This window comes from Drosophila hydei, unplaced genomic scaffold (genome assembly GCF_003285905.1).
Source record: "Drosophila hydei strain 15085-1641.00,03,60 unplaced genomic scaffold, DhydRS2 tig00000333-arrow-arrow-pilon, whole genome shotgun sequence".
Taxonomy (NCBI): Eukaryota; Metazoa; Arthropoda; class Insecta; order Diptera; family Drosophilidae; genus Drosophila; species Drosophila hydei.
In genome coordinates, this window is record NW_022045711.1 from 789574 (window position 1) to 932479 (window position 142906).

Genomic DNA, 142906 nt, shown 5'->3' on the forward strand with positions numbered 1-142906 from the left:
ACTCAAACCAACTCTGTGCCATTGTGATAAGCAACAGCCCTGTCTATTTATCGACTTATCGATATATACGAAAAATAACAACAATCGCAGCGGCTCAGTTAGTTTTTTACTTTTGAACTGAGAGGTTGGTTGGCCAGCGGCGCCAAAGTAGAAGAAGCAGATGCAATAGCAATAGAAACGGCAGAGGCGACAACTCGGAACGCAACGAGAGTGACGGCCTCAGTGTGTGTGTGTGAAATAAACTTACCCGCCTGCTGAGATACTACAAGTAAACATACAAATTGCTACATACATACATACATGCCACCACTGGTCGTCGTATCGTGGTCGTGTCGTTTCGTCGGCTCGACTGTCGGTCGGTCGTTTGCGCCATCGTCGTCGTCATCACAGTCGACAGTCAGTCAGTCAGTTGGCGAGTGGATTGGTTGGTTGGTTGGATGTTGGGCTGGTTCGCGCGGTGGGTTAGCGGGGGCAACTGCTTGGATGAGCGAGCGCCAAAAGAGAAGAGCAGTGAGCGTGAGAGCGTGCGTGTAAAAGTTGTTTGTGTGCTACGGGCTATGCACCTTAATACAGCTGCACACATACATATTATTCGTGTATATGTATGCGCCTTTCTTAACTGTGTATGAGTGCGTGGCTATGGTCGTCGGTTTAAGCGCGCGCGGCGAAGGCGGTGATAAATTTTTGTTGGCACAAAGTAAAATATAACTGAAAAAAAAAATTTGCTCTAAACAACACTACGCGCTACTCCCCTCCAACACCGTTCGTTTAAGCGAAGATATAACAACAGTAACTGAATATTCCCGATAGAAAAAAAAAAACAATAATATGAGTATTTGTTTAGGTTATTGCCAGCAACTCATAATTAATCGGCTGTGCCCCGCTCTTTCGGGTTGCAGTTGCCGTGTTGAGTTAACCCGACCAGTTAAAGTAGTAGTAGTAAATAGCTCAACTTATGTTTTAGTGCTTATGTTGTACCACTCGACTCTCACCAAGATGAAGATGATGATGCTGCTGCACGTGTGTGTGTGTGTCTTGTGTGACTGTTTAAGAGAAAGATTGTGTGTTGCTGTGCGCTTGTGACGTTGCGAACACAACCATAATTATTGTTCTTCAAGTGCTATTAACGCCGCACAAAGCAACTACACCCACAATCAGCTTGAAATCATAGACACGATAATACTTGAATGCTTGGCGCGCTCTCTACATAATCGGGTGCAACGTTGCACTGCATGAATCGTCGATCGATAGACGATAAATGCATTAGTTAGTCCCACTGCCACATGCAAATTAGTTTTCGTCCGTGCTCATGTTACATTTAAAATTAAGGTCAGTCTAATCATGTTGATTGTCCAATGATGAGCGAACCGCTTCCCTCCGCTGCGCTCATGGGCACTTAAAATTACACTTCATTAGTGATCCTTTGTAGCAAGGTCATTGCTCATATGATGTTATTGATGCTCTTCAATTCAATCAATTCGTAATAAAGTTAAAAGACATTAAATCGAAGCGGCATGCTGGGATGCGTTGTGCCATTCAAAAAGAAGAAAAATTGCAGGAGTACGTCCAACACCCCTCCCCACCATCATTGTTGTGTTACCTTGCTGCGTTTACAGCGTTGCCACCAGCAGTAAATGCTAATGTTATCGTTTATTTGAAAATTCGGAGTAAGCTTGCGTTAGAAATTAATAATGCAATAAGTAATTCGGTGTGACCCATTTGATAATTATATCCACGTGCTCGTTTTTGGTTACTTGCAAACATCTGCTTACATAGTCCATTGTGTATTCTGTTTGATGTCTGGCAACTCTGCGCTGCGCCACTGAGCGTGAATGTAGTACACGCATGTAATACGCTTGCATGTGTTTGTGTGTGTGTGTGTGTGAATGAGTGCTCCTATTCAAATAGAAATTGAGTGCTTTGTACTCGAAACTCAGTCAATTAGTCGCCAGAAGGCGGCGGCAGCGATGACAACGTCAAATGCAGGCTCGTCGATAAGAAAATATATTTTTTAGCCGCGCGTCATTTTACATTCCTTTGAAATACATTGTTCGCTGACCTGTTCTGAAATCTTATAAAAAGCAAAGAGGAGGTAATTTTGTATTGCTCTAACTTTTTTCTTCTAACGAGTGCGAAACGTTTTAGATAATATCCGAATATTTTTCGTCTGCCTTTGGCCAGTTGTTGCTGCCAATTAGAGATGCGTGCGTGACCGTGACGTGAGACGATCGTTAAAGGCGATAGTGAAAAAAATATTTGCACACGTGTTTGTGACACGATCTGAATTATATATATCTTTGCGTTTGTGATTATGACTGATATGCTTCATATATTCATATATAAAAGCTTGAAAATTCATTGTGCATTTTTGAAAAGAAGGCCTTGATAATACAATATAATTTCTGATATGGGTGTAAATTTTGAAAGCATCAGAAATATGAGCATTCATAGGTACACACATACTTAACAAAAAATTAAAAATTAAATAAATATTATTTCTATAAATATGTATATATATAAATTTAAATGTATATCAGTATATATATATATATATATACATATATATATATATATATATATATATATATATATATATATATATACATATATATATATATATATAAGTATGTATATGTAAATACATAAACACACACTTATCACTGATCGTGGAACTCACGAAGAATTAATCAATGCTCTGACACTAACGCTCATCTCTAATGCCAACAGAGAACGCAGCCCCAACCGCGATCGCATACTAGCCAAGTTTAGATAGACTAAATGAATGACTTTTATAGAGCAGCCGAAATAACTGGCTGTGGCAAAGGCGCATCGGAGTCGATTTTCCGTTGTCATATAAATTTGTGACAAACCTTTTTTTTTATTTATTTTTTTTTTTTTGTTTGTTCCTAGAACCCAGTGAAGTGGGGATGCTCATGTAAGGCGGCAGCTAAAGAGAGAGAGAGAAGATAAGAAAAGAGAACAAGCGATCGAGCTTTGAAATCGCAGCCAGAAGCTCTTAAGGCAAAATTAGCACATTTGTTGTCCAAATTGTGCGTTTTTTTTGTTTGCGAGAGTGTGTGTATGCGCTTCAGTTCCGTTTACTTAAGCATTATCAGTGATTGCGAAGGTGATAGATGTATACATATGTATGTATATACATATGCGTGTCTCTCTCTCTTGTGTGTTTGTGCCTGTGTGTGTGGATTACAAAACTAAGCTATAAACGAATTGTGTATCAATTGTTTATTGTCATTCCACAGTGCGTATGCGCAACATACGAAGTGTAATTGACTGATATTTGTATTCCTTTCTCTTTCTTAACATTTTCTTCTGTTTTTTGTCTTGCGTTTCGTTGCAGAGTTTGGTCATTTTCAAATCCAAATGTCAGCTGTTTCACGCAACATGTATTATAAAAGCGGAACAGTGAAACGAAGAAAAAGAGCAAATCGCTTAAGTCCAGGACAACAGGAGGAAGAAGCACGCTGCTAGCAACCACTGAGAGAGGGAGCGGCAGCAATATTTTCAAGAGAGCTGTACAAGAAAAAAATCAAAAACTACAGCAACAACAACAAATACACACTCATACACACACCAAAAAACCAACTGCTGCAGCAAACACTAAAACAACAACAACAACAAGTGTTGGAGAAGACTTATATTCAACAGTCACTATTTAAAGAAGAAGAAGAAAAAGAAGAAAAAAGAAGAGGACTCTAGACAACACACCCGCAACTACAACTACTCTCAATTACACAGACATATACATAGGCTCTCTTGCTCGCTCACTTACTCACTCACAAACTGAAGCTCAATTGCGCTCAAATTAACTTACTAAAGCGCAAAAAAAACGGTAAATGAAGTTTACATTTAATGCGTTTGCTAATCACCCCGCGTTTGCGTGTTTGTGTGTGTGGGTTTATATGTGTGTATGTATGTATGCGTTTTGTGTGATTGCGGTTTCTTAAATTTATTTATTTTTTGTTTGTTTTATTTTTTTTAGATTACTTCTAATATATTTTCATTTTATTTTAGGTTGGCCAAAGAGTGTTGGGCGCAACGGCATAGTAGTGGGTGTAGACGTGGGTACTGGCAGTGGGCAGCCATGACAATCATACTCTTCCTGGTGGACACCTCGTCGTCCATGTGCCAGAAGGCGTATGTGAATGGTGTGCAAAAGACATATTTGGACATAGCCAAAGGTGCCGTCGAGACGTTCCTCAAATATCGTCAACGCACTCAGGATTGTCTAGGTGATCGTTATATGCTGCTCACATTCGAGGAACCGCCGGCAAATGTGAAAGCCGGCTGGAAGGAGAATCATGCCACATTCATGAACGAGCTGAAAAATCTACAAAGTCACGGTCTCACCTCAATGGGTGAATCACTGCGCAATGCCTTCGATTTGCTCAATTTGAATCGGATGCAATCGGGCATCGATACCTATGGCCAGGGCCGTTGTCCTTTCTATTTGGAGCCATCGGTTATTATCGTGATCACTGATGGCGGACGCTATTCGTATCGCAATGGTGTCCATCAGGAAATCATATTGCCGCTCAGCAATCAAATACCAGGCACCAAATTCACTAAAGAGCCATTCCGCTGGGATCAGCGTCTGTTCTCGCTCGTCCTCCGCATGCCGGGCAACAAAATTGATGAGCGTGTCGATGGCAAGGTGCCACACGATGATTCACCCATTGAGCGAATGTGCGAGGTAACTGGCGGTCGGTCATATCGTGTGCGCAGCCATTACGTGCTCAATCAGTGCATTGAGAGCCTGGTGCAGAAGGTGCAGCCGGGTGTTGTATTGCAGTTCGAGCCAATGCTGCCCAAGGAGTCGAGCGGCAGCAATAGCAATAGCAGCAGCAGCGGCAACAGCAGCACCAGCAGCGGCAACAACAACAGCAGCAGCGGCAACAGCAACAGCAGTAGCAGCAGCAATAACAACAACAGCAACAGTGGCGGCTCCAACAGCAACAGCTCTTCAGTAACGACATCCACCACAAATGAGCCAACCCCGGATATAGTCTTTCAGCCGATCAAAAAGATGATCTATGTGCAGAAGCACATTACGCAAAAGACTTTTCCCATTGGCTATTGGCCGTTGCCGGAGCCCTATTGGCCCGACTCAAAGGCAATCACCTTGCCGCCACGTGATGCACATCCCAAGTTGAAAATACTTACGCCCGCCGTCGATGAGCCGCAGCTGGTGCGCAGTTTTCCTGTGGATAAATATGAAATCGAAGGATGCCCGCTGACGCTGCAGATACTCAATAAGCGGGAGATGAACAAATGCTGGCAGGTGATCGTCACCAATGGCATGCACGGGTTTGAGCTACCGTTTGGCTACTTGAAGGCGTCGCCAAATTTCAGCCAAGTGCATCTGTACGTGCTGGCGTACAACTATCCGGCATTGCTGCCACTGCTGCATGACCTCATACACAAGTACAACATGAGTCCGCCAAATGATCTCATGTATAAATTTAATGCCTATGTCCGGTCTATACCGCCCTATTACTGCCCGTTTCTACGTAAAGCTTTGGTCAACATCAATGTGCCGTATCAGTTACTGCAGTTCCTGTTGCCGGAGAATGTGGACAACTACTTGTCGCCGACGATAGCGAACCAATTGAAGCACATCAAAAACACAGCCAAGCAGGATCAGGAGAATCTTTGTTTAAAGGTGTACAAACAGTTAAAGCAACCAAAGCCACCCTATCGCCAAGTGGAAACGGCCAAGCTGTGTACGGGTGCGGCACTGCGTCGAGACTTGGTGCGCCATCCGCTGTTGCGTGATACGTTTGCCAAGCTCCACTCGGAGATTGAGCCCGTGGAGAACTATACGATTGTGGTGCCGCAGCTGACGCATCAATCGTCCGCAAAGACGTATCGCAATCCATTCGATATACCCAGGCGAGATCTGGTGGATGAGATAGCGCGCATGCGCGAAACGTTTATGCGACCCGCCAGCCTGGTGGCCAAGGATTCGGGCCATTGTTTGCCCATTGCCGAAATGGGCAACTATCAGGAGTATCTCAAGAACAAGGATAACCCGCTGCGGGAAATTGAGCCGACGAATGTGCGCCAGCACATGTTCGGCAATCCGTACAAAAAGGACAAGCATATGGTCATGGTGGATGAGGCCGATCTCAGCGATGTGGCACCCATGAAGGCCAACAACAATTCGAATGGCGGCAACGGCGGCAACTCGCCCTCAGCCGGCGGCAGCGGCGGCAGCTCTGGTGGCATGGGTCCAGTTGGCGGCGGCGGCATGTCCGGCTTGATGCTGGGCGGCGGCGGCGGCAATGGATTGGGCGGCCCCATGGGCCCCATCTCTAAGAAGCTAGAGAGTACATCACGTGGACGCAAGCGCAAAGCGGGTCCATTGCCGCGTGCCTATGAATTTCGCCGCATGTCCGTGGACTCGTTGCGCAGCGCCAGTTCCAGTCCCAGCTCGACAGCTGGCGGCTCGGCTAGCAGCAGCGTGTCGGAGCTGCAGCTCGATGAGGACAGCAACAGCAGTTATGCCTCCGAGGCGTCCAACAGTAGCATCGGCATCGGCAATAACAGTAGCAACAGCAACAGCAGCAGCAGCATCAGCAGCAGCAGCAGCAACAGCATCAGCATTGCCAGCGCCAGCAGCGATTCCGGCATGTCGCTTGGCCCGCATACGCCGGAACGCATGAGCTTTGATTTCAGTGAGGAGGAAGTTAGCGACCAGGAGACGCCACTCAATGGCTACGTGCACAACTTTATCAACGGCATCAGCGATGAAGAGCGCGCCAATGAAGCGGACAATAACCCCAGCACCAGCAGCAGCAGCAGCGGCAGCAACAGCAATGTTAACAGCAGCAGCATCAGCAACAGCAGTGTGATTACAAGCACTAGCAGCAGCAGCAGCAGCAGCGTGATTGTTTGCCCTAACAGCAACATAGCGGCAGCAGCTGTGCCAGATGCGATGCCGCCAACGGCCAGCAGCAGCAGCAGCAACAGCAGCAGCAGCAGCAGCAATAGCATATCAGCAATTGTTGCTGCCAGCAATGGTGCGCCTGAGCTAAGCAGCAGCAGCAGCATGAATCACAGCAGCGGCAGCAGCAGCAGCAACATCAACAATGGCAGCAACAGCAGCGGCAGCAGCAGCAGCCATCATCACAGTGCCTGTAACAGCAGCAGCGGCGTTTTCTATTTGCCACTCAATGGTTTAACCATGCAGCATGCGGCATATAGTAGCAATGCGGGCGCCACGCACACGCCCATGGACAATTCGTTGCATATGCTGGAGGGTGCAACGGCAATGCATAAAGTTGGCGGGGGCGTGGCAGCCATGCCGCCACTGTTGCTAGTGCCCAATGGTTATCCCAGTCAGCACGCGGCAATGTTGTCGCCACCGCCAGTGCCAGTGGCAACAGCAGCACTAGCTGCATCTGCAGCACCAGCAGCAGCAGCCGCAACGACAACAGCTGCGGCAGCTGCAGCAGCAGCAGTAACTACCAGCAGCAACGCAACAACAACAACATCAACGACAACAGCAACAACATACTTTAGTCATAATGATATCAATGATGCCTCCGAGATCTCGCGCATATTGCAAACCTGCCACAATGGCAACAGCAGCAGCACAATCAACAGCAGCAACAACAACACCAGCACCAGCAGCAACAACAGCAACAACGGCAACAGTAGCAGTAGCAATAATTACCTGGTAAACGGCTATCGCATTGATATGGATCCCATATCGTGGAATTGTTTTGATGCCTTGAAGCGCACAACCGGCGGTAGCGGCAGTGGCAGCAGCAGCAGCATAACAACTCCCAGCTGGGGCAGCTGGGGTAGCGGCTTGACCAACAATAACAACACTATCAACACCAATAGTAGCGGCGGCAATAACAACAGCAGCAGCAGCAGCAGCACTAACAACAGCAACAGCAACAACAACACAAATCATAGTCGAGCTTACAACAATAGTAGCCCCAAGCTGGAACCCAAAGCATCGCCGACGCATGCAAGCAGCAATAACAACAACAACAACACAGTCAGCAGCAGCACCACCAACAGCAACAACAATAGCAGCAGCAATGGCAGCAGCAACTGCAACAACGACAACGGCGACATCCTCAATTCACCGGAATGCATCCTGAGCGAAGATCAGCGCGAAGCAGCACGCAAACATAATATCGATTTGCGTTTGCAAGTCTTTCGTGATATACGACGACCCGGTCGGGACTATAGCCAGCTGTTGGAGCATTTGAATATGATGAAGGGCGACCAGGAGATGAAATCCGACTTTATAGATATGTGCATCAGCGAATCGATGCGCTTCCGGCGCCACCAAATGGTCAACAGCATTCAGGAGTGGTGGGAGCGCAATCAGCAACAGCTTGAGGTAACAAAGAGTTAACGTTGGCTGCTCTGGAACTGAGCGTGCAACACCAGCTGCGGCAGCAGCAGCAGCAGCAACAACAAAAACAACAACTTGCAACAACATACAACTTGTCTGTGATGTCAACAACAAACAACAAACAACAACACAAAAGCTAAAGCAGCCGTTAACGGAACATCAGTGTTAGGTGTTAGATTAAGCTATATATACAAACATATATAGTGGCTAGAAGATCTATGCTAAAATCCTACGATTATAATGCATTCGCAGCAGCGCGCCTGGCGAAACCAGAAATAATCTATATATATATATATATATGATATATATATAGATATATATATGGTACGTCAATTTCCACAGTAAAAGTGCAACAACAACTGCACACACATGCAACACACACACATTTGTATATAGCGAAGTTGTCGTGAGAAAGTTTTCTGTGTCGTGGGGTTTACATTACTCTATATATTACATATTACACACATATATATATATATTTGTGTGTAATTAATTTGTTTTTTTTTTTGTTAGGGTTTGTATAGGGCTGTATTTATATAGTTCTTAAGCATAAACAACAACAACATTTAATATTTAAGCATAAAAAACTTTAACTTTAGTAACATTACGTGTAAAGTTAAAGAATACAGATATATATATATATAGTAAACAGCAAAGAATTAAAAACAAATTGTAGCGCATAGTTTATATAATTAGTTATTAGTCGATTTAGTCTTTAGCCTAATAACTGTATTAGCCACGTAAGCAAAAACAAAAAAAAATTGAGTTCAGTTCGTAAAGCCTGCTAATAGAAAACCAGAAAAATAAAAAAAAAAATAAAAATTTAAAATTATATATGCATATATTTATATATATATATACATATATATATATATATATATATATATATATATATATATATATATATATATATATATATATATATATATATATATATATATATTTATATGTGTAGGATTTAGGCTTAAGCATAAAAAACAAAATCACATTTAATGTTTATTTTAATTAATTAAACAAAAGGAAAAAATAACATTTTCTATTGTAATACCGCGTTCAACTTTTAATTTTTATTTTAAATCTTTTTTTTTTTTTTTTGTTTATGATTGATTTGTACGTCATTGAATTTTTTTTATTATTATAAATAATAATTGATGCTGTTTTTTTTTAATTGTATTTCGATTGTTGTATTTAGCTGAAATTGTCTAAACTAATGATCTAAGCTACAGACTATATATATATATGTGTATATATATATGTATATATATATATATATATGTGTATATATATGTATATATATGTATATATATGTATATATATGTATATGTATATATATACATATATATATATATATATGTATGTATAGAATATGTAGATATATACATATACATATTTTAGGCGAAAAGTTTTTCATAACTTTTTTAACACTTGCTTTAAGTTTGATTAGTTTTAGTTTGTACGCAACAACTAAAACATTTACACATACACACACACACTATATATATATATATATTTATATATATATATATATATATATATACATATATATATATGCATATATATTTACACAAATACATTACATGCATATAACATATATAAACAAATTGAGAAAATTGAAAAGAAATGTTTTTTTTTAAACACAAGCATTTTGTTATCGATAAATTTTCATTAATTCCGATTTGTGCGCTTTGGCATACTGGCCCAACATAAGTTTTACCGTTAGAGTGTGGCCTATTTTGTTTGCGTCGTTTTTATTTCTGTTTACTTTTTAAGCAGCTTTCTTTGTTTTTACTATTGAAACATATGTTGGCACAAACCTAAAACCAACAAAGAGGCAGCTCAACGTTTGTCTGCAAATATGAATAAAAAATTACATAAAATAATAATACTTACAATTAATCATTTTTGACAGTTCTTGCATTTGATATGAACTTATGATTTTTGTTGCCTCTCATACACAGTCCCGACTCATCACGGCAGCCCCGCCCATTCAGAGACGCCAATGTATGATATGAATGTGCCCCTGTGCCGTCCCTTACATCTCTATTTCTCCCCCTTTCATCATTTACTATTTGCACATGAAATTTCATTAACGGTTCTTTATTTTTTAGCGATAATTGATAGAAATACAAATTGTTAACCTCAAAATTGGTATTTGGATTAGTATTGTTTCTATATCCTAAAAAGTTTTTAAGTTTTCATATTTAATTCATTCGAAGTTTTCAGGGCTTGGTAATATAAATATATTTAAATGTTTGAGGTTATACTTCTAAGATTATCAAAAAACGCAAGCAATAACAAGCTACCGGCTTAAATACAAAATAATTATTAGCACGCGGAATTGTGTACTTCAATCAAGTTTGCTATAGTTTTTGTTGTTGTCAATGTTTAAACTGTTAAATGACATTTAAAAAATCGAAATACATATAGCAGTTTTATTTGTCAAAAATCGTCAACAAAAGCCAGCTGATTCCAATCGATTACTAGTTCATTGGTGCTGATAAGCTATCGAACATGCCTTTCTTGAATTGTTTCACAACGTATTTAACAATTTTTTGTTCACAGATAAATTTTAAATAAATCAAATGTGATCTTAATAAATAGTTGCATAATAAGAAAAAATATATATCATTTTATTTGGTAATTGGTTCGCATGTTCGGCGTGTGCCACAGCGTTGCCATTTGGTTACGAGCCGCTTACCATTCAGTTCGATAATGAACGGGCCCCGAGGAGTCAGTTCATTTGTACCGTTCAGTTCATCTAGCAGTCACCTAATGGACGAACCCAGCACTAGCGCCTGACAGTTGTTGGGCGAGTGGCAAAGGCAAAGGCGAAAGAGGCGAAAGCAAAAGTGAATTAAGGAAAGCAGAAGCAATATGCAAAATTAATGTGCGCAACGCACGTTGTTTGCTGTTAACTGTTTAATCGCAATGCAAACTAAAACCGATTGCATTTGCTAGCCTATAACACGCACTCACACACACACATAAAATTCATTTATCAAACGGCGTGTGATACAGATTTCTGTTGCAGTTGCAAGTTACTACGATTTGCAAATTCCCGTGTTATTTATTATTTTTTTTTTGTGTATGATTTGCGGAAAGTAAAAGTGGCTACCGTAGCCGCCTGCCTTTGCCTGTATGTGTATTTGTGTTCGTCTATATTATATTCATGTTCGTTCGGTTGCGTTTGTGTGTGTGTGCGCGCGCGAATGTTTGTGTGTAAAAAGAAGTTGCAAAAATACAAAAGTTACGCAAAAACATAGCAAAATTGTGTAAAATAACAACACCAGCCGCCTGGCAGTGTACGTGTGTGTGTGTGACTGAGTCTGCTTGCGTGTGTGGGTGTGTAAGCGTGCGTGTGTGTGTGTGTTGGCTGTGCTCTTCTTGGAGCGCAGCGTACCGGCTGCACAGAAATGAGCGAAAACAACGGCACTAGCGGCACCACCATCACAGCCGCCAATGGACCGCGAATCGTTACCATCTACAAGACGGAAACTGGCTTTGGCTTCAATGTGCGAGGACAGGTGTCCGAGGGCGGCCAATTGCGTTCAATCAATGGAGAGCTGTACGCTCCGCTGCAGCATGTTAGCGCTGTGCTGGAGAACGGCGCCGCCGAAAAGGCGGGCATCAAGAAAGGCGATCGTATACTCGAGGTGTAAGTATATCGATCTTAGCCCCACTGTTCGTTAATGTCAATAATGAAAAATAAAAAATATAATTCAAAAACGAGAAAAAATAATGAAAAACAAGCAAAAGCGATACTTCAAGGAAGTTTCATGTTTGACCTGTTTGGCCATGCCCCGCCCCGCCCCACACCGAGTGAGTGAGAGCAAGCGAACGACCGAGTGAGTGTAGCCCACCCACAAAACGGCTCCACTCGAAATGGAAAAGAAACTTAAAACTGCCGCTTGGAAGTCCTGGAATCAATAAACACTGCTTAGTGTATGTGTCCGTGTGTGTGAGAGAGGGCTGTTACTGAAATTTGCCGTCGTCATATCTGGCAACCGTTTGTTGCTTCTTCTTCTTCATGTTGAGCTTCTTACTATTTTTGTTTTTGTTATGGCGTAATATTTGTGCCATTGTTTGGCTACACTTACATGCAAACATTCACACTTGCGTTGTATGCGCGCACCTACACACATACAGACACACTCACTCGCACATATATACACATACACGCGCGCCCACAGAGCAAGCTAATTAAAATGTTGCCTTCGCTCCCTCTCCCGCTCTGCCTTACTGTTCTCTGTCACTCCACTCAGACGCTCATTTTATATGCTCTCTCAGCCCACTGGCTCTCATTTTTTTGTTTCTTTTTTTTTGCAGTCTGTTCTTTGCTAAGCTTTTTGTTTTGCATCTTTGACATTTTGTGTTATCGTCGCTCAGCCAAATGCTATCAATCAAAGCATGTTGCAAATAATTGAGTTTTGTGGTCGCCCATGCTGTGATAACCTTTTCAGCTATACCCTTCTCGCTCTCACTGACTCTCTGCCTCTGCCTCCACCTCGACCTCTAGCTCTTTGACAGCTGCGGAAACCTGCGCACAAATTCAATTAATAAATTTAGCTATTTTGTTGCGCGGCGGATAACAACTTAATTATCGTTGGCATCGCGCCTCCCGCACCTCCCATTGCCACCCAACAATTCACCCAATGCACATAACTGTGTCTGTCGCGCCCCTCGCCCCTCGCCCCATGCGAGCACACGCCACAAATTGGCAAATGTTTATTTTTCATATAAACTTTTTTCTCTTTTTTTCGCACTTTTTGCTGCGGCACAGCTGGTAGCACGTTATTGTTGTTACTGTAGTTGTTGGGTGGCCCATCATTTGGTTATGAACTGTAGCAAGAAAAACAATTACAGTTATGATTTGGTCGCACGTGTGCAAACAAAGCAACAGTAATCAGAGATTGACAAACAATCAAACGGGGAGTTTTTTACTCAATTTTTTATTTTATTTTTGTTTTATTTTCTTTGACGCGTATAATATATATGATAATAGCTAAAAGCGCAGAGTTAAGTGGTGTATTAAAATTGAACCAGTTCAAATGAAAGTTATGTCTTGTTCTTTTAAGCTAAAAAATTAATATTTATAAAAAAGAATGAAAATTAAAATAAAAAATTGACCTTTTTTATTGTTATATTTGGAGCTAAGTTCGCTCGTGAGCCTGTTTAAGAATTCTATAAATACAGAATTGAAATGGAAAAAATTGTATTATTTCTATTCCAATTATTTCATTTTTTTAAATTATCTATTTTCGCTCATATTCTCAGATTTCTAGGCAGGTTGTCAGCCACCAGTCAAATTTGACATTCCCGGATTAGACAGAAATGTTACAAATTCATTTCATTTTTTTGCTCTTACTAATTTTTACTCATTTTGTTTACGTATTATTACTATATTTATAGCTATTTCTGACATGTTTGTTTACGCTTTGATAATAGTTTGCATTGATATGCGAGTATACGTATATATATATATATATATACATATATATATAATTGTGTAGTTGTTTGTTCCTTACAATTATAAATGACGCTGCTTTTAAGCGGTACCTTGATAATGCCGTCTGCTCATCTATAAACTATATATATATTGAATTATATGTAGATATTGAGAATGGTTAGCTGGCCATCAGCTGGTATTTTATTGCCTTAGTTATTGCAATGTAATTTGATTCTCTTCCGTTCTTTTGAATTTAGTTCAGTGTGCCATATTTATCTTATATACACATATATCTATAATATGTTTATTTTTGCTTCAGTTTTTAAGCTCTTTTATATCGGATATGATTGGTTAGTGTCGAAATTACGCGAGACTGGGGTATATCTATATCAATTTGCCTTGGATCATATAACCCATCAGTTTATAATACTTCATTGTAGTCTTTTATCAAAGTAATTGCAAATCGCATATAACTATTGTATAGCTCAATTAATTGAATAAAATTATTTCAGTATAAGCATGTTTACATATGTTTTCATTCCTTGAGCTTTGAGTTATATTGTAATAAGCACAAAATGCCTTCGTTATAAACTAACTCATTAGTAATATTACTTATACATATATATATATATTAACATATGCATGTATAAAGAAATGCTGCATATCAAAATCAACATTCTCTAATCTTTTACTTATTGAATTCTGAATATTTATTTATAGAATTGCATTAAAGTAGTATTCATTAATTTAAAGATTTGTTTTTGTTTATTATGATTTCTCTAGCAGTTGTGTTTGCCCAGCCCTGTGTTCGTTCAGCCCTGTTTTGAATCTCTCACACACGTTCTTCTTTTCCATTAACTCTCACTCTCGCTCGGTCTCTCTTGCTCTTCCACTCTCTTTTTCGTTTGCGTTGGTTTCGAGGGGCGTATTTTGTTTTCTTATTTCTGTTGCCGGTTGGCAACCGTTAATGACGCCTCTTCGCTTCCTCCACATCCGCCTGGTCAGCGTGCTTATCAACATTACGGTTTTGTTCCAGGGTGGCCGGCAGGGATAAGGTTTGGGGTGTATAGGGAGGTGTGTGTGTGTATGAATTTTGTCGCTCATTGTTTATTCATCAAAAAAAGTGCTTTGTAAATAATTGCTGCTAATTACTCATAGATTGGGCCATAGATACGCGAGTAGACGTTGTACGCCCTTTGTAACGCCCACCGCCTGCTGTTGTTGCGGTTGCTGTTGCAGCCATTTGGTGGGCGCACTGTTGCACAGAGTGCCATTGCAACGCACGCAGTAAGGATCGTTAGCGGTGCACTCAGGCACCTCGCCTGCGCAGCCACGTACCGTATAGACCAACTGAAGCCGGCTAACTACGGTGCTCACACAGAGCTCGGCTGGGCTGCTGCAGTTGCTCAGCGCCATGGCGCTCGGCTGCTGCATGGCAGCGCAGTCCTCGCCATGTTCCTGCGAATTGCACCGATAGCAACTGCGCACCGACCAACGGTTGCAGCCGTCACTGTTGCGGCACAGCTGGCATTCCTCGCCGGTGCTGGCCACAAAGTCAGCATCCGCGCAGCCGCGACGCAGCAGCGTATCTGTGCAAAGAAAGAACAAGAAACTCATATAAAAGAGTGGACTCAACAAAAGAAACCACCTAAAGACAACCGGGCATAACTGTTATGCTAATGCGTTAAGTTGGCTTCGCGTGACTAATGGAAGTGTGTATGAATTTCAGGGCTGCAAGCAGCACAAAATAAGTCTCTGATTTTGTTGGCGCTGCGAACTAGTTCACTATTTTTATTTAGAAATCATGTCTTATTTGAGCAGGGTAATTTTCCCTTTTTATTCAAAAATTCTATGAACAGATCGAAGATACCGTACAGAGAGATTAATTGGAATTGAAAGAGGTGCTATACAAACTGGTTCATATTTTTTTCTTAGTTGAAACTGAACGAGTTTATTGAGTATAATTTTAGATTGGTTTATATTTGGATCAAAAATGAACTTAAGCATTAACAATTTGATTCATATTTGGAACTAAAAGAATAGCTTGGTTCTAATGCAAAAGTAAACAAATTGCTTTATCGATTGAGTTAAAAAACGGATATAAATGAGTTATTTAACGAAGACTAGTGGTTATTATTTGAAATTGTACAAATGAATCGCCAAATGTGCTTGGCTCATATTTGGAAGTTGTTCACATTAACGCAGCGCCTGACTCACCCTAACCTTGCTCGCACGAATAACAGGCCGTGGTGCCCGGGGCGCACTGTTCGCTCTTCAGGGCATGTCCGCTACGACAATTAGGATTGCTGGTGGAGTTACAGGTGGCGCAAGCAATATCCTGGCATTGGGCATTGCAATTGTCGCCATAGCACTCGTGCAGCTGACCTGAGGGAAAGAAGCCCATGGTAGTGGAGCAGCCGCGTTGCAGCACCTCCGTTTGGCTATTGTGATGCGTATAGCAGCGCTCCCGATGCCCGAACATCACCTTGTTGACGCACTGCGTCACAGTTGCATTGGACAGCTCACATTTGTTGGGCAACTCGGGCAGCTGTTCGCGCTGGCAATCGGGATTGCCCGACAGACGATTCGATGTGCACTGGAGACAGTGGCTTTCGCTGACCGTTAGCTCCGCATTGCAGCCATTGTAGTTGCACTTGAGGCAGACATGGGGGCAGTCCGCGGGCAGATTGGTGTGCTCACAACCTCGCTGCGTGTTGCTCAGGTGCAAAATGTTGGTGTAGCAGCGATCCTTCTCGTTATAGATGGGGCAGGGCAGCAGCAATTCGGGCCGTGTACTCACATCGATGCAGGTGGCGCCGTTGCACTGATAGCAGCGTAGGCGATCCGCTGGAAAGATGTGCCGATTGCAGAGACTCGTATTGCAGCGGTCGCAGGGCTCTGCACAGTAGCCGTTCGGATAGAGGCGATGCAAACAGCCGCGACGCGTGAGGCCCGCCGTTATAGAGGTCACACACTCATCATTCGATTGGCTGCACTCTTCCACCTCCAGCTGCTGGCCAGGCCGTGTTGCGCACTCAGCATCCTCGGCTGAGTCGCAGGCATAGCATTCCAGACCAACTACTGCCAGGAGCAACTGCATCATTGTCAAAGTCCATAACAATTGTCTTGCGCTCTGCATCATCTCGCAGCTGTTGCAACTTTTCGACTGTTCAACAAAGAAACGTCTGTGATTTGGGCTGAGCTCCAATTCCAGATTAGATTAGACCAAAGTCTATCATCAAGTGGTTCGTCCAAAATGGTCTTAGCTTCTTCATTGTTCCATTGTTTGATTTGATTTCATATATTATATATATTATCTGGCCGATCGAATTGATATGGTCATTTGTCTATATTAAAACAATTCGATATGTTGTCTAGACTTTTATATTCCCTAGGATTAAATTCCATTTGCCAATTTTGGCAACCTGAACCCGAACTACTTTATACCAATAATTGTGGGAATTTTAGTTTCTTATTTATAAGAACTCAATTGAGCTAAAACAAAGATTCCATCATATCTGACTGCAGATTCCATCTTATCTCAGACTTATTTTCTTTTCTCTTCCTGCTTACATTACTCTCAATATAATCCGTAATTTCTTTCTTTACTCCCAACAGTAATCAAGTTCTTTCAAAGTTCCTTAACCTCGTAAACCTCCTATAGAAAAGTGAAATTGGTGCCTTTAGTAGGTTGCTCAATTTAAGATTATATATTATATTATATATTATATATATATATTATATTATATTATATATATATATATTATATTATATATTATATATATATATTATATTATTTTTATCTTGTTTATGACTTTTCTTTTCTTTCTCCCAACAAGACTCGAACCGGCTTTACTTATACTAAATCTCTATGATAGTGCCCTAGAGCTAAGAGGATATATTCTAGAATTTTATTTTATTGTCTTTTTGTAACTTAAATTCGTATCAACTTTAATTATCCTAAGGTTCTTCAAAAATACATCTGGCATTCCATATATCTAGAATAAATACTCTACGTCTATATATAGTATATATATTTATATCTTTGTCTAAAACTCTCTCTGTCCTCCAATTCCTAAGCAGCTGCCCGCGCGAATTAGTTAGTCAAATACTAGATGCAAAAAGAGAACAGTAATTGCCTAACGGTACTATTATAAGGTATTATAAGTTGTAGATATCAACAATTTGGTATGCAGCGGCTCTAACAAAAAACACTTGCATAACACTCATTAAATCTAGGCTAAATCATAAAACTATTTCAGGAGAAAGGAATTTTTCTTTCTGAGTTGCAATTGGCTAGATTCGAGAATGTGTGAAATCAAAGTGGGTGTGCAGGTGTGTGTGGGTGTGCTTGTTACATTTAAGGTATTTTGCTAAGCTTTTTGAGGTTTTGCTTCTGTTGCACTTGCAATTTTTGAATGGTGCACGGTCGGGGCAGTGCAATCAATGGGGATTATGAACTATTTTCATTTCTTGTTTTTCGACGTGTTTCTCGTTAAAACATTTACGACAACAAAGCCATCCATTCATCCGCCCAGGCAACCCACTCACCACAACAACAACAACAACCAAATAAAGAACGTTAAACAAGAAAAAAATACATAAATTCAATAAGCTTAGGGTTGAACTTTAGTTAGTTGTTTTCCATGCCACAGGCGAGGGTATTTTTGTGCTTATACACTAGCACGCGCATGGGGCATATTGAATAATTCGAATATCGTTGTCGGGAAGAAACATTTTCGAAATATGTTGAAATTGTTATAGGCCAACACAAGTTTTTCTGTCCATTTACATTAGCAATATTTTATCGCTAGACAAGCAATATCTATATATGTATATATATACATCTTGATCAGGCATATAGCCAATGCGGCAATCCGGGCAACTATAGAATCTAGAGTCTTCAAGTTGGCATTCTAAACAGCTGCATGCCGTACGCAGTTGTTACTATACTTTGTTAACTCATGCGTTGAGCTATTATCATTATAATCATGATCATTACAATCAAATTTCATATTTGCTCGTCAGTTCTTGTAATGTGATCTCTACGGTGCCTTGAGCATAGATGCTTTTGATTTTGGATATGAATTTCCTTGCTTTTAAATTGTATAATCTTAAGCTTAAGCTTAACTGCCCATTTATTTGATATTAAGTAACAAAAATTAAGAAGGAAATGAAGGTCAGGGTGTCTTTCAAGTCGGCCACTCCCACCTTACTTTTGCCACTATAATATAGTTTATATGAGTCCCACATAAGTTCTATTTAATTCTCGGCATATTCACGTGTTAGTTTTAGACTCTAAACCATAAAACGTAAGACTTTATATATTTTGATGTTTGTTCAGGGTCTGTGGCTTAAAAGGCTTTGGGTTTGTTTAACTTTTCCTGTCGCTCTCTCTGGCTCTGCCTCTCTCAGTTTTACTGGTTCTCTAACAGTTTAAGGCTTCATTCGTTGTACGACATTTATTGAAGGTACATAAATAAAAGTTTTTCATTGAAGATATGTAGATTTTTAAAGAAAAGTTTTGATTCAAGGTAAGCAATATATTGAAGATTCGTTCACGAACTGGTTCAGCCTTAAACCATAAATGGATTGAAGTAGATTCTTGACAGAACTCTGTTTAAATACGATGCTACAATTCGAATATTTCCTATATCATGAATATTCTACTCTCCGGGCGTATGCCCGGGGAAGGGCATTCGCTCGTCGGCCAAGCTGAATTTTGTCTGTTTTGTTTGAATTTGTTTAATGCTACCACAAATTTTGTGTTTTTGTGGTTATGTGTTCCATGTTCTGTTGTTATTCTCATGTTCAAATTGTTGTTGTTGTTGCTGCTGCTCGGGTGGCATATGCCCCAAAAATAATCAATAGATTTGCGTCACTGGATTGGTTTCGCCAGAGGTAGGTGAAAGTGCTTGGTGGTTGAGCCGCTGGCTCTTGGGTTTAGCTGATGAGTTTTGTGGTTTCCGGGGCTTGGATTCACATTTAGATTTGGATTTGGGTTAAGGCTTAGAATTTCACCTTTTCCCCCTTTTTTGTTTTTGGCTTAAATTTAGTCTACCAATAGAAAACAAGTAAGAGTGCTCTAGTCGGGACTGCTCGACTAGCAGATACCCTAAACCCTGCGAACAGCTTTACTTTAGGTTACTAGATCTTTCCGCTCTTATAGATGAGCAGATCGACTCAGCGTGTCATCCTGATCAAGAATATATATACTATCAGTGATCTGCCACGCCTCCTTCTGCCTGTTACATAAATTTTCAGAAAACCTTTATACCCTGAATTCCTATTTTCAGTTGGTCCAGAGTAAAAAACCCAAAACAAAAACCGAAAATAAAGGCAACCAAAATAGTAATATTTCTGGAAATAAAGCAAACACATTTTTAGAGTGAGTGTGAGAGTCAGTGGAGCTCAAGACAGAGGAAGAGTAAGAGAGAGAGGGAAGATGGAGTTCTGTTCAAGTGCTGTCAGGTGGCAACGCTTTAATAAACTGTTAAGCGCTGTTGAATATGAAGCAATGAGTGAGACGAATATTGAGATATTCTTATAAATGTTATAACAAGTTGAGATCTGAGAACTTTCATTTATAGCAATCTGGTGGATATTAGATAGAAATATCCTAATTACTACATAGATATATTTGGTGCAATCTTAAAGCTCACTTTATAGGACTAGATGTCATTTATTTGTTATTTTGTATAAAATATTTCAGATATAGTTTATATATGTGAGAATTTGCTTATTTAAAACTTTGTCTTTTTTATTAAATTCAAACAAGTTTTAGCGCTTGTCTTTAGGTTCTACTTACAAGTTGGAACCTTAAATTTTACTCTGAATAGATCTATAAACCAATAGCCTTTAGCATCTAACGTAAGGGAATCGTTACTCTAAAGATTTTTCCTATCCTATGTATATGTATAACAGTATATATACATATATATACACAATAAAGGCTGTTTACTAACGCCAATTGAGCGTTAGATTTGCCTGGGACATTGTTAAAGTACATAAATTTGATTGACGTTACTTTTATGCTCAGTTTATTAAATTTGCCCTCGTTGCGGTATGAGCTCAATTGATTAACTAGCTAATCCCAGGTTTTAGATAATACACAATTTAATATAGTAAAATTTGAATTATTCTTTAGCTATAGACAATTCTGAAAGCCTTCAAAAGCCAACGAAAGCTTCTTTCAGATAGTTTAATTTTTGTTTCATTTAAGAAATATCTTTTTTTCTTTTGGTTTGTTTGCTAAATACTTGCAATTTGTAAATCACCTAAAAGCGTATATACATATGTATATATAGCCTATAATCTAAACGAAACATGGTAGATATACAATTAGTCAGCAAATGTAGTACACATACATCTAATTTTCAGGCTTTTGCTATACATTTGAGATAGAGATAGAGATAGACATAGAGATAGAGATAGAGATAGAGATAGAGATAGAGATAGAGATAGAGATAGAGATAGAGATAGAGATAGAGATAGAGATAGAGATAGAGATAGAGATAGAGATAGAGATAGAGATAGAGATAGAGATAGGATAGAGATAGAGATAGAGATAGAGATAGAGATAGAGATAGAGATAGAGATAGAGATAGAGATAGAGATAGAGATAGAGATAGAGATAGAGATAGAGATAGAGATAGAGATAGAGATAGAGATAGAGATAGAGATAGAGATAGAGATAGAGATAGAGATAGAGATAGAGATAGAGATAGAGATAGAGATAGATAGAGATAGAGATAGAGATAGAGATAGAGATAGAGATAGAGATAGAGATATATAGATATATAGAGATATAGAGATATAGAGATATAGAGATATAGAGATACAGAGATATAGAGATATAGAGATATAGAGATATAGAGATATAGAGATAGAGAGATAGAGAGATAGAGAGATAGAGAGATAGAGAGATAGAGAGATAGAGAGATAGAGAGATAGAGAGATAGATAGATAGATAGATAGATATATAGAGATATAGAGATATAGAGATATAGAGATATAGAGATATAGAGATATAGAGATATAGAGATATAGAGATATAGAGATATAGAGATATAGAGATATAGAGATATAGAGATATAGAGATATAGAGATATAGAGATATAGAGATATAGAGATATAGAGATATAGAGATATAGAGATATAGAGATATAGAGATATAGAGGTATAGAGATATAGAGATATAGAGATATAGAGATATAGAGATATAGAGATATAGAGATATAGAGATATAGAGATATAGAGAGATAGGGATAAGACCAACTTGGTTCAAGTCCAGTTCGCTTCTTAATGAAAACTTGTGTGAAGATGCATGTTTAGCACTGCAGCGCCATCTACAGTTTACAAAATGTTGTAATTCTTTGAACATGTTTACGTTGCCTGTCAAATAGATATATTCTAGTTGTTAGCTGCTGAAACTGGTTTCATGTCTGCGTGTTTCTTCCAATCTCTGTTTGCGCTGGTCTCCTGCACATTTTCATCTTTTGCTTGAGTTGGATTAACCTGGTTCATATAGAAGGTTACAAGAGGGTTAAATTGAGGGTGACATTACTAGGCCTTTGGATGGTACAGACTTACAGCTATGTCAAAGTTAAGTCAGAGTTATAGTTGAACTTAAGAGGAACATAGCCGAGCACTTTGACATGCATTCAGAAGAAGAAACTGCTCTGTCTGTGTCATTTTTTGTCAATTCAACCTGAACATTGCATTCAAATTATAGTGTATCAGACTAGACATTCACGAAGCAGAGCCCAGTTTAAGTTCTTGTCAACTTAGCATTAACTTCATATCAAATTACAGAGCATCTGGCTAGTTGCGCACACAGCTGACTTGTAGCATTTGCCGCTTGAAACATGCTTTGGCTTTGACTAAGCTTGAGCTGTTGTCAACTTAACAACGACTCTTAGCAAGAGCTAAGCTTTCAACAACATTAGCGAGTATCTGAGCTGTCGCCGTGCCCTGTGTGTTAAATCATAACTTTTGGAGATGATTTAGCAGTGCACATGCTTTTAATGAAAATTGCAGAGTGTCTAACCAGTCGCGTGCACCTATAGAGCACATACAAACACGCTTTAGGTACCTATATATGTATTGTAAATTAGCTATATGTGTGTGTATGTATGTGTGATAGGTATGCTTCAATGTGAGTCATGTCATATGGCTTGTTGTTGTTGTTCTTACTGTTGTTGTCCCTGTGCGTCAGCGGCAAGAAAAGCAATGATATCTGCGATTTATTTATTTGTGCTGCAGTGGCAAAAGTCAAACCGGAAAGACGTACACACACACACACTGCACACAGCGGCTAAGAAGTGTCGCCTGGTCGTGTCTAAAGGTGGCCAAAAGGAAGCCAACAACGAGCGACAGCAGCCAATGCAATTTCCAATTGAATTTGCTGAAAGAAAAAAAACTTGATCAAAAATATAAGCTAGCTGCGACATAAGCTATATATATATACTATATAGATATATATGCAATTTAATCTAATGCTACTGCACGCAAGTGTTAATAAATTGAATTACTTTACTTCAATGCATTTGCTTATTTATCTATTTATTTTATATGTTGAACACCCATTGCAAATGGAAATACAGGGTATATAGGTTCTGTGCCAAAGTATGTGACAGCCATAAGAAGGAATGGCCTTGAGACCAGGTAGCAACTGCTGCATGTGTGTCTGTGTGTTCGCTTTAGTGCATGCAATAAGTCAGCAGGGTATCTGCTAGTCGAGCATGTATGACTCACGGGCAGCCGTAACTTGTTTTACTTTTCTACTTTTGCTTCGTTAACACTGACAAATTATTGGCGCTAGTTTCGTGTGCATTTGTGACGTCACATGTTTGACTCAGAGCGTTGCCAGATGGGAGCAACTAGTTCCATGGTTCACGGCTCAAATCAATGCTTTGCTTCAAGTTACCAAATGAATCAGTTTTTGAATCAGCATTGACCATTTCAAATCTTGTATAATTCGACTTGAAATAATTTTCTGTTTATCGTTTGAACTATTCATGTTGATTGAACAAATTCCTCATCGTTCACATACATATACATAGCGTAAATTGATGAGTGGTTCCAAAAGATATACGAAAGCATGTTTTCGCCATGATTAATACCACTGTGGCGTTTCGAAGCAAGTGTAATTAAGCGCGCACGTTGGGTTCATTGTAAAATCAATTAGAGTAATAAACAAATATGTGATAAAGCTATCAAAGTATCAAATTTGAATTATTATTAGCAATATGTAAATACAGCTAATTTCATATAATTGTGCTTTATCTTAGTCTTTCTCTCTCTCTTTCTTTTTTTCTTTGTCGTTCTCTCTCTCTCTCCCTCTTTTTCTCCTTATCTTTCTTGCCATATTTCTATTTCAGTCTCTCTAGCCCTCACTCCCTCTCTCTATCTGTTCCTTACTTTCACTCTCCTCATCTCTGTCCCTATCCGTTTCTTACCTCCGTTGTTTCTTGCTCGCTGACGCTTGCCCGCTCTCTTTCACATTCTGATTATTTTTCTATTGCTCTGCCTTTCGTAATTCCTCTAACCCTGACATGTTGCCTTTCTATGCAACGATTATCCCGATGGCTGTGTAGGGTGTTTACCTTTTTCTATTTGAATCGCTTTATATGATAGGTATGTATATGTTTTTCAATTGAGGGATTTGTCAGAATTTGTCTGTACGAAGTAAACGTGTAACAATAATTTGTTTTTGGGTAAGAGCCGCAGCTGCACTTCAGTGAGCTTGCTCGAGTTTATCGTAAACAAACTCAACTTGACCCGAATGGCAAGTCTGTTGACTGTCGTGTCTTATCAGCGAGCCAAGTGCCACAAGGTGCTCCAAGCGATCAATCAAAGCTTCTATCGGACCACCCCAGACCAGTGCCTCTGTCTTTATTTTAATTAATCACAGAGTGGCAGCAGCAGGAGCAGTAGCAGCAGATTGACAAGCGAGTGGGGTCCATTAGTTAGCGAATAGAGAGTCCTTTAGGATGCTGCCCTTTCATTGCATTCACTATACGCAGCTGAGCGCGATGGAGCAGCGCTGCAGGCGGTATTAGACCCATCAAATATCGAAGTTATTCATGAATTCTCTGTCTGTTTATATATTGCAGCAATGGCGTCAGCGTGGAGGGTGCCACACACAAGCAGGTGGTGGATCTGATCAAATCTGGCGGCGATTGCCTGACCCTAACGGTGATATCCGTCACACAGCAGGAGGCGGATCGACTGGAGCCGCAGGAGGATCAAACTGGCTATTCCTATATTGACTACTCGGACAAGCGCTCCTTGCCCATCAGGTGAGCAATTGTTGCAGTCTTGCCAAAGTGAACTCTATCTCAGTCTAATAATGGTCTCTCTCTCTCTCTCTAGCATACCCGACTACAGCATTGTGAATCGGAATGGGGAACGCTATATTGTCTTCAATATTCATATGGCTGGTAGGCAGCTGTGCTCGCGTCGGTATCGTGAGTTTGCCAACTTGCATTCGGCGCTGCGCAAAGAGTTTAGCGGCTTCAACTTTCCGAAGCTGCCTGGCAAGTGGCTCTTTCAGCTGAGCGAACAGCAGCTGGACACACGTCGACGTGGCCTCGAGCAGTATTTGGAGAAGGTGTGCGCGGTGCGTGTGATAGCCGAGAGCGATGCAGTGCAGGACTTTCTAACTGATACGGAAGACGATATATCGGCATCGCCAGTGGATATTAAAGTGATGCTGCCCGACCACGAGGTGACCAGCGTTTCGGTTAAGAAGTCATCCAATGCCCAGGTGGTGTGGGAGATACTGGTGCAGCGCGCCAATCTCACAGCCTATACGCAACAATATTTCTATCTGTTCGAGATAGTTGAATACAATTTCGAGCGAAAGCTGCAGCCACACGAGATACCGCATCAGCTCTATGTTCAGAACTATAGCACCGCCTCATCAACATGTCTGTGCGTGCGACGTTGGCTCTTCTCCGTGGGCAAAGAGCTGACCCTGCCCGATGGCGAGCAGGCGGCACGCTTCATCTTCTACCAGGCGGTCGATGAGGTGAACCGCGGCAACATACGTGCCGATGGACGCCTCTACGAGCTGAAAGCATTGCAGGATGCCAAAAAGGCCAACGATTATCTCGCCTTGGCCCGCACACTGCCCGGCTATGGTGATGTTGTGTTTCCTCACTGCTCCTGTGATAGTCGCAAGGAGGGTCATGTTGTGCCCGCCGTGGGTGAGTCCCAAAAGTCCGCCCGATAGATGAATGATGAGCTTTGCTCTCAGAGTTTAGATAAACTAAATTGCTTGTAGTAGAGTTGAGCTACTATAGAAGTAGATCGATTAGTACTAGATCAATAATAGAAGAGCTTGGCTAATATCGTCCATGCTTCTTTGATTCGTTTGTTCATTTAAGAAATTCTTCTTCAAGTTTGTAAGAGCAGGTTCAAATTGTGATTCACAATAGTAATGCCTACAATTCAAAAATAGTCAAAAAGTTCAACTATTTAGTGGCAATGCAGTGCGTTGGATCTGATTTAAAAGAACATTTAGTGATTGAATCCAAGTATTAACCTAAGTCAATGGCGGCTTAATTCGTTGACCAATGATTCAATAGTTCCCAATTGGCAGGAATCTGAACTAATTCAATTTTATAATCAAAGGTTATTCAAACGTGTTTCGCTGCGCATGACACTTAGTTAATAAGGCAGGCACTGCGCCTGAACTAGTTCCATTAACTTGGAATCAGAAAGCACAGAGAAAGGCGAAAAGTAATTAAGCTCCCAAACTGTCAATGGATCTTTGTATAGTTTTTAATAATATTCTAAACATGCAACTAATGTGTTTTTTCTTTGCAGGAATGAAGAGTTTTCGCCTGCACGCCTGCCGCGAGGATGGCTCCTTGGAGGCGCAAATGGTGGAGCTAACCTGGGACAGCATTACTAGTTCCGAGAGCGATGAGGAGTCCATGTCATTTTGCTTTCAGTACAATCGTCCAGATAAGCCAGCACGTTGGGTCAAAGTCTATACGCCATATGTAATTATAACTAGACTGTTATATACTCAAGCTATGCTAACTGTTCTACATTTTTATAGCACGCATTTCTTGCGGACTGCTTTGATCGGATTATGGAGGAGCGCAAATGGGAGGACAGCGGCGATTAGAAGGATTTCTTTCGCTTTGCGGGCTCATCAGGCGCATTGATCAGATCTACATAAATATACATATATATATATATGCCTAAATATATATATATATATATATATATGTATATTGCAACTTAACCATCCCAGCAACATCACAGCGAGCGGCTCAATGCAATCTTAGTCACACACAAACACACACTCACACATGCCCAGGCACACGCACACACACCTACAGAGCTACACATTTAAGACACCTTTGCAGTTCTTTGTATTTCAATCAACATTTTGTGTATTTAGTGTATGTCAGATTCTTCGATTTGTGTGTTGTGTATATGGCCGTGTGCCTGTTTTCGTTCAGTTCCGTTCCTTTCCGTTCAGTTTCGTTTCCATTTTTGTTTCGTTAGCTTAAGCTGAAAGTGAAATTGTTGGAGAAGGCCAATTAACTTAGTCCAACATGATATATACATGAGATGCCCATTAGCCACAGACACAGTCACAGGAACAGGTACAGAGATAAATAGAAGAACCATATTATGTTGTAAGTGCTATATACCTTATGTATATTGTAAAATATATATTAGCTATATACGATATTTGTAAATTATGCAATGGGTTTAACAAAAACACAGAAAAAACGAAAGAAGAAAACAAATGTTAACAGCGGCAACAAAATGTTTCAAGTTTATTAACAGCACTTTAGCACATAGAGTTAGAGATAGAAATAGACAGAGAAAACAGAAGAATGTTAAACATAAAATACAAAAAGAAATAAAATAAAAAATAGAAAACAACCACACACACACAGACAGACACACATACACAGCAAAGCACCAATTAAGCAAATCAAATTAAAAATTCTCATTAAAAAATTTATTAAAACACAAAAACAAAAATGATTAGAAATATTATAAAAGCAAAACATACACATTCACACTCACTAAACACCCACATATATATATATATATATACAAATTTTTTTTATTTATTCACGCAATCGCAGTAGATGAAAACATAAACAAAGCTGCTAAAAAAAAAAAAAAAAAAAACAATGTAAAAAGTCAATTTTAAATATAGCAAAAGCAACAACAAAATCGAAACGCATAGAACTTTATATAGAAAATACAATCAAATATAACTATATTGTGTATATATATATACATATTTATATGTATATATATATACATTTTGTCTGAAGCATCATTTGTATGTAGTAAATAGCAAAACAAAACATGTTGATGATTATGTACTCAATTTAAATTTTTCTAGTAGAAAAATAAACAAAAATGTTAGTTACACTTAAGAGCTGTTTATATATATATATATATAAAAAAAAGGAAACGAAACAAAACAGTTATTGAAACAAAAAGTACGCAAAAACAAAGAGCAACAAATTTTTTTGGTTAAATCGAGGCAAAAGTTAAGCAACTGTGTGTGCGTGTGCGTGTCGTCTGTGTGTTTGAGTGTGTGTTTAAAGTAAAACAAATTATATTTTCTTTTAGAACAAAAATTCACTTAATTTAAGTAATAGAAATCGTAGCAATCATGCACACAGTCACACACACCACTCACAAACACACTCATGCATATACATTACAATGTATATATATATATATATATATATATATATATATATATATATATATATATATATATATATATCAACGATGCAAGTGACGTCTGCTTGTGATATTTACAATTTACACAATTATGATTATGATTATCATTATATATATGTATATATACATACAAATGGATATGTATATGTATATATATATATATAAATATAAATATGTATATGTATGCATTACCAATATGATTATTATTATAAATGATTTTTTTCTATTTTTTTTTCTTAATTATATATTTATTCAATTTACGCTATCATATATAAATATATACATATACATATATTTCGATACATATATGCACAGTGTCTCAAAACATGAAAGAAATTGTCACTAAATGAAAAGTAAAAGTAAAAATTACAAAAAATGAATAAATTATAAATAAAATAAAAAGAACACGCTCTTTGGCCATTTATTGTAGCGCGAACGTTTTATGTTTTGTTTTAGTTTGTATTAACTATGTATATTCCATAATTATTATCATTATTATTATATATATATGTTTATTCTATTATAAATTATATAATTACGCTATGCTATATTTATATATATACATATATATATTCGATCTTTTGTTTTTACTTCATTGTTTTTTTGTAGTAACTGCAAAAGAAAAAGAAAACAAAATAAGAAACAAATTCGATGAGCCGCAAACAATTGAAAAATGCAAGAAATGAAATAAATATATGAGAGAAAATGTTAACATATTTAAAGAGTAAGCAAATCATTTGTATTCGTATTTCAATTTGTATTTGTACCATTTAAAATAGCAACAACAAAACACCAGCAACAAATTACTTAAATAAACAAATTGATAGCAACAAACAAAACACGAAGAAGAAGAACAAGTAGAAAAGAGAGAGAGCAAACAAATAACATTCCAAAAGAAAAAAAAAAACAAAAAAAACGTAACGAAAGCGTAAAAATTTGAATATCAATGTTTTCTTACATATTTAAAAATTACAATTAAATATACATAACTTAAATAAATAAACAAATTTAAAAAAATCACATTCACATCAAAATATGCGCCTAATTCAACATTTAATACAAAGTTTATCATTCGAAAGACAAAAAAGAGAAAACGCTCGAGTGCGTGCCATATAATGAGTGACTACTGTAAGGGCACGTGAACTCAAATGTGAGAAAAAATAAAACAAAACAAAAACGAAAACGAAAACAAAAGCAAAAGCCAATAGCAAAACGAAACAAATCAAAGAGAGAGTAAAAAGCAAAAACCAACAAATAAATAAAATTAAAGAAAATGAACAAAAAATACCAATTTATTGAAAATAAAATTGCATTTTTTCCCCTTTTCAAAAAAAAATTCGAAATTGTTTTTTTAATGATGCGAAGTTTGAAGCAAACATTGAAATTCTTCGATTTTGCTTTGCATATATATTTAAAAAAATGATTTTAACTGTATCTTACAGTACTAATACACCCAGCCAAGACCTATGATCTATTTTTAGGAATTTTCTATTGGTCCTTCGAGAAAGAGGTATACCGAAAGGCAGCCATACGTAAGAGCCAGAGGAATTGGGTTCGGAATTGTGGGGCAGCTATTCTATAAATTGAAAAGACAATATTTCATTGACTAATAATGATTTTTTACAAAAACTACTTTCAGATAACTAAATAAACTATTTAAAACAAGCAACAGTGCGCAAGTTGGGTCTGCTCGACTAGGAGATACTCTCAACCCTGCGATCAGCAGAAATTCCAATCCTTCTACACTTCTTTTATACTTACGCTCTGTATGCAAGACAAGCACATACACATCGCATACATATATTTACATACACACAATACCGTGGAATACCTTTTCTTCTAAGCAAATGATAAGTGTATTAAGTTTCTAGTACTTGGAATACGTTTTTTACGAACTGGGTTAAGCTGGGCGGTATTGAAAATCAAAAATAAAGAAAATGCGAATATTTATTATTTTATATATGTTTTATACATTTTCATGAAACCTTTATGGATTCCAATTTTCGACGGGTTTATGTAGATGTATTATATAGAGTGAGTGTGTTCTAGGATTATTCCAGTTCCGATTGCTGTGGATATGTTTAGACTGATTCTTGCTTAATAAAATTGGTTAGTCTGTGTAGTTTACTTGTTATACAATTTGCATAGCTTTTGTATTCCAATTTGAGTTCTTTTCGTTTTCCTTTTGCGTGTACATTCGTAAACGTTATGAAAATTCTAAAAGTATTTCAGTGAACAGCTGTTAAAGTAGCTCAGCTCAGTTCTGCTTTTTTAATAATTTTTTCTTTTGAGCCAGTCTATAGGCTATAAGTTGCTAATTTTTACAGCTGGGTGCAATTTGAGACACTGAGACGGAGAGAGGCCGAGAGGGAGAGAGATAGCGAATGGGCGACGCTGTGTCTTGCATTTCAATGGCTTTAGAGGTTAGCTAAGCGCGTGTCGTGCCTGCGCTCGTGACACGAGCCGAGTCGCCCGGCCTGGTCATAATTACGTATGCGAATCCATTTCTCAGCCAATTCAATTCACAATTTATAGCCATAATATTGCGAATGGATTTTATTGCGCCCTCGATTGGCCTATTGGGCTAATCAACTTATCGGCTGATTGACAGCAGGTGAGATGAGTGGGGAGGTTGGTGGTGATACAGGTGTGTTGGCTCATAGGTAACAACTGTTCGTGTGTCAATGGGGCATATTGGTTTTGTGCTCATATTGTCTAGCTACAATTAGAATAGAAAATTAATTGATTTTTATTGCAATGCATTTCCAATAGGGTCAGACCTTTAGGTGTTGAAGAAACTTTTATAATACATATTCTTGAATTCATTCGGAAGCTTGGCAACTTATGTAATATATATATTCCTGAATCGACTCCAATCGAGAGCTCCTTTGTCGACTTTGATACAATTTTTCAATTGCACTTGAGCTGCATCTTTATCGCATCACGTGGATCGAGAAATTTAATCACGAACTCTCGAAACATTTAATATATATTTAATATATATCAAATCAAATTTGATCTGCAAAGATTTTACGATTTTTAAATTCTAAATTTAAGTCCCTTTTTGAGACGATAGGGAATAGGAATCATCTTCTATATCTATTTGTTATATACAAGTATTTGTCTTAGCAGGGTGAAGAGTATTTGCCAGTTGTGCATGACCGACTTGCACATTGACTACAGGGTATACAGGCTGTTGCAGGCACAGAAAAGGCAAAACCTTTTAACGCTTATAGCCAATATTTGATCAATTGGTGCGATTTGCTGGATGTTGATTAAACGCTTTATAGCTGCAGATAGCAGACCGAAGAACAGGCGCAAAACGAGACAGAGAAACAGAGAGAGAGGGAGAGACAGAGTGAGTCAGAGACGGAGACGGAGGGAGAGAGGGAGGGGGAGGGGGAGAGGGAGCTGGAGCTGGCTATAATGTGACTTAATTAGCTGTGCAAATTTTTTTTTTTATTTGTTTTTATTTACTTTGTTATTTTTTAAAAGCAAGTGCCGAATTTAATTAACAGATTCGAGAAACATAGCAAATAAACAGATTAATAAACACGCTCGGCCTAGTTGAAAGCGATGCGTACAACGCGTCGTATGTGTAATCAGTGCCAATGCCGATAATCGGCTTACCAAATGCTAATGCTGATAATGATGATGACGACGATGACAATGATAATGATAAGCGAGCGTTTGATTAAAGTCAAACACAATCGACGTCGGCTTTATGGCTGATAACCCTCCACGCCCCACCGCCCGCCCGGCTGCCCCTCCCTCTGCCTGTGGCTGCTTGGCTGAGCTGAACGTCGCGCTCTCAGAGCTATTTAAGAGAGCTGCTTGGGGACTGCAATACTGGGGCAGTGGGGAATGGGTATTTGGGTGTTTGGGGCAGCATATAGCATACGCTTTGGCCGCAACGAGTCGTAACCTGGACGCGAACGCGTGCGCACGTAATCCCCCCTCGCGTATTCCTAGTGTGTATCGAACGCGAGTAAATCTAGTAGAGACGGGAGAATGTCAGAGTCCGCGTCGTCGCCGCTGCTGCTGCTCGCGGCGCAGGCGCTGCCCTATGCGGATGAGCAGGTGGAGGGCGAGGATGAGCAGGAGGAGGCGGAGGAGAGCCTGCGGCAGCGAGAGCAGGAGCAGCCGCGCAAGCAATCTCTCGGCCAGCGACGCAATGTGGATCTGCCGCAGTTGTATGTAGTCAACGAGCTACCGGAAGAGCTGCCCAACGAGGTGGAGGCGATGCGGGACCGGGACAGAGACAGAGACAGGGATAGAGACAGGGATAGGGACAGAGATAGGGACAGAGATCATTTTGGACCCGGACTGCGACGCAATTCCATTTCGCTGCCGCAGGGCATAAATTCGCTGGACTTGGAAGCGCTGCGTCTACGGCATCAGATGCAGGCGCAGGAGGCGCTGAACGAGGAGAGCCAAGCGGAAAGCGTGAGTATAGGGTACAGAGGGCTCATGAGGGGACAGAGTGAGGGAGGGCAAGCTGAGGTATAAGCAGTAATGCGACTATGCTGATTCATTTTACGATTTCGGAAACGAGTTTTTGGCATTAAACAAAAGCTACCAGATAAATAATTATAAGCTTATTAAGTCTCTATCTGTGTGTGTATTTGTGGCAAATTACACGTAAATTAACAAAATATTAAAAAAAAGCAAAAGCAAACAAAGAAAAAGAAAAACATTTAGAATACTTCAAACACTGGAACAGAAATGCCAAAAGTCTCGATCTGCTGTCAAATATACCTATATGTAGATATGTATACAGATAGATGTGTTGAGACATCCGACATCTCCTCTCATCGATCTATTTGAATCGGATAATTATTGCTGTACATCTTATTTTTGCTTGCCATTTCAATTCTCATGTTTACACTTCAAGCGTAATTAATGTGCATTGCAAACAGTTGGCGGTTTTGATAGCTGGAAAGGCGTATCCGACTGCTTAGATACCCCGTGATCGGCACCTTTGTGTGGTCCACTGTTAAGAATAGCTGTGCTAGCCTTAGCTTGCCTAGCAGTGCGATTTGTGACGCTATCTTGGCAGTTTCTGGGATCTGTATACACTATATTAGATCCCTATGTAACATTCTTATATATATATATATATAATTCTTATGTGATTCCATTCGGTGCAGCCCTATCAAGTCAGGAAAGCCCATTCTGTCGCCTACGCACAGGGTATAAGTACACAATGGAATATTTTATTACGTTAACTACACTGAACAACGCATCAAAACCAGCATCGAACACATTTTTTATAGAGGTTAAATATAGGTTTCTTTACTATTAATTACTAGAAATTCATTAATTTCAGTTTTTTTCGAAACTACTGAATTTGTCACTCATATGTCATGAGTAATCGCTAGCTTACGCTATCATCTCCGTAAATACTGATCCATTCTATATATCAGCTCAGCCTGAAAGTGAGCAGCAAATTTTGTTGTATTCCGATTGGCGCCTCAATAAAGGGCAACAGATTTCGCCTAGGACTTTTACTTATATTCCTCTTTATAGAGTATATAGTTTTTTTTTTTAAATAAATAACATATTCAAAACAAAGAAAACTTTGGAAAAGTATATCTCTCATCACAAATTTAAAAAAACATACTTTTATACAAATTTCATCAGTTTAAAAATAAATGCATTTAAGGTTTATTAAATGAAAGTATTTTAAAAAAATTGTTAATATTCTTAGGGCTTTAGGAAAAGCCAAAAAAATTTTAAATAAAATAATAAAAATGGTTCATACATTTTACGAGTGGAAAATTATAAAAAATATTTTTGTAAATATGTTAATAAACAAAAGAGTTTTCTAAACTCTCCGGCGAATATCGTCTGACACTGCCACGCGTGCTCCGAGAGAAGGATAAAAATTACATATTATAATTATAAATAAATTCTGTAATCAGCTTATCATATTTTAAAACTGGTTTTGAAAGCATTGCATGAATTAAAAAAAGGATTTAAAAATTTTTAGTGTTAATTAAACAAATTTTTAAATAAAAATATTAACAAATTTCAAAATTCTATTTTAACAAATATTAAAGTTGTTTAGAGAAAATAATGATACTGTTTAACAAAAGATTTTTCTACATTTTCTTTGACAAACTCATGGAGACAAGAACTTTGCAAATTTTTGTAGTTGCCTAAACCAGTAAAAGCACTAAATATTAAAATACATAAATATTAAAATTAAAAAAGGCGCAAAGAGAATGAGTGCAATCAAATTAAAAACCAATTCGTTAAAAGTACTACATTTCACACCACAATCAATAATTAAAAAAAAATAAGAACAATAATAATTATCTGAAAAGCTCCTTCCACATTCTCATCGAGTCTTTTGAGAAAAATATTACAATCAATATTTTAGCAAAAAAAAAAAGAGAAAAAATGAGATAAAAGCAGAAAGAGAAAATTTTGTCTGATCTGAAAAATAATAATTATCCGACGAAATCATTCTAAAAAAAAGGAGATAGAAAAGAGAAAAAAAAAGAAAAATATGAGATAAAAAAGAGAAAAAAGAAAAAAAAGATATAAAACTTGGTCTGCTCTTAAAAAAGCTGACGAAGTAGACTAAAAAATAATAATTATCCGACCAGCTCATTCCAAAAAAAAAGGAGAAAAAAAGAGATAAAAAAGAGAAAAAAATGAGAGAAGAAAAAAAAGATATAACGCAGACTGAAAACTAATAATTATCCGACGAGCTTGTTCCTTTTCACTTCGAGTATTTTGAGATAGATATTATAATCAATATTTTAGTAAAGATAAAGGAGGAAAATAGAGAGAAAAAGAAAAACAGGAGAAAAAATGAGATAAAAAAGAGAAAAAAAAAAATGATATAAAACTTTGTCTGCCCTAAAAAGTTGACGACGCAGCCTGAAAAATAATAATTATCCGACGAGCTTCTTGCACATTCTCATCGAGTATTTTGAGTTAGATATTATAATCAATATTTTAGCAAAAACTTAGGAGAAAAATAGTTAAAGAGAAAAATAAGAGATATAACTTGGTCTGCTCTTAAAAAGACGCCGAAGCAGACTGAAAGATAATGTGAGCACAGTTCGAAGCCAACTACGATTGAATGTACCGCTTATCGTTTAGGCCACTCAAGGCGACTCATTAGAGCTAAATTAGATACTCAAGTTTGAAACTTAAATTTGAATAAAATAAATCAGATCAAATTCTTTCACAACCTTTTTGTGCCAGCCTTTTTATTTATAACCTCAATTTCACCATGCGCAATAAGACTTAGACGCTCGTCGACACATTCCAGCGTATGTCAAATTGCAGTCGCTTATATGCGAATGTCAAATCGCATTTTCTTGTATGCGAATGTCAAATCGCAATCACTTATATGCGAATGTCTTATTCGCAATGAACGAATGCATCGAGGCACAAACTGAGTGAGCAACGAATGTCAAGCATCGATACAAAGGAGCAGTTAGCAAGGAAGGCGGCAAAAAGGAAGATTTCAAATTTTAGATGTCTTTGTTTATTAATAAGCAGTGCAGAGAGTAAAACGTTCACGATGGTCTCAGAAAATAACTGAAAACAAATCTGAATTCCAAATCTTGAAAATATCAGCTCTATTAACATATTACATAAAGTGATTCGATAAGCGTGATAAATATTCTCTCGTGTCCCTTGCCTCCTCTTCTGTGACCGAGTCTTCTGACAAGTAGGTTAAGGAGGAATACAGTTTGAGTTAATGTTGATTGATTATTGTGCCTCCGACCAACAGTACCTAACCGGCGACACGTCGGCGTACGTCTTTGGTTAAGGTGAAGTTTTGATGCGATGCCTTAACTCGTTTTCCACATTTCTAAATGGAGCCCGTATACTTTTGTATATTATTATTATTGTATTAACAGTAATGTTCCAAGTTCGGAAACTTTGTTTCCCCAAAGCACAGCCGTCTTGTCTGCGAACGATGTTAGCAGTAAACCTTGATTAGGAGATACCCTGTAGTTTTGGGCATGCCGTGAGTTGGACACACAACGCTTCCTTGGGGAACTGGGAAGCAGGCGGTCCAATGGGACCGCTACTGAAAGCTTCCCGGTCTTTAATTTGGTGAGGTTGGGGGTTGGTGGCTTCAAGCTCCTTCGGCTGCTACAGCGTTTACTCTTTGTAGTGGAGTCTGTCTAATTTGATTCACTATCCTGTGTAATCGTTCCGTATTCCACGTTTTAGTCTGAATGCAAATTGAAAGGGGATGAGATTCATGACGTCCTTAGGAACTTCGGAGTCTTCTTCCAGCGGTTTTCCAAATGCAGGAGGCTAATTGGTCTGCATGATGTTTATTCGTTATCTGCGCTTCTGCATTCCGGAGAAGTATCCCAGGTTAATAGTGGGATGGCATCGAGTGGGACTTAATGAAGCGCTTATCGATTCCATTAAAGCCAGAAGCATTTCCACATTTAAGGATGCCGACTTCTTGAATTACTCCAAATATGGTGGGAATTATGTGTATTCACCTGCTGCAGACCCTTCGATATATTCTCTCCTTAGGCATCTCATTAGTATTACAAGTGACGTGAGGTGCGTGGACTTGTCTCTAGCTATGGCATCACATCTATATGCGACGAAGCATCTGATCTCTCTACTCATCGACCCATTTGAATCGTCTATTGGTCTATCGACTCCCATGAAGAACCAACAATACATCTATACAAAAAAACTAAGAATAAATTTACTTCAACATACCTTCTTTACAACGTCATCGAGTACTGTGAAACACTCACAAAGTTACTACGTTAAATGCGGTCGTCACCTCCTTACGTGCTCCAAACCGCAGGATACCCCAGCGGAGAGGCTCATACAGGTCCACTGGTCTCTGAATTGTTAGGAATTTAATAAATAAGCCACTAGACCCTCTCCTTACACTATTCACATCTTCTTCATCACACTTCTACGTTGCAAGGACGAATGCCATGCTACTTCAAACCAGCGCTCGACTAGCTCATAAACTCCCTCATAAGATTATTCATAACATCATTAACACCTGCTGACCCTCGTTCCAAGCTTTACAAGCCATGGATACTCAAGTTTCGAAACTCTTTAGCTGCAAGAGTGCCATACGGAGCACTCTGCCACGCACTCAGTCATCTGTTCAAATTTTAAGTCAAACTCCCTCCAATTTCATTGCAAATCCCAATTCAAGTTCCGTGTTTGAAAGCCCCGTTTGGAATGACACTTTTACTTGCATGTCTTATTCAAAACTAAAAGCGGTTCAAAGGAGTGCACTGAAATTACAGATTTATTCGCAAATAAATCTTCAACTCGCACTGCAGTCAAAACTCAAAACGAAAAAAGAATTTCCTTCGACGAGCCCCTCCTACATTCTCATCGAGTATTTTGAGAAAGATATTACAATCAATAATTTAGCAAAAAAAAGAGAAAAAAAGAGATAAAAGCAGAAAAAAGAGAAAACTTTGTCTGCTCTGAAAAATAATTATCCGACGAGCTCATTCTAAAAAAAAAAAGAAAAAACAGATAAAAAAGAGAAAAAATAAAAAAAAGGAGAATGAGATAAAGACAAAAGAAAAAAAAAAGATATAAAACTTGGTCAGCTCTTAAACAGCTAACGAAGCAGACTGAAAAATCCTAATTTTCCGACGAGCTTCTTCCACATTCTCATCGAGTATTTTGAGTTAGATATTATAATCAATATTTTAGCAAAAAAGAGTTTAAAAGCAGAAAAAAAGAGAAAACATTGTCTGCCCTGAAAAATAAGTATCTATAATAATTATAAATAATAATTATCCGACGAGCTCCTTCCACATTCTCATCGAGTATTTTGAGATAGATATAATCAATATTTTTGCAAAAAAAAAAAAAGATATATAATAAAAACCGAGTATCTTGCGATAGATATTACAGTCAATATTTTATCAAAAAAAAAAGGAGAAAAAAGGAGAATAAAAAAAAAATAAAAAAAGGAAAAATAAAACTTAATCTGCTCCCACTGATACGCCAAAGCAAACTGAGTTGGAGAAAAACTGGACGCGAGAACATCGAAATTTGAGCAGTTCGAAGCCTACTACGATTGATAGTTTCGTTTGATAGTTTTGCTTATCGGTAAAGCTAAGCAGGCCATGCAAGATGTTTAAAGGCTTATCCGAAGGTCTTCCTATTGAATTCTGCTGCAACCCTAAAGGTAAAAGTTGCAATTTATGATCTATATAAATATATATATTTATGAATACAACTGGTACATATATAAAATATATTGAAGCTGCCATAAACTAGATAATGAGAAAGCGGCATCCCACATGACTTATGGGAGTGGGGAGGGCCAGCCAGCCAGCTAGCTGGATGGACAGCGAATGACCAAAAGCCGATAGACTGTAATTTATGGCAAGTAGTTAAGATTAAGTGCTAAGTCTAGTCGGCCATATTGCTAGCGCGCGCCGAGCTGAATAATTTTCAAGTCTGTCGCTGCGAGTGTCTCGGTACGTATCAAAATCAAAAAGAGACGCCATTTGGCAATGCTGCGGCGAGGGTCGTCATCAAAGTATCGAATGTTCATGCGTTTATACAAAACTAAGAAGGGAAATAAGCTTCTAAGTGGGAACGAATTTGTCTCAAAATGGGATATATCAGGAATAAGGGATATATGCTGGGTATTTTATCTTTGTTAAAGGCACTCTAGAAACTCAAATCTAAGCAGTAACAGTTCTTTATATATGTTAATGTCGTTGGGATGCTCGAAGGAATAATTTGACGATGCTATTCCATAGGATAAACAGATATCTTATAGCACCAAGTTGAAGAGAAGTAATTTTCTTTAATAAATTATGCAGTGTTGATGCTTTCGATTACTGATTGAACTGCCCTCGTTCTGTGAGCGAGAATCACAATAAAATTGTGAGAAATGTGAAGCCGAAGCCTCGTAATTAATCACTGAGGAACGAGCACTCGCAGTCGCCATGAAGCGCGACGTCGACCGATTAAACAAACACACACCAATACACACACTCACACACCCTTACACACACACACACGCACACCAACAGATAGCAGATTGAAAGCAAAGCCCTCGTCATTTCTAATACAATATTCGAGCAATTATCAAGCAGCCGGCAAAGGCAGCAGACGCTTCGAGCTCTGTTTTCACTCACTGCAGCAACTTCACTTCAGGCAGTTCCATTCGACTCCTGTGCACCTGTGCGATGAGCATGCTACCTCCTACGGCGCTGGATGCGCGCCAGGACGAGCTGCAGCAGCTAACTGCGGGCAAGGCAGGTACTACGACTGGCCAATCGAACTGATCTGAACCGATCCATATTGGCCGACGACTGGCCCAAACCAGTTTCAGCTGACGGCAGCTGCAAGCCAGTCGCGCACAAAGGCAGGAAACGGGCCCAGCCGCGTGCGTCTTATAAATATGCATTACAAAATCACGCATACGCCATGTTGCACATATGAATTAAAAGCAAAAGGCGACAAAGAAGCCTCAAAGAGCCAACTGCATATATAATTATATCAATGCATATCGTATATATGTATATATCTTATTTTCCGTCTTGTTTGCAGATCGTCGACGACGCATCCGCCTCCAGCATCGGCACGCCCACAACGCTTTCGCCTCCACCCAATACGAATGCTAAGAATAGCAAGGAGGAGGACGACGACAGCAGCGACGAATTTGGCAACGCCAAGAAACCTGTTCACAAGTGAGTTATCTCTCGAATATCGGCTATATTTATATAATTACATATACCTGTAACAGTTATTGATGTACGTAAATGTGCGCATATAGCCATGCACTTATTTTCCATGAATATGTTTATTTTAGCTGTATTTTTAGTCTTTATATCATTTGCATCTCCGTTATGTTTTTTCAATAGCATTTCGCATACTAGTGCTAATTAGCCTTTGTTACGAACGTAGTTGTAAGCATCTGATGGTTGACCAGCCGTTAGATACCTTGTAATTACGAACTGGCCACGCATAGTGCCAATTGAGCTGCGACCCGCAAACTCCCATTACTTCCATCTTTTTACAGGGTATCATTGTAAGAGATGCTCTCAATATTGTCACAGCTACACAGTTATACGTAAATGCAGAGTATTTAAGTATATTGTGTTAGCTAAGCATTTTACAGGGTACCTGTGAGCCGAACTTCATGTGCTTCATTTTCAAGTGGTACACAATCTGGCTGATTGAAGCATTTTAAAGCCATATAAAAGCTATAAACATTTAATGCAGATTAGATAGATTTATGTTGAATAACGCTGTTTACAGGGTATTTCAAGGTCCTCTTAGAGGCTTGGCAGATCATAACATGTATGTAATGCAGCCTGAGGCTTTGTACAGGGTATCTCAAATCATTCCATTGTTTTCTATGTCATAAAATACCATAATTCAAGAGTATCTTAAAGTCATACTAGAGTTTAATGTCATAACACTTAGATTGGTATAACACAGGGTATGTTCAAGTCAGCAGCAAACATAACATGCAGATTGACCTGCTTTAAGACGTTGTACAGGGTATCTACTCGCTCACTCTAGAGCTTTGCCGCTCTACTGGATACAATATAGTAGTGTACAGGGTACAGGGTATCTGAAAGTAATAATTGCACTACGTTTCCAATAACTCCTATCTATTCAGAATTCAATTGTAACTGTCTGGCAACCCGTGTGGCCAGCTTAGTGTGGCAACTCCCGTACTCGTTGCCCATGTCTCTCATGCCAAAGTTCAGACTGCAATTAAATTAATTAATTTGGATTTCATTTCAAACTACATCGGAGCGAGCGGAATTGGGAGCGTGGACTAGGGAACGGGCAGCGGGGAAGGCGGAACGGGGAATGGGGAATTCGAAACGCAAACGTGTCATTCTCAGCATTCCGGCATAAAGCGCTTCCACTTTTTAGCTTCGCAGTTGTAATGAAATTCAACGGTTCTTTAGTTACAGTTAGTTAGCCAAACGCGTTTCGTTTGCGTTCAAATTCTGTTGTTCAATTACCAAATTATTGTTATTAATAAGCTTTGGTCAAATTGTTGTTGTCTAAATAAATTATAATTGCACGGCAAGTTTTTTAAGGCTGCAATTAAATGTGAAGCAAATGAAAAAACCCTAAGCTGCTTAGCAACTAGATACCCTGTATTAAGTACGATAATGAGTGATGAGATAAGCATTTGGCCTATTTAAAGCAAATAAACACAATTAAGCGTGCTCTTCTTGAGGCGACTCGCCTAGTAGACACCCTTAGAGCTGCGAGCAGCTGGGCAGGAAGGTATCCAAATTGGAAAATATATAACATCTTCATTATTCATTACAAAAACCTACACAGTAAATCTGAAGTTTCCAGCATTTACGGTATTCAAGCAATTGTCGATTTTTTATCAATAATTAGGCCTTCTTCTACTCCTTCTGCCTGTTACATACTTTTGCAGAATACCCATTTTCTATGGCTTCAGGGTATAAAAATATATATATTCATAAAGTTTGCGGAAATTGTAGTAATTTTAAAAGTTTTTAACAGAAGCAGCAAAGTTGAACTGGCTGCTTCTATGTCCAGCTCATGTCTGTGACGATAATGACAAAAAGTCAATAAACTGAATTTTTTGTTAACTTATTTGATTGAGCTGAAGCACATCAACACGCAGTATAATTCGCTAAGAGCAGCAGAGCTGCAACAAGTATGTTAAGCGACAGGACCGCTTAACAGACAGCGTCAATGAACGGGCAGCTGCATTTAGCAGAGCGAACGGCTCATCTGAGCTGTTCACTAACAGCTCTGTTAACAGACAGCTCTCCTTACAGAGCAAACGCTGCGCTTGCGCCTACGCTTAGAGCCGCTCAACAGCAAAGCTTTTGCTGACAGAATGTTAAGTACGTGTGTGTGAGTGAGTACGAGAGAGCAATTCTGTAAGAATGCGCGCGTGTGTGTGTGTGTGTGTGGTAGTAATTTTGCAGTTTAAGCAAATTAATAACGCTGCAGCGACGACGACAGCAGGTGGTGGGTGGAGGCAACAGCAAAATCTCGCTTGTTGATGATAAGCTCATCAAATGGCAGCAGCAGAGGCAGAGGCGGCACAAATCAAGACGTTATTATTGTTATTATTGTTGATGTTCGTGAAAACTTTGTTGATTATCACAGCGCATGAATGTGTGTGCATGTGTGCGTGTGCACAGTTGCGGCTATAATAGTAGTGCCGCTGGCAATGAAACCTCTAAAGAATTTAAATTCCAATATTTTATCAGCTCGTATTGTAGATAAGACTTTTAAGACATTTATGCTCCTAATATGATATATTTCTTATACTACTTAAAGATTAGAAAAGTCCGTTTTGGTAAATATATATGACTAAGTATAATAATAAAACAATATAGAATTTAATATAACTTAATAAGAATTTTTCTATAATCTGAGGGTTGTCCGAATTCCGCTCGTTGACTATTATTTTGGCCGCTACTGTAATAAATTACATGCGAACTCATTGTCGGTATAATATCTATAAAATCAGTTGAATGTGCCATTCGGGCTGCTGTTGTTGTCGCTTTATCTTCAGCTGTAGATGTAGCTGTAGCCGTAGCCATAGCGTATCTGTATCTGTATCTTTAAGTCAGAGCAGCTCAGTAGATAATTGTGATTAGGCGTGATAAGACAAACGCGCATAGCTCGCAGCCATCAAGTCACAAACGTTGCTTAAGCATAGCCACTAAACAGACGTTACAGGTATAACTATATCTATTATAAATATGTATAGACATTCAGCTATAAACAACAACTTATAGTTGTAATGTGCTAATTTCGTGCTAAAACAAAGCTGATTTATGGGGCCTTATCGCACAAACATATATTGCATTTCAAGCGGCGCCTATGAAAATTATACAAAAAAATAAAAAATAAATGTATATATATATGTGTGTATATATGAATATGAATATTGAAACGATACGATGCGAGTCATATGCTTTACCCATATGAAATGGGTCACTCAGTTGAGAGAAGTCTCCCAATCCACGTACGCCCACCTCCTACATATAGTTTATATGACGTGTGTTGGCCTTCGGGTTTTTGTTTTTCGTGTGTCAACGCAAAAACCATTCTTAGCTATCGCTAATCATAATCTTAATCAAATTTGCCCAGCTACAAATCATTTTCTGACAGTAAAAACTTGGTATACAATTCTAATATGAAGTCAAGCAAGATATACAAAGTACGCTAAATGCCAGACATCGACATGAAGTTCGGTTCGTTTCGGTTCGGTTGGTTAACGCAATGCAACTCATAATATAAATTTCATTAAGATCTGTAATATACTGTCTTATATATATATATGATCAAGCTCGAAAAATACGTGAGATAAGCACAGACACGAACGCTATTCAATATAGCCATAAATCTCAGTTGTACTTGGGGAATAGCACAGCTTGTTGTCTGTTCGTATCTGTTGCTGTATCTGGCTAATTTACAATCGGCTATCACAAATGCCAGCATTGATAGCTGAAGATCCGACGGACACGCAGTCACCAGTTATCGGATATTGGTTATCGGTTATCGGTTATCGGTTGTGTATCGATGTTTATGGCTCTAACAATTCGCATTATTTACAACTCTCGACAGGGACCGCTTTCGTAGCCGCAGACGTGCCTCAATCGCCCCTTTGCCCGCCCTCCGTCTCAACAGCCGGGAGATGTTGGCCAGCGACTTTGACACCCACAGCTTGGCCAGCAATCAGGCCTCGATCACAAGCGTCAACTCCTTGGCGAGTTTATTACGCGAGAAGATGCAGGTAAGTTAACAGGTAGCAAGGGAGAGAGCGAGAGGAAGGGAGACAGATAGAATGAGAGAATGACGGAGGGAGAAAGAGAGTGGAAGTAAAAGAGAGAGAGTGGGAGATAAAGAGAAAGAGAGCGTGAAAGAAAGTGAGAGAGGGAGGAGGATAGAGAGAGAGAGAAAGGAAAAGATAGGGGATAGAGAGGATGGAGGAGAAAGATTGAGATAGAGAGAAAGAGTGAGGGAAATAGCGAGAAAGAGAAAGAAAGAGATAAAGGGAAAAAGAAAAGGAGAAGGGGATGAAGAGAGAAGGAAACTTGAGAAAGAGGGAAGAAGAAAGAAAGACATAGAGAGATAATATAAATAGAGAGAAAAAGAGAATCATGTGACAACAACAAAGAGAAAATAGGACAGAAGAGCGTGAGAAAGAAGCTCAGAGAAAATGAAAGATAGAGAATTATATCGTAACAAAAGGAGAGAGAGAGGAGCAAGAAAGGCGAGAAAGAGATCAAGAGGGAGACAATGAAGAGAGACTTATGTCAGATTTAAGCTCAACATTCAGTACGAGTAGAGTCCATTTGAACAATATAACTAGCTGCATTCCACTGTCGTCAATCGCAATGTGGAAGCATCCACAAGTGCCCCATCTGTGCACCTGAAATCTCTGGTATTTCGAGTGATGAGTGGAATGCTGCTAAGGGGCTCTACATAATCAAAATCTAATCTACAGGCCTTCCCACAGCTGATACGCAAGAAGAAGCGCGAGACGAAGGACTACAAGATCAAGATCTTTGTGATCATGATGTTCTTCATCATAATCTTTCTGGTGAGTAGTTAGAGTTGGTCCTGGCCCACAGATCCTTTGGCTCATCAAATGTTGTATTTAGATCGGCTATGCGTATGTGGCGTACCATCATCAGGTGCTGACTAAAAGCTACTTCCAGAAGCTCAAGTTCAACTCGAAGGATCGCATCTTTCGCATACTGAGTCACGACGACAAGGAGGTTATCTTTGGGCATTTGGGCGTCACCCTGGACAGCGATACGGCGCCCTTCCACTGCCTCGAGAATCAGCGGCGAGCCGACGGCAGCGTCTGCATCGAATGGAATGGCATCGCCCGTCTCCATCTGAACTTCGAGGACAAGCAGGTGTTCCGCTGCTACACGCTGCAATGGCAGGCACTACGACCGGGTCTGCTGCCAACCGATTGCTACGAGCTGAAGCGGGACAATGGACTGTGGTTTGGCGGGGGCATAACCAAGGGCCAGGAGTGGTCCCTCAGCTATGCCAACTTCGACTTTATGCCCTATGCCAGCGGCGATCATAAGGTGCATCAGTTCGGCAACGCGGTCAAGCGCTACTTCATCAACTCGATCGGCGTGGCGATGCAGGTCAGCGAGCGTACACCGCTCCAGCTGGGCATCAATCGGACGGAGAATCAGTTCTGTCTGCGGGCAGCCAACGATGATTTCACGTTTGTGAACCGCTTGACGCCATTGCCACAGCTCGATTACAGGATATGCACTACGGAGGACATGCGCAGCTTGCATATGCTGATGACACAGCAGAGCCTATGGGACGGCCTCACCGAGCAGGACATAGGTGAGCTGCACTCGCTGCTGGAGGAGCCTGTTTGGCGCATACCCAACCAGGAGCAACGCGACCATCTCAACGAGTCCGTCATTTGCGATTACGCCGAGAACGCGATTGCCATGGGCCTGGGGCACATTGTGATCAATGAGTTCTGGCAGGAGAATATTGGGGACTTCACGGTGGATCGGACACGCTTTCCCACGCTCAAGGACACCATCGATGTGCTGCACCGACGTGGCTTCAAGGTCGTCTTCACCATTCAGCCGTTTATTAGTACGGACAGTCCAAACTTCAAGGATGCCGTCGCTCGCAAGCTGCTTATCTATGAACGCTACTCGGAGCGCAGCATCCCAGCGCTGACCCGCTATAAGAGCAGCTCCAGTGCCGGCGTGTTAGATATTACAAACAATGCTTCGGTGCCCTGGCTGCTGGAGAAGCTGCAGCGGCTTAAGGATGAATATGGCGTGAAGAGTTTCTATCTGGATCTGGGCACTGGCTATAATCTGCCGCACTACTATCAATGCCGACAGCCGCTCGACAATCCAGACATGTATGCGCGCATGCTGACCAGCAGTCTGGAGAGCGCTGGGCTTATGGCCGTGTCCACAGCCAGCGTGGTGCCCAAGCCGCCGACATTCCTTAGCACGCCGCCGGCGAATGCGACGTGGGCGGGTCTTCGGGATACATTGGCGGCGGTGCTCAACTATGGCGTCATTGGCTATCCGTTTGTGCTAGCCGGCGCAATTGGTGGCGACTACTTGCTGGAGCGTCCGTTGACCAAAATGATCTCGTTCTATTCGCTGGGACAGCCGCCGCTGCCAGATGCCGAGCTGTTCATACGCTGGCTGCAGCTGGCCACATTCCTGCCGGCCATGCAGTTCAGCCATCGGCCGGACGAGTATCACAGCGAGTTGGTCACGCGCGTTGCCCAGGAGTTGAAGGAGGTGCGTCAAACGGTGGTCATAGCTCTGCTCAAGAAGTATCTCAGTCCATCCATGAACGAGGGACTGCCACTGGTGCGTCCACTCTGGATGATCGATCCCCACGATCCCGCCTGTCTCATTGTCAGCGATGAGTTCTCGGTGGGCGAGGAGCTGATTGTGGCACCCATACTGGACGCCGGTCTCGAGGAGCGTGAGGGTGAGTAACAAGCGGACTAATCTCCCATTCTCTTTGAGCTGCGTCTTGACCCTGTCTGCCTTTTCAGTTTATCTGCCGCAGGGCGTCTGGAAGGATGGCATCGATGGATCCCTGCGCAAGGGCAGTCGCTGGATGCACGGCTATCGCGTGCCCAAGGACAAGATTGCTTACTTCCGCAAGATGCCGGATAATACGCGTTTCTAGTTCCGATTCCAATTCAACTTCCAATTCCAATTCCAATCACAGTTCAAGCTCATCCCTCATCTCTCAATATTATGATTGTTTATTATTATTTTACATATCTTATCTCAATATACATATATAAATATATATATATATATATATATATATATATGCATACGCTCATAGATAATACTACACACATCATGTATAAACAAATGTTGCCTAAACACCAGGCTTAGTTCCTAGAAACTATTTTTTTTTTTTATTTTTTTTCGATTTGTTTTAAGTACTCGTTGTTATGCCCTGCATGTTAAGCATTGAATTAGTCTATCCAATCGGCTTACGAGCAAGTAAAAATGTATTGAAACCCGAAACCAAATCGATTTGAATTTTGAAATGTTCTTTGGAAAAATTGAAGGGCAATTAGAGTTGGGCGAGCTCTTAAGAATTCTTCTAAGGTCTTCATACGCGTGAGTCAACGGCCTCAAGCTTTTCCATAAAGCAAGCATCCAGAGGGCATATTACTTGTTACTTCCTTATAGATAGTATCATCTTAAAAGCTTAGCTAGAAATTGATAGAAAAACATTCCCAGTCACAGGGTGCTCAATAAAAACTTATCGATAAATCGATTGATTTATTTCAAACCTTTACAAATCGTGTTCAGCTCTACACTTGCTAAGGGCTGAGTAAGCTTAGGGCAACTGCAGGGCATATTTCCTAATATTATTGATCGATAATATTCGCTTATCGATAGTTACACGTATAATTCGAACTTGTTCAAATAAATATGTAAAACTGTGGGTTTTATTAGCAGCTCACTTAAGTTAGCTTTCACTTTAATTAATAGCAATAAATAGTTTCCGCCACCGGATCAAATTCCAGTTCCGGTTCAAGCTTGGGCTGCACTACCAGTTCCAGTTCCGGTTCCAGCTTCAGTCCGGTTTCAGTTTCGGTTTTCTGTTTGAGAACCAGTTACTATTTCGGTGCCAGATCGCTTTCCAGTTCTAGTTCCGGTCCCAGTTGCAGTTGTAGTTCCGGTTCCGATTCTATTTCCAGTTCCGATTCCAGCTGCCGCAGTTTGCCTCACAGCTTGAGCCGGCACTCGGGCAGCGTTGACTCGCACGGCTCCGTTTCGGGCGGCCGGGGAAGCAGGCTACACTGAGCATCCGCGACGACAACATCGTGCTGATCGAGACAGACAACGGAGCGCCGACGCTGGGGCATGGGAGCGCCCGGCTGGCGACAGGTAAGCGGACAAAATTGCCAAGGACCGGGCCACCAATGCGCCGGACAGTGCTGCTCAGCACAGACGCGTGTCTGCCTCGAGGGCCGCTTATTCTTTGCGTGTGTCCAGCAGGGCAGCTTGTCGCTGAGCACTGGAAATAAACTGAGATTTGACAATGCTCCGATGGAAGGTCGCTTGGCAGAACTTACATTTACCATTCTCCAGGCAGATGGGCTCTCGATGCTGAACACCGCCGCCACAGCTAACAGAGCAGGCGGTCCAGTTGCTCAGGCGCCACTGATGCTGTCGCCCGCTGGTGACATTAAACGCGGGCAACGTGAACTCGTAGTAGATGCCCGTGTTGCTCTCGTTGCCGCGCACGATAGCCTGCAGGACATTTATAGGATAGGGTATATTGATATATGAGAGATGGGCAACAAGGGGCTTGGCTTACATAGAGTGCTATGGCGTGCTGTATTGGCTGAGGTATTTTGATGGTCTCCTGCTCGTCCAGCCGATCGTAAAGGCTCTCGGCCCCGGCGATCTCGAATTCGCCGGGCATGGAGATCAGGCTGTCGCCATTCAAATAAAACTTGTCGCCCTGCGCTCGTCCGATGGCCAGAAAGTGCGGCGAGTTGGCCAGCTCCTTGATCAGTATGTGGCGCGCCCGAGCCGGTATGCTGACGATCTGTTCGTAGACGCCGTCGCTCACGTTGAAGGCCTCACTGTAGATCTCTTTTATGGGCTTGCATTGATCACCAGCACCGCCACAGACACCGCAACGATCGTCCTGCATGTCCGAGTCAACGATCCAATCGCAACCAACTTTCTGAATGAAACGCTTGTTTAATTGATCTCGCCGAGCAGCTGGGCCAGAGCGTGAATCTCGCTTGGTGGCTCGCACTTACCTTGCAGATGCCGTCGATGCACATGTTGTTCGTGCCCAGCGTACAGGGCGTGCCGTCGAGCACCGTCTCGCCCCAGTTAGCGATGATCGTATCATCCACGTCGCTGCAGAACAGTCGACACGGATTGTCTATAATACAGAGGGTTCGTATAGTTTCAGGTTAACTAACTTTAGTTTTTCATAATTCAAAGGCATCCATCCACTTTTAAGAGTACAATGTTGCTATGTAAGTGTGTTGAACCGGCAGTGGGAGCTGTGGTAGATCTCATGATCCCACGATGTATGCACAGCGTGTATCTAGCTTTATACGTCTGTCCGTCCGTCTGTCCGCCTGTCCGTCCGCATGATCGCACTGATTTCATTAACACTGGAAGTTGCGAACTTAAAATGTCAAATAAAAATTCTTTTCACCTCTGTTTCTTTGTTGTTTTCCGACCCTTTTCCTTAATTTTCCACTAGCGTAAGAGAATTGTGAAAAGGCCTCTATTAGCGGAGAATGCCTTAGGCTAAACACCTTCAGTTTTTCTGCCTCAATTCGCTGGTTCGTCCACAGCTGAATCTACTATGTCTACGAATAAGTTTCGAAAACGTTTAATCAATCTAAAAGTAAGATTTAGACCTTGGGCTAATTCAATTCAGATTTTCCTATTGGAATCTAAAGCATTTGCGCTTGAGGCTTTCATTTGATAAGACATCCATTTGGTAGGACATGCAGCATAAATATTTGAGTTTCCAAAAAGTCAAGAAGAAAGACAATGGAAATGATTGGATACCTCCTGCATAAGTGCACTTATCATAGCTAATGATTGTTCAGTCCATAGAGTTCTTTTTGCACTTACTCTTGTCGAAGAAGGGCAGCCACTTGTAGGTGGCGCCCTGGTAGCTGACATTGTCGTAGCGCGCACACTGCTGAGCCCGGAAGCTGGGCTGGTGCTCGGGGCAGGGCTTCTTGCGGCAGATCTTGTAGCGCTTGCGTTCGCCAATGCAGAAGACGCCGCCGTTGGCTGGAAGGGGGGAGTCGCATTCGCGTTGCTGTATGGAAACGCCACCGCCGCAGCTGCGCGAGCATTCGCTCCACTCGCTCCAGTTGCCCCAGCCGCCATGAATGGGCGTCAGCTCCTCCATGCGAACGCATTTGCCGTTCTGGCACCACTTGTTCTTGCCGCAGGCGGTGCCCGGCGCAGTTGGACGCATATTGGTGACACATTCGCCATTCACACGGCACCAGAGCGTCGAGCAGAACTCGTGCGGCGCGGAACAGGCGCCCACGTCGCTATCGGTAGTCAGATTGAACTGCATGCGGCACTGGCGCTTCGCATTGTAGCGCTCGCCCGGCAGAGCCTCCGGATAGTTGTACTCATCCAAAGGTGTGGGTGAATCATCCAGGCATTCACCCAATCCCTGGCTGCAGCACACAAGATTTGTAGCTCGAGTTATTAGCAGGAAACTTTTGTTGCTGTCTACTTACTCCAGGAAGTGGGTTATGTATTTCCGACTGCAGTTCGACCAGCAAACCTGCAGCGTATCCGCCCCAAAGGTCGGCGTCATGATGTGGACTATGGAGCCGACACGTGGATGGCAGCCGATCTTGGCCGTGTCGTGGAACATTCCAAAGCTAGAAAGGCAATTGCATCAAAAAAACAATTTTGGCAAATCAGCGCTTATCTTAATCGATAACCTACAGTACAGTTAATGGAAGCTGTGCAACATCACAAAATGTTTACTAAAGGCAGAGATCAAGGAACTGTTTTTGGTAAGTTTGGTATCGATTAGTTGATCGATTACAAGTTCGAATACAAATTTAGATCGATCATTTTGTTGATTCAAAGATCGATTACAATATTGTATCGATAAATGTATCGATTTCAGATTCATTTACAGTTTTGTATCGATATACTTCTTGATTTAAGGTTACTTTAAAATTAAGTAATATTAAGTATTAATATCAATGTTGACTGAAATATTATACATATCGATGGGCTTATCGATTTAAGGTTAAAGCTTAAGTTATCGATAATATTTCCAATTTCATCTTTAGCTGAAATGTTATATCGATAGTTTTGTATCGATTTCAATTTTGAACTATAATTGCTTATCGATAATCTTGTATCGATAAGAGTTTGAATTGATTAGGATATCGATGACACGCTTAACTCAACTTTTGGGTCGATCAATATTTATCAGATTACATGTTTATGGCTTTCAACTTAACCTACAACTGTGTATCGATATACTTATCGATTTCAGGCATTAATTTAATGATTTCGAGCTTATAAACTAATTCTGATCTTTAAAAATTGCAGGTTTTCGATACCGAATCAGCGATGTACGTAACATTATTACGCAATTGCGAGTGGATCTTATGTAAGCCTTCGTAGTGTGTCACTAAAACGAATACTCACACACAGACACACTCACACTTAAGGGCCCAAATCTCGATCAACATTGTTGCAGCAGCAGTAGCTAAGAAGACGCCCGTCTTGCTCTCCCCTATATTTAATCAGTCGAGATTTATTATTCGCATTGTCTTCGAGCAACGACAAGCAAACAAAAACAAATAATAATAATAATAATAATACAAAAATCAACAGCAGCAGCAATTTATGCCACGCTCTGCTGCTCTAGACTGCGGGCCAGTCAAAAACCTGATTATTAGAATAGTGCTTAAATCAGCACAGTACAAAATAAAACAAAAACAAATGCACACACACACTCACACACACATAGAGAGTCAGAAATAAGCATATCGTTAGCCAGCGGCTGGCACCTGACGATGACCGCGCGACCCAGCGACAATCAAACGTAAATTGCACAACAACAAACAAGTCACATTGAAGTACTCGACGTGCCAAGATACCCTATAATAGTCAATTGAATTAAATTAAATCAAATTAATTATGTTATCGATAAACATATAAATACATATAAACATATAAACATAAACATATATGATACGTTTCCTATTTTAAGATTAGTTCTGAAAAAATATTGAATATATATGAAGAAAAATAAACAACGATGAATTCGCTCAACTTTTTCGATAAATTGTTTTTCTTACTGTGCTAAAGATAAAAGTCGATAAGGTTTCCCTACTTTAAGCTTAGTTCTTTGCCCAACTCTTTCGATAAATTCCGATAAGATACAACAATAACCAAAGATGAAAGTTGTGTACACGACTAATCGATTGAACTCTTTTAATGTGTTATCGATAAAACTCGATAATGTAGTTTTTATACTCGATATGACAAATCACCTCAAAAATTTCGATAAATAGCTTCTATTATTCCGATAAAGTTAAAGAAGCATGTGAAAGCGATAACTTTTTCGATAACTATATTTCGTATAAGAATTTATTTATTGTAATCGATGTGTGTCATTCAAAAACAATATGATCATAAATATCGGTAGGGAAATTGATAACGATACACAAAGTAGTAAATTGGATTGAAATAATTGGTTCTTGGCAACTCCAGAAGTGAATGGACATGGACTCTCTACAATTAACTAGATTACAGGGTAGAATGACGATTGTGTCAGTGCAGCCGCTGGCTGATCCGTCCGGCTGGTTGACTCAATCGCAACACGCCAGACTGACGGGCACTTGGCTGCGCTTATAAGGCGTTTTACAAAAATCCACTTGGCACGAACACCAAACGAGATAAGCCTACGAAACCGGACAACTGCGACAGCCACTGGCTGTGCTACCAAATTGCTACGTACCTCCGTGCCTCCATATACATATCGATATATGTATGAGTGTGCGTGCATTAGGGATGGACACAAAACATCGTTTGAATTGACTAATTTTAGCAAGCATTCAAGCTAACGATTTTTTCGCGTTATGTATATATATATAAATATATACATATATATAAATATATACATATATATTTATATATATATATATATATATATATATATATATATATATATATATATATATATATATATATTATTTATATTTAAAATATATGAATATAGCTTTTTAATCATTCTATAAATTTATGTATATATAGAATGATAAAAAATATATATTTTAAAATATTAAAATTAAATTAATTTTTGAACTTAATCTAACTTAAAATAAAAATATTGCCATTGAAGGCAATTGAGCAACAAGAAAAAATAATGGCTACAAGCTAAAGATAGGCTGAACTTCTTCTGACCTAAGACGAAGGTTTGCATATAAAAAATTTATGTGAATCTAGCGATTTATAACTACATGTCCATCTCTAGCTACATGTGTGTGTGTTAGTCACTGGTTCAGCGACTAATTGAGTTTGAATAGCGCAGCAGCAGGGCGGCAGCTACGGCAACTGCGGCTGCAAGGCATTGGGAAGGAGGGTAGCGGGGAACGGGCAGTGGAGATGCTTGTTGGCATATAGAGGACGGGCGGTGGTAGGAGACGCTAGGGGAGGGGCGGACGCTCGTGTCGACTGTGGGCGTGCAACGCAGGCGATCATTGTCACAACACACGCAGGTGTCAAAGCATCCGTCGCGTTCACTTAAGGCAGCCATTCATTCAGTTTCTTGCTGCTTGCATGTTTGTTTGGTTGTTTGTTGTTGTTGTTGTTGTTGTTACTGTTGCTGTTGTTGCTGCTGCTGCTAGTTTGATTCATTCATTAAACGAATTGGGCTGCACATAAATCTTACGGCTGCCCGCTCAATTGATGCATTTGCATTGCGTTGGCCAAGCGACTGGTTGGGAAGTGCATTTCGATGTTGGCCAACAACGATGTTGGCCAAAGAGCAAGGGGCAGGAGGGGGATTGGGGATTGGGGTAGTAGTACGGAAGTCTATTGGACTTACTTGTGGCCCAGTTCGTGCGTGATCGTGTGGGAGAGCATGATGCCGTTGTCCTCATTCACGCTGCACGATTGCTTCGGCTTGCACATGCCGCCCACATTGGCCAGTCCCAAGGTCCTGCAAGGGGCACGCAATTAGTATTAGCCAGATATGTCAGATACCAGCGAGACGTGGCTCTATATCACTCACATGCAGTTGTTGCCACAGATGTTCTTGCGCGTTATCAGTATGGCCACGTCGTGATGATGCGGATCGTTCTCATTGAGCGTGTTCAGCTTGTGCTGCCAGCTGCAGAAGCGATCGAGATTCCTTTGCGCATTCTGCGTGAGATTCAGCTCCGGTTCTGTATCATTCTCCTGCAGCTCAATAATGCGGACCACAACGATTTCGATCGCATTGCCTATGCTGGGATCTTTGTAGAGGGCGGACACCATGTTCATGATGGTCAGCAGATAGCCAACGACATCTTTGTGAAATGCCGACATTGTGGCGTCTGCCACGATCAGCGTTTCCACGTGCCGTGGACTGCTGATCGAGCGGCGACTGCGCTCCACGTGCGTCTGCTCCTCCAATTGAGTTTCATATTTGAATTTCGTGTGCGGATGCTTGTACCCATGATGATGATAATGGAGCTGCGGCTGCTGCTCCTTCTGCTGCGGCTGATGATGGTGATGACGATGATGACGTCGCAACTTACGACCGCCTTGTATCTTGAATTTTCCACGCGCCTGCCACTCGAGTCGCGTCTCCATGCGGCGCCTAGGCTCGCGTGTGCCACAATTGCTAATCGGACTGTGGCTCTGGCTCTGGCTGTGGCTGTGGCTCTGGTTGCGCAGCTGGTCCTTGTGCCGCTGCTCCTTGCGCCTGCGCTTATGTCGACGCCAGTGCTGATCGGTCTAAGCCAATACAAAGACAAACATAAATAAGTGTATGTATGTGTATGTGTGTGTTGTCATCATTTGTATGGCTTACCTTCAGCTTGGGCTTGGGCTTAACCGAGGACCGCTGGAATACTACATGCGGATGACCGTTGATTGGATGCGCCGCATGCTGCTTAGAAGGCTCTATGTAATACTCATTGTTGGCCGTCTTAATGTGGCCCACCTGGCAAAAAAATTAGAGCAACTAGCGAAAATCAGGGCTGAACAGAAAGACTTAGGCGACAAACTTGCTTAAAACAAATGACTTAAGCAAAAAACTTGAAATAAAGTTTATATGAATGTATAAATGTATGAATGTATGGATGTATGAATGTATGAATGTATGAATGTATGAATGTATGAATGTATGAATGTATGAATGTATGAATGTATGAATGTATGAATGTATGAATGTATGAATGTATGAATGTATGAATGTATGAATGTATGAATGTATGAATGTATGAATGTATGAATGTATGAATGTATGAATGTATGAATGTATGAATGTATGAATGTATGAATGTATGAATGTATGAATGTATGAATGTATGAATGTATGAATGTATGAATGTATGAATGTATGAATGTATGAATGTATGAATGTATGAATGTATGAATGTATGAATGTATGAATGTATGAATGTATGAATGTATGAATGTATGAATGTATGAATGTATGAATGTATGAATGTATGAATGTATGAATGTATGAATGTATGAATGTATGAATGTATGAATGTATGAATGTATGAATGTATGAATGTATGAATGTATGAATGTATGAAGTATGAATGTATGAATGTATGAATGTATGAATGTATGAATGTATGAATGTATGAATGTATGAATGTATGAATGTATGAATGTATGAATGTATGAATGTATGAATGTATGAAGTATGAATGTATGAATGTATGAATGTATGAATGTATGAATGTATGAATGTATGAATGTATGAATGTATGAATGTATGAATGTATGAATGTATGAATGTATGAATGTATGAATGTATGAATGTATGAATGTATGAATGTATGAATGTATGAAGTATGAATGTATGAATGTATGAATGTATGAATGTATGAATGTATGAATGTATGAATGTATGAATGTATGAATGTATGAATGTGAGAATGTATGAATTGATTGTATAATTGTATCATTGGATGAATGTGTAGAAGTATGTATGCACATTAAAAAATAGTACAGAAAAGCCAAGATGATCCGCTAAATAGTTAAGCATTTGAACTTGTTTATACATTGCACTCTTCTATTCGATTCTGTAACTTTATAATCTCAGCTTTTAACCTTGTGGTTTCAACTCTTGGAGGTATCAAGCTGAGCATCGCATAATATATATTGAGTTTGTGATTGGAGTTACTCACCAGACCGGAACATGTGGATATGGCCACATTGGCTGAGGGCTCGCCGCGCACCTTGCCGTGGAAATGGCAATTGAGCTGCTGCGCTGGCGGCGGCGCACGTGTGCGCAGATCCCGACGATGTCTCTCCACAATCAGATGTGGCGCCAGGAAGTAGCTGTGAGCTCTGCGATATACAAATGCAAACAATTAATGGCGTGGACCGCTGCTGGAGCCATCTATCTCTGCCAGCCCACTTACGTCAGCTCCAGGTGCAGCGTCTCGTCACGCAGCGGCAGCTCGAAGTGCAGCTCCGGCTCTGTCGCAACGCTGCGTCGCTGCCGCCTGTGATCCCGGTCGTGGGCGTAGTGGAGCGTGTGCGTCATGAAGGCGCCATCGGCATGCACGCGCCGCGGCACAACCAGCTGCCCCTCGCCATCCACCAGCTCCTCCGTGTGCAAGCCAAAGAGCGGCTCGCAGCCGCCATAGCTGAACCACAGGCAGAGCAGCGTGCTCAGATAATAGCGTTTCATATTGTCTCCTCTCAAGTGCGCACAACTTTATTTCTCCTTCTCTAACTGTCTCTTATACTCTCTACTCTTGTGTTATGTTCTTGCTTTGTCCCTCAGGCCCTTAGCCGTTGTCCATGCGTTTTAGCAGCTTGGCAATTAGCGGGCACATGGCAGGCGCCCAAATCCAATCGCGGCCAGGTCCAATCAGGGCATCAGCTAAGGCAGAAATAAATAAATAATATTAAGATATATATATATATATATATATATATATATATATATATGTATATATGTCAGTCTGTATAATCTGCATTGGCTATGCCATTGAATGGTTTTTGTCAAAATGTGTGTAACAGGCATATATATATATTCCTGATCGAAATCGGTGTAGTCCAGTCTATATGTCCAGTCTATCTCTATCGATCTCAGCATCTATTTGAGCTAGAAACTTGCCATTGCATGTCGAGTTTGTTGCAAGTAATCGATACCTGTTTCCGCTTTATTGTTATCGATTTTAAACATCATCGAAGTGCAGTTAATAAATTATATCCCATACGGCTTAAGAGCTAGAGCTTTAAAATTTTTCTTTTAGTTTTATGTATATTTTATACAATTTTGATTTTTGTTCGATTTTGGACACCTGCTCCAATTTTTATATTTTGTTCAGTTAAGATTATAGCCAATATGTGAAAGAGCTTGCATTTTTACTCATTTGGTAAATACTCCCATGGTACATGTAGATCATGTGCTGAACATTTTATTGAAATCCGATAAGTAACACAGAATTTATTAAGCCAAACGTTTGGCTCAGCACAAGCAGGTGGCAAGAAGTTCCTATACATGTGCACACATACATTCAAAGCGTGCATTCTTTTCTATTCAAAGAATCAAGAATGATTTGTGCTTGAATTGTCAACGACTACTTTAGTTCAGATTTGCCATTTCATACAAGAACAGTGCAGTGGCAGTGTTGGTAGAGGCAGCGCATGTTGCCGAAAAGCTCAGGGTACAATATGAAGTCGCAATGTTGGCAGACTTGATGCGCGTTGCGTAGGAAGATGTTGGTGCGAGTCTCGGTTTCCTAATGTCGACATTGATTTGTCTATGGAAAATATTCAAAAACGCAATTGGACTGGGATCTGTTAGTCAGGCACCCCGACTAGATCTGTCGTTGTTGATTAATCAATTTTGAATTGATTTTTCAGTTTTTTTCTCTCATTTGAAAACTGATATATTATATTTATCACTTTGCATAGATATTTCTCAGACATTTTCAATATTTTTGTTGTTTGTTTGTTATACAAAACGGGAGAACCACAAATGTTATGCTGTTAGACAAAAGTTTTTTTTGTTCTTCTAAAATTTTATCATATTACAACGCACATCAGAAATATTCCGTGTCAAATGACAGCAGCTGTTTCTTAGATTTATTTGTTGAATACCCAAAAGCTTTCAGATTGCTTGAAGTTCTCAGACTGCTAAAGAAAAAGTTCATATTTAATACATCTGTGTTTAGGGAACCAACTTGTCGAAGCCAGATTTATACATAATATATACAATTTATACAATAGAGAGAGAGAGAGAGAGTGAGAGGTCGAGAGCTTTGATCCTTGCAGGGCACTATGCGGTAAAGTTAAAGCTTTAGTGAAAGCAACAACTTCAATAGAAATAAGCTTTTGAATGTAAGCATGGTCTTTAGCAGCTTTATGCCTCTGCAGGAGTGTTTGCAGTAAGGTTTAATACAGGGCTTTTGCTGAAGATTACTATTGATATACGTCAGCTCTCAGAAATGCTTGTAACATCCATTAAATTCAAGCTTTATTCCATTGAAATGAAAACTTTAAGCGAAAATTTCATTGATTAAGCAAATCAGTATCAATAACTTAGCTTTACGCTTACAATAAGGCAATAGCATGAGTGAATTGAATTATTTAAATATATTTAAATATTGTGTACTTTAATGGCGGAAAGGGTATCAACGAGTCGAGCATTCACGTGTTCTATCAGCTGGGCAATGAAACGATCAAGTCGACGCCACTGGCAGCAAGTGTCATTGCGATTTTGAGCACTTCGCTCGGTTAACAACAATAACAACTGCGGCAGACTGACAACAACAACAACAACAACAACAACAGCAGCAACAACAATTGACAACCACAGTTTGGGCCACTGTTGCAGGCAATGCATTCAGATTGAATTTCAATTGTGCGCATTTCATCAAAAGCTGCTGCTGCTGCTGTTGCAACTGGAGGTAGTAGCAATTGTTGCTGCTGCGGCAACAATTTTTATGGTTGGGGCCTTGGCGCCAGGCATTTTTGATTGGCAGCTCTGCTCAGCGACTGACATCGGATACAGGACACTTGTGCTGCGAAGTGCCATGAATGATGCAAGCCCGATCGGGCCAGACAACAATTATGGCATAAATTTCTACGAAAATATGCAACAACAGCAACAGCAACAGCAGCAGCAAAAGTGGAGAGAAAAAACTATTTCCAGCTAATAAATAAAAGCTGATTTGCTTTTAGCTTTTAGCAAATGCTGGCTGGGGGGCAAAGGGGACTGCCCAATGTGACTGTGACTTTGCCTGTGTCTGCCTTTGTGTTTGTGTGCGATTTTTTTTCGGACAGTCCCACAGTGCCAGCCAGACAATGGGCTAACCAAATTTTTAGCTAAGAAACGGGCAATAAAATTAAGCAAATAATTTGAAAGCGGCGCTTCAAAGGTAAACATTAAAGCAGAACAATAACGAGCTGTGTGTGTGCGTGTGTGTGCCTAAGTGTGAGTGTGTGAGTGTGTCAGTGTGTGTGTATCAAAGCAATACACGACAACTTAATTATTCAATAGATGAGCAAATGACACGAAGTCGGAGAAGATCGCAGATCGCAGATCGAAGGCTAGTGGGGGGAGCCTAGGGGAGGGCCAAGTGAGGAGTCCGTCTAGCCTGTTATCACGATCACGATTTGTAATTTATGATAAATGTTGGCAATTCCATTAATAAAATTAAATAAAGCTCATTAGCTGGCAACAAACAAACGAAATAACATTTTTTTATATCCAAAATATATTTTTATTTTTTTATTATTTTTCGTTTTTGTTTTGTCATGCGCCAAACGTGTCGAGCCAACCGAATTGAGCAGCAGCTCGCAGCCCTATACTCTATGGTATTTTCATTAGTATTATTATTATTAATATTTATTTAACATTTCAAATTATTTTTGTTAAAAATCTTAGCATTGCGTCGATTTCATTATCATTAGTAACATCATTATCAGTATGATTATTATCATCATCGTGATTGTCTTTATTATTATCATAGCCTGACCTGTCAGGAACTCTGGGGAGAGAGCGCAACTAAAACATAAAGAAGCACCCCATAGAGAGGAGCAGGAGAAGGAGCTCATTCCTATTATCATTCTCACTATTATAAGTCATATAAATACTGTTGCCATTATCATCATCGTCATCATTATCATGGCTCACATGACCGATGACAAATGCAAAGGACCCACCCTTTGTTGAGCAGGGTATTTCGAGATTTTTGAGAGGCGCCTGTAGCAGGCGCCGTTATAAATTAAATTCAAATTGAATGAAAAAACCCAACGTGACAATAAAATTCCAGTTTTTGTTTCTCAGTCGAGTCTAGCTCCCAGTTCCCAGTTTCCAGTTCTTTAGTTCTCAAAGTTGGGAAATATTTCCTATAGACAATTGCGGCGAAACTTGAAAGATCTGCACACAATTAGCAAGCGCCGCATTGTCATATGCTAAATACGCTAGAGACAGAGACTCGATCGCTATGTCTCTCTCTGTCTCTCTCTCTCTCTCTCTCTCTTTCTCTCTATTCCTCTCTGTGATATTCTCCAGTTGCTTTCTCTATTCGAAGCCGGCTGTCGCCATACGTTTGCCCATTATGCTGCAGTGCGTCGGCTAGCGGGCGCCACATTTAATTATCAATCAATCACATTTGACGGCTCCCTCCATTAAATGTCAGCCAATTGATTGAATTTTCATTTGGAGAACGACAAACTGTGCTGTGCTGTGCTGTGCTGTGCTGCGCTGTTTGACGCGGGCCACTGGCGATAGCTATTATGGCCGTAGCTATTGCTCTGCTGCTGTGCTCCTGCTCATGCCCCTCGCTCTGTCCCATTCAACCGTTCTCTGCACTCGCTCACGATTGATCAATGTTGTTGTCTGACTCGCTGATTGATGAACTGCATTCGAGTGCATTGCAATGGGCATTTTGCAGCCTCAAGCTCCGCTCAGCCAATCTCTGCTCCTCGCAGATGGATTTGGTTTCTGAGTCGTGAAGTCTGAATGGAAACACTATTTCCATTTCTGTCCCCCTTTCACCTCCTATAACGATGATTTAGTGAGCGCATGGCATTCATTCCAATATTGATGTATCTATCAGGCTGGACAAATTGATCTACTGACTTCCCATATCTATATAATCTTGCACTCTAAGATATTTAGATATTGCCAAAAGACATTTCTTTCTCTTTCCCAAAAAACTAGCAGACAGATGGGCGATCTAGCCAAGGGAGTTGCGACAAGTATTGATATTATTTACTTACAGACAATGCATTTCCTTTTATGGGCAGGCTAGACTTCAATTCACTTTTCTAACTTATTTAGTTTGGATGATGAAATCGTGATCGAAAGGCGATCGATTTCTCGATGGAAAAGCGCCAGTTACTGATCAATGATCTACGTAGCGCCTATGGAATAGATCACTGACTAAGCGTGACTGAACCTCGTATTATTCTGGTGAATCACTTGGACCCACGCTTCGCATGATCTCACATAGTTTCTCTTATTAGGCTGTTTTCCTCCATTGCCAATTTCACTCTGGTCCAAATGTGATTTGGCTCCATTGAGTAGCAAACACGCACACACGTACGCTTCGTATGTGCTTATTAAATTTATTATTATTATATATAAATTTATTTGTTTTTCGTCAATGGCCGGCGTTGGCGTTCCAAAATTGACATTTGTCAACAGCTTTGTTGACGCTTTGCTTAATTTATTAGCCACGTTTTGTTGTCGCTTTACATTTGGCTTGGCCGCTCGATCACATCACCATCTCGATAATGATCACCGATAATGATCATCATATGTGGGGCAAAGACAACCAGCTGCGAGCTGCGAGCTGAGAGCTCCACTGTTAGCTCATCTGGACTTTGTATGCAAATAGTGCGACCAAAAAGAATTTGAGAACAAAAAAACACGAGAAAAACAAAATGAGAAAAATAGTCAAATTCGGCTAGCCACATTTCGAATCACATATTTTGGCATCTTTTCTTCCAAATCAATCAAAAACCATTCGATTGTATAATAGGCATATTCTCAAGTAGATCTTAAAACTAATCCTCTCCAAAACTGGGAGTTGATTACGCCTTGAGAGAAACTTTATATGGGCACCTCATAGTTCAAGCATATAATGTAATTAGTTATGTCTTAGAGAATAGAATATAGAATATAGAATATAGAATATAGAATAGAATATACAATCAAACAAATTTCAATACTTTTTATACGTATATAAAAAAAAAAATGTTTTCTGCTCGAAAATTGGGAAATTTCTTTGTTGCATTTATTCAAAAAAGTTTCTCATGTTTCGCAGAAATTTTCTTACAAAAATTATTACAAATTTAACAAAAGATTTTACAACGATTTTTAAGATTGATAAGATTTTTAAGGATTCTGAAAATCTGGTTACATCATTTCTCCAGAGACCTAATTATTTCCAAATGCTTCCAAGACAATTCAAAAATTGTAGAAACATTTTCAAAATATACCGAAAATTTCTATAGATTCAAAGCATTTTAAAGATTTCCGTAGTTTTTCAGATTCCCAAAAATGTAGAATAACTTTCTGGAGCGCTCCACAAAATGTTGAAAGATTTCTACAGCTTACACCAAGAAAGTCAACGCTAAACAATAAAAATTTCTAAGGAGCCTGAAAGATTTTCATGTCTTCCGAAAAACTGCTTCAATGGCGTAGAGCTTACCAGAAATGCCGAAAAGCTTGAGAAAAATCTCCTACATTCTTAATGATGTTTAAATATTCTCGAAGATTTCAAAGATCATTTGCAACGATCGTAAAGAAGCTTTCCGAGTGTGGCTGTGTGTGTGAGTGTGTTCTACGCGCTTCATTGGATAACATCTGCCCACGAGCCATATGGCTAAATCGTTTAGAAAATGGCAAATTATGAGACGGAGATGGAGGCGGAGGCGGAGACGGAGACGGAGACGGAGCCCTGACGGGCTTATAGAAAGATTTCACTTGGATGGCGAGACCAAAGCCAATTTGTACGCCTACTAGACAGCACATACATAGAGAGAGAGAATGAGAGAGAAGAAGTGGGAGAGGAAGAGGAAGAGCGAGTGACTCTTCCATATTGCTGTGTGGCTTCATTCACATATTTTTTTTTCATTCATGCGTTTAGCTCCATTGAGACACACACACACACACACACACACACACACACACACACACACACACACACACACACACACACAGACACACACACACACACACACTCGCACACACGCACACCCAATGCGAGAGACACAGCTTTTATTTTTATGAATGAAATGAAACTTTGGAGCGTAGTAAAACGCGAAACGATGTGAGCAACGAGCAGCGAGCAGAAGGCAGAGGGGGCCCAGTGGAGGGGCGGGCTGACGTCTGCTCTGTCCAGATCGCACGTAACTCCAAGCATATGTGGATCTAATGTTGTTGTTGCCGTCTCGGGGCATATTTTAATTTCTTTAGTGGCGGGCGTCTCCGCGTCGGTGCCAGAGCATGTGGGCCGAAAATGTATTTTTTATGGCGACGTTTCATTTTTTTCTTGTTTTTTTTTTATATATTTTTTAAAGTTTGTTTCGCTCTTCGGTGCTGTTGCTGCTGTTGTTGTTGTTGTAGCTGATGCTGTTGTTGTACAACAAATGCAGGCCATAAATTTTGCACAGGCGTCGCTCGGGATGGCCACGGATCGTCAGCAAAAGAAGGGGCGGAAAGCATGGGGCGTGGCATGGGGTACGGGAAGGGAGCGGGCAGCGGCGGGTAGTTGGAGCAGTTGAACGCACTGCAGCCCACAAAAAACGTTATAACAAATCATTTAATTTGTGTTTGTTTTTTTATCTCTTGTAGCATGGAAACAATGTTGTTGCTGCTGCTACTGTAGCTGTTGTTGTTGTTGCTGTTGTCGCTACCGGGCAAAAAACATACGCAGCGCTTATTTTGACCATTTTTGGGAGCTGCTGGTGGCATTTATTTGGTCTGACGACGCCTGGCTTCGTGTATCTAGCAGATACACAAAAACGCTTGTAGATATAAGCTCTGTATCTGTAGCTCTAGCTGTAGCTGTATCTGAATCTGTATCTCCGTATCTCTAGGTTTATCTATATGTATATGTATCTCATGATGTACCTGTATCTCTAGCTGTAGCTGTATCTGTATATGTATCTTCAGATGTATCTGTATCTGTATCTCTAGAAGCAGCTGTATCTGTATCAATACCTCTAACAATATCTGTATCTGTATATGTATCTCTTATTGTATTCGTATCCGTATCTGTATCTGTATCTGTATCTGTATCTCTAACTATATATATCTATATGTGTGTGGCTGAGATCACACAGGAAATTAGCTTGAAATATCGCCATCGTTTGCCTTACTTCAAACCAACAAAAAAACATTGAGCAACAACACGTAAAAAGAAATATAAAATAAAAAAAATCAAAATGCTGAAAGAACTCCAATTTTCGATGTAGTTTTGAGCTAGTAACATATCGAAACTCCAATCAAAGCTAACTTTTCGATCTTAAATTGTCCAAATAAGCTGTTTTTAAAAGTATTAATTAATTTTGGCATTTTATAATAAAAGGAAATTTCAATAAAATATATTATACAATTTTAAAAACAACATTTGTGACATGGAAACTTTTTAAGTATTTCAAATGCTGCCAAAAAATTATTATAGGGAAATTCTACAAACAATTAAAATCTATTTGAATCTCCTACAACAGTTGCAAATAAAAAATAAATATTTTCTCGTTTTCCTCTCTATTTTTAAGAGTATAATAAATAACAATAGAAATTTGCTTAAGATCTTTGTGCCTTCTTATTTAATATAAGTTTTTTTATGTGGAATTTGTTCGTAAAAATCGTATAATATGTTATATTATATACATACTATATATAATCTTATGACAACTATTCAGCAATGAAATCTTTTGAATCTTTTGAATAATAGAGTAAGCTAAAAAAAAAGCATTTACTTCTATAATAAATGGTGATTGCAGTAAAAATCTAAATGAGTTAAGCTTCTGCTATGAGTCAAAATCTTTATGGATAAACAGTTTTATTCCATATTTTTTAAATTTCTTCTGCATACAAATTGTAAATTCAAAAATTAAAAATTATATATATAGAAAAAAAATATATATATATATTAAGAATCATGATTCTATAGATGGACTAGATTCGTTGCACGATACTCACCCTAAGACTGCTGTTGTTTCTTTTTATATATTTTTGTTTCTTTTGTTTGTTTGTTTTTATTTATTTTATTTTATTTTATTTATTTATTTATTTTCTTTTTTGGCTCTGAATGAAGCCCGTAAAGATGTCAACCGCAAATGCCGACGTTCTTACTGATTATAGTTATGATGATAATGCTGATGTTGATGCTGATGATGATGTCAGGTAAATACTGTGGGGAGCGACGGCGATTTGGGTCGTCTGATTCGCAGCACAAAAAAACAGTAAACAAAAAAAAAATATATATGAAAAAAAAAACGACAACAAGAAGTGAGATAAATTTGTTTGCGCCGGCGATGACTAACCGATTTTCAATATTGAATTAGTTTTCGTCACTTTTTAATTCTGTTGTTGTTCTTGTTGCTGTTGTTGGTAGGGTTCTTATTGTTGCTGCGCATGCGGCACACGCGCTGATAAAAAAAGCGAGAAGCAAAAACAATGTGAGAACAAAATTGCACGAGCTGAAATTAATTTACGAAAAAAATCCATTAAAACGCAAAACAATCAAAAGAAGTAGAAAAAATGGAAAGAAGAAAACAAAAAACAAACAGCGTTTGGCGCGCGTTTTGTTTTGTTTTTTTTTTTTTTTTGGTTTGTGGTTTGTTTATCGATGCCAATTTCAATTTCAATTTCAATACAATGCGAAGCGAAGCGATGCGATGCGATGCGATTCGATTGCGAGTGCTTATGCATACACTAACATACACACTCACACACACACACACACGCGCACACACACGGACACGCCGGCGCAGTCGCCGTTCGGACTCAAACTAAGTGAAAATTGCAAGCGGCCACTCGTTTTATTCAAAGGAAAGATTGGGGAGCCCAGCCAGAGTCACAGCCGTAGCCCAATAAGCCGAACCAGTGCCGGTCGCACGATCAAGCTAAACCAACGCACGAACGAGCAAACGAACGAACGAGCGAACGAATGAACGAACGAGCGAGTGAGCAGCGCAGCTCCCGCAATGATTTTGCTGACGGCAGCGACGGCGCGAGCGCTCACTCAATGGAGTCAGCGGCGTCAACGTCGGCGTCTTAATGCCGCGCCAGCTGCATGTGACCCCCAGCGAACACCCCACCAAAAGGAAATGCGAGTGCAGTCGCCGTTGCTGCCGACGTCGCAGCTGGCAGTGACCCTGTCGTTGAGGCCCATTATCAGCATTGTCATCGGGCGACTCTGCTTTAAGCTTTCGTTGTTGTTGGTTTGATTGTTGTTGCAATGCGTGGCGCTATCAGCGAGGCAGCACATACACACATACAAATACACATACGTATGCATTAGTATGTGTGTGTGCTTGTATATACATTTAGGTAATTATAATCATATCATGCATATCTCTGTTTTTTTTTTCTCTTTCCATTTTCCTTCTTTTAGTTCTTTATGATGCGCAGAAATAGTTGCCTTATCTCGCTCCAGTTCCAGAAACTGCCACAGAGCGACGACGAGGCGGCGCCGCCACGGCGCAGTCAAGGACGACACCGTTAAATTGTGCAGCACAGCACGCCAGCGCCAGCGGCGCCAAAAGGGGAGTAAATTGTTTAAAATTATCACATTGTAAAAGAAGACCAGAGCCGACTGCAGACGGGATCTGCGCTGAAGAGGATCATTAACAATGCGCTGGGGCGCGCAAAAATAGCCACGGGCAGAACAAATCACATTATTAGTCGGCGTCGGCGTCAGCGTCGGCATCTGCGTCGACGTCGACAGCGACGTAGTTGCACGTTATTTTTAAAAATTTGTTGTATGGCGCCCCGTTTGATTTTTAGGCGCCAAGCGGCGGCAAATTGTGGCGACACGTCTGCAGCGGGAGCACCAGCATCAGCAGCAGCACCGACAACAGCAGCAGCAACAACAACAAAATGCATACAAAAACAAAGATACAAGATAAGCGCAATTCACGGAGAGGCGCGACAGCCAGCAGACGCCAGCTTCAAGACGCGTCGCGCAGCATCGCCAACGCCGCCGTCGCCGCTGATCTCGATGCCGATGCCAACAGATATCAAGCACGTCTCAATCTCGAATCATTCAGGGCCGGGCCGCGACTTGGCCAGAAAGGTTTTTTGCCGCCAACGCCGCTCAATTAACAATGAAAAGTCGGTCTGGTACGTCATAATATATTTTTATCTGATTACCAGGCAGTAGACGCCAGACTAGCCACAAATCGTGCGTTGGCACAAACACAACCACAGACGCGCACACACACACACACACACATATGTATGCATGACTACCTCCCAAGCATCATCATCCTTGCTATCTGTGTGCTTGTATGTGGTTTTTTTCGCGTGACTCTCATGTCAGATCTTTAATCAACAAATCTCACTTGTGGCGCCGCCGGCTCATCAATGTGACGCCACATGCGTTCACCTGTGTATATAGACATTTGTATAGGTTATATATATACATATATATATATATATATATGTATGTAGTGTGTGTGGCGCCAACATTGTTAAGCATCGTGCACATTTGCAGCTGAAATTGTGCTACATTGTATGGCCAGGTAGCATGACCTGTTGCCCCTTGTCTATTTTTTAATGATGACACTGCAGACGACTGAGTTGCCTGCTGTGCAATCCCTATTTGAAATTCCAATTTGAATTTAAAATTGAAAATCAAACATGTTTTAACGTTGACATGTGAATGGACATCCCACTTGAAGAAGTAAACAAACTGTGAACAGCTGTACACACCGTGGCACTACCAGGGCTGCAGCAATTTAAAGAAACTAATCCGATATGCAATAATACACTTAATGTAATTAACCTACACGAGTTTATAAACATATATTATATATTAATAAAATTTAGTTAAATTTGCTTATCGATCAAATTAAATTTTCGAAATAAACTTTTAGCTAGCATATGCAATAACTAGTGAGCGAATTTTTATAAGAAATGTAATTGGACAGTTCTATAAAAGTGCAATGCATTCGAATATAATTTTTAATAAAAAAATGTATTAGGGCAAGGTCCTCCTCTTGCATCATCTATGAGCAGCATACTAAATGCTTGCGTTTAAATGCGCCGCGCATTAAATCAGCTGTCAAACCAACAGCTGGCAACCCTGTCCGCACAGTTACAGTGCGACTGTCAAAAACGATAAAAAAAAGTTGTCTGCTCGGCATTAAAAAATTTCTGTAGCGCTGCTAAATATTTTCCAGCATATCGGTAAGTTCTGTTTAGGCTCGAACATAAGCTGAATTGGTAAGAGCTTGATTAACTGGCAACCAGTGGCAGGCAGCAAGAAATTGATATATGGCTAAAAGTCGATGCACGGCCTGCTTGCAACTTATGTAATTGCCCATAAAGTAAATGTTGTTTGTGTTGTGTATTGATTTGTTGCAGAAAATATGATACGTGCACCGCTTGTGAAGGCGCTGGGCGCACTCGGCTCTCCCACACACCAAATTGCTAGCCGAGCAGTGCGCACCAGCGCCGTATTGGCTCAAACACCGGCCAAGGCGCCCGAGAAAATTGAAGTTTTTGTCGATGATATACCCGTAATGGTGCTGCCAGGCACTACAGTACTCCAGGTGAGCAACTGAACCTGCCATTACATACAGTTATTTCCAACTTTCTCTCTATTTCTTTCTCTTTACTTCCCAGGCTGCTGCTGAGGTTGGCGTAGAGATTCCACGCTTCTGCTACCACGAACGGTTGGCCGTCGCTGGAAATTGTCGCATGTGCCTCGTAGAGGTAGAGAAGAGTCCTAAGCCAGTGGCCGCCTGTGCGATGCCCGTGATGAAGGGCTGGCGCATTAAAACTAACTCTGATTTGACACGGAAGGCACGCGAGGGCGTCATGGAGTTTTTGCTAATGAATCATCCGCTCGATTGCCCCATTTGTGATCAGGGCGGCGAATGTGATCTGCAGGATCAGGCCATGGCCTTTGGCTCTGATCGCTCACGCTTCACGGATATCAACTACACGGGCAAACGGTAAGCATTACAAAATTAAGAAGAAGCTCTAGATATTAATTTGGTTACCCTTAGTGCCGTGGAGGACAAGGATATTGGACCGCTGGTTAAGACAGTTATGACTCGCTGCATTCATTGCACACGCTGCGTACGATTCGCTTCGGAAATTGCTGGTGTCGATGATTTGGGCACAACTGGACGTGGCAATGATATGCAGATTGGCACCTACGTGGAGAAGCTCTTCCTCACCGAACTCTCGGGCAATGTTATTGATCTGTGCCCTGTCGGCGCATTGACCAACAAGCCGTATAGCTTTGTGGCCCGTCCCTGGGAAATACGTAAGGTAGAGAGCATCGATGTGCTAGATGCGGTTGGCAGCAACATCATTGTGAGCACTCGCACCAACGAGGTGCTGCGCATTCTACCACGCGAGAATGAGGATGTCAATGAGGAGTGGCTTGCAGATAAGTCGCGTTTCGCTTGCGATGGTCTTAAGCGTCAGCGCCTTGTGGCTCCCATGGTGCGTATGCCCAACGGTGAACTGCAGGCCGTCGAATGGGAGGGTGCACTCATCGCTGTTGCCAAAGCACTGAAGAACGCTAAAGGACAGATTGCTGGCATTGCCGGTCAGCTGGCTGATGTGGAGGCAATGGTGGCGCTCAAGGATCTGGTTAATCGTCTGGATGGCAACCAACTGGTTACCGAACAGGACTTCATCAAAGGCAGCGGCATTGATGTTCGCTCGAGCTACTTGCTCAACAGCACCATTGCAGGTATGAGTTATTGGAATGACAGGGTTTTGTCCAGCTTATCATATGACTTGTGCGCTTGATTTTAGGTCTGGAACAGGCCGATGCTGTGCTTTTGGTTGGCACCAATCCACGCTACGAGGCGCCTCTTGTGAACACGCGTCTGCGCAAGGCCTACGTACATAACGAGTTGCAGATTGCCTCGATAGGACCCAAAATTGATTTGTCTTACCAACACGACAATTTGGGAGCTGATCCCAACCTTGTGAAGGATATCTGCAATGGTTCGCATGCATTCTCCAAGGTTCTGGAGGGAGCCAAAAAGCCAGCCATCATCATTGGCGTCGATGTCCTGGAGCGTCCCGATGGCGCGGCCATACATGCCACCATCGCCGAGTACTGTCAGAAGCTAAAGAAGCCAGTGAGTCACCCATCGAGATGGTCGCGCATTTAAGGCATTCGATAGAATATAACAGTTGCTGCTTTTGTTTTCAGGATTGGAATCCCTTCAATGTGTTGCATAACAGCGCCTCTCAGGTGGGCGCCTTTGATGTGGGTTATCAGCCTGGTGTTCAGGCCGTATTGCAATCACAGCCTAAAGTGCTGTTCCTTTTGAACGCCGATGCTGGCAAAGTGAGTCGCGATCAGCTGCCCAAGGACTGTTTTGTTGTGTACATTGGTTCGCATGGTGATAATGGGGCGTCCATTGCGGATGCTGTGCTCCCAGGCGCTGCGTATACTGAGAAGCAAGCGATTTATGTGAACACTGAGGGCAGGCCACAGCAGACACTGCCTGGAGTTTCGCCGCCAGGCATGGCTCGTGAGGACTGGAAGATATTGCGCGCACTGTCCGAGGTTGTGGGCAAACCGCTCACCTATGACAATCTCGATGGACTGCGTGCACGCCTCGAAAGTGTGGCGCCACACCTAACGCGCCTCGGCGAACTGCAGCCAGCTAGCGGTAGTGACTCCGTCGCTAAGCCCGTAAGTACCATATGAGTAGATAGATATCTGGAGTCCCTGCTTATCTGTCTTCCACACCCATACACACAGAGCATATCCATCAGCAGCAGCCCCATCGACGTAAAGCAAAAGGAATTGCGCGACTATTTCATGACCGATGCCATATCGCGCGCCTCCCCAACCATGGCCAAGTGCATATCGGCGGTAAACAAGCAGCAGCGGCTGGACGAGGCTCAGCAATGCGCGGCTATCTAAGCACCGGCTGTGCCCCAACTCCGATCTGATCTGATGGCCTAAAACACATAAATATTAAATAATTAATGTTTTTTCCATTATATTTTTTTATTTTTTTTTTAATGCGTATCCAAACACTTTTTGCTCTTCGCTTACTATCGAATACTCAATCTTGTCGAGCAGCGAGCAGCGATCAGCGATCAGCGATCAGCGATCAGCGGGCGAAAGTGGAAAAGGGAATGGCGAATTAAAAAAAAAAGGAAGAAATGATGAAGATGAAGAGCTAGAGAAAACAGTTATGCCGGGGGGCGCCGAGCAGTTTGTAAATGTCATGAATTTGTTCAAAACAAAAACAATTATACAATTCGCAAATAGGAAAATAAAACAAAAATACAAGAAACACATAGTACATACACGGAAACTAAAATAAACGCGAAGTAGAAAAAATACGTAATTTATTGTTTGTGTGTGTGAGCCTCGTATTTGTATATAGCATCAATAGTTGTTGCATGGGCTGCTCACATCTTTTTGTATAGCTCTCTCGCTCTAGCGTTTGGCCCTCGCACTCTAATTGGTTGCTGCCTACTGGTGACAAGCTGCATTACTAAATATATCATTGATATTTATAAACTGGAACTTCAATGATCTGAGCTCACTGCAGATGTCGATGATAGGACTTAATAATAATGGATCATAGTTCTGGAACATTGAGCTATCAGACTTTCAGTGCATCCTTTGTATTAGAGCTATGCATACAAATCTTAAAGCTGTGTATGTTGTCATGCTGTTCAAGTACATAAACTTAGTTTTGTTGATTACATAAACTATTCCATCAAATAATACAATTGTCTGGTATGCGGGTAAAAACTTCTATTGTTCATATTTTTGTACCGTAAAAATACAGATTTATTTATTAATATTTAATCATCTTCATATAACATAATTTCGTAATTTTGAGTGCACACCGCACAGAGGCCGATACTTGGGAAGGAGGAAGGGGTGGATGTACGCTCAGTTCGACTGAAGCCGAAAGTCCTGCCCTTTGTCCTGACCACCGTTTTGTAAGTCGGCTGAGCTATTGTGTGTGTGAGTGTGTGTATGTTTATGTGTGTGTGTGCATGTTACTATCGAAACTAAATTAAAACTTGAACTTTTGTCGCTAAGCTGTAACAACTCTCAAATTCGTTGGTCGTATCACGGCATCTTTTTAGCCTAACCAGAAGCGAGTGTGTATGTGGGGATGTGCATGTGGCTGTGTGTGTGGGTGTGCGTGTGTGGGAAGAGAAATACAATCTGATGGAAAGTGTCTCCCCCGTTTAGCTGCAGCAGCTGGCGGGCGTTGGATCCAGACCGGAGCGCTTGGTGATGCTCAGACGTGTAAACTCCTCGGCGGTGGTCGGATGAATGCCCACGGTGTTCATCAGCGTGGGTATAGTCAGGCCTGATTTGAGGGCAGCGGCAAAGCCCTGGATAACCTCACCGGCCACTGGTCCCATATAATGTAGTCCATAGACGCGTTGTTCTCCGCTGCGCTGGGCTACCGCCTTCACATAGCAATAGCGCACACTCTTTTGAGGTATGAAGAACTCAGTGGGCTTGTAATAGCCATGGAATACCTCAATCTCTTCAGCACCGTACGTTTTTACAGCATCCTCCTCGCTTAAGCCAACACAAGCATACTCCAGCGGTGTGAACACAGTGGTGGCCACATCAACATAATCCATTCGTAGTTCAGAGTCAGCATACAGGCGACGGGCGAGAAGACGGCCGGCAAGCACAGCGACAGGCGTAAGCTCCGGTTTACCATAAATAATATCGCCGACCGCATAAATATGGGGCACATTGGTCGTCTCTTCGCAGTCCACCTGAATCTTGTCCTTGTGCGTCATTACACCGGCATTGTGCAAATTAAGATCATCGACCAGTCCTTTGCGGCCAATGGCCCATAGGACTGTATCAAAGACATCGCTGTCCACCTCGCCGGTCTCCGTGTTTTCGTACTTCACAAGCAGGCGGCCATCGGACTGCTTTTCGACAGACAACGGCACCGTTTTGCGTAAGAATGGAATGCCACGCTCCTCCATGGCGGCCGCCACTAAATTGGCCATCTGCTGATCAAAACCGCGCAGCACAATCGAACGCACCATCACAGTGGGCTCGTAGCCGAGACCCTTCAGGAAGCCGGCGCACTCCAAGCCAATATCTAGAAATTGTGAAATGGAATTAAATTAAAAAAGGAGTATTAAAATTAGGCTTAAGCCCACTTACAGCCAGCGCCGACGACCAAGGTCTTGCCAGGCTCATGATCCAAGCTGAATATATCATCGCTGGTAATGCCATACTCTACCGCTCCAGGTATATTCGGATAACGTGGACGGCCGCCGACAGCAATCACAAAGGTCTGAGCGGTAATGGTACGATCGCCGCTCTTCAGCTTGGCAGACAAGGTATGCGGGTCCACAAAGGAACCGAGACCATTGATGTACTCGACTTTTCTGCAAAGAAAAATCAGTATGGTTAACAAAGATTCAAATGAAAGTTAGATTGATCGTGTCATACTTGTCGCGCAGATCGACGCGAGTCACCCAGTTGACAGACTTGATGTGATTCTGCACCGAGGAGACGAGCTTGTTCCAATCAGGCTTGATTTTATCATCGACGTTCCAGCCATAGGCAGCTGCCTCGTGTACAGCTTCGCCTAGGAGCGACGCCTGATGCATAAGCTTCTTTGGTATGCAGCCGACATTGACACAGGTGCCGCCGACGCCCCATTTGGTGCCCAAGGGAGTTGGCTTCACGAAATCCAAGCAAGCAACGCGTGCGCCATGCGCCACAGCTTCCTTAGCACAAGACAGGCCCCCAGAGCCACCACCAATTACAACCAGATCATAATCATAGTTGCCTGTAAATAAAAAGGTTGTAAACGGGCAATTAGCAATTAGCAATCCACTTGACTTGGCAGCAGGGTCGAGCTACCCTTCAGCAGCTTGTTCAACTTGCTGGGATGTTGTTGCTTTTGGCGCAGTCGTATATCCATATATGCCGAGCGATATATGCTGCGTCCGTCAGCGGGCTGCTCGTCTGCGAGCGAGGCGGGCACAAACTCAAATAGATGCATTTGCCCGGCCACTGCGGCTCCAACTGAACCGTTTTACTCTAACTAGCAGCAGAAGTTGTTTTGATTGTGTCCGTGATTGTGATTGTGATAGTGTGCTCCTGGTGGTTAACTATGCACATGTCTGTCTGCGCTCTGCAAATCAATGTGGAGCAATCATTGTGAGCCCCGCCCTGACCTGAGGTTTGCTTTGGAATCCAATATGATTGCCATGGTAACGACTAAACAACTCGACGATTACACGCTTCGTGTTCGTGGTCAGCAGTAGGTTGAGGGGAACTTTACTTAGATAGAGCTATCAGGCAAGCAGCTAATCGAAAAGTGCTGCCAATTAGTAGTTGCTTATATCAAAAGTGTAATATCCGGTTTCAATTATAGCCCAAAGAGTGGAGTTCTTTAATAGATTAATCCTGTTTATCGATATAAAAAGGACAGACTCAACGAACCACATTTTCGCAATATATTGATATTACAGTTTGGCATTGTTTTATACGATTGAAATTGAAAAACAAACACAGATCGTTTTGTAAACAGATTGTATAACATATATGCATATGCCGATATTCGTAAATGTAAATGGCTAAAAATACAAAGCATCCAATGCTTAGCCTAGGCAAAAGTCCAATTGGAGCGGAACAAATCTGATAAGCGTAAGCAATTCAAATATCGAACCGAGAAAACAATGAAGTGTGGAAGCTTATCGAAGCGTTATAATGAAATCAACTAGAAAACGGCTATTTGTGATAGAAATATGTGAATAAGTGATCATCGCACATACAAATGTACATATATAGCAAATATATATTATAGGTATCGAGGTTTAGCCAAGGCTTATTAACATACAAAATATATATAAACAATAAAAAACGACATGCCAAAAGCTAATTAAATTACGTGCTGCTGATAAAGCAGCCAGCTCTTATTGACAACCCCTACACCCCTCACTCCACTCTTCCACCTTTTTATCCAAAATGTTAACACTAAACACGTCACCAACTCGTTGACATTTACAAAGCGAGCCCAAAGGAAGGGTATAGCAAGTCACGATTGCATTCTGATACGATATATTCACGATGACGGTGTGCTAAAGAAAATGACGATAATGATAATCATAATGACGTAATCAGTCTCTCACTGAGAGGATGTGCTTGTGAAATATCTAAAAACATAAAAATTCTCGAACAATCGCCCTGCCTAAGGCCAATTGAATTGTATCTTGTGAAATGCATGAAGAGCGATAAATTGCCACCCAGTTACAGTTAGAAAGTTAACGCCGTATGCCCTCAAGCTGCCCTCTGCCGCCAAACCCTTCTCAGTCTCGATCGTGACTATGCAAAATAGTTTTTTTTTATTGTCATTGGGCTTCATGGTGAGGATCACAAATAATCGATTGACGGTTCGATAAGCTAATCATGCGACGGTACGTGCGTAGCGGCGAGGGGGCTCTTAACAGTTATACAATAAATACATACACACAATCTGAATACGCACGTGTATGTGTGTGTGTGTAAGATAAAGACAGCGAGAGTGTAGAAGATAAAAACAGCGGACGTTTTGCGTTTGATCGTCAGCAGAGAGTTGAGATGCTTTTGGTGTGTATGGCTTACCTCGTAGTGGTTTAACCTTGCGAACAGGCTGTTGGTACATGGCCTGCCGATCGCAGTGTGGATGATTAAAGGGCGGCACATTAACGCCGGTATCGCTGGTCGAGCTTTCAAGGGAGTTGCGGCCGGCTTGCAAATTTTTGGTTGGATTGCGTCCAGACTGTTGCGAAGTACGTCGAGCGCCCTTGTCTGACAAGGCTGTGTTAGCTGGCTTCATTATTTTTGTTAGATTTCTTCGTTGTTGTGGTTGGAAACTATTGATCGTGTAGTATAAACTATTTGCAGCAAGTGTCGTAGTTGACGTTAAAATCGTCGCATGCTGGCGTACCAGCGTTACAGAAAATCTCGAATTCCACAGCGTGACCGACATGATGTATATAAATATTTATATATATACAATGTGTGTATTACCGTTGAATCACGTTCCCCCCAGTGGAGCACTAAATGTAACCACTTGTTTAATCTAGCTCTGGTAAAATTATCAAGTTGTTTATTGCGGTACACGATCTTAGCAAAGTTTAAGTTTTCAGTTGCTGGCGAAATCACAAACACAGAAGTGAAGGAAAAAACAGCGAAGTCGTCGACGTCGTCGCTAGGCAGCTGCTCGGCGGTTGGAATGATTGGAAAGTGTAGGCAGCGACGCTCACTACGTAACAGCAACAGCAGCAGCGCAGTTGTATGCGAATGCGCATCGAAAAGAGAATTCGATGTGGATGGCGACGGCTGTGGTAGGGTCGCCGAGTCGTTTGGTTGACCATTGAAAACACATCATATTCAAATAATTTACATAATTTGCATTAAAACAACACATTGGAAAGAGCAACAGTTGGCTGCCTTTATCAGGGTTGCCACCTAGCTCAACTAACAATATTATTAGGAACGTATTTTGTTTTTTCGTGTTGTTGGCAACTCTGTCAGCTGCCGGCCGCTATGTGAAAGAGCTCGTATCTATTGCTTATTATAAGGAATAAAAAAAACAAACGTTAGCGATAATCACACTTAACAGCAGTGTAGCCACCAGCACCACGTGAAGCAACAATAGTGTAGCAGCTTGTGTCGTCAGTGTCAGTTATAAAATTCCGGCTGTTTATTGTACCCATTGCTTAATCGCTCAAGTGCAAATAAACGATTAGATTTCAAGAGAAAACTATTCAACAGCAGGATGAACTCAATACTAATAACGGGCTGTAATCGCGGGTTGGGCCTGGGACTTGTGAAGGCATTGAACAAACTGCCGGTGCCGCCGCAGCATCTTTTTACCACATGCCGCAATTTGGAGCAAGCCACAGTAAGTCGTTTTGTCTAGTCATGTCTTCAAGGGGTGACTCATGCATCCCCACGTCGAAACTACGCGAATAATTAAAAAACTGGCTACACGAACAATATACATATATACATATGTAACGCAAGAGAGACAGCAAGAAATATTCTTGTCTTGTGGCATCACTTATTCCGTTACTCACCTTTACCTTGCACGGGCGCCATGTTTTGCAGTATAGGCAAGTGTTTTAAGCTAACGAAAAGGATCAGCAATGGCTTCCAAATATTTGAGGAAATTTATCAGTTATACTGAAGATGAACACACTTAGTACGGCACTTTAACGGTTATGAACAAAAAACAACAAACTTGTATTTTTCGAATAACAGTTAACCGACTATTCTTCCGCGATACTCTCGCTAGCGAACGCAAATGCGAAATAAGCGGTAAACTTTTTGCGATTGCTTTTACGCTTTCGGTTCGATGCTTTGGCTCAGTTTTTGCAGCTTGTTTTCCAGTTATGGAAAGCACAAACCAAACTATCGGTGAATCGATGAACTTGAGTATCGATACTTATGCCCAAGCAAGGCATCCATCACATTAAGTTTGCTGCGTTCCATGGCGTGAACTTGCCGCCACTTTTTGATGAAAAGTTATTTACATTAATATTTATTTGATTTTACTTTGCAGGATCTAAGGAATTTAGCCAAGGAACATTCTAATATTCATATTGTTGAAATTGGTAAGTAGGTGCAGTCGTGTGTCTAACTGAATCTAACGTGCTTATGTTGCATTTCACAGATTTGAAAAATTTCGATGAATACGATAGGCTTATTAACCGAATTGCTGAGGTGACTAATGATTGCGGCCTTAATGTGCTCTTCAATAACGCTGGTATTGCACCCAAGTCTGTGCGACTTGGTGCCACCAGGCATCAAGATCTGGTTGACACGCTGCAGACAAATACCGTGGTGCCCGTAATGCTGACCAAAGCCTGTTTGCCACTGCTTAAAAAGGCATCCGAGGTCAATGCGGATGAATGCATGAGCGTTAAGCGTGCAGCTATAATCAATATGAGCTCCGTACTAGGGTCCATCAAGTCGAACACGGATGGTGGGCTGCTGCCCTACCGAGCTTCTAAGGCAGCCCTAAATGCTATAACCAAATCGATGAGTATCGACCTAGCACCCCAAAAGATACTGTGCGTCAGCATTCATCCCGGCTGGGTGCGCACCGACATGGGTGGTAGCAATGCTCCACTAGATGTGAGCACGAGCACCACACAGATTATAGAGACTATTTGCCAGCTTAACGAGTCACACAACGGTGGCTTCTATCAGTACGATGGTGCAGAGCTACCCTGGTAGAGTTAAACATCATATATATTTACATATATGTAGTTACCATATATATATATTTTGTTGCTATCTATGTAAATTATTGCTGGTGCTAAACAAATGTTTGGAAATCATAAGCTTGCGTTACATCTAAATTCGACGTGGTAGCCATGCTGATGAAGTCTCGCAGGACAAGCGTAGATCAAAGCGTCGGCGGCTGCGATGATTGTGGCTGGCCATCGGTGCCATTCATGGGGTATGCGACGCGTTTGCGCAGGTCGAGCCGCGGTCGTCGATTGGCGGTGTCTCCACTTACTGGTGGCGGATCGTTCCAGCCGGGCGTAAGTGAGCCTAATGGTTCGATGAAGGGAATATATAATATATATATATATATATTAACTAAAAATTTGTTTTGCCATGTTTTGGTTTACCTGGAAAAGCACCGCTGGGCGCAATGCTCTGACCCATTGGTGGCGGCGGCTGCTGTTGTGTTGGCGGTGGCGGTGTCATATTTGTCTCACTCTCAATTTTTCTAAAAATGTATCTATGAACGTTTTTCCGCTAATATTACACAGCCAAAATGCGGAGTGCTGAATTTTATTATTGTTTTCTTTTTTCCCTGAGTGTCAACAAATTGTGTGCGCAGCAAGTTTCATGCGGAGCAATGCTGCGTGTAGCCAACATCAAGTGAGAGCGGAAATTGCGCGCAGCCAACTTAATACATTGTGATTTTTGAACATTAATTCGATTAGGAAACGTTACAAATTAAAGTTCCTATACAGATGGTTAAGTCTCATAAGAAGCCGATATTTTAGCTGACAGTTGGCCTGTCTAATTCACAACTCTGCCTAAAAACTTATCAATAAACAACCTGCTAACGGTTTTTTGTCTAGCTAAAGCGATAAGTATTGAAGTCACTTAATTCGATGTGCATCCAACATATAAAACGCAGGAAACTTAATGCATTTTTAATTTTGGCACACTCTCTGGCTTAGAAAACGTCTCATAGCGAGAGACAAAGCTTTGAAGAGGTCAAGTAATTTGTTTACCTTGCAGTTTACCTGAAAAAGGTTCGAAATGGTGAATAGCTGGGCAATTTTGTAACCCATTATAATCTATATAAATATTAGGCCATGAACAATAACTTTCATTCAGCTGCTTTCGCTACTTTATAGTTAACCTTAAACGTTTTATATTTACACGACATTGCAAGTCTTGAGTGCAGCCAACTTCAAGTGAGTGTGCATGTTAAGCGCAGCCAACATAATGCATTTTGAATTTTTGCACGTTAATTTGATTAGGAAACCGTTACACAAAAACAGAGAAGCCATAAATAATGTGAGAGGGATATATATATATATATATATATATATATATATATATATAGAGAGAGAGAGAGAGAGCGAGCAAACAATGTTTCGTACCTTTTACCTTTTACCTGTTCATAAAACAAATAAAATGAAAGCTTTTATTTTTTGTGGTAATTAATATTTGATTAAAAAGTGGTTAGTGTGGAAATTATTGGATCTAGTTTATGCTATTTTTTCCAAAATCAATATATAATTTATGTAGTATTTGTTGCTTCTCTGGCATCTTACAATAGCCGCTGTCACACGCACAAGAGTCTTGAGTCTAATCTTGTGCAGTGGCCAGCAGCTGCAATAAGCACCGTTCCCAAAGGATCAGACATACGCATATATCGTAGATCTTACACTCGCACTGTAGCACTCGAAAATTTGGACTGTTTGCCGTAGCTGGACGAACTTACTGCTTGGCATAGTTGATGCCATTTCGTGAATTCTTGAATTAATGATAAGCTAATAGGGACGACATATGTTCCGGTTCCCAATTCTAAGTGTGTGACACGCATTTTAAATATTTAAATCGCCTGTGGCGATAGTTTTTGTTGTTATTGTCATAGTTGTTGTTACAATTTTTGACGACATTTTGTTGTAGTCTTATTGATTTTCATTTGAATGCTTCATTTTCTCGCTGTTGGGCCCCAAATATTCAAATGGAACTTGCTGAGCGCACCAAAAAAAATTGTTTAAAAAATAAATGATTATAAATATTTTTATATAAATATTTATGAGCTGCTGTCGCCGTTAATGTTTATCCTTTCACTGGCAAAAAAATTGCTGCTGCCACTGCAGTTGCCGCTTAATTAACAATGTTTAACTGAGACATTGTTCTGGCTGCTTTGCTGCTTTTATAGTTGCATTTCTCGCCGCCGCAGCTGGCGCTGGCAGCGCCGTCAGCTTTGTTGCTGGCGTCGTATCCCTTGCAAAGTAGTCGTTGCTGTTGTTGTTCATGCCAAGTTTGTAGCTACCTGCTACCATACACACACACACACACACTCACACGCATACGCATGTACGCATCGGTCAGCGGCGAAGTCTTACATGTGTGTGTTTGTGAGTTTGTAATAATATTAGACGTTCTTAGTGGGCGAGCAGCTGTGTGTGCGAGAGCTGAAGAAGAAGAACACGAAGAAGAAGACGGCGAAGTGGAGGAAGGAAAAACGTTGCCTGCTTTTGGGCGCGTGGCGATTGCAGCAAATCAAAAAGAAAAACAGCAACAACAAGCGCGTTGCTAAATGAGAGTGAAGCAGCAGCACATATTGAGGCAGGCTTGAAAAGCAGGCAATGGAAATATGATGCCATTTACGTATGCAACGGCGAACTTCAATGTGCCCAATGAGAATTGCTGCAGCCTGGGGCCGAGAAACCTCGCACTGCCACGTTACAAAAAAAAAAAAAAAAAAAAAAAATGAAACGAAAGCAGCTGGAATGAAAGGCACACACGCTCAAATGAAATAACATGTGACACCTTTAACTGACCCCCTGCCCCGCACAGTGGTGCAACAACGGCTCCCAGCCCGCCCCAAACGCCCCGCACTTGTATGGCATCGCCGTTTGGAATGCTTCGCTGCGCTGCGCCCGTACAACGGGACCTGGGGAATCTCAACAAGGTAACCAGCGGGCAGCAGCAGCTTAAAAAGACAACAACAACAACAACAGCAAGCTAGCGGCTGGCAGCGGGTGGGGTGTGTGAGCTAGGGGCTGCGCTGCTTAGCGAAAATGGCGCGTATCAAGTGACAGATTGTCTGCGGCAAAGAGGCCAACTGCTAGCCTAGTATGCTTGGGGATAGTTGTGGAAGGGGATGTCCCCCATTGTTGCTGCTGTTGTTGTTGTATTCGTTTGGCTTTCTTTGTTCCACAAGCTGCAGCAGCTGCTTCGTCTACTTGTGCGCTGTTGTTGTTGTTCTTCATGTGAAACCATAATTTTCAAAGCAGTCGGCACACACACACATACACCTACACCTACATATACCTACACCTACACACATACACACTGGTCACACTTTTTGACACCTTTGCCTTTGCCTATCGTTCAGCCTGGTGTCTCTTTTTCACACACACACACACACACACAGGCAATTACTAGGCACAATAAATTATGAAAATCCTTGTCATACAAGGATTTTATCGGGTGCTCGAATCTTGCATAATTATCAACTAGTTGGCTGGCCTTAGCGCTAGGTGTCTTCCGCAAAAGTATGCTACAAACATTTCGAAAGAAACAATTATTTAAATGTCATTTGTAATTAGTTCTTGCTTTGCAATCAACTTGCAGCTTTTTCTGACCATAAAGTATATATATCTGCATACCTGGATTCGAGTCAATTGTAATCAAGTTCGTTTTACTCTTGCTCCCTCCATCTCTCTCTCGCTCTTTCTCTCTTCTCTCCCCCTCTCTCTGGTTTGTCTTTGTCGCCTATCTGTTAGTCTGCTTGCTTCTTCCGTATATTGGAAATCGATAAATCCATATTCACATCTAAATATGTATTTCCTTGCCTTTCACAGAGTGAAGAGTTGGAGACTTTCGAATGGTGCTTAAAGGTAAGTCCATCAAATCGTCTAAAACTATATCCTTGCATATTGAGAGTTCTAAAAGGTAAAGACATGGTCGACAGGGAGTTCAACTCATTCAGCGCAAAGCCGTATAAATAATGGCTCTATAAGCAGAGCGTGACAGCACCTGATGATTCCTGAAGGACTCAGATTTTATATATAATTTGCCATGCCCGTGCTCACCAGGTTTAAATATGCATGCAAATAATATGTAATTTCAAATTATAAGGTTGTAGCTACAGAACTGGGAGAGTCTAAATAATTTTGTAATTTTGTAACAGATCTTAAATATCTATCTGTCCATCTATGATTTATAGAAGAAGTTATTCGGCACGCTCCCATATAATTTTATATTTTCAAATTCTCAAGTCCCTAACTCCGAAACATCCCAATTATAAAAGGAGACTCAGACCAAACACCATTTGGTAACTCCGGATTTCGTGACCCTTTCCTGTGCATAGATTTCAAACCTTACGTTTGTATTTCGAGTGTTAAATAGAGGACCCTCGCTTCCGTTCAATATGGGCATATAGTAATAGCACTGGCCAGGGCATCCCCGATTGCGTGTCTTTCAGATTTAACGTCCCACGGCATGGAAATCAATATGTTTTAATTAAGGCAACTGCTAGCTGGCTCTAGCTAGTTGATTGGAGAGGCGAGTTATATTATTGGTCTGTCTATCTAGGTATATAGAAAATATGCTTGGGTAATTCTCGACCTGGGGGCGTTGGAATTGAGATCGAAAGTTATATGGAGCCAATAATCCCGACGCTTGCAAGTGCATCATTCCTTAACTCCTCTGCAGATATGCCCATAAATTATATGAGCCACCCATTTGAGGCGTGGCAGATCTGAAAATATTGATTTCTAGCCATATTCTTAGTCTGCTAAAAAGTTGTTACTTCATGGCCCAGCTGAGAAGCTCCTTAAATGCCATCTGACTTGTGTGGCCTTGATGCATTAGGCATACCTTGGTACCACCCAAACGCCCACACACCCCCCCACACACACACACACAAATCGTATGCAGCTGAGAGGATTCCTATTGCTCGGCTCAGCCATGTTGCAACAGGACACAATTCAGCCTTGAGCTGTGCTCATTGCCAATTCCCAGCTGTATTGCGGCTTCAGTTTTGGACGGCGAATGGCAGAGCTACTCAAAGAGCTCCTGCCACACGCAGGCAAAAGGCAGAAACTGCAGGCGAGTTATTTATTTACCTGAATAAGAAAGTCCTTACGCTTTAAATTAAGGCTCAATAAATGAGCTTTTTACAGCAGTTAACGCATGAGCATGGCTTTGACATTTATCGACTTCAAAGCATTAGTCACGCTATAAGATCCATATTGATTTTATTACATACATATTACAGCCACGCCCACAATAGTCGCAGTAACTGTGCTATAATTTACCGTTTTGGACTTATGGAACTCGTGTGGAATATGCGAGTGTGGCTAAGAGTCGATTTACTTGTCACAGGGTACCTGCATTTATGCAGGGTATCAGCTAGTCGTGCACTCTCTACTTAAACACCCCGGTTTTCATCTGAGTAAAAAGTGTGCAGGGTATCTGTTAGTCGTGTTCAATTCAATGTGCAGGGTATTTGCTAGTCGTATACTCTACAATGAAACTACAATTTAATTCTATTTATGTCTTCCTCAGTCTCTCTCTGTCTCTCTCTCTCTCTCTCTCTCTCTCACTCACTCTCTCTATCGTCGTGTCGTGAGCTCTCCTACGCACATATTTAAGGATAAGAGCCATTGTGCTCTCCTCTCTCACTATGTCTCTATCTTTCTCACTATTCTTCTTTTCGCTAATTACTAATTAACTAAAAGCTTGAAGTAAGAGAGAGAGAGAGAAATAAAGAAAGATTGAGATGAGGAATAGAGTTATATAGCAATAGAAAGAGAGAGCTGGAAAGAAATAGATTGTTACAGAAAGATCCCCCTCTATGTTTGAGGAGATAGAGAAATAAACAGAGTTACACAAAGAGAGAGAGGGATAGAGATAGAGAAGAGAGAGAGAGAGGGAGTGGGAGGAGAGGGGCATTATTTTAACTTTGTCATTTTCATGGTTGCGTATTTGGTTTGAGGGTTGCGTTCTGTGGTTGGCAGGGACTGGGCTAAGGATTTGTGGTGCGTGCTATGCACGTCAGACGTGTCCTTTGCAGCGGCAACGGCAAAGGCAACGGCGGCGAGGTCAGTGCAACCAAAGTGCACGACGTCAATGCGCGCTGAACAAAGAGCAACAGCAGCAACAACAGCAGCAACTGCAGCTGCAACAGCAACAGCAACAGCAACAACAACAGTCATAATAAATGTTTTTGCAGCACATGGGCGTGGAGAGACGCATTAAACGATTTGCTTAAGCATTTATCTAGGACACGCGACTTTGTCTGGGCCTGGCCTCGGCTGACGAGCCCACCGAGCCCAAATATCCAACACGCCCCACGATTTGCCTCCGCTAAACTGTTGATGACGTAGCAGACGCTTGTGGTTGGCTCGGTTTTTTTTGGCTTGTTCGACTTCGGCTGCCATAGCCGTTGCCTCGGCACTGGGTTACTGTGTTGCTCCTATTGTTGCTGCTTGGTCCTGACCTGCGCCTGGCCGTAGCCTCAGCCCCGGCCCCGGCCCCGGCCCAGATGCTGGCGATGACGTCAGCAGGCTCGGCTCGGCGGGTAAATGGCCTGTGCCAGCCCAGTCACATGTTGCTGGCACGCAGCCATAACACACACACACACACACACATGCAGCGCTTGCAGCGCCCGTTGGCAGGCATCGTTTGGCTGGCTTGCGGCTGTTGCGGCTGTTGGCATCTATTTGACGGGCCCAAACTCCGCCCGCAACTTAGTAAATTGTTTGGCCAAAGTTATGTCACAAGTTCACATTTTAGCAAACATTTCTCACAATCATCGAGACTCTTTAAGTGATTTGCCAAAGTTGATTTTGTGCGCCATTCCAAGAGCAAGTTTCCATCAATTAGCTGCTCTCAACTCGGCTCTTGTTGGTGTTAATCAATGTAAAGATTATCTCATATTCATTGTCAACGAAGTTTACACAAAACACACTCAAAGACACAAGTGTCTTCCGTTTCCTTCTGCTTAAACTGATTAGGGTAACGAGACGTGATGGCTTTAATTGTGTGGCAAGGAATATGCATGAGCAGCAAGTTGCCTTTGATGCTATCGAGTGCTTCTTGTTTCTCTTGTGGTGCTTGTTCACTACCCACCAAGCAGCTAAAAGTCCTTAGATTCGAAAATATTATGGGTAAAATGCTTTATGTCCCGTCACTCTGACCTTTTGACGTCGGACTGCATTTGCTTCTGCTGCTTACCGACTCCAACTCCTCTCTCGCAGACATCCGTCAAACTATGCGTCCAGATACCTCACTTCATGGTCTCAACTTTGTCTTCGAAGTTAGCTTCTGCCAGGTGGGTCCGTTCCTCTATTCACCTCACAGTAGATGAAAATGTGCTGCGATTATGATGCAGCTGGATTCTACCCATCTCATGTAGTTACCATGAGCAGAGGGCATTTGTGTAATTATAATAAGAAAAATGGTAATAATAATTACAATAATAATAATAATAATAATAATAATAATAATAATAATAATATTAATAGTAATAATAATAATAATAGTAATAATAATAACTATAATACAAATAATAATAATAATAATAATAATAATAATATTGAGAGAGAAAATTTTAATAACAATAATATTAACAGTAATAACAATAACAAAAAATAGTGATAATAATAATTATTATATAATATGAATAGAAATATAAAATAAAAATAAAAATAATAAAAATAATAATATTAATAAAATAGTAATAATTATAATATTAACAAAAATAGTAATAATAATATAATATTAGAACTATAATAATAATAATAATATATAACAATAATAATAAAAATAATAATAATAAACATTTTCTAAATGTTAATGCCATCTGCATTCAGATGTTTCTTTAGAAATTATTTACAGTTATTTTCCACATTCAAATGAGTATAAAATTATAAATAAAAAACACATTTTCTATTGCTACAAATACGAAATAAGACTACACATACGCACAAGTATAGAATAAATTGAGGAATGGAATAACTTTCATTAGCTAAATTACATTTGCATAAGGCAACTCGAATATTTAATACTAAAATGATCCATTTCATTGATTAAAATTAATAATTTGGTAACACAACAACAAATACGATTTATGGCGTAAGTTTAAGTGGGGCTTACAAGTTTCTGTAACAATCGAATATAACGGTAAATGATATATCACAACTTAAAAACTATTAAATGGCTAACTTTATTAAAGATGAACTTGAATTATTCAGATTGGATTGCATGAAAATAATACAGAAACAATCTAGTTCTAGAAGGCGTCCATGTAGTTTTGTCGACCACTGTATGTAGCTATATGCATATATATCTAAATAGTATGTATGCATATATATATAAATAGTATATATGCATATATATCTAAATATATATATATGCTTATATGTAATAGGAAAGTGACAGCGGAAATTTTGCGTTTCTCTTGTAGGCGCCTCAAAGTATGCTTTAAAAATTGATATCAAGTTGTGCGGATCGTGTCTTGACTTGACTTGGCTCTTGGACGCTATACTTACAGTACTTATTTCATTTATTATTGTTTATTTGAATAATGTATGTTTATATTTGGTATATGTTTACATACACTTCACTGACTTCCCAGACTTTGTTGCTTGCTGTTGATTCTTGTGCCGCACAGACGAGCTCAACGTGTCAAGTTTTTGATTTTCGAACACTCAAAACTTGATTAGTGGAACTCGCACGTGCGACAGCCAAACGTGGGCAATATGTTGTACAAAGTGGTCAGTTATTAAACAACTTACTCAGCATTATCTTAAAAGACCACACAGAAAGAGAGAGGGAGAGATAGAGACAGAACACACACATTGTAAATGCACTCGAAAAAAAAGAACTTGGCAAAAAAATATGTGTTTTATATTGAATTCATTCTTCTTGGCTAGGTTCACAGTTATTTATTTGAAGCTTGAGAAGTCGTCAGTTGTCGGTGCGGACGAGAAGGCTTGGCTGCGGTCAGAGAGATTGACGAACTGGCTGGCTTGGAGACGCATTTCCGACTGATGTTACCAAATGCGCCAGCTTCAAAATGTAAACCCATTTGCTCCAAACGACGCTGGCAGCGACGCCGGCAGCACTCCACACAGAATGTCCTTTGCAGCGCTGCCAATGTGCCCCGACACCAACGCCGACACCGCCACCACCGCCGTCGCCGCCACCGCCGTCGCCGCCGCCGCCACCTCCGCGGCCCCGGCCCCGGCCCCGCCCTGGCCCCGCCCCGACCTGCCCCTCGGCTGGGCCACAGCATTCGGCTGGGCTGCTGTCTCTTTTTCTCAATGAAAACTCAGTTGTCTGTCCTCCCTCGGCCTGCCGCACATCCTGTGAATGAATGCCAGCTATGACGTCATCCGAGCCAGACCAACCAACACCAGTGCCAACACCAGCACCAACACCAACACCAACAGCAACAGCAATAGCAACAAACGATACGAATATATATTTCGTGTGCGCTTTCGCTTTCGCTTTCGCAGTTGCTGACGACGCGGCAACGACGGCCTCGCCAGTAGGTCACTGTGTTAGCAGCTAGCATCCAGCATCCAGCAGACACACAATCGATGCCCCGCCTGCCATGCCCCGAGCTGTGCCACAGTGACGAAGGCAGCGTCGAGCGAAGAGAGCCTGTTCGCTGATTCTCTGTTGTTGTTTTTGTTGTTCTTTCATTCTGTTGGCACTTGGAGCCTGGATTTTGGCTTTGCTCTTTGCGTGCAGCCTGCGATGACGTCGACACCTGTTTGACCATCGCGCACACATGCATTTGACACTTTGACCTTATGGGTGGCTGGCTGGCAGGCTGGCAGGCCGAAGTGATGCTCTGTTGCATATTGTTGATCCAGGCCTGGCATACCCGCCCTCGGCATGCGTGCGCTGCGCTGCGTTGCGTCCGACCTTCGCATTTATTTTTAGTGCGTTTTTTTTTTCTAAAAATAGCCGAACGGGGTCAGCGCCAGTCGAGCAGCAACACAAGTTCTGCGAGTGCTGCAACTTCACACTAAATACACATACGCACACACATCTTAAAAGCTACTTCAACGCCAGCTGCCAATTGTTAATCAATTTGAATTGCATTTGCATATGCGTCACATGAAGGGCACAAGATGCAGCTAAGTGAGGCTTGGATCTGGGGATGCTTAAGGGGAGTAGCGAGGGTTGATCTCTTGGTTGCTGATTGTGTCTATTGTGGCATGGTGCATGTCTCGCTAGAGAAAGGGGCCTGGGGCGTGCGCACACTACTGTCGCAGGCCTTTAGCCGCCGCTAGCCAAAAATGTATTTTTATTATATGCCAGCACAGACTTTCTATATAAACTATATACTATTTATATATATATATTTATATATATATATATATATATATATATATATATATATATATATATATATATGCATTTGTATAGAGAGCTGTTTATTCTATGCTAGGTGCACACATGTTGTTCGCATTGCAAACAGAGGAAAATTTATTTTTAGGTAAAGTGCGCGACTAGCAAACACCCTGTCTGCTCATAGACAGAGATACAGGTATATAGAGTGGATCTACTATAAAATTCGTATGTATATGCTTCAAGGACTCGCAGATATATATGCATATACTTAAAGAGGAACTAGATTGACTGAAAGGGCTTCTAGCCTCTGCTTGATATTCTTTGGCTGAATACTCAGTGGGCAACCTTTAGTTCACATACTCTATATCATATACGCTATGCAGGGTATTCGATTGGGCAAAAACATTTGAAATACGCTCAAATTATATTTCTGTCCAAGCAAGTATATATGATATACCATACGTATATATATAATTATATATATCTCTCATTGTATTTATACCAGATGTGTGCTCGCCAAGAAATTATGAATTCAAAGAGTTTTCTTTTTGTTCTTTTGCGCTTTTGTTATTTTCCTATGTCTGTGGCCATATGTTGGCATTCACTTAATCGTAGATCGATCAAGTCTCTTGTATAACAAACTGATAAGAAGAGGATATATTTAAGCTTTTTAAGATTCGTGTAATGCCAAAAGCTAACTCAGCGTTTCCTATTAAATATGGAATATTCTTTAATTAGCTTTCAAAGCTTCATTTCGAAATTGCTATTTGAAAGCTCACATTTACTCTCTCGAGGCATACAAAAGCTTGCTTACGAAAGTGTCATTGAAAAGCTTTTATTGCCTTTTCTCATGCATAGTAAACTTAATCTTATATTTTCAATTGCTTCCAGCTGTCATAATTCATTCTATTATGGAATAGCCTAATGTCATCATATAAATTATTAGGACTCACTTGACCACTCACTTAATATGCCAAAAGTTTCTAGCTATAACTAACTAGCAGCTTGGCTTCAAATGTGCTTTCATAAAGCTCTTATTTATTCTCTTTATTCAGAACTGAATCTTAGATTTTGAATTGCTTCCAATTGTTGCAGGCAGCTTTAATGAGCTTTCAAAGCTAGCTGTAATAAATATTTATATTATGGGCTACTCTAATATAAATGCCTATAAATTATTAAAGCTCATTTGTGGAGCATTCTTTAAATACATGAGTCAAATAATATTTCCAGAGTCTTTATGAGTTTTCGATAGACGCTTAAGTGCACTGAGCATACTTTAATAAATATAAATTCGTATGGATTATTGTTTATGCAGTGAACTCGGCTTGTGCTGCAACTCATTGACTCATTGAAATTTGAAAATGAAAAAGTGAAAACTGAAAATTGGTATTCGCTGTTCGCTCAATGCTGAAGCCCAATTCAATCAATTTGAAGTCTCTCAAGAGCCCCAGCAGCACTCGCAGTTGCATTTGCAACTTTTTGATCGTGAAGAGTGCACGTGCCATAAAAATGCTGAATTTTTCTTGCATTGAAAAGTTGTCCTTGCTGGCATTGAATGCGCCAGCCATGCTTAAATAGCTTATGGAAAACGCAAAGAACATATGTAAGAGTGCTTGAAAAGCCATAACACGGCAGTGCTTGACTGGCAAATACCCTTCACCTGACCATTCAAACGAAACACACTCTTTCATCACTCTGCCAAATAGTTGTTATATAGCTTCTGTTCTTAATGAGTATATGTGCACCTTATGCCCTTTTTTGAGCATGATTACGCCCTATTTTCCATGGCAGAATGGAGGACGTTATTCAACACCAGAGATAGATCACAATATGTGTACTGAACAGAATATTTCGATAATGTTCGTCATTCTGCAGAGCCCTTATATAGATATGCTACAAAATATCGACTTTTATCGATAATAAGGAAATTTCCGGTAAAAAAAACCATAAATTTGTTCTATATATAGGACATATATTTCGAAGAGCAGAGAGACAAGTGGACACACATATAAACAAATATTGTTGATACAGAGGAAAAATGTATATCCGTTATATGTACTACTGTACCCTACTATTATGTCCGATGACACTTAATATGTTCGATAATTATCGATTTTTGAATAAAGCGTAGTGAATTCAATTGGATACGAAACTTCAACTTGGTGGGCAATGGCAGGAAACACATTCCCACATGACCAATTCAAAGCAATCGGCTCTCAGTCACATTCGTTTGAATCGCGCCTATTATCGTGCTTAACGATTTTATCGATAGACGGTTATTAATGCCAGCCACCAATTTAACTAGGAACAGACTCGCCTGTACAGTCTCAATGTGAACAGGGTATTTGGAAATGCAGTTGATGGGCTGAAGCATCGTGCAGATGGAATTTATGTCATTGAGAGCCTTGCAGCTAATTTTGGAATTTAATACGCCTCATTGTTGCCCTTCGATAATCGAATTATTGCCAACAATGAATGCGTTAAGTGAGTGGTATCGTATATCGTAAGAGAATGTTAAATTATTTTATTACTAAATTCTGCCTGAAATTGAAATTGAAATTGAATTTAATTGGAACACAAACAAATTCGTGGATGAACGAACGAAGCATGCAGCGTAAGTTATATGAGACACATTCAAGTAGATGGAATGGTAGTTTGGGTGGAACAAGCACCCAGAGACTATGGGAAATTAACGAACATAGAATGAAACTTGCAGTTATTGCAAGACAAGGCGCAGAGTGGAGCCTCGAATGGCGTGGACTGGAGTAGAACAGGCTGTGAAATACGCACTCGGTCAGCAAATAGAACAGGGAAGGAGCGTAAGCCTTAAAGGGACACACGGGACACTTAATGTGAAACATGGAATTGGACGTGGTAAAGTGAAACTGACAATGGAATCTAGCTCGGGTGTGGGGAGAAGTGGAAAAGTGAACTAAGAAATGGAACCTGATTTTAATACGAAACTTATATTAAAAACTGGCTGAGGTGAAACATGGAATGGAACATGACTTAAGCACAATATGAAACATGGCATGGAACGAAGCCGAGGTCAAGTCTTAAGAGAAACAGGGAATGGAACACTACAACTGACTCCATTTTAAGAAGTGGAAGGTCAAGATCATCTATGCTATATGATTCCTGCGATGGGCCTTGTGATTGCAGTGGCAAATCAATGAAACCATGAATACGAAACGTGCTCGTGTATGTTCCAATGCCAATTTGTTCATTTGCTGGCATAAATCATAATTAGCTGTACGAAAGCTGAGTTTGTGGAATTCTATAAATAAATCCAATGCCAGCAGATGACGCCTGCTGCCAGCTAATTAGAGGTCCATAACGGAGCTAGCCAATGTTCCATGCACACACGTTCCGTCACCCTCACTCGCTCTCTCCCTCGCTCTTTCTCTCTCTCTCTCCTTCGAGTGACCTCGTCTAGCTGCGGGCGCACAGTGATTCCATTGATGACGCGCTTTCATTCACAAAACGGCAAGTGCAGCAGTTCAAGGCGAGCCCTGGAGCGGGCTGCCAGCTACCAGCTGCCAGCTACTAACGTCAGAAACCGCCAAGCCGATTCGGAATCCGAAGCGCAATTCGAATCCATTGCATCCGAAATCAGAGTCAAACTGTGACCTTGCCGAAAGGCAGAGGGACGTCGAGCAAAGGGATGCGGTTCAGGGATACTGAAACGGCGCAGGCAACAATTAGCCACCTTTGTTACTGCTGTTGCCGTTGCTGCTGCGGTTGCTGCTGCTGCTGGTGCTGCTGCTGGCAATGTTTGATGACGTCATAGTTGGTGTACAGTGACGTGCGGAATGAAACCAGTGCACATTTTTTGCTAGCCGCCGCCGCTTCCTTTGCCCCACAGTCCACATAGCAGCACACTGCACGATGCACGTCATCTATGCAAATGTGTGTGTGTGTGTGTGTGATTGGAACAATATGGGTCATAGCAAACGGCGTCAAATTGTTGCCAGGTAGAGCACAAGGCTAATGGGGTTGCAGCTGCCAACAATGGGGCAAGAGCTTAAAAAGAACAACATTGCGGCTGCACTTATGACGTTTGCTTTTGCTTTGACGCACTCCAATGCTGTTGATACACTCCTCACATGCGTATGTGGTTGTTCGTGTGGTGTGTGTGTGCGTGCGTCTTTAACTCTTACCTTGATTTGCGCTAACAGAATGCCCGCCCGCCTGCCGTTTCCTGTTTGCCAAAGTCCAAAAATAGCGCACAACAAAACTTGGCCAAAAAGCAAAACAACATTCACCCACACACACACACACACATCATTGAAGAGAAAGTAATATCGAGGCATCATAAATTTGCTTGGCCATTTACTAAAAATCTGTTCAAAACTGTTTCAAACGACTTTCAGCATAAAAATAGATGCGCTGGATGAAGAAGGGGAAGCATGAATGCTGCTGCCCTAGCATAAACAGGCAGCAGCAGCCCCAATAAAAAGCAGTCGAGGCATAGCCGAATTGGCTGAGTGCCTACTGTGAAGTAAGTGCTAGAAAAGGTGTGGAACACGGAATGGAACACAGCATGGAATGTGGAATGGAACACAGAATATAACACAGAACGGATAATAGAACAAATTATATATTAATAAATTATAAATTTTATTTTATATATATACATATATTAAGTAAGTGCACGTATTTAAAAAATTAATGTATAAGGAACAATATGGAATGGAGTGTGAGCGAATGCTGGAATAAGAAATGTGATGAAGCATTTCGAGGAATATGGAATGGAATTCAAAATGAAATCTGCAGGAACACTATGAATTGGGCCTTTGAAAAATAAAGACTCTTATTGGGATTTGGTTTATGAAACTAAACTTTCATTTTATATATATATATATACATATATATAATATATATATATACATATATAAATATATATAGTTAAAAGTGTTTCCAAATTCCAATAAGAATTTGAGACTGAATTCAAAATTTTCGCAACAAGTTTTCGGTTCGTAAAGACTTCATTAATTTGTTCCGTCCATGGGTGAAATGTCTCCTCGTATCTGATGGATGCGATGGCTAATGCGCTACATGGTTGGCTGCCTAAAATGTTCTATTTAAAAATGAAGACAAAACAAAACGCGGCCGACCAAAAGAAATACAAATTCAAAAATCTCTTGAAAATAATGAAAAGCCAGCAACAGAAACAGCAGCAACAGCAACAACAACAAAAGCAACAATTTCGAAATACGAAATAGACAAAATTTGAGCAACGAAATTCTTTTTGTATTTTCAACACAAAATTTACACAGATCGAAGTAGATACATAATAAATATATATATATATACATACAAGCATATATATGTGTCTATGAATACGTATAGTTATGTATGCACGCCCACACGCCCACACACGCCCACGCACACACACACAAACTATATCCGTGATTGAAAAGTTTAACTAGAAAATTTGCTGTTGCCTTTGGCGTTCGCTTCAAAAGATGCTGCTAGGCTACATAATAACAGCAACAACAACAGCAGCAGCGACGACAATAACAATAACAATTCATGCTACAACAACAACAATAACAAAAACAATAAAAGCAGCAACAATTATTTCAGCTTCGGATTTTTGTGAAATTTTTGCACATTAGCACGAACTGCAAGGCAGCTGCGAGTATCTGTATCTGACATATGAATATGTATCTGTATCTGCATTTGTATCTGTTTCTGAATATGTATCTGTAACCTGTGGTGCGTCTCTTTTTTGTCTGATTTGTTTTTCTGATTGTTTGTGCTTTGGCAAATTGCGCATACGACGCGTTGCAGCGTCATCCTCACACAGCTTTTGCCAAAATCTGAATACATATGCTTTCCCACAAGACATAACTATATATATACATATATGCCTATATTTATATATATATTTCAAAGATATACTATATTCTAGAGATGCATATATATTATGCGCCTGCAATTGCAGTCGAGGGCAAGATTTCCGCACTCAATTGTTATTCTAAATTTAATGAAAGAACTGAAAATCGTTTGCCTTTTTCCTTTATTCTATTTATAATTAATATTAAAGATATACAAAAGTAATTCTGATTCGAGTTTATTTGAACTGCAAGTTGCATGAGCTTTAACATATTTCCTACAGGATAGTTTTTATATAAGGATGGGATATCTAAATAAGTCCGAAAGTTTATTTGAAATATTTTATGCTTTTCAGCTGCCTTAAACTTTTCAGCTTCAATTCAAATGATTTTTCGCTTCGTTTATAGCTTTGTTTGCTTGTCAAACAATTCACGTTTTTTGTTACAGTGTATACACTAGCTATAGCTAGCTGGCAGTCTGGGTTTTCACATTTTTCCACATATAAAATGAATTAATTAAATATATTTTTACCTCGACTGAAATTAAATGATTTATTTATGTTGACCCAACAAGAGTGATTCTGTTTTCGATAAATATATATCAACATCTGCTTGAGTTATCGATATCATTTAACTATTTTAATATTAAATGGGACTTGCCGTGTAGTTGTGAAGTATCTAAGCTTTACCAATTGTCCGCCAGTGTTTAGTTTGCACCCTCTTCACCTTCGAGACTACATTGCAGGAATAATCGAAAGATTGCACACTTTTCTACTACTATTATTACTGCTACTATTACTACTACTATTACTACTAATATTGCTACTATTATTACTGCTACTATTACTACTACTATTACTACTAATATTGCTACTATTATTACTGCTACTAATACTACTATTATTACTGCTACTATTACTACTTCTATTACTACTACTATTACTACTACTATTACTACTATTATTACTACTACTATTACTACTTCTATTACTACTACTATTACTACTACTATTACTACTAATATTGCTACTATTATTACTGCTACTAATACTACTATTATTACTGCTACTATTACTACTTCTATTACTACTACTATTACTACTAATATTGCTACTATTATTACTGCTACTATTACTACTTCTATTACTACTACTATTACTACTACTATTACTACTATTATTACTACTACTATTACTACTTCTATTACTACTACTATTACTACTAATATTGCTACTATTATTACTGCTACTAATACTACTATTATTACTGCTACTATTACTACTTTTATTACTACTACTATTACTACTACTATTACTACTATTATTACTACTACTATTACTACTACTATTACTACTATTATTACTACTACTATTACTACTTCTATTACTACTACTATTACTACTAATATTGCTACTATTATTACTGCTACTATTACTACTACTATTACTACTAATATTGCTACTATTATTACTGCTACTAATACTACTATTATTACTGCTACTATTACTACTTTTATTACTACTACTATTACTACTACTATTACTACTATTATTACTACTACTATTACTACTACTATTACTACTATTATTACTACTACTATTACTACTTCTATTACTACTACTATTACTACTACTATTGCTACTATTACTACTATTATTATTATTATTATTATTTTTACTACTTCTGCTACTACTAAGAAAATAGTTTTAGAAATTTAAACTGGTTCGGCTGAAGGAACTACTTTGAGTCTTTGCAAATTTGTTTCCCCTTACTTCATTTGCAATCAAAATCCAAGCTTTTTCATTGCATACGCAAGGTTCCGGGTATCTCTTAGTTGGGCACTTCCGTCTAGAGTAATTAAAACAAAGTGAAGATCATATTCTCAACATTTTATATAAAGCTTAAAGTAAATTCATAGATAAAACCCTGCCTCTTCGCTTAGTATTGTAGTTTTAAAGGATATTTATGTATTTCAGAACATATTGAAAATGTTCTAGCGACTAAGCTCTAATGGTTTTAAGCTCTCTTCAAAGCTAGTCAACAATAATATTTGTCTGTCCATATCTGTGCGACTACTCCATTATACTATGTCAATTTATGTGCAGTTCAGAGTGTAGAGAAAGAAGCAAATAAATTTTTAAAAAAGTTCGATTTAAGCTATTTACCATATTTATATATAAATATATATCTGGATATATTAAAGCATTTGAATATATAATTTCAATATATAAATCAGCTATTTATCTTCTTTGTTTATGTATCTAGAGAGATATTTATATTTATATATATATATATATATTTGTTTTCTATAATTTTCCATTTCTTATATTATAATTTTATTTTTGAACCGTTGAAATGTTGACTGGAAAATACTTTTGTTGTATATTTAAAAGTTAGAATATCGAACTGAAGTCCGTAGCGCAGCTGCCTTTGGCTGGCCGAGACCAGGGCTGGGCGTTAGGAGCTCAGGCAATTGAATCGTGTGTGGCTGATGCTGTGGCGTTGCCTCCATGCCTGGCCAATTGCATATGGGGCACTAGGCGGGGCCGGGCGACCGAAGGCGAGGCCCGAGTTCCTCCTCTGCTGGCCCACTCAGTGCTCAACTGGAGCAAACTTATTTTTAACACATGCATTGAATTCCAAGCGGCTCCGCTTACACCGCACACACAGACACCCAAACACAGAGAGAGAGAGAGAGAGAGCGCTATAGATTTTTATACATATATATATATATGATATAACTACAATTATACATATAGTTATATAGATGTTTTGGGCGATTTCTCCAAGTGTTTGGCCGCCTGCAACAGGCTGCTCGGATTGTCGCTCAGTGTGGAGCGTACGAATTGTGGCCAACACAGATTTTCGGTATCCATTTCGATTTGGGTTGCCAGCGGCATCTATTTTTAGGCCGTGCGCCCAGATACAGATACAAATACGCACACAGACACACACATACACAGACACGCTCTCTTGACGAGCGCTAGCGCGCGCGAGAGAGAGAGAGAGAGAGAGGGAGAAAAACGCAATCATCGAAGGACGGGCAGGTGGGCGGCACATATATACATACAATTATATACATATACAAGTGTGTGTGTGTGCAGAATCCGAATCTGAATCCGAATCGGTATCTGTATCCACTGGTTGGCTGCCACTAGAATATAGTCTGCCGTGGATCGTCGGACCGTTCAGTCTTTTTGTATCGTTCAGTACCATCCGATTCGTGTGATCGACAGCATCGCTCAACGTTTTTTTTTCATTTTTTTTCCAATTCCTTGAAGGTGAGTGGGTTGCTGCCCCAACCAAGTAACAGAAACCAAGAAGCACGCAATCTCAAGAGAAAAGCATTCAGCGCACAAATCAACGTCAACTAAATCCAAATTTCAAATCAAAATCCAAAAAGAAGAAGCATTCAAATTGTAAAATATCAAGAAATTTTGCTGAGTCTTTCGTGTGTTCCAAATCTAACTTTCACGAACAACAACGAGCTCGTAACGTGCGTGTGATCCTAACTATCTTCAACAAAAACAAAACAAAAACAAAAAACAATGTTTTTCTTTTCTTTTTTTTCTTTTTTTTACGATATATTTTGACATCTTTTTTTTGAAATATTTTTTTCAAGTGCTCAAGTGTGGCAGCAAAAGCTGAGAAACGCACAATAAAAGAAAGAAAGAACGCAAAAGATACAAACGCTCAAGTTAAAGATACAGATACTTTGGAAAAAGCGCATTTGGTTTTTTTTGAAAATTCATTTTTTTTGCCAACTTTTCTCATAATTGTTTTTGAACGCAACGATTATGTAAGGAATGTGTGTGTGTGCATGTGTGTGCGTGCAAAAGCTAAAAATGTAGCTGATAGATACAAGATACATTCGTGTGAGCAACAGCCACCGCCACCGCCACAGCCACAGCAACAATTTAATGCGAACATCTCAGCGCCAAGCAACAACAACAGCAGCAGCAACAACAACAACAACGACAGCAACAACAACAGCAGCAACAGCAGCAACAACTGTTACCCAAAATAGAAATATGCCATTGTACACACACACACGCACAACCATACACACACACGCGTATATATTTCATATGCGTTGTTAGTAGAGCCACAAAAACTTTGTGAAAAATAATTCGAAAGCTGAAAAAGCTATTACGCCTATTAAACAAACGTCAATAGAACTCTGGAAAGTCCGAAAATTTACTTGGAATTTTCATTTGATTCAAATACTTTTCTAGATGCAGATTCTGTGTGTGCTCTTCAGCTGCTGCAGACACTTTTCAAATAAAAATGTTCAGTATTTCAATATAGCTACTTTATAGCTACTTTTAGCTTCTTTCGGCTATAGCTAGATTGAAGTATTATTAGTTAATAGCTGGTTTCAGCTGCAGAGATCTCGAACTAGAAAATAATTTTGCCCAACTCTTCAGTAGATATTACATATTAGACTCTAGATACTTTGGTACTATACCTATATATCCTGTATATATGTCATGTATACATAAAGCTTATCATCGATATCGGCAGACATTAAAATATATATAATAAAGAGTTCGGCTACTCTTTGAGAGGCATTCGAGGCAGTCTAATTTGAAGGTAGCTAACATATTTTATTTATATTCGCATAGTCAATCTATGCTAGATATATTTATATATATAGATATATATTTATACATATAACACATCTTTAGTATCCGTTCTATATAGCATTTGGGTATGTGTGCTAAAGTTCCATAGCTTTTTCTTCTGTTTCTTCCATTGAAAGCTAAAAACGCTTTTGAAATAGTGGCGCAACCTTCGGGTTTGGCTCGACTCGTTTAGCAATAACGGTATTTATATAGTCCATATATACCGTAACTGTTGTTGTTGTGATAAAAAAAACAGTTGTTGTTGTTGCGAAAGCTTTGAGCATGAGCTTTTCACTGTGCGTGAGTGCATAAAGTGCGCGCTCTCTCTCCCTCTCTGGCTCTCGCTCTCTCTGTTTGTCATTCGCTTTGCTCTCTCATTCTGACGCTTGTAATTGGATATGGATGGTTGGCTAAACAGGTTGTCCTGCTTGCACGCCCAAGTAAGACATGTGCAGAGCGAGAGCGAGAGAGCGAGAGAGCGAGAGTGACCGATCAGCAGGCACTGCCCCCATATACGGTGCGGCAGCGATGGCGTATACGTAATCGCTTTATCTATATGCATTGCGCATACGCACTGTGCGCGCCGACAAAGTATGTGTGAGTGGCTGAGTGTGTGTGTGCGTGTGTAGATAGTCAATTATTTTGAATTTATGGAACATCTGCTAACAGCCAATTAAATGACAGCCTGTCGGCAAACACCCACTCATTATTAGCAGTCTGTGTGTGTGTGTGAGTGTGCCTGATGAGCTTATGCAGTAGTCGGCATTTGCATTACGATTCATTCAAAACACACTCATCGTTTGGTGCTCAACTCTTTTTACTTGCAGTAACTCAAAAAAAACACAAATCAAAATGGCTGATGATGAGGTGAGGTGAGTATCACAGACTTGCAGTGAATCGCATAGAAAGGCATTCAATCAATGTACGAATTGCAGTTGAAACAGTGTTGAAAAGCGTCAAAATCTAGGGAAGATGTAGGAACTGGCAGACGGAGCAAGAAGCTGGCGAACTGCAGGGGAGCGCAACGGTTCTGAGGTGAGTTCATTGCATCCGTTAGACAAACATTGAATCTAATCGAAATTAATTAATCGATAAACTAGGCTCTGCTATCTAGTCTTTGCGCTCGCTTAGCCTTTACACGCATGCTCTGGCTTATCTTGCTTTCACAGATGCCGCACAAGCTTCGATAACGCTGCCGATATACAGAACTGCATAGGACGAACTGTCAAGTGATCAATGTTATCGATTATCGCTTGTCCACTGTTCGTTCTGTCATTGTGCTGTCTGTGTGGCGTTGCTTTCTATGTTAATGTCCTGTTATACCAAACTCTTGTCGATAATTAATCGTTAATCGTTTATCGTTCTATCTTCTCTGTGCAATTGCAGAAAAAGGCTGCCGCGGCGCCAGCTGCACCAGCTCCAGCTGCCGCAGCTGCTGCTCCCGCTGCCAATGGAAAGGCCGCCGCCGCCCCCGCTACGAATGGCAAAGCGGCTGCCGCGCCCGCTGCAAATGGCAAAGCGGCTGCCGCGCCCGCCGGCCCGCCAAAGGATCCCAACGATCCCAAAGTGAAGGCCGAGGAGGTACACTGGTGTACGTGTGTGTGGGCGCAAGCGCCAATTCGCCAAGTCCAAGAAATGTTCACGCAGCCGCCAATCAACAAGAAACCCCAAATCCAACGTCATCTGCGTGTGCCATCTATATGTTCTTTTTCGATAACTAAACCGATAACGATAGCGCTGACCGTAAGCGATGCTAACTGACCTTTGTATTCGATTCTGTTTACAGGCTAAGAAGGCTAAACAGGCTGAGATCGAGCGCAAGCGCGCCGAGGTGCGCAAGCGCATGGAGGAAGCCTCCAAGGCCAAGAAGGCCAAGAAGGGTTTCATGACCCCAGAAAGGAAGAAGAAACTCCGGGTAAGTGCGAATCGAACATTGTGACACCAACTAGCCTCTTGTCAGAGTTGCCAGATGTGCAAAGTTCAGCCAGGTGGCTAAGCTGGGCACTGAGCGCTGCCAGAGAGCGGCACAAATAGTGGGCAATTCGTGTGCTGACAAATGCGTGTCGTCGTCTTTCAGTTGTTGCTGCGCAAGAAAGCCGCTGAGGAATTGAAGAAAGAGCAGGAACGCAAAGCGGCTGAACGTAGACGCATCATTGAAGAACGTTGCGGCAGCCCCAGGAATCTCAGCGATGCCAGCGAAGGTGAGTGCCAGCGGTTCAAGCGAAACAAATCAATGAAAAAGAAAAGAAAAAAATAAATAATAATTACAATTTTTCATAAGTATAAAAAAAAACAAAAAATAAAAAATAATTAAGCTGCAACAAAAAGAAAGAGAAAATTAAAATGAAAGAGAAAAACTGCAAATAAAATTCAATTTAATTTTATTTGCAGTTTTTACTTTGTTTTAAGCTTAAAAACTGAAAGAAAAAATTAAAAATATAATGAAAATGAAATTGAAGCATAAACATTAAGAGTCAACAAAAGTGTCATCTATCATCACACACACACACATACACTATACACAAAAGATAAAGAATAAACACAACAACAACAAGTTGCGCTTCACACACACCCACACCCACACCCACACACACACACACACAGCCATATGTTATATATTGAAATATATCACTTATTCTCTCTCTCTCTCTCTCTCCTCCCACACTTTTCGTTGACCGTCTCTGTCTGTACACACCTACACACACACACCCACACACACACACCCCTGACCATATCGAATGTTACCCAACAATATATATATATCTATATATACGCATGTATCTTTATCTGTGTGTGTCTTGTCCTGATGCCAAATACAAATTTTGATTGTTGGCTGCGTCGACGCACAGACACACTGAAAACCCTGATCAAGCAACATTATGACAGGATTAATAAGCTGGAGGACCAGAAATATGATCTTGAGTATGTTGTTAAACGCAAGGATGTTGAGGTACACGCACATATCTACTACATAACTATCTATCTACCTACCTACCTACCTACCTCTCTATCTGTCAATTTATCCTGCGATCCACGTCTTTCTTTATGTATACATAGATATATCTAAGCATTTATATCAAAATCAAAAGTCTAAAACAAATTTAACGCTTAACAACAACAGCAGCAGCAGCAATAGCAACAACAATAGCAAATTTCAGCTATAAGTCTCTCTATTTATCTCTCTCTCTCACACACTCTCTCTCTCTCTCTCTCTCTCTCTCTCTCTCTCTGTTTACCTATATATAAATATTTCTATTGCTGTCTAACTATTTGTATAATACACTTAATTTCGTACAATTCCATTTTGTATACAGTAAAACGAACTCAAGCAAAAACTAAAAACTAAAACCAAAGTCCTTGTACATACATATACCCTCCTATATACTGTCTATATATACATCTATATCTACTCGTTTATCTAACTTGTAAGCCTACGTTTATATGATTATCGCAATTTAGCTAGCGTACTATTTGTCCCAATGCTGCCGCAGTTACCTCGCTAATTACTTGAGTAATTCCTTTTAATTACCAAAGTAATTGAAGTTATTTGTGCGCTCATTGGCTCAAGTAATTGAGTTACTTTTGTTGCCGATTACTTTCCAATTCTTTCAATTACTGTTTGTAATTACTCAAGTAATGGTTCTGGTAATTCAAGGTAGTTGATGCTACAACTCTAGCTGTGGCGCTCTGTAAGTCTGTATGTCTCTCTAGCTCTCTCTCTTTCTCTCTCTTTGGTCCAATCTCTCTCTCTCTCTTTGTGAAGAAGTTTTTTCTCTCTCACTCTCCGTTTACACACAACAAGTACACACACACACATGCACACAAAAGCAAAGCACACACACACACTACCCAACAGCCAACAGCCAACACCCACCCAGCCACACACACTCGCGCACAATGCGTCTGCCGTCCAAGCAGTACTTGGGACCCGACAACAAATCATATCAAAATTTTGAAGCAGAACAAAAACTCACTCGTTTTAACATTCGCAGATACACTACAGAAAGTTTGTCAGGATTATTACAGTAAGATACTGAAATTGGAGTCTGAGAAATACGATGTGGAGCACGAGGTAGCCAGAAAGGAATTTGAGGCAAGCGTTGCACCCATAACTTTCTCTCTCTCTCTTTCTCTCTCTCTCTCTTCTCGATCTGATTTGTTCCAAGTTCCAAGCGCTGCGGAACTAGATAATTCAACTAGAGATCGATGGAATTACTTGTAGTTTGGTAGTTCTCTTTGAAACAACAAAAAACTGTTAATAACATTGGTCCATACACACATTTGGATAGCGAACATAGTCTGTGAGCAGCACCTGAAAGATATATGCGAATATTCCAGAGATGCCGGCACCAAAACGCCCCCTGGCGGCCAGTCTGTGTGTGTGTGTTCCCGTCCGGGGCTATCCGTAGTATAGAGCAACCCACAACTAGCTAGCAAAACGTAGATAATTTTTAGCTCCGTTTACTGTAATTTTTGACATCGTTTTCTTCCATGATTTTGATTTTGATTTTGATTTTACATGGAAGAGAGCCACAAAGTACAAGTTTTGAATACCAATTCACCAAGAGAGCACAGTTCAAAATTTGTCCAATCGCCCATTTGACATACTGGGCGATATTAAAGAGTATATAAAACGAGTAATAAACCCTAGTGTCGTAGCGCTAACAACCAGCTAACCCTCGTTTGCTTAGTGGCAAGTCGGCCGACTCCAATGTCGGCTCGACGGACCTCAACTAACGCGCGGCCTCTACTAAACCCAAGCAACAACAACAATGCCAGATACTCGCTGTTGTTCCTGCCCGCTCTTTGCCTTTAGCTTTTAAGTATCTATCTATCTATCTATCTATTTATCTATCTATATATTTAAGTTTTGGCCAACATTTTGCTTTTTGTGGCTTTTATTTTTCACTCTCCTCTTTTTTGAGAACAATAACGAACTTCTAACTAGCTTAAGTACGTTTTTTAGCCATGGCTTCGTTGTCATTTTGTTGTCGTAGTACAGCTGTTTTGTTACTTTTTGAATTTTGCAAACAGCTTTTTACTAATTGAACTACAACGAACAACGCACAACGAACAACGAATAACGAGTAACGAGTAACGCTCTGAGTCCCAAACAGGGTTCAAAAGGTTCAGCGAGCATGCGAACGAATACGACTAGGCAAGCAAGTAGGCTAACGATTAGCTTAGCTAACATCGAGTAGTGGTCGGGTTCGTAGCCAACGAGTAGTTGTAGCGCGAGCAGCGAGTAGCGAGTCGATTAACGAGTGGCTAGCTGCCAGCGAGTAAATAACGTACGAGGCAAGACGACGAGCGCTTCGCTCTCGCTCTCTCTCTCTCTTTGTCTCTCTATTCGCTCACTCAGCTCATAAGCAGTGCCTCTCACACATATCCAAGTACAGTCACGCAGCCACCACAACAACAACAACAACAGCAACAACAACAACAACCACAACAGACATCCAACTCATGCAAACAACCAAACAAAAAACACAAGTTAAAGCGCACTACACTGAAAAAAAAGATGTAAACTAAGTAAAAAGTAAAAGTGAAAAGAAAAAACAAAACAAAACAAAAAAAAATCAAATAAAATTACAAACGAAAAATGAAGCAAGCAAAGCACAATTATTATGTATTTATGTATATGCAACAATCGTAGGTGTTAAACAAAATATATATATATATCGTAAAGCTAAGGATAAAGCTCAATCTCTGACTATTATATATTAATTTCAAATATATTCCTTCTCTTTTCTGATACGCGCCGAACGACGCGCGTTACATGTGCGTCTATATCACTCGCTCTCTCTCTCTCTCTCTCTCTCTCTCTCTCTCTCTCTGTCTGTCTCGCTCCCTCTCACTTTAACTCTTACTCTTTAAACTACTTTCACCACAAAAAAACTACCAATACACATACACAAACTTTCTCTCCCTTTCTCTCTCTCTTTGTCTCTCTATCGCTATCTCTTTCTGTCTCCTTACTGTCCTTATATATTCTTGTAACCGCAACTATTTGCGTCTCTTTTTGCACAAATACCCACACACACGTACACTCACACATGCACACGCGTACACACACACACACACACGCACACACTCTCTCACACACGCAAACTCTGGCGCGTTTAACGTTTGAATGACGTTTACTTATAACCGATACCGCTTACCGTTTACCGTTTACCGTTTACCGCTTACCGTTTACCGTTACCGCAGCCGAACTGCAAACAATATGCAAACAATATTGGCAACGACTTTACCAATTGGAGGGCGATAAATTTGATTTAGAGCACGTGCAGAAAGTCAAAGCACAAGAGGTAAATTTCCCAACAAAGAAACCCAAATCAAAACCAAACCAAAACCAAAAGAATACCAACAAAATACTATACAAAATACCAAAACACAACCACACAAGATACAAAAAAACCAAATCCAAAACAAAATACAAGAGCAACCAATATGTGAATGTTTATTATTATTATTTACTATAAAAATCTATTAAAAAAAATAAAAAAAAAACAATAAATATATCTATATATATATATTTCAATATAAATATATATATACATATATCTGTATCGCCAACAACAACAACTGCAATAATATTAATAATAATAATTTATTTATTATTATTTATTGAATCTTTTTTTTTATTTTTTTATATAATTATCTGCCCCTAATTAAACTTAATCGCAATTTTTATTTCTTTTTTCTGATCTTAAACCTAATTTTTGATATTGTTCTTAACTGCGCTAAACTACAACAAAAAAAGTACAAAGCCAAAAAATATATTAAAAAAAGTATTATTATTATTATTATTATATATATATATACACACCAGATATCTCTCTATATTTAATAATTGCATATATACATACATATATATAAATATATAAGGCGCACGATACTAAGCAAAACAAAAAAAAAAAAATTAAAAAAAAAAAAAACAAAAAAATCGGCGCGTGCTTTGAACTCTGCGTTTGGGAGATTCCCTCCAAAAAAAAAAAAAAAATAATACTATGAAGAAACGTTATTCAATTGGGTTAGAGGTCGGTTATAACTGTACTTTATAAGCATACAGCTATCCATACTTAAATATATAATATATATACATAAAGTATACAATCTTTCTCATTATTTATCTCTCTCTATCTCTCTCTCTCTCTCTGTCTGTTCGTATCTGCTTGATCTATCGATAATTGAGCCCGATTGAAAACGTTTCTGATTTACGTATAGCCCACAATACCGATACCAATACCGATACCGATACCGATACCGATACTGATACCGAAACCAACCATAACCAACCAAAAAAAAACAACAATAACAAAAACAAAAGCCAAGACATTTCTCAGTTCCGTACGTTGCGCCCCCATTCCAAGAAAAAAAAAATACTAAACTAAAAATCACTCCAAGTCAAAATCTATTCAAATTCAGATAGAATTCTTACCGAACACATAACATCTAAAAAAAAGAAGAAAACGAGAAGAAAATATAAAAAAACTATATAACCTATATACGATATATCTATATACATATATTTATTTATATATATATTTATATATATATATATATATCTATATATCTGTAGAACTATAAAGCAAATAAGTTTATAAACCATAAATCATGCATACATAAATGTCAAATAAGTATCTTAAGATTCGTCGATTATGAAAAAACAAAAACGATAAACGACAAACGACAAACCAAAAAAAAAATGCATTCAAAAAAACAACAACAACAAAAATATGTTCTTACAGGCGAATTGCAAGAGATTTGCGAAGAGTATTACGAGCGTATGTATATTTGTGAAGGCCAGAAATGGGATCTGGAATACGAAGTCAGGAAAAAAGACTGGGAGGTACTGCAACAAATTTTCAATCAAAAAATACAATACAAAATTTCAAAAAACAAAAACTACCAAAAATACCAAAAAAATACCAGACATACAATTTGTTTAGTATCATATGTTTTTTACGTTTCCGTTTTTTTCTGTATTTTTCTGCATCAACTATGAAAACTTTTTGATACTAGTGTGTGTTCTTTGGGAACAAAAACCAAAGTATTTGACTCTATTTGTAACTGTGTTTCTTTCTCTCTCTGACTTGCTCACATACAACAAAAAACAACAACAGCCAACCAACCAACCAACCAACCAACAACAACAACAAAACTACATTCGTCTCCCACACATATAATCTATAGCATACATACATACATACATGCCTACATACATATATATGAAGATGGTTCCGTACCTCCAAATTGATTCTACCAACTCCTATCAAGCTCTGAAGCTCTATTTCTACTTGAAACGAAAAGAAACAAACGGAAACACAATCCAATCAATCAAAACAGTCGAACAACAACAGCTAGAGCAACTACAAAGCTGCGGCCAAGCAATTGAGTATAGAGTATACATATTATACATAGTATACATAGTACACATAGTATACATGGTATACATAGTATACATAGTATACATAGTATACATAGTATACATAGTATACATAGTATACATAGTATACATAGTATACATAGTATACATAGTATACATAGTATACATAGTATACATAGTATACATAGTATACATAGTATACATAGTACATAGTATACATAGTATACATAGTATACATAGTATACATAGTATACATAGTATACATAGTATACATAGTATACATAGTATACATAGTATACATAGTATACATAGTATACATAGTATACATAGTATACATAGTATACATAGTATACATAGTATACATAGTATACATAGTATACATAGTATACATAGTATACATAGTATACATAGTATACATAGTATACATAGTATACATAGTATACATAGTATACATATATACATAGTATACATAGTATACATAGTATACATAGTATACATAGTATACATAGTATACATAGTATACATAGTATACATAGTATACATAGTATACATAGTATACATAGTATACATAGTATACATAGTATACATAGTATACATAGTATACATAGTATACATAGTATACATAGTACATAGTATACATAGTATACATAGTATACATAGTATACATAGTAGACAATAGTATACATAGTATACATAGTATACATAGTATACATAGTATACATAGTATACATAGTATACATAGTATACATAGTATACATAGTATACATAGTATACATAGTATACATAGTATACATAGTATACATAGTATACATAGTATACATAGTATACATAGTATACATAGTATACATAGTATACATAGTATAGTATACTAGTATACATAGTATACATAGTATACATAGTATACATGGTATACATAGTATACATAGTATACATAGTATACATAGTATACATAGTATACATAGTATACATAGTATAGATATACATTTGACATACAGCTAGCTTCAACTGAAATCAATCTCAAGAATCTGAAGACTGAAGACTTGAATCGCTTCTGGAATCGGAATCAGCTCGATAAGATTCGGTCTGCTGCGAAACTAAACTAAATCTTTTTATCTGTGAAGGGAATATCTAACATCTATTGAACATTTGTCCTATGCAACCTCTCTCATTCCCATCTCTTTTTCACTCTCACTTAAGCAAGTCTCTTGTTCAAGCTATATCTCGCTGAGAAGCAAAGTTGTGTCTTCAGATAAAAAAACTTTACTCTATACCGAAAAAAAAAAAAAATCACTATAACTATAACTAACTAACTATAGATATTCTTGACAAGAAACTGTTCCTGTAATGCAGATTATTTCATTATCTAAGAGCAGTATACGAGTGTTCATCAGATGAGCTAGAGCTACTCTACTTTTAGATACGATTTCAAGGTCTTATATAACTTGAGTTTGATTCTTGTTTGCGCAACTTGTTCAAAGCATTTCAAATGGATGCACTCTGAGCTCCATCTCTATACTTATTTTCCATAGTATTTTGGTTAATCGAGTCAGCTACTGCGGTTACTGCAGTAACTTAAGTTACTTGAGTTACTCTTATTCAATGCACCGACTCCTTTCATTTGGTAAACGCAGCACTCACATTGCACTACACAACACTGTTTTCTTGTCGTTGTTCAGCACTGCAACAGACACACGCACACACACACACCCACACACACATGCAGTTTTCGAACAATTTCTGTGACATTGTTTTGTGTTTTCTATAAAAAATAAAAAAAATATATTTTTTATTCTTTCTTAATTTTTTTCTGTGATAATTTGTTTGTTTCGCTGTTTCGCGTGTTTTTTCTTTCTTTTGACACTGTCCGTTGCGTCCGTTAATCTCACACACACTCGCACACACACTCGTACACACACATACACACGTAAACGACACACTCAGCACAAAGCACGTTAGCACGCGCACAAACGTAGGCAATAGTTTTTTCCCTTAAGAAAATTCTGCATGTGCAGCCAAAGCAACATTCACAGAGACACGCACACGCACACACACACATAGATACTACAACAAACAAATAACATGAACAGCACACATACACCACAAATTATCCGCTCTGCTCACCTCCTCTCTCTCTCTGTCTCGCTCTTTGTCTCTAAAGCATATATATGCATTTATATATGAAATACCTGCAAATCCCACAATGCCCTCGCACTTCATTGTAAATAATGTTCAAAAGCGGGCTGTAACCAATTGACTTCATTGTAACTGTATCGTTAACTAGCTGCTCGCTCACTCTCTCTCTCTCTCTCACGCACTCTTTCAAGCTGACGCGCGCCCTAACCTCAATAATTGTAAAGAAGAAAAGCAAAAAGCATAAAATCCAAGCAATTGAAGAGCAACAAAGCCAAGCGTCGATTTCCTGGAATTTAATAAAAAAAAACAAAAACAAAAACAAACAAAAAATATGAAATAATAATTAAATAGTTGAGGCAGGCAAATTTGAGTTCGAATTCGAATTCGAGTTCGATTTCGAAGTTCGCTTTTACCTTCTTTTTAATAGCTAATGCTAGTTACCGCTGCCCACTAAATGTTACCGTTACTTAATTACCGTTACTATTTATGATTTATTACCGTTATCACAAGCAACAACACGAAGCATTGCGTCAAAAGCCGAACAAACAAAGTAGAGAAAAGAAATGAAAACGAAAAGGAAAACACAAAACAAAGCAGATAATTATACTCTCTCTTTCTCTCTCTCTCTCTCTATGTATATATATATATATATATATATATATATATATATATATATATATATATATATATATATATATATATATATATATATATATATATATCTGTGTGCGTGAACCCTTTGTAGCTGTAGAGACGTACAATCAAACTATCAATCAATCAACCAATCAATCAATCTATCTATCAATCAATGTATCGTATGTCATGTATGTATGTGCCTTGCTGTGCAGTACCTCAGGCCCCAGTTCCAGTACGCTCAAGTCTTATGTAGGTCAAAACTATATTAAAAAATAACAAAAAAGAAAAATCTTGAAATAAAACTGAAAAAACAAGAAAAAAATCATAAAAAAATATAGAGAAAATCGACATTTGGATGTTATGCTGTTCTTCAATCGACTACAAAACAAACAAAAAAGAAAGAAAAGAAAAGAAATTAAATGAAATGCCAACCGACCTTAGCTGCCCTCTAAAAAATGTAATAAAACAAAAAAAAGAAACCGTTAGACCAAGAAACCTAACTGCACATTCGGCTTGTCTTGCTAGCTCGCTCGCACGCACGCATGCATCAGCTGCTCACTGCTAATATAGAAATAAGTAATGACAATGCTAATGCTATGATATGCGTAGACTTTTAGCTGTAAGTGTAACTCTAACTGTAACTGTAGCTGTAGCTGTAACCGTAGTTGTAACCGTAGTTGTAACTGTAGTTGTAACTGTAGTCGTAACTCTAACTCTAACTCTAACTCTAACTCTAACTCTAACTCTAACTCTAACTCTAACTCTAACTGTAACTGTAACTGTAGTACTGTTTGCTGCATGCATTACGACTCGAGTGCACGTCTTCTTGCCCCCAATTTGCCCGCATTTTGATTTTGATATTTGAGATTTGAAGTAGTTTTATTTTCTATAGCACATCTAGAGTCTATGTCAAATCTGTCTCGATGGTATCACATATCTGTATGCTAACTGTACTTTCTTTTTGTTTCTCTTTGATCTCTCTCCCTCTCCCACTCTCACCCTCACTCGCTGTGACGTCGCAAACTATAGATCAACGATCTCAATGCTCAAGTCAACGATCTTCGCGGCAAATTGTAAGTTGGAAAAGTAGTTGGAGCTAAGCTCCAGATACGCTTGCAGCTCTATATGTACGCAGGATATGATATCAAATACAAGAAGTGATCCGATGAAGCCCACTTTCCATGTGGTTAACTCAAGAAATAGTAAAGGAATCGAAGTGATTTTTGAAAAACTAATTTTCTACAGCTAAAAAGAAGGTCATTACCAAAATTCAGGCAGAAAGCCTCACTAAGAGCTCAGTTCGCATAGATAGTTGAAGAGAATCGTGTATAAATTTGATTAGTTGAGAAAATGAAAACAATTTCCTATGATATATCAGCTGCAAGGGTATAAAATCAAAATGAAATTTGGTCAGAAACACACTAATCGTATCTAATATACATCCCATCCATATATAGCGTTAAGCCAGCCTTGAAGAAGGTCTCCAAATACGAAAACAAATTTGCCAAGCTGCAGAAGAAGGCCGCTGAGTTCAACTTCCGCAACCAATTGAAGGTGGTTAAGAAGAAGGAGTTCACATTGGAGGAGGAAGAAAAGGAGGTAAGTTCAATGAGTTTGCTAGCTAGGCATAGGCTAAGCTTAACAACTTGATACTATACATACTATACTATATATACTATACTATACTATACTATACTATATATATGCTACAATCAACAAAATTGCTGTGAACGCTCCGATAGAAAAAGATAAAAGATGCCTCTTCTCTAAAGCAAGCCAAAAAGTGTAAGAACGAGTGAAATGATGATGTGTCTTTAATGTTTGAGCACCAAGTGTCCTCCAATGTCACTTTATGTATTACACACACACACTCTCTCTCTCTCTCTCTCTCTCTCTCTCTGTCTCTGTCTCTGTCTCTATCTCTATCTCTTTCCAACTGCCTATTTTTATGGTACACTCAACACAAGAACCTCTATCTAGTCTAGTATCTGTATGTATGTATGTCTCTGTAGTTTGTAGTCTCGTAGTGCCCACAGCACAGCTCTTAGTCAATTGTTCCGGAATGTTCTGGTTAAGTGTTAAGCCCGACTACAAATATATATCCGTATTTGACAATGCTAATATATTTCTTTCCATAACTCTATATTCTTTGCTCGGCTTGGAAATGCGCAGAAGAAACCCGACTGGTCCAAGGGCAAGCCCGGCGATGCCAAGGTAAAGGAGGAGGTTGAGGCCGAAGCTTAAGTGTCCACGTCCACGTAGTGTCCACTGTACCACCCGTGACTCCCGCCCTAAACAATAATAATTCAATACAATAAAATTATTTCACCAAAAACAAAAACAAAAACAAAAACAAAACAAACAGAAAACAAGAGAACAAGAAAACAGCAAACCAACATTTATCTGATATCAAGCGAAATATACGTGTATATATCTCACAATATACGCACACATGTATGTGTACTTCTGTATATGTATGTGTGTGCCTGTGTGTGTGCATAGCAGTATATAGTATATCTGTGCATATATGCTATATATGTATGAAGTCAAGATCAGTGAATGATGAAACATTTCAAAACACCAGCTATCGAAAATAATTCACATCATGAAGGATTCGAACCAACAGCTCAACATCTGAACGCTCTGATGAATTATTTTTTATTATATTTCATTAATTACAAATTCTATTTTTTAATGTAAATTAAACTAAATTACAAAAAAACATGCATACCTCTTACTATTTTTATTATTTTTCTTTTTGGGCTGACTTCCTCTCTCGCTCTCTCTCTCTCTCTGTCTGCATATGCCACACTTTGAGTTTCCTGTGCTTCCTTTAGCTACCTCGTCTGCTGTTTGGTTCACCCGGCCAACTGACTCATTTGAATTGTCGCATTGAACTGGTTCTGGTTCTGTGCTTGCAGGAACAGGCGCCCGAGACACCAGCGCCAGCATAGTGAGCCGCGCATCGAGCCTCCACTCTACTCTACTCTACTCTCTCCCTCCCACTGGACTGCAATCTAACTCTTTCACAGATCGCTCCAAGCTCACAATTTGTACTTTTATTTTCGATTAATAAAACACTAAATAATATTGAGTATATCGAGTTGACGTCCATCAAATAATTTCTGCGATTCTCCAGTGACTCCGAGACCTTGGCCGAACTATCTATCGAAATCGACTTCGAAAACATCCTTCGAATGCATAGCTGGCTTTAAACATGCTCGATTTTAGAATCTGGTGACTCAACTGCATTCACAACGAATCACAACTGTCGAACGCTATCGAAATCGAAGTGGTCAAGCTGACTTCGAAAAAGTGCCTCGCTTATAATATTCGATATTCGACTTAAAAACCTTTTCTATTTTATACGAATCTCAACTGAGAGATATTCCCTTCGAGACAGTCTGAATTTCGAACTAAAAGGTGAGGTAAGGTAAGGCAGCGACTCCGAAACCAGACTAAAAAGCTACGAATGAACGTTTAGCTTAGCTTAATTCGAAATTCAAATATTTTCGCACTAATAAACAGTTCCTTACAGCCACAGAGTTTCGCTTTTCGAAATCTTGGATTCATGAATTTGAAATTAAAATAGTAAAATCTTGAAATTTGGCATGCATGACTAATCCGAACTGCGAAAGAAGTACTTATAGATTAGATATAAATGTTTAAGTATTTGTGCAGCCTTGTGCAATTTCAACAGGTAGCTGGAGTACCGCACACAGGTAAATAAATGCCCATTTATGTGAGCAAGGGACTGTGAGTGGCATACCCTCTCATGACTTTGATATACTCTTCTATCAGAAGGGGAAGAGCTGGGAGCTCAATTTGCATATGTTTCACAGAGCGAAGAGTGAATAAAAAAATATTGTGGAATATGTGGAACTTCAAATAAGAATCGAGCATTTCAGCTGAGCGCTCGAAGCAAAGTTGAGTGGGGTGCCAAGCGCACGAATTTGACATATGGAAAAGGATTTGCTCTAGATCGCTCGTCAATTTGGCTATTTTCCCGCCAGTTCTGGCATTTGACAAACATAGAAAGCGGCGACAGTTGTGAAATTGCGGCTGGCGGGAATTGCAGCTTAATTGAAATGGCTATTTTGAAATGGCTATATTGAAATGGCTACTTTGAAATGGCTATATTGAAATGGCTATATTGAAAGGCTATATTGAATGGTTATATAGAAATGGGTATATTGAATGGCTATATTGAAATGGCTATTTTGAAATGGCTATTTTGAAATGGGTATATTGAAATGGGTATATTGAAATGGGTATATTGAATGACTATATTGAAATGGCTATTTTGAAATGGCTATATTGAAATGGCTATATTGAAATGGCTATTTTGAAATGGGTATATTGAATGGTTATATTGAAATGGGTATATTGAATGGCTATATTGAAATGGCTTTGTTGAACCGGCCAAAGCTTAGTTTAGCGCCGAATTTCTCCATTCTTAGGCATTCTCCATTCATAGGCAGTCTTAGTAATATGCAGTAAATGACTGGCAAACAAAGGCTGAGAGATTATGAAGTGACTCAGCATCAATGCAGAAGTGCCTCAAGTTACTTTAGCCAACAAGACAAAGGCAGCAAAAGGAAATTGAATTTCGCTCTAGTGGAGCCTGCGCAAAGAGCTCAGCAAGCGGCGGGACTAGATTTGCTGCTGCTGCAGACTCAGCTGTAAACCCTTTTGAGTTAACTTTAAAGATTCTCGCTTCATCGAACTTTATCGATGTTAAGTTGAGCTAGCTACCAGAGGGAGGTAAAGAAATCAGTTCGGAACACTCAGCTGATTTCGATGCTTTCTACGGGTCTCTCTTCTATAAAATATTTGTTTTTTTTTTTGCTGTTTTTATTAGCAATCTGTCTTAAACTAGACAATAAACAAATTATTTAACTATATATATTATATATTCAAATGGGTTGGACACCAATAAGATAAATCCATATATTTACCTTCCATAAAATATTATAGCAAATCGATTACGAAAAGGCCTGCCTTTTAGCCTGTTTCACTAGTTGCGCTGACTTGACCTGAAGAGTCAACCTGAACTGAACTGGCCAACTGGCAACGCTGCTTGCACGGTTACAGCCAATATCGCCCCAAGGATTCCACTTCGAAAGTTTGCTTTGAGCTGCGAATGAAGTTGATTATGAAAATAAAACAATTTATATGGACCGATTTCTGTTGTATTCTGGTTTTATTGTGTTTACCGAATAGTTTAGGAGATTTTTGTGTGTGCGGAAATTAGTAGCACGTTAACCTAATAAATATATATATATATATATATATATATAGACATAGATATATATTATATATATATGAAAAAAATCAAATTCTTACAGATCTATTTAATATTATGGTTAAGCCTAAGCAGCGAGTTAAAGTTAATAGTTGAACGACTTACAAAACTAAGAGCTCAGCTGGGCTCTACGACTCCTGCTCATCGAAGGGGCTCGACTACTCACTAATGTCGTTAAGAATAAATGTGTGCGAATTAAATAAATAAATAACACCAGATATAAGGAGATTTAGGCATATATATAAGCATATGTATGTATAAACTAATTAAGACTAACAACTTAAAGCGACAATTTAAATAAATTAGCAAAAAAAAAAGGAAGTTTTTATTCGATTTTTGATAGATGTGCGAGGGGCGATTGGGAGTTGGGCGAGGGCTTAGGTCTAGACCTCAATACTGTTGAGACTGCCCGACGAGATGTTGTCCGTGTGACTGCCCAGACGCGTTCGCTTGATCAAAGCCCGCGCTGGCATTGGCGAACGTTGGACGCGCGGACTGCCAGGCACATGGGGTATGCCAACGTTGTGGGGGTGGTGGTGCGCATGGTGGTGCAGCAGATGAGGCGGCACGTTGTTGTTGTTGTTGTTGTTACTATTGTTGTTATTGTTGTTGTTGTTGCTGCTGCTGTTGTTGTTGTTGTTATGATGATTATTGAGATTTGTGTGGCTGTTGTGTGGTTGGCTGCCAGAGGCGCGTCGCTGCCGACGCAGCGAGGCTAGGCGCGTGGGCGTGGCCTGGCCATCATCGAGGCCATAGCTGGGATGTTGTTGCTGTTGTTGTTGCAGGCTGCGTACGCTGCGATCCAGCGTGCGTCGCTGTTGGTCCAACATGGGCGAGGCGCCGCTTGCAACCATCTGCTGCTGCTGCTGCTGCTGATGTTGTTGCTGTTGTTGGTAGTAGGTGGCGTGCGGCGGCACGGGTGGCGGCGCCTGAAACTCGTGGCGCTTGTGTGGAAAGGTGGGCGTGCCGGGCGCATGATAGGGCTGCGCATGATGCAGGCCCGGTTGATGCAGAGCAGCGGCCGCAGCTGCAACCATTGCATTCCCCTAAATAGAGAAAGAGAGAGAGAGACAGAGAGATATTAGTGAGACTCAATAAGCTAGACGAAGCTGCTTGAGTTGCATGCAACAAATGGTGGCTGGTGGCTTGGCAACAAAATTTCAAAAACGTTTCTCAATTCCCAAATTTCTTCGCTTATTTTGTTGGTATTTACGTTTAGTTGTTGTTGTTGTTGCGCTTTGGAAGCGACTGTTTTCTTGGGCAGCGGCGGCAGCGGCTTGCTAGGCGCCTCCGTAGAAACTGGCATCGGTTGCAGCTGCGACTGCAACTGCGACTGGGACTGGGACTGTGACTGGCTGAGACCCTCGCATGCTTCCAGAGTTTCGCAAGAGGAAGAGGCGCACGCCTGAGCCTTTTCGCTAGCAGCAATATCCTCATCAGCATCCGCATCCGCATTCTCATTCGCATCCATTTCGGCATCGACATCCGCATCGGCATAAATATCCGCGCCAGCAACAGGCTCGACGTGCCTCGCCGGCTGCTCCGGTGCAGCGGCGCAGGCGTTGCCATTGGCGGGCGGCAGGAAGCGCAGCTCCATTACATTGCGATTCTGGAACAGGGGACGCTCAGTTTGGCAAATGGCGAACGAGACGAGGGCAGAGAGAGAGCGACAAGCAAGAGGAAGAAAAAGAGAGAGACAGCGCTCACGAGATAGACAGAGAGAGAGAGAGAGAGAAGACCAAATGAACCAGAGGAGCACGAGGAAAGGAAGAAGCAATGGACTAGCAAAATATAATAGAGAAGCAGTGGAAGAAGGGAAGGAAGCGAGAAAGGGGAAGAAAGAGAAAAAGAAGTTGAATATCTAGAAAGCGAATGAGAAAAGCGAGAGCGAGATGGAGACACCAGAAAGGGCAACAGAGAAATAGAGAGAGATAGACGAGGCATATAAATGAAAATAATGATAAAGAAGTAAAAATACTGAAGAAGAAAAATAAAACATAGACGTGGCTAAAAAGTCAATGAAGAAGCCGAAGAAAGGGACGCAAGGACATTAACAAAAATTTAAGATAGCTAAGGATGGATAGTTAAAGATTGATAAATATAATCGAAGTCTAGCTCTAGTCGTCCATGACGCGAATATCGAAGTCTAACTCCATTTGCATGCCTCTAATGATATTCGATATTTCTAATTTTAATTGTATTCATATACAAATTGTGATTGAGCTCAGTTTGCTTAAGCTGACTCCATGTAAACGCCATGTTAATGCCATGTAAATGTCATGTTAATGCCATGTTAATGCCATTCTAATGTTAGGTTCTCAGCTAATGGCAGTAATTGTGCTTTAATCCGCTTAAGCAGATAATAATTCGCGTTTGTTTATCAGAAATACTCATGACAATGGCTGAGGCAGCGCCGACTATAGAACAGCTGGGCGGCTTTAAGATGAAGAGCATATTTAAATTAATTTTAAAGCTATTGGACAGATATGTATAAGATAAGAAATATAAATCTATAATATATAAATCTATAATATTTCGAATTTTGTGGAACATTCTCTACCTCAATCAGAGATTGTTCAAAATAGTGACAAAGTGAAGTAAGAATTCTATGAACTTCAACTTGTTTTCACACTTGTCAAATGGATAATACTTTTCTATATGATAAGCCCTAGGAGATATGAGAGAAGCTTCATAGTTCAAGGAAAAAGGCGGAATCAAGTATTGAATAACTTAAGAGGGGCTCGGAGACACTAAAAAGCAAAAACAGAGACAGATATAGAGTGAAATAGAAGGAGAGAGAGAGAGAGAGAGAGGGAGACAGAGAGACTTGCCAGCAGCAGTGTAGGCGAGGCAAAGGCGAGGCGAGAAACGTTTTAAAATTTTGACCAAGCAACCAGCGAAAAGGTTTTTTGTATTTCTCTAAACATTTTTGACTTGATTTTGTTTTGATTGCAAGATATAAAAGCCATAATTGGAAAGTGGATCAGAGGTATCCGGAATCTGTGAGAGCGAGACAGATAGAGAGAGCAATAGATACGAGTGCTCACCTTATCGGCTGCGGGATCCTGAGCGAGCGGATTCGAAGTGATGTTCATGCGCGGAATGACACCATTCAGACGTCGCATGTCGCCCGGCTTGTGGCTATGGTTGTGGTTGTGGTTGTGGTTGTGATGTGGTGCCACGCCCAGCACGGCAGATGTAACGAAATCCGCTTGAATGTGATCCAATTGCGGCTTGTTCTCGTCTGAAATGGAGAGAGCGGGAGAGAGGAATGAGGACAGAGTTAAGCCAGCAGCAAAGGGAAGGAACTTACCCTCAGGCTGGGGATTGTTGCGACGACGCAAGCACAGACAGGCCACGGCAATGGCAATGACCAATAGAAGGCCGCCACCAGCGGCGCCAGCTATGACTGGATAGATGGAGTTCTGTTGATCTTCCGACGATTTACCATTTGAAGCAGGCACAAGGGCGGGCGGCGTTTGGCTCGAAGACTCTGCGGAAGAATAAAGGATGCACTGCAGCTGCAGATACCCAAGGTACTAGTACTCTACTCACTTGTCGTGCGTCCCTGTTTGATGTCGCTGAAGTCGGAGGCGGCGTGCGCATTGAATGTTTGCAGCTTGAACTCGTAGGCGGTGCCCGGTTCCAGTTGGTCGATCTTGAACCGTCTTGCATGGCCGCCATCGACAGTCGCCTTGAGGTACTCGGAGGCAGAGGCAGCCGGACGATAGTAGGCGTAATAGCCATCAATGTTATGCAGCTGGGCGGCTGTCGTCGATGCGAGTGTCCAGTGGAGCAGGACGGCCGATTCCGAATAGGATTCAATTTCGCGAAGTTCTGGCACGGGCAGATTCGATTTGGCAGCGCCGCGCCGCAAGAAGAACTTGGCTGAGGTGTTGCCCTCCTTGTTGTCATTGTTCGAGTAGACGGCTATAATGCGGAAGCGATAATAGCGATCCGGACGCAAGAGAGTTACGGACGACGTGAAATTCCTGATGTCCTGTTCATGATGATCCCGTTGACGATCCCGATCCCGATCTCGATCTCGATCCCGCTCCCGCTGCTGCTGTCTGCCATATGGTATATTCTCATTAGCTGTCTGCCAATTCTCGCGAGGGATCTTCCGAGCGTTGTCGCCGAGCATTCGATATTGGACTTTGAAGAACTGTATGGCAAGACCATCGTTTTTGGGCACATTCCAGCGTAGCATGACGGCATCGTCGGCCAGTCGCGTGACATTAGGTCGCGATGGCGGCACCATATTCGCTGTAATACCAAGTTTTTCATTTTCAAATCAAATTTTTCTCAATTTTTAAGTTTTTATAATTCAAGTGTTGGTTAATGGTGTTAACGCAAACAGTGCTCGCAATGTTAACGCGAAAGTGAGTCAACAGTGCGCAAGCCGGAGCGCTGAACCACTGTTAGCGGCATGAGTAGTATTGTATTGTAGCATTGAGTAGTATCGCTGTACAGCATTGAGTAGTATTGTTATAGCTGCGTACGCGTTTTGAGCGGAATTTTTTGTGCTTGATGGTGGCTCTGCATGCCACAAATATATACATATATATATATAAATAAAAAAAACCTCAGCAAAGCGCGCGCATTTACATTAAATGCTAAAGTTAATTAAATCAAAAGCAATTTGTGGGGCAAACGTGTACAGCGGTTAAGCATAGCAATATTTCCATAGACATTTGTAGTGCAATATAAAGTGGCAGTTCTCCTTAGTGGCAAGCGGACGGACAGCAGACATCAGACAACGACAACAGACAAAAAGACTCACACCGACGCTCACACACGCGCGCACTCGCTCTCGCTGTGCATGTGTGTGTGTGCGTGTGTGTATTAGCAAAACGAGTGCAATTGATTTTCGTATATTACTCGCTACTCGGCAACACTTTTTGGCACTCGCACTCGAACTTGGACTCGGCATCAGACTCCGATTCCGACTCCGACTCGGACTCGTTTTGGACTTGTTTTTCGTTCACTCGCTCACGCGCTTGCTGCGCTTGCTTACCAATTCGGAACTCGCGAACTGTCACTCAAGTGATTCGTGTGGTTCATAAACAAACTCAATTCTGAAAAACTCAAAACAAAAGGAGAAAAACGAGTGGAGGAAGAAAAAAATAACATAAACAAACCATAAAAAAAGAAGATATTTGCGAGTGAGCAAGGATGTCGGCAACCGGAGATGCTGGTGCCGGTGCCGCCAATGCCAGCAACAATGTCACCGTCGTCCAGGCGACGGTCAACGTCAGCGGCGATGGCAGCCCCACCAACAACAACAACAACATCAACAACAATACAAATGGCAATAGCAACTCAAACAATAATGGCTCAACGGCAGGCAGCTCAAAGGGCCAACTGCCGCTAACGCCACGCTTCACCGCCGAAGAGAAGGAGGTGCTCTACACACTGTTCCATTTGCACGAGGAGGTGATAGACATCAAGCATAGAAAGAAGCAACGCAACAAGTACTCCGTGCGCGACACCTGGGACAAGATTGTGCGTGACTTCAACTCACATCCACATGTGAACGCCATGCGCAACATTAAGCAGATACAAAAGTTCTGGCTCAATTCGCGGTAAGTGCAACTGGGCCCAAATTGCTCTTCAACTAATCTCGTGCATCCTTGCAGCCTGCGCAAACAGTATCCTTATAGGGATGGCAGCGGGTCTGGCGGCAGCTCGGCTATGGGCAAAGTGGGCTCCGTCTCTGCAAATGCTCAGCAGCAGCAACAACAACAGCAGCAGCAACAGCAGCAGCAGCATCACGATAACGTCAAGGTAGAGCCGGAATATCAAATCAGTCCGGATGCCTCCGAGCACAACCCGCAGGGCGATACCTTCGACGAAATAGAAATGGATGGCAACGATGTTAGCGAAATGGAGGACGATCCGCTCGATGCACAGCAACAGCAGCAACAGCAACAGCAGCAGCAGCAGCAGGCGGCGCAGGCCCAGGTGGAGCAGCAGCAATCAGCTGTCGCTGAGATGCAGAAGCTGCAGGTGAGCGCCGCAGTTGCTGCTGCAAATGCGAGCATGTTGAACACGCATCGCATCAACGTTGACTCAATAAGTGCCGAAAAGCTAACGCTGACCGATCTGCTGCACTTTAAGCCGGCGCGACCCCGCGAAGAGATAATACTTCAAATCAAGCATCCCGCAGATGCGACAGGTGAGCTGAGTGAAACGCCAGTCGCAATTGTTCCCATTTAACTCTTTCGCTGCCTTTCCCTCTGTCTGATAGCCACACAGATACACACGATACCCACGCAGCCGCAGCAGCATACGATGGCCACCATCACAGCCGGCGGCTACAACCAGCAGATCATCAGCGAGATAAAGCCGCAGCAGATAACGCTCGCCCAGTATCAGGCGCAGCAGCAACAGCAAGCGCACGCACAAGCCCAGGCTCAAGCTCAGGCGCAAGCTCAGGCCCAAGCGCAAGCCCAGGCACAAGCGCAGGCGCAGGCGCAGGCACAGCAGTTGGCGCAGCAGCAGCTAGCGGCACAGCAGCAACAGTTGGCGGTGGCGGCGGCAGCGGCGCACCATCAACAGCAACAGCAGCAGGCAGCAGCAGCTGTGGTTGTCCAGCAGCAGCAGCAACAACAGCAGCAGCAGCAGCAGCAACAACAGCAGCAGCAACAGCAGCAGCAGGTGGCTGCAGCAGCAGCTGCTGTTAAGATGCAACTAACCGGCGGCACGCCCACCTTCACATTCAGCGCCCTGCCCAACGTAACGGCGGCCACCTCGGTGCCCGTGACTGTGCCGGTGTCAGCAACTGCAGCGTCCGTAGCAAATGTTAGCGCAAGCGGCGTGGCAGCGGCAGCAGCAGTCACGCAGCAGCAGCAGCAGTTGCAGCAGCAACAGCAACAACAGCAGCAGCAGCAACAACAGTTGCAGCAACAGTCAGGCGACAGCTACGAGGAGCGCATCAATTACTTCAAAGTGAAGGAGGCAGAGCTGCGCTGCAAGGAGCAGCAACTGGCCACCGAGGCGAAGAAGATCGAGGTGAACAAGGCGCAGGATGAGCTCAAGTACATGCGCGAGGTGCATCGACTGCGCGTCGAGGAGCTCAAAATGAAGATACGCATACTGGAAAAGGAGGAGGAGCAGCTGCGCAAGTGCAGCAGCACATGAGATCTGGAGGACATTAGCGATGCAGAGGCAGAACCGGAGACAGAGGCCGAGGCAGAGGCAGAGGCAGAGGCAGAGGCCGAGGATGTTGAATTCGATGAGCCGCAGCAGCAGCAGCAGCACCAGCAATATATGGAATTAGATATGCAATTGCTGCTCTAAACGGAAGCTGCAGCTAGATATATATAGTTTTATCTTTATCTATAGTTATCTTACTGATTTTTTTTCCTCAATTGACTTCTTTTTTTTTGAATGTGAAGAGAAATATTGTTTTATGGGTGGGCGGGACGGCGAGCTGTGTTCGGCTGGCCGTATTTTACGATTAAAGATTACCGACTAACATTTAAAGCGATAAACGATTAACGATTAACGATTAGCGTTAGCCGTTCAATAGTTACCGATTGATTGCTCGATCAATCGATCAGCCAGCAGTCAATCGCTCTTAGACCTAAGCCAACTCTCAAATTGTAATTGTATCTCGCATATGAAATACAGTGAAACCAAGCATGAAAAGAACAAAACTTACAAAACTTACCAATTCTCATGTATTTGCGCTTCTTGTTGCGTGAGCCTCCGCCCGGGGAGGAGGCTGAGGAGGACGAGGAGGCGGACGAGTAGGAGCCGCCACCATTTGCCAAATCGTGGGCCGATCGCATGGGCACCTCGCCAAGCGGCAGATCATCGCCGCTAATCTGCATCGGATTCACGCGCAAAACGCTGCCCTCGCTCGTCTGCAAGTGGAGCAAAAGGAAAAGGGATGAGCTTAAGGAATATCAATCATCAGTCATAGCAACCACGGGGCATATTGTTGCAACCACATCTATTCCTGCTCTAAGCAGTTTATCTCTGTCTTATAGCCTCTGGCTGATCTGATCTAGCATCTCATCAATCTCATTGTTTGCTTGATCGATAACTATTGTTATCGCTACTCGACTGTTTCAACATAACTCGAGCGCTTTAGGAGCTACAGACACCTATTGTGGTATTTAGGGTTGACCATGTTAGACCATGTTGCGTAAGCTCTATTTATCTGATATAGACTTTTATATGAAGGCATGATTCGGGTTCTAGAGATGCTAGATATACCAATTAGCTTTCTAATCTATATTTTCCATATTATTGCACTTTATTTATAGCTTCTGGGGTAAGGATTTGTTTGACCTTTCCATCGAGCAGTCTGCTGCAGATATTTTGCAGCTGTAGCCAAGTTTGGTAGTTTTTCCAAATATCGATAAATATCGATTCCTGTATTCGAGGCTAAAAATACCAAATTCGGTATACGATTTCTGCTTTCATGAATGGAGAGTGCTTAAGTTGCACTTGGACTCCATATTCATCCCCTCACTCTACAAATGAAGTTATCGATTGTAGCTTGGCTTAGAGCCGACGACTTACCTCGCCTATTTGATTGCGCGCAAAGCATTGTACGATGCCCGCATGACGCTTCTGAACATGATGGATGAGCAGGCTTCCGTGCTCGACGAGGGTTTCGTTGTCGTCGCTGGCATCCTTTCCGTTGATCAGCCAATAGATGTCTGGCTGGGGATGCCCGGAGGCCGCGCACTCCAGCTTTAGGGGATCGCCCTCGTTAGTTAGAGTATTGTCGGGGCCGTGCAAGATGCGCGGTCGTTCGAGCACACTCAGCTTGATCATGTGCACGAGCACGGGAGCAATGCCATTGTCGAGGCGGCACACGTAGGAGCCCTGGTCCTCGGGCCGGATGTCCGTGATCTGCAGCCCGTAGGCAAGCACACGACTGCGATTGTGGTAGATGTTGGGCACGTTGGGACTGCTCCAGACAGCGCCAGGCCGGGGCGATCCCACGCCCGGGCATTCCAGGACAACGGTCTCGCCTGGCCGAGCGGCTACCTGTGTCGCCGGCTGCTGGAGCAGAAAATAGGGCGGGGTCCGATCCGTGTAGTCGACACGCAAATCGATCACCTGTGGCAGGCGCAGCTCGACGCCTGTAATGGCATTCGTTGCCGCACAGGTGTAGTTGCCCGCATCCTTGGCACTGACCGAGTTGAGCACCAGCGCGCCGGCGGCACCTGGCAGCAGCTCCGTCTGCGGCAGCTTCTCGCCATTCCGATAGAAGCTCCAAATGGCCGGCGGACTGGAGTTGACCGAGCCGCAGCGCAGCAGCACACAGTTCTTGGGCGCCACGCTCCAGCGCACGGCATGCCGGCTCACGCTCGGATTGTCTATGGAGATGGAGACAAGCGTGAGCCGGGCGGGCGTCGAGGCGATTGCTCCGGGTCCATACCAAGCGACGCACTGGTAGTCGCCCAGCGTTTGGGCGTTCACATAGATGCGCAGCTTCCAGGTGCGGTCCTCGTTGCTGCTGGTCACGTTGTAGCCGGCAGCTGGCCGCAGGTAGCTATACGGCTCGTTGCTGCTTGGCCGGAAGCGCCACTCCAAGCGATCCGGCTGCAGGTTCAGCTCACACTCAAACACCACTTCGTCGCCCTTGGGCGCGATCGCTGACTCCGGCGCTCTTTCGATATAGACGCCGAGCATGTGGCTCGAGTTGTTGTTGCTGCTGCAGCTGCAACACGCTACGAGGCAACTGAGCAGCAGCAGCGCAATCATCGATCGACACATCTCTGCTCCAGAGAGAGCGAGCGGCAAATCTGAAAGGAAAGACGTTTGGTAATGGCTTTAAGTATATATATATATATATAAAAGGATTTACTATTAATTGTATAGGAAGCGTGGCAGTCGATCGCAACTGACTGCAGCTACCTTACGACTTGCCACGTCTCCTCTCTCTGCAGAGAGGACCTCTGCCTCTAGGACTGAGTGGTCTTACAGTGTAGACCAAGTTCAACTCTCTCTACCTCTATATAGTAAGTGTCATGCCTTGTGTAAATTTATCATGTGAGACTGGGCTAAATGCGACTGGAAATACTCTTATTCCCATATACTCTCTCCTCTCAGCACAAAAGTCATCTTTATCTTCACTATATGTAAGGATGATCCATATGTGCTTAATCTTTTCAATGCATTTACAAAGAACTTTATGATTTATTCTAATGTGAATGGATGCATTTGTATAATTTGATAGGAATTGCAATTCTATAGATTGCTCCTGTCTTTCATACTAAATATCGAAAAGGCTCTTCAAATACCAAGTTCCTGCTTGCACTTTAACTAACTTAAGAACACTTTCCCATTTTGTCATTTCCGTGCCATTTCTAGCAGCTTTCAAAATGAGGTCTGCTCTGGGTAGCGCCTTTAGATGAGATCAGTGCAGTTGCAGGTGCAGTTACCCGCTGCCCTGATCTAATGTGATACCATACAATCCATAAATATTATAAAATTAACAAACTATAATATTATGCATAAACAGAAAGATTTTTTGAGCATTTATTTGTGTTAAAAACATTGTCCCCCAGGAAATCCTTTTGGGAATTTCCCTAATTGAGCTGCCGAAAGCAGCGCAAAAGTTGGATTTTTTAAAATTTTGTTTTGTTGGCAAAAGTAGGCGTTAAATTGTGTGTGGAATGTGATGTCTTGAACGCAACTGTACCCAGAAGTGAACGAACATAAGGCAGGGCAGGGGCAGGGACAGGGGCAGAGATTGCTGTCCTGTGGTAAGCGAATGGGGCGTGACAACGGAAGCACAGTCGCTCGCAATATGCCATTTAAACTGGAGCCGAGGCCAGACGGTTGCCTGGCTGGCAGCATGTTGCATGCCGCATGTGGCCAGTCCTTGTGGCATCAGGGCATCAGCTTCTTAATGGCGTGTCATTATTATGAGCAGGCTGCAGGTGCTGTGTGGCTGTTGCTGTTGCGGCAAGTGGCCTGCGGAACGGGTTCGTGCAGCATTTGCCCTGCGACAGTTTGCGCCTCTCGATTCGAAAAAAAACTCAAAAGCAAAAGGCAAAAAACAGAAAACAGAAAACAGAAAACAAAAATGGTACACAAAAGCGCGCGCGGAATTCCAAGAAAACGGCCGCCCGGTCTGCCCAGTTCCTCACCTGTCCCGCCCTCGTCAATGCCTCCAGCTTCCTCTCTCTCCCTCTCTCTCGCAGTCTGTTTGACGCACATAAATCGCTGTGCGGCTCCCATTTGAAAGTCATTATGGGGCAGGCAGGCAGGCAGGCGCGTGCAGCTGCCACAGCCAATGCAGCTGACTGCGCTGCCAACTGCGACTGCGACGGCGGCTGCTAACCACTTGTTAACGCAAGGAGCTGACCGCAAACCGGACTGCCTACACGGACGAGCGCCCAGCCCAGGTGGAGCTGGCTCGATCCTCGCGAACGCTGATTTAAAACCATCTGACAACAAAAGTAAAGCGCGAAATTGACGCAGCTTATGCTGTGGCAGTGGCTGTGGCTGCCTCTGCTGCCGCTGCTGCTTCTTGCTGCTTGCTGCTTGCTGCTTGTTGCGTGTGTTGAAAATTAATGCGCATTCCAAGCAACAACAGCAACAACTAGTCAAAGCCAGAACAAGAACTGAGGAAATGAATGGCGCGTTGCAAGAATGTTGCACACACACACACACGCACAGTTTGCCTCGCCTGAGAAACTAGTGGGAACAGTGCTTGCAGCTACTAGCTCCAAATAGTAATCAAAATAAATGTTAAAACAATAAAAGTTAAAACAATAAAAGCGCATTTGATAAAGGGAACGTTTAATTGGGCAACATGTTGCTGCAACATGTGTCTGAGTAGGAGTGTGAACTGAAATGTGAATATGAATGTCTGAATATGAATGCGAGTATGAAAATAAAGATGAATATGAATACAATGAATGTGAATATGAATATGAATATAAATGCAAAGGCAGATATAGATATAGATATAGAAGGAAAAAAGTGTGAATATGAGTGTGAATACTATTGTGAAATTCATTCATTATGAATATGAACAAGAAGATCAGTTATATGAGCATTGTTATAAATAAGAATATGAATATGCATGCAAATATAAATAAGAATACGAATTTAAATGTGAATATGAATGTGAATGTGTAACAAATATGAATGATAAAATGAATATGAATAATAAAATGAATGTGAATATGAATATGAATGTAAGTATGAGTGTGAATATCAATGCCAAAATGTCAAAATGAAAGTATTGATATGAATGTGAATATGAATATAAAAGCAAATATGAACATGACTCTGAATACGAATATAAATATGACTAGAAATTTCAATGAAACGCTGAATAGCAGTATAAGTGAGAATATAATATTATGAATATAAATATGAATACGAAGAAGAGTCGAAAGAGGAGAGAATATGAGTATAAATATGAGTATGAAAGTCATAAAAATGATTAGTTTAATTGAGACTGTGAATTTGAATACGGATTCGAATAATAGTATGAATCTTAAGTGCATGTGAATGCATTTACAACATTTGCTCTTACTATATAAATATATGTAAGTGTGAATAAAGTATTATACAAAATGAATATGAATCTGATTGTGACTACTTCTCCTACTCCCCTCCATCATGCGCTTCTCTTTGGCAAACGGCAAACGGCAGAACGGCAAGCGCTAGCAACATGTGCTTACGAGTCGGCAGCATGTTGCTAGCGCTTGTGAATGTTGCCATGGCTTAATCTGCACAATTGGTTAATATGATTGTTGTTGGCTTTGTTGTCGTTGTTGTTGCATGCTAATTCGATTAGTCACACCTCGAAAAGGCCACATTAAATTAAAAAACAGAAATACAAACTAGAACAATAACAAAACGTAGGACAAGTTTCGTGGTTGTCGTTGTTGTTGTATGATGAAATTGAGAGAAGACATTCGAGACAGACGGAATAACAGTTATTAATCAAATGAAATGCCAAATTAAATAGCATAAATTAACAGTCAAAATACACATGTTCACTAGCAACAACCACTACAACAGCAACAACAACAACAACCAGCGACAACAACAATAAACAACTTCGGTGAATGGCAAACGTTGTCAGCGGCTTCTTCAAATGTTTGCGCTTGTCCAGAAATTAGCATATAACTGTTAGAAATTAGTAAAGTAGGCGCACAGGCATTGCAACTAGCCATGCTACATGCAGCAGTGGCGAGGGCGGTGCCTGTACAAGGCGAGAGAGAGAGAGAGGCGAGGAAGGAGGAGCTAGGGAGGGTTAGAGCTAAACCAAGACCATGTAGAACAGCTGATACCCTGTAATTAGCATGCTATGCTATTGTTGTAGCTGCAATTGAATGACAAATGTTGCACACACTTCAGTCCACTTGTACAGGGTATGTGCTAGTCGAGCGCATGCCTAAAAGTTTATTTGCCAATGAATTGTGAGTCGCGTTGTGCGCGTATTTCAATGCAAGGCGTTAAGCGAAGACAACAACAACAGTTAGTTAAATGTTGTTGTTGTTGCTTGGCCATTAAGCCGTGGCAGCGGCAGTTAACAGCTTGTAAAACACTAACACCTGCTACAAGCTGTTGGCTGTTTGTTACACAAAGTTCAATAAAACCTGAGAGCAACAACTAACAATAACAGCAACAACTAACAACAACAACAACAACTATTGCTGTGGCAGTAACAACAACAAAGCAAGGAGCAATAGAAAAATCACGAATCGAGCAACAAAAACAACGCGATAAGAACGTAAAGATGGGCCCTATACAAACAAAGCTAAAACAAAAACAAACACAAAGCAAAACGCAACAACAACAACCAAAAACACACACACACACATACACACATGCACATGTCTAGCTATGGCAAAATTCTTGTGGAATGAAACCGGTTTTTTTGATCGAGCAGCTGGAAGCTGGAACATGGAAGCTGGAAGACGGAGCTGAGCTCAAAGAAGACCGGAACAAGGCAAGGCAAGGCAATGGCAAGAGACAGGGGCGCAGCGCGGGTAGCAGCTGGCCCAAAGCGGAGCAGCGAAACGACAACAGAAACAGAGCAAAAAACGAGTCTGTAGCGCCAGCTCTCACATGTAAACGAGTTGAAAATCTGCATTCCAGGCGACAGGCAACAGGATTTGCGTGTTGCCACATGCGGCATGTGGCAGCCTGGTGTGGGCTCAGTACTAGCAGCAGCAGCAGCGTCTGTCGTCTAATTTGAGCGCCCCACCTGTTGAATCCACTACACTCCGCACCCGCAGTCGCCCGCCCAGCAGCGTGCAGCGTGCGTGGGCAACACGCAGCAATTGTTTGTTGCAACGTTTTTTGGGCGCGCCACAGCGCAACAGGCGTGGGCGCCACAAATTGCGGCAGGCTTCAAGTTTATTATTCAATTGTGAACTTACCTGATTTTTGCTTTGCTTTGCCTTGCTTTGGGTTGCCCTTTTGATTTGCGGCTCGTTGTCCTCCACGAAAGTTCGCTCTCCACACGATTTGCTGTCTCTTTCACACAGTCCAGCGCTCGCCTGCTCGCACCTTAAAGCCAAGATCGCATCTTTAGCTGCAAGGGAAGCAATAGCAAAAAATGCATAAGTATCGAGAGGATGAAGATGAGTTATGCATGTATGAGTGTGTGAAGACAGGCGTTCCAGCTGCCAGGGTTGCCACCTCGCATCATTTTCGAAAGCAAATTGACACTTTAAATGAATTTCAAAATAATTGAGGCCCATTGAGGCAAGTGGCACAAAAACATGAAAAAAATGAAATTTAACTCGACTCGGCGGCAGGCGAAAGACAAATCTGGGGAGGCCTATAAATAACTATGGGAAGCAAATAAAGAGAGAGAGAGAGAGGGAAAGAGTGGGGAGAGCTAAATATTGGCAAATAAATAGAAAAAAGGCACAGTGTAGGTGATAAGAGAGAAAGAGAGAGAGCAAAAGGGAAAGAGATGGGGAGAGAAGACATAGAGGAGCGAGAGAGAGAGAGAGAGAGAGAGAGATAAAGGAGACAAGTGAAGGAAGATAGAGATGCCGTTAGCAACAAAAAGAATGCAGCCAGGAGAAATATAGACTTACAGAGATGGAGAGATAGAAAAAGAGGGAGAAAGGGACCGAGGAAGAATCAGATATACAGAAAAAGCGAGACAGAGAGAGAAAGAATGACAGATAGGAAAGAGGAAGAGAGAGAGAAGATAAGCCTAAGGGAGAAAGAAGATATATGTATAAATGAAGAGAGATAACCTGAAACAGTTAGAGACAGAGATAAATATATCTAACCACCACGTTGAAAGACCCCATCTACGAGGGTGGTCCACAAAATTCCTGAATTGATCTGATAGATATGTACATAAGTAATAATATAAAAAAGCTTCTTTATTTTCTTCATGACAAACTCTAAAAAACCGAAAGAAGAGAAGAACCCCAGCGTTGGTCAGTGCATTAGGGTTATTCGCTGTGCCTAGAAAATTACGCTTAAAATTGACATTTTAAAATATATTTAATATATAATTCATATATATTGTTCTTATGATGTGCTTAATATATTTTTACAAATATTATAAGACAAACTACGCATATTTTTCTTTGTCTGTTTAATAGTTAATTTTCTCCACTGTGCCTATTTATGAAGTAACTTTTTAAAAATATATTAATATTATTTAATATTTATATATTATTTATTTATTTTATTTATGTATATTAATAAATTTTTATATTAATTTTATTTATTTTAAATATATTAGTATTTTTATATTCTTTTATATATATGCATATATAAATACTTAACATTTTTTTAATTTTCTTTATTTTATAAATATATTATTATTTTTTAAATATTTTATACGAATCTGTAATATTTTTAATTTTATTTGGTTATTTTTTTATATAAATATTTTATTTTATATATTTATATTTTTTATATTTTATTTTATACTTTAATTAAATTCTCATTTTTTCCCTCACGAAAAAAACAACAAATTTAAAAAAAAATTAAAATTAAATAAAAATAAAAAAAATCATAAAACTTTGAATTCTTATTTTCGCATTAATTGAAATACAAATAAGAACTTAAGGCCGACGAAAATCTCCCAAATATTTGTGCTGAGTGCCCCTAATGTGTTAGGATCTAGTTCCGAAGCCCCTTTTAGTGCTTTCGGTGTGTGCTCGTCCATTTAAAAAGACATTAAGCTGTGAAGACAACGTGAGGTAACATTGCAGCGACAGCTTCTACCAGCTCAGCCCCGCCCCCTCTTGTGCCGCCCACCTGCGCCCCTACAGTGGAACATGTCATAAATAACTCGAAATCATTTCTGGTTGACGGACCCGAAAGAAAAATGTGCCAAAAAATCCATAAATAATAATGAGCAGCCAAAGTGCGTGTGACAGAAGGAGAGTTGATGAGGGGGGGAAGACTAGTAGAGAGAGAGAAAGGGACAGGGAGAGAGAGAGAGCATGTGCTACTACGGCTGGCCTCTCTCTCTCTCATTGTACATTAAAATTTGCTTCTAATTAATTTATGTTTGTGATCTGCTGCTTGCCACATGCCACACCCCTTGCCTCTTCCATCGGTGCCTCCCCCTGACCCTGCCCTGCCCTCCCCATTCCTGTCTACGCAGCTTCTGCAGTTGTTGGTCCATAATTTTCAAAAATATTTTGAAATGTCGCCAAGTCGAACAGCGCGTGAAAATAAAACAAAAATAAGTTTAAAAAAATCATTTTTGGGATATAAAAAACAACAAAATGTGTTGTACAAACAGCAACAACAATAAAAAGAAAATAAAATACAAGAGAAACGAACGCGTGTGTGTGCATATGGGTGTGTGTTTGGCTGTTTATTTCATTTTACATAAAAATTTGACAGTTTTCAACAAAATCATGAAAAATGCAGTGAAAAAGTGAGGTTAGGCAAACCGGTTCGAAATTTGCACTCAGCATATATTTTGAGCCGGTTCGCGAATGGAACTATAACAGCAAACCCAAATGTGCACCTAATATGTTCAGCAACAACAAAATGTTGCCAAAACTAAATGTTGCTACCGGTTCGAGAGCGGAACAGAAATGCATGTTTTCTTCTGTCGTTTGTTTTACTTTGACTATAAAAGGCATTCGATTCATACACATGCTGTTTGGCAACAACCAAATGTTGCCCATTGCTAATTGTTGCCAACATAAATGTTGCCAACTGCAGTTGTTGTTACTGACATGTTGCTGACCAAATAAGTTGATGATGATGATGACGATGACGATGACTCATTCCAGTCGCGACACGTTTTTGGTTCATTCGCTGTGCCATTTATTGGTCAGCATATTGGAAATAGCTGCAGCAGCAACAACAACAGCAGCTACATACATAATAGCGCGACTTTTGTTGTTTTTGTTGCCGTTGTGTGGGGGCGTGTGAAGCATGCGAGGCGTTTGCTACTGATGCTGTCACTTTGTAGCCGCTGCTGCTGCCATTTGCTTTTGTCATAATTAATGTGCATCTCATGCAATTTGCTGCTTCAGCTCTCTTTGCAGGCAGCTGTTATTATTAGCAGCAGCAACAGCAACGGCAACAGCAACGTTGCCCTGTGGCTTGAGTATTTTAGCTAATTTGCTGCTGCTGCTGCTGCTCGCATTCCACGGGTGAAAGCACCAGGTTCCAGCCCCATTCCATTCACATCCATGACATTCACATGGACACGCGCCCCGTTGGCAATTGCAGCTGGTTCTCTAGCAACATGCAAAAAATAAAATAACTACATAACGACGACAACAAAAGCGCTCGCAACATGCTCCAAAATTTATGCGTTGCTGTTTGAGCTGCAGTCGCCACTTTGTGCTTTTCTTGTTGTTTTTGTTTCGTTTCGTATAAGGCGAGGTGAGCTCGCCTGCCGCCACTTCCAGTTTCCAGAGTGAGGCTCGTTTTTATTTGCTCTCACTCTCTGTCTCTCGCTCTCTCCTGTTCGCGCTCTCACTGTCTTCGCTGCATTCTTTTCGTTTATGCCATTGCGTTTTTGTCCATTTTTGGTGGTCTGCCAGTGCGCACTCTTTCTTTCTCCCTCTGCTGCGCTATCGGTTTATTTGCATGGCTCCGGCTCCTTATGCATTTTTCAAATGCTTCACTTTTGTTGAGCCGCTCTCGTTAAGTGCGGCTGGCAGCGACGCGAGCAGCGCAACTGTAAGCCCACCATGTTTAGTGATTGCTATCGTTGACATTGTTGCTGTTGCCGTTGTTGTTGTTGTTTGCCTTTTCATTGCAATTTATTTGATTTTCATTGCATTAAATTTCTGTTGTCTCTCGTTTTGTTGCCGTCTTTTGTTTTTGGTTTGTGCGCGCCTTTGTTTTTGGTGCGTCGCCATCTTTGATTTCGATCTTGGAATTTCAATTTGCATTCATTTTCTGGTTGTTGTTATTATTATTGTCGCTGCTATGCTTTGTGTGTGCGCGAGCTCTCTCGCTATCTATTCTTTCCCTCCCCACGTTTTCTCGCTCGCATCTAACGAGCTGCTTTTGGAGCAATTCATCATAAATACATTCATCAGCCCCGCAACACCCTGCAGCTGCGTTCATTAAGATATTTTTTCTAGCTATTTCCGTTGCTTTCCAATTTAGACTTTTCAAGGGGATGGGGACGGTGTTTGTGTCACCTTTACCTGCCTGGGCTGCCTTAGCGCCCTTTGGCGTTCGTTTCATGCCGGCAACAGTTGCAAACGGTTCATGTGGGCGCCCTAATGGGCCACCTAATGAGCGGCAATCTGCCCCTGTCTCTGTCGCTGGCTCCTCTGCTATTGCTGCCGCTGCCGCTGCCGCCGCCGCCGCCGTGACTGCCCACGCTGGACAGTCGGCAAATTGTGCAAATTAATTTGAAATTCATCAACAAATTCATTTGGCAGCCAAACAGGAAATGCAACACTATCTCGCTCTCGCTCTCTCTCTCTCTCTCTATCTCTCGATCTGTAGCTATGTTTGTCTGTTTTTATTTTGCCCCCCTTTCGTGATCGCTGGCGGTGTCTCACCTGACGCCCGCTGCCTCTACCTTTACTTTGGCTTCATGTGGGCCAAACATATAAAAATAATTTTGTTCGCACGACAAAAGGCAACAGCAACAGCAGCGGCAGCAGCAGCAATTGCCGCACACCTTGCCTGCTGCTACTTGCACCACGCCTCCGCCGCCACACACGCTCCTCTCTCTCGCTCTCTCTCTCACTCTAGTCTGGCTGTCACCTCATATGCCGCATATGCCTCATGCCCCATGCCAGAGCTGTTAGTTTTCATATTTTTGTTGCAGCCAGTTGGCAAACGGCCATCAGACGCCAACAACAACAACAACACGATGCCACCGGGTGGCATCGAATTGGCCCACATTCAGCTATATATATACCCTAGTCTTAGGCCGTCAAAAGATGTGATAGATATCCTATAAGACCGAATCGACAGCAAGAGATACTCCCAGTAGAGCACACCCTCATTTATAGAGCTTACAAATTCAATATTATAATCCTTGTATATCTAATATTATATCATTATTTTATATCATATAATATGCATAGGTAGTTATACAAAGCCTCATGGTAGCTATCCACATTAGTGCAGCTTTACTGTAGAGTTGTCTTATAGACATTTTAGATATGATTATGACTACATCGATAAATGTTGTTCTATATAAACTCAGATGATTAAGTATGTCTTCGTATGAATAGATGTAGTTCCTTCAGATATCTGATGATCTGATATATAGACTCATTTCAGTAGCATTAATGGATTGACTTTAATCGAATCTCTATTAATCTTCTGTCTCTATTGTCATAGTCTTTATATGGGGAGATTCTCCTACATCTAATTATCTGTATCTGTATCGGAATCTGTATATAGTATCTCAAGTTATATACTTCTTATGAATACATGTTATTCTTTCAGATATCTGATGATCATCCATCTTTATTCTATTATTAATCTTCTGTCTCTATTGTCAAAGTCTTTTTATGGATAGATGCTGCATTATCTTATCTTATCTTTCAGTTGTCTGATCTCTGTTGACTATCTGTCTATATAGCTGTGCATATATCTTATAGCCGTTTATCTACTATCTACTCTTCATATAGATATGCTATATGCGAGAAGTACGAAGTACGTACAGCTGTGTTCACAAAAATAGTAGTGCGACTGACCACAAAATGTTGCACAAAAGAATTTAGTGATAATATTTTGACAATATTTTGAAAACGTCTTGAAGTGAATATTAAGATTACCATATTTTTAATAATTTCGTTTCGATGTTTTTTGCCTATTCCTAAATCTGTATCAAATGTTTGACCGAAAGCAAAACCACGTATTCCTCGGATCTGACGCCCTGTGACCTTTGCTTGCTCCCGAAACTGAAGTCAAATGAGAGCTCGACTACGTCTTAGAAGATTTATACAATATCGAAGGAACAGCTGCTACGGGGACTGGGAAAATCTTAGGCACAATTAATGTTTGATAGATATTCATGAATGAATATGAAGATGAATTTGAATATGAATGAATAAACAACTACACAATTCCCGATGCTGTTTGAACTGAGCTTGTGTACTATATGTTTTATATACACAGAAAATTATTATTTTAAAATTTGATTTATGGCATATATTTATTTTGTATCGAAATTGCTTACTGAAAAATTAAGATATTTAAGTTTCTTTGTTTTATTTATTTTATTTTTATTATTTTATTAAGTTTCAGCTTCAGTTAGTTGCAAAGGGTTGCAAAGTGTAGTCATAGGGCTTTAATATCCCTTCTTTTTCATCTTTCTCTCTTCTTCTTTTCAAAGGGTTGCTCAATTTGCGTCATGTTTTTTTCTTTCATATTCTGTGTTTTAGTTTTCGTCTTTTTGTTTCTTTTTTATTATTTTTTTTTGGTAATTTAAAACGCGAGCTAAGTTCTTTGGTTACCTGCGGGCAATAACAACAACAACAGTAACAGCAACAACAACAGCAAGTCGAGCGAATGGCCCATTGTCAATTTTTGTTGTTTGTTTGTTTGTTTGTTTGTTGGCTTTCCTGCTGGCTGCGTCTAATATGTTCATTAATTTTAATTATGCATAAATAGCCCAGCGAGTCGGGCACAGCCGACTGCAAAATTCCCGTTCACTGTGCGAAATTAGCTAAAGTTATCTAACGATTTAACTGATTGATCGACTTTTGATTGGTTTTGATTGACTGTCTATGGATATTAGCTCAACCGCAATTCCTTTTTTGTATAGTCTTCCCCGATCTATAATATAATATATGTGATCATGAAAATAATAGTACGACTGAGCATCAAATCGTGGACAGAGAGAGAGAGAGAGAGAGAGGGGGAGAGCTTATATATATAGAGTTTATATATATAGAGATCGTATATGTATATATTTATATGTCAATTCCTAAGTCTCTGCTTTGAGCTAATATACCCGTGTCACTTTGTGAGCGAGCATGGCAAGCAGCAAGCCACAGTAAAAGCCAAATATAAACAAGATATTAAACGAAAGCAAAGAAAGAAACACGAACATTAAATACTCTGTCATAAATATATATGCGTATATATATAATAGATATCTATACATATATTTATATACTTCTATATAAGCTAATAAGATTGTCTCTAAATGCATTCACATGACACAAAAATAATAATAATAAAAAAATTAAAATAAATTTCAGCAATTTATCTTTAAGATATAACAATAAAAATCTATTAAAATAAAAATAAAAATTAGTTTACTCAGCCAATAAATACGTTTTTCTCGAAGTGTTTTCAGTGTTGAAGATAATAATGTTCTATATTCCCGTATGTCTTTAAACAAGTTCCATAAGAACTGATAAAATCATGTGATGCGCTTTGTTGGACATCGTAGCGAGTAGCTTGAAATTTTCACGGAAAACTTGATACTACGGTCTAAGACTCTGGCCAGCGCCTCTCGCATGCTCACTCCTCAAGGCATGATTTTTAAGACCAAGGGAGGCGGGTGGTTGTTGCTTTTGGTTTGACCGTTTTCATTGAATTCGTTTTTTTCTGGCCTCACAGACTGCCAAAACGTGCCCCGATATCGGTTTACAATTTCATTAACTGAATGTATGTGTGTGTGTGTGTTTGCATATAAATGCAAGTTTTCAGACAGACGGCACGCCGAAGGCTTAATACCCTTGTGGATATGAAACCTTGCAGACTTTGACTATGCATAAGCTGGAAGCATAGAATAACTCCTAAGATCAGTGATTATTACATGTTCCATATACATGATATACATATATAAATAGATCAAATATATATTTAAAAAAATGCAAAATATATTCATACATAAATTGTATTGCAGAAAGTTTTATTTTAGACAATTGTGAGATTATACATACAAATATGCAGACATAGCAAAACTTCTCTCCACTAAAATGCAATATATGTACGTATGCTATTGGCATCTCATGTTGCACGGCACAGTCAATATACCCGCCTCTTTATGTCTGCATTTGCATGCACTTGTAAAAAACTGTAAACTAAGAAGCAAAAGCCAAGACAGAAGCTAAAAAAAAACGGTTTCTTTTGCCATACTGGTCAACGCGTAAATTTTTAAAGCGAGAGCGAGCGAGCGAGAGAGGGAGAGGCAGCATCGAGGCGATGAGCAAAAACTGAAACTGGCGTCTGGCCAAATATAAACAAAACGTGATATAAAAATCACAAAAACTCAAATTAATTATATAATTAAGCACGCGTCGTTGTGCGCCGAATGTTGGTTGTTGTTGTTGTCACAGGCTAATAATCATAAACAATTACACGCAACAATGTCAGCATTAACACCAGCAAAAACAAGAACCGTTGCAGCAATTAAGAGGACAAGCATCATTTTGATTGGCCGCAACAGCTGGAAAGGGCGAAAGGGGATGAGTGGGTTTATTCATTTTGAAGAGAGCAAGTTTTATGCAGCGTAAAGTAGAGAGAGCAGAGTGGAGAGCGGTTAGCTTAAGCACAAGTGATTCCTTTGAAATAAGCTATGCGTGTGTGTGTGTTAGTGGAAGGAGTGTAAGCCGCCAAGTGAGAGAGAGAGGAAGAGGAGGTCAGGAGTGGGAAGTCGCACAGTACACAATTTATTTGCATTTGCGCGTAATGTGAACCAAAATGAAGATTTCCCGTTTTTATTTCGTTCTCTCCGCTTGTGCTCGCAATTCCCATGAAAAATGCAATTGATGCCGAAAAAATGCAAATGCAAAAAAATAAAATAAATAAAAATGGAAATAGGAAACGCCACTAAAACGGGATCAAGCTGCGGCTAGAAATGTTCGTTTCGACTTCAAAACGAGAACGACTTCATATACGAATCCAATAAGAGTGCAATTGGAAAAAGTTGGCATTCGGGTTTGATAACGGTCTTTGGTCTGTTTAAAGTTGTTGCTTATATGATTCCTGCATTGCCTTATCTGATTTTTTCTCACCTCTCCGATAATTAATCGACAATTGTTATGAATCCTTTGCTATCCCTCTCTCTCCCTCTTTCACACACTTCGAGTTGAATTCCACTCGAATGCGGATCACTTGCCATTCACTGCTCATTTTTCGCATGATTTGAGCTGAAGATCGAATAGAAACCAGATTTGATGATCTCATATTAGGCAGACATTTAGCTGGGAGCTGGAAGCTGGGAGGGCCACGCCCCTCTGGACTATTACATGGCTCACGGTGAGACTGTCCGATTGGTTGGAGCTTAGATAATTTCTAGTTCTATTTTCTAAGCAGTCAGTTTTGCTTTTAACGATCTCCGAAGTTGTTTTTGTTCTTGTCTTTTGCATTCAGTTTTTAATTTGAAGTTTTTTTTTATTATTTTTTGCTTTTGATTTGTTATCGGAAAAATGTTGAAAAACAGCTTCGTCATTTTCAATCGTAGCCAGCCAGCCTCACGCCCCTTCCCCATCCCCCTCCCCCTGCCAGACACATCTTTTGTATTTTTTATATTCGTTCCGTGGTTTTTATTGTCGCGCGGCTGCTCTTTCAATTTTATTAGATCATATTATCTATTTTGGTACGACAAATTTGTAATTTAGATCGGACGACGACGCCGGCACTTAACCAACCAGTCAGGTAAGGGGTGGGGCGGCGTAGAGGGGCGAGTCCGGGGACTTTATATCGACTGGGGGGTAAGGGGTCTAACCGTTATGGGCTTTTAATTAATTGGCATTCGGTTATTTAATTGAAGCAGCCGAAAGCAAACAACAGTCGACAGGGCAGCTCGCTGAGCTAGCGATGCGTTAAGAGCTCCACTTACCAGACCCCTCCCCCTTTCAATAAGCCCCCTGCCCTTGTCCTCCCTGCCTTCCACCTCTCTAGAATCGATCGAGCATGCTGTTCCACATTTCACAGAAGATCAATTGAATTGAATGCCTGTTACCCTGCTTCAGAGGGTATTATGAGTCAGTCAAACTTATTTTCCCAAAAGATCTCTGAAAAAGAAGCCTTCTTCAATCGACATCAGTCAACATGATTCGTATTATCGTCTCATAAGCAGCTATCATCAATCAGTCAATCAATATCAATCAATATCGACAATAGTTATGTGTACACAATCTTTCAAACTTTGAATTATATAATTTCTCAAAATTTTGTGTTTTTTGGTTGCCCATCAATCAATTTGTCAATCATCTAATTGATTGATTCTATGAATATTTCAGCTGTTATTGTCTCACTAACTTAGTTTAAGCTTTTCAAATTTTGGATCGATTTGGAATAAGCATTGACCAATAATCAGTCGCTCAATCAGTCGATCAATCAGTTTATCAATCAGTCAACATAAGCTGTTTTATAGGAATGTACATATACATGAATTTCATTTGCTTTCCAACTTCTCAACAAAAACTTGGGCTCCATTTTGATTGACCATCAGTCAATCAAACAATCAATCAATCACATGTTTATATATATAGAGAGTGAATGATTATATAGCCTGTTATTTCCTTTAAGTTTTGGAATCTTAATGGAACTTAACGGGCTTCAATCGAGCTTCCATCAGCTGCAGAGATTTTGAACTCTCCAATAACAATTTGCGGTCTATCTTGATTGACAGTCAGTCAAGCACTCAATAAATCAGTCAACCAATCAATCAAAGACAAACATGAAGTGACGATAGAGCTTGTTATTTGCTTTGAGTTTTGGCATCTTAATTGAACTTAGCAGACGTTTATAGCTCGATCTTCAGTCAGTCAGTCAATCAATCAATCCAGCAAGTATTCCGATTTCGATTTCGACTACTCTCTCTGTTAGTGTATTGACAACTTCTGCTATACAATAATCTTTTCGCTTTAGAACTTTCGTTGTGTGTTTTGATGGACTGATTGAAAGAGTTGAATAGATGTATTCCATATGGCAGCTCTTTGGATCTTTGGATCTTTATCGATTGCTTCGATTATAACAAATTTGTGGCGCTGTTGCTGTGCTTGTTGTTGTTAGTCGCATTCTCGTTCGCCTTTCACATGAAATGCAATAAACCCAATTAAATTTTTGTTTTTATTTGTTTCATTTATTTACTCGCCCGGACGTGCGACGCGTCTGTGTGTATGCGTGTGTGTTTGCTTGAGCCCCAAATTTGGAGTAGGCGTGGCAGCTGCGCAGGGGGATAAGTGAAGGCGCTCGCCTTATCAGCGCGTTGAATCAGCGTTCAACAAGGTTTTTATCACGTCGCGTAAACCAAACTTTAGACTTGAAAAACTGTACGAGAATCGAAAGTCAGGCGGAAAGGCATAAAAGGAGGTGGAGGGCTGTATGTATGTGCACGTGTACGTGTACGTGTGTGTGTCGTATTTAGACTTATCTATGGGTTCGCTGCCCCTGCCCCAAGCGAAATACCAACGTTTCGCTCTAATGGTTCACGCAGACGCATGGGAATTCAGTTCTACGACAACAAAGAGAGGCAGCGAGACAGAGACAGAGACAGACACAGAGAGAGAGAGAGGGAGAGAAAGATTGATTCTTGAGCTATAGAAATTGAGTGCCCAGATGGCAAGTCTGCGCTCGAGCTTACAACTTCTACAATGCCCCAACCTAACCAAACAATTTGTAAAGCACATCGATCATCTGCTTCATAGATACTTTCAAGAGCAGAGGTCAAGTTTGTTAAAGGTTTGATCTGTATTACTGGATACTCGAAGTCTCTCCTTCTCGCTCTCGTTGAACCTTTCTAAGCCATTTCAGTTGACTTAACTAGGCTTGAAATGATCGTCAGATACTAATGATCATTCAACTCTGACATTATTCTTAAGCTAAGTGCTTCCTCTTCCTGGTCAGATCTGATGTCTGTGGAATCTGATTCAATCGAGATCTACTTTTGCCCAAGCGCATGTCAACCGCCCAACCAATGCAGATAACCCTTAAGAATTTGGCTAAGCTCGGTCGACAACGATCTCTTGATCAATCAGTACTATTAATCTGTATAATTAACTCGAAAATAGTTCTGGTCACGTCACAAATTAAGCCTAAGAACAACCATTTGCAAGTTAGGCCCCATCTGGACTGTAAGAACTTCTTCTAAAATTCATGATCTGAAAACCCTCTCTGGAGTTGTCTTCATTACCTTTTAGACTTGCAGTCCGATCCAGGCTAAGCTATAGGATACCTCTGCTTAAGCGAGCTTCGAACTCGAGAGCCTCTCTCAACAGGCTAGACAAGATCTTCGTGCTTGACAGCTCAGCTGAGCATTGAATATTGTCCTTGGCTAAAAGTTATGAGCAGAGCGAGGTAAAGCCAAAGTCGGAAACAATTAGCAGAGACGCTGCTGGGGACTCGAGCAAAGAAGAACTCCAATAGCAATAGCAATACCAATACCAGTGCCAAAGCCGCAGTCGATGCTCAATGATCGCAATGAGCGATGCCTTGGAATGCAGTCAACTGGTTGCCCATTGTTGTTACTGCTGCTGCTGCTGCTGCTGGTGCTGTTGTTGTTGTGGCT

The 142906-nt window shown here is 40.6% G+C and overlaps 13 protein-coding genes and 1 long non-coding RNA gene across 31 annotated transcripts in view; 7 read left to right on the top strand and 7 right to left on the bottom strand.

The window, feature by feature from the left end:
- The window catches only part of LOC111605617 (regulator of telomere elongation helicase 1 homolog), a 6264-nt gene extending 4569 nt beyond the window's left edge, over positions 1–1695 (bottom strand). For both annotated transcript variants that reach the window (XM_030223980.1, XM_030223979.1), the window contains exon 1: positions 1–1695. This exon is cut by the window's left edge and continues 48 nt beyond it. The gene's annotated coding sequence lies outside the window, so the exon portion shown is untranslated.
- Positions 1696–3768: 2073 nt separating this feature from the next.
- On the top strand, positions 3769–8502 carry LOC111605603 (integrator complex subunit 6). Its single transcript, XM_030224015.1, has 5 exons — positions 3769–3850; positions 4033–4838; positions 4879–4955; positions 5009–7024; positions 7472–8502. Exons 2-5 carry the CDS (start codon positions 4103–4105, stop codon positions 8393–8395), a joined length of 3753 nt encoding a protein of 1250 aa, XP_030079875.1. The 5' UTR covers positions 3769–3850; positions 4033–4102; the 3' UTR covers positions 8396–8502.
- A 3117-nt stretch (positions 8503–11619) lies between these two features.
- On the top strand, positions 11620–27045 carry LOC111605611 (sorting nexin-27). Its single transcript, XM_023324226.2, has 5 exons — positions 11620–12050; positions 24959–25144; positions 25218–26053; positions 26676–26854; positions 26914–27045. The coding sequence occupies exons 1-5, from the start codon at positions 11809–11811 to the stop codon at positions 26980–26982; spliced, it is 1512 nt and encodes a 503-aa protein (XP_023179994.1). The 5' UTR covers positions 11620–11808; the 3' UTR covers positions 26983–27045.
- Positions 14641–16983, bottom strand: LOC111605616. The gene is made up of 2 exons (XM_030224010.1): positions 16063–16983; positions 14641–15509 (listed from the first exon to the last, which is right to left on the bottom strand). The coding sequence occupies exons 1-2, from the start codon at positions 16981–16983 to the stop codon at positions 14994–14996; spliced, it is 1437 nt and encodes a 478-aa protein (XP_030079870.1). The 3' UTR covers positions 14641–14993.
- A 5421-nt stretch (positions 27046–32466) lies between the features above and the next one.
- LOC111605597 (myogenesis-regulating glycosidase) lies at positions 32467–47318 on the top strand. 4 transcript variants are annotated; one of them, XM_023324205.2, is made up of 6 exons: positions 32467–33026; positions 40131–40270; positions 44172–44340; positions 45067–45150; positions 45212–47057; positions 47125–47318. In XM_023324205.2, exons 1-6 carry the CDS (start codon positions 32592–32594, stop codon positions 47259–47261), a joined length of 2811 nt encoding a protein of 936 aa, XP_023179973.2. In that variant the 5' UTR covers positions 32467–32591; the 3' UTR covers positions 47262–47318. The 4 variants fall into 4 exon arrangements, with proteins under 4 accessions (XP_023179973.2, XP_023179972.2, XP_023179974.2 ...); XM_023324204.2 differs by having other exon boundaries at positions 32468–33026; positions 45055–45150; XM_023324206.2 differs by lacking the exon at positions 32467–33026 and adding an exon at positions 39681–39835 and having other exon boundaries at positions 45055–45150.
- A 91-nt stretch (positions 47319–47409) lies between these two features.
- On the bottom strand, positions 47410–65520 carry LOC111605604 (A disintegrin and metalloproteinase with thrombospondin motifs 7). 2 transcript variants are annotated; one of them, XM_023324217.2, is made up of 12 exons: positions 65481–65520; positions 56725–57191; positions 56488–56650; positions 55152–55283; positions 54369–55075; positions 54183–54296; positions 50842–50988; positions 50213–50778; positions 49375–49502; positions 48921–49295; positions 48676–48853; positions 47410–48617 (listed from the first exon to the last, which is right to left on the bottom strand). In XM_023324217.2, the coding sequence occupies exons 2-12, from the start codon at positions 56994–56996 to the stop codon at positions 48325–48327; spliced, it is 3075 nt and encodes a 1024-aa protein (XP_023179985.2). In that variant the 5' UTR covers positions 56997–57191; positions 65481–65520; the 3' UTR covers positions 47410–48324. The 2 variants fall into 2 exon arrangements, with proteins under 2 accessions (XP_023179985.2, XP_023179986.2); XM_023324218.2 differs by lacking the exons at positions 47410–48617; positions 48676–48853 and having other exon boundaries at positions 49133–49291.
- A 1-nt stretch (position 65521) lies between these two features.
- Positions 65522–66311, bottom strand: LOC111605610. Of its 4 annotated transcripts, none has more exons than XR_002751822.2 (3): positions 66233–66311; positions 65825–65980; positions 65522–65720 (listed from the first exon to the last, which is right to left on the bottom strand). It is a non-coding gene; the product is annotated as an uncharacterized LOC111605610 (long non-coding RNA). The 4 variants fall into 4 exon arrangements; XR_002751821.2 differs by having other exon boundaries at positions 66225–66297; XR_002751820.2 differs by having other exon boundaries at positions 66158–66281.
- Positions 66312–68574: 2263 nt separating this feature from the next.
- Positions 68575–71651, top strand: LOC111605605 (NADH-ubiquinone oxidoreductase 75 kDa subunit, mitochondrial). The gene is made up of 7 exons (XM_023324219.2): positions 68575–68693; positions 68871–69058; positions 69132–69463; positions 69518–70215; positions 70281–70612; positions 70687–71175; positions 71245–71651. The coding sequence occupies exons 2-7, from the start codon at positions 68876–68878 to the stop codon at positions 71407–71409; spliced, it is 2199 nt and encodes a 732-aa protein (XP_023179987.1). The 5' UTR covers positions 68575–68693; positions 68871–68875; the 3' UTR covers positions 71410–71651.
- A 592-nt stretch (positions 71652–72243) lies between these two features.
- On the bottom strand, positions 72244–77818 carry LOC111605606 (thioredoxin reductase 1, mitochondrial). Of its 2 annotated transcripts, none has more exons than XM_023324222.2 (4): positions 77571–77818; positions 73948–74290; positions 73657–73883; positions 72244–73591 (listed from the first exon to the last, which is right to left on the bottom strand). In XM_023324222.2, exons 1-4 carry the CDS (start codon positions 77590–77592, stop codon positions 72705–72707), a joined length of 1479 nt encoding a protein of 492 aa, XP_023179990.1. In that variant the 5' UTR covers positions 77593–77818; the 3' UTR covers positions 72244–72704. The 2 variants fall into 2 exon arrangements, with proteins under 2 accessions (XP_023179990.1, XP_023179989.1); XM_023324221.2 differs by lacking the exon at positions 77571–77818 and adding an exon at positions 76111–76583.
- On the top strand, positions 76841–78747 carry LOC111605607 (C-factor). The gene is made up of 3 exons (XM_023324223.1): positions 76841–77395; positions 78056–78107; positions 78167–78747. Exons 1-3 carry the CDS (start codon positions 77270–77272, stop codon positions 78730–78732), a joined length of 744 nt encoding a protein of 247 aa, XP_023179991.1. The 5' UTR covers positions 76841–77269; the 3' UTR covers positions 78733–78747.
- Positions 78748–78771: 24 nt separating this feature from the next.
- Positions 78772–79394, bottom strand: LOC111605609 (basic salivary proline-rich protein 2). The gene is made up of 2 exons (XM_023324224.2): positions 79134–79394; positions 78772–79053 (listed from the first exon to the last, which is right to left on the bottom strand). Exons 1-2 carry the CDS (start codon positions 79210–79212, stop codon positions 78905–78907), a joined length of 228 nt encoding a protein of 75 aa, XP_023179992.1. The 5' UTR covers positions 79213–79394; the 3' UTR covers positions 78772–78904.
- Positions 79395–98073: 18679 nt separating this feature from the next.
- Positions 98074–113001, top strand: LOC111605618 (troponin I). 9 transcript variants are annotated; one of them, XM_023324259.2, is made up of 10 exons: positions 98074–98200; positions 100372–100411; positions 100931–101125; positions 101331–101459; positions 101622–101745; positions 107299–107399; positions 111735–111778; positions 112163–112304; positions 112448–112490; positions 112878–112960. In XM_023324259.2, coding segments are annotated over exons 2-10 (795 nt in total). In that variant the 5' UTR covers positions 98074–98200; positions 100372–100396; the 3' UTR covers positions 112880–112960. The 9 variants fall into 9 exon arrangements, with proteins under 9 accessions (XP_023180027.2, XP_023180033.1, XP_023180024.2 ...); XM_023324265.2 differs by lacking the exons at positions 100931–101125; positions 107299–107399 and adding an exon at positions 105755–105855; XM_023324256.2 differs by lacking the exons at positions 107299–107399; positions 112448–112490 and adding an exon at positions 102394–102494 and having other exon boundaries at positions 98075–98200; positions 112878–113001.
- A 3356-nt stretch (positions 113002–116357) lies between these two features.
- Positions 116358–142906, bottom strand: part of LOC111605601 (interference hedgehog) — a 37114-nt gene continuing 10565 nt past the window's right edge. The window contains exons 3-9 of the mRNA XM_023324213.2: positions 130389–130543; positions 124546–125780; positions 123686–123881; positions 119566–120276; positions 119324–119503; positions 119058–119254; positions 116358–117056 (exon numbers count right to left, since the gene is read on the bottom strand). Of these exons, the coding sequence (XP_023179981.2) occupies positions 116394–117056; positions 119058–119254; positions 119324–119503; positions 119566–120276; positions 123686–123881; positions 124546–125751 (3153 nt within the window). The 5' untranslated portion in view covers positions 125752–125780; positions 130389–130543 and the 3' untranslated portion in view covers positions 116358–116393. The remainder of the gene's footprint in view (positions 117057–119057; positions 119255–119323; positions 119504–119565; positions 120277–123685; positions 123882–124545; positions 125781–130388; positions 130544–142906) is intronic.
- Positions 120558–123198, top strand: LOC111605602 (regulatory protein zeste; the record flags this gene model as incomplete). Its single annotated transcript, XM_023324214.2, is given in 4 exon segments — positions 120558–121595; positions 121650–122188; positions 122261–122601; positions 122662–123198. Coding segments are annotated over 4 exon segments (1827 nt in total), but the record flags the coding sequence as incomplete, so codon positions are not given.

Bases quoted from the DNA above. Each gene is read 5' to 3' on its own strand.
- LOC111605605 (XM_023324219.2), top strand. From the start codon at position 68,876: ATGATACGTGCACCGCTTGTGAAGGCGCTGGGCGCACTCGGCTCTCCC. The intron at 69,464-69,517 runs GTAAGCATTACA...GGTTACCCTTAG, and splicing joins ATCAACTACACGGGCAAACG to TGCCGTGGAGGACAAGGATA. The intron at 70,613-70,686 runs GTGAGTCACCCA...TTTTGTTTTCAG, and splicing joins GTCAGAAGCTAAAGAAGCCA to GATTGGAATCCCTTCAATGT.
- LOC111605597 (XM_023324204.2), top strand. From the start codon at position 32,592: ATGTCAGAGTCCGCGTCGTCGCCGCTGCTGCTGCTCGCGGCGCAGGCG. The intron at 44,341-45,054 runs GTAAGTTAACAG...TCTAATCTACAG, and splicing joins TATTACGCGAGAAGATGCAG to GCCTTCCCACAGCTGATACG. The intron at 47,058-47,124 runs GTGAGTAACAAG...CTGCCTTTTCAG, and splicing joins CGGTCTCGAGGAGCGTGAGG to TTTATCTGCCGCAGGGCGTC.
- LOC111605604 (XM_023324217.2), bottom strand. From the start codon at position 56,996: ATGAAACGCTATTATCTGAGCACGCTGCTCTGCCTGTGGTTCAGCTAT. The intron at 50,779-50,841 runs GTAAGTAGACAG...TGTGTGCTGCAG, and splicing joins TACATAACCCACTTCCTGGA to CCAGGGATTGGGTGAATGCC. The intron at 48,854-48,920 runs GTAAGCCAAGCC...AATGTCCTGCAG, and splicing joins AGCACGCCATAGCACTCTAT to GCTATCGTGCGCGGCAACGA.
- LOC111605603 (XM_030224015.1), top strand. From the start codon at position 4,103: ATGACAATCATACTCTTCCTGGTGGACACCTCGTCGTCCATGTGCCAG. The intron at 4,839-4,878 runs GCGGCAGCAATA...CGGCAACAGCAG, and splicing joins AATGCTGCCCAAGGAGTCGA to CACCAGCAGCGGCAACAACA. The intron at 4,956-5,008 runs GTGGCGGCTCCA...ACCACAAATGAG, and splicing joins CAATAACAACAACAGCAACA to CCAACCCCGGATATAGTCTT.
- LOC111605609 (XM_023324224.2), bottom strand. From the start codon at position 79,212: ATGACACCGCCACCGCCAACACAACAGCAGCCGCCGCCACCAATGGGT. The intron at 79,054-79,133 runs GTAAACCAAAAC...TCGAACCATTAG, and splicing joins GCCCAGCGGTGCTTTTCCAG to GCTCACTTACGCCCGGCTGG.
- LOC111605618 (XM_023324256.2), top strand. The intron at 101,460-101,621 runs GTAAGTGCGAAT...GTCGTCTTTCAG, and splicing joins AAAGGAAGAAGAAACTCCGG to TTGTTGCTGCGCAAGAAAGC. The intron at 111,779-112,162 runs GTAAGTTGGAAA...ATCCATATATAG, and splicing joins AACGATCTTCGCGGCAAATT to CGTTAAGCCAGCCTTGAAGA.
- LOC111605611 (XM_023324226.2), top strand. From the start codon at position 11,809: ATGAGCGAAAACAACGGCACTAGCGGCACCACCATCACAGCCGCCAAT. The intron at 25,145-25,217 runs GTGAGCAATTGT...CTCTCTCTCTAG, and splicing joins AAGCGCTCCTTGCCCATCAG to CATACCCGACTACAGCATTG. The intron at 26,855-26,913 runs GTAATTATAACT...ACATTTTTATAG, and splicing joins TCAAAGTCTATACGCCATAT to CACGCATTTCTTGCGGACTG.
- LOC111605616 (XM_030224010.1), bottom strand. From the start codon at position 16,983: ATGATGCAGAGCGCAAGACAATTGTTATGGACTTTGACAATGATGCAG. The intron at 15,510-16,062 runs TAGGGTGAGTCA...TTAGCATAACAG, and splicing joins GTTATTCGTGCGAGCAAGGT to TTATGCCCGGTTGTCTTTAG.
- LOC111605607 (XM_023324223.1), top strand. From the start codon at position 77,270: ATGAACTCAATACTAATAACGGGCTGTAATCGCGGGTTGGGCCTGGGA. The intron at 77,396-78,055 runs GTAAGTCGTTTT...TTTACTTTGCAG, and splicing joins GCAATTTGGAGCAAGCCACA to GATCTAAGGAATTTAGCCAA. The intron at 78,108-78,166 runs GTAAGTAGGTGC...TGCATTTCACAG, and splicing joins TATTCATATTGTTGAAATTG to ATTTGAAAAATTTCGATGAA.
- LOC111605606 (XM_023324221.2), bottom strand. From the start codon at position 76,477: ATGTCGGTCACGCTGTGGAATTCGAGATTTTCTGTAACGCTGGTACGC. The intron at 73,884-73,947 runs GTATGACACGAT...TTTTCTTTGCAG, and splicing joins CGCGTCGATCTGCGCGACAA to AAAAGTCGAGTACATCAATG. The intron at 73,592-73,656 runs GTAAGTGGGCTT...CACAATTTCTAG, and splicing joins CTTGGTCGTCGGCGCTGGCT to ATATTGGCTTGGAGTGCGCC.